At 42.7% G+C, this 144,179-nt stretch overlaps 1 protein-coding gene across 8 annotated transcripts; it reads left to right on the plus strand.

Moving 5' to 3' along the window:
* Positions 1–63,435: 63,435 nt before the first annotated feature.
* LOC123443533 (exportin-7-A) lies at positions 63,436–82,152 on the plus strand. Of its 8 annotated transcripts, none has more exons than XM_045119935.1 (30): positions 63,436–63,630; positions 64,467–64,685; positions 64,779–65,088; positions 65,597–65,757; positions 66,895–66,960; positions 68,707–68,824; positions 68,935–69,044; positions 69,136–69,231; positions 69,555–69,678; positions 69,964–70,031; positions 70,568–70,654; positions 70,739–70,891; positions 70,988–71,089; positions 72,684–72,743; positions 72,809–72,930; positions 73,011–73,101; positions 75,203–75,307; positions 75,406–75,510; positions 75,584–75,636; positions 75,718–75,784; positions 75,873–76,007; positions 76,087–76,199; positions 76,281–76,374; positions 76,466–76,685; positions 77,965–78,095; positions 79,188–79,340; positions 79,619–79,747; positions 79,826–79,924; positions 80,035–80,073; positions 81,569–82,152. In XM_045119935.1, the coding sequence occupies exons 3-30, from the start codon at positions 64,839–64,841 to the stop codon at positions 81,704–81,706; spliced, it is 3,189 nt and encodes a 1,062-aa protein (XP_044975870.1). In that variant the 5' UTR covers positions 63,436–63,630; positions 64,467–64,685; positions 64,779–64,838; the 3' UTR covers positions 81,707–82,152. The 8 variants fall into 8 exon arrangements, with proteins under 8 accessions (XP_044975870.1, XP_044975876.1, XP_044975872.1 ...); XM_045119941.1 differs by having other exon boundaries at positions 75,409–75,510; XM_045119939.1 differs by having other exon boundaries at positions 63,437–63,630; positions 75,721–75,784.
* Positions 82,153–144,179: the final 62,027 nt, after the last annotated feature.

Genomic DNA, 144,179 nt, shown 5'->3' on the forward strand with positions numbered 1-144,179 from the left:
TGCTCCTGCTAGATCTAGCTCTCCTAGATATGAATTGCCTGTTATACCTGACGGTTACGTTATGGAGGGAGAGATAGCTGAGGCTTTCTTGCGTGTAAGGATGCCTATGACGCTGAGAAATTAATTCTCAAGTGGAAGGAAAAATCTCGTGAAGTCAGGATGAAAAATGACCCGAAGTTTGCCACTTCGCCTATCTTTGTCACCGATAAGGATTATGAATTCTCTGTCGACCCTGAGATAATCTCTCTAGTCGAATCTGATCCTTTTCACGGTTACGAGTCTGAGACGGTCATAGCCCATCTTGCCAAACTATCCGAAATAGCCAACCTTTTCACTAATGAGGAGAAGACCCGCCACTACTATATCCTTAAGTTGTTTCCTTTCTCTCTAAAGGATGATGCTAAAGCCTGGTTCACCTCTCTTGCTCCTGGATGTGTGTGTAGTCCCCAGGAGATGATCTATTACTTCTGTGAGAAATATTTCCCTGCCCATAAGAAGTAAGCTGCCTTACAGGAAATATACAACTTTGCTTAACTCCAAGAAGAGAGTCTTCCACAAGCTTGCGGGAGGCTCGTCCAGCTACAGAATGCTTTTCCTGATCACCCTCTCAAGAAGAACGAGATACTTGATATCCTCTATAACGGACTTACCGATGCCTCTAGAGACCACCTAGATATTTGTGCCGGTTGCGTTTTTAGGGAACGAACTGTAGAACAAGTTGAAACCCTACTAAATAACCTCTTGATCAACGATAATGCTTGGACTATTCCCGAACCACCTCCTAAGCCAACTCCTAAGAAAAGAGGTATTCTATTCCTCAGTCCCGAAGATATGCAAGAAACCAAGAAATCTATGCAAGAGAAAGGCATTAAATCTGAAGATGTCAAAAATCTACCACCTATTGAAGAGATCCACGGTCTCTATAATCCGATACAGGTAGTAGAAGTGAATTCTCTGTGTAGGTTTGATGAGAGTGATATTCCTTTTGATAAACCTGCTAGCCTATGCTTTGATGAATTTGACAACTTTGTTGCCAAACAACAGAATTTCAATGATTATGTTAGCAGACATTTGGAACAAAGTGCTCGTATGCTTAGCCATTTAAGTGCTTGTGTAGACAGAAATGTCAATGATCTGAAACTTCTGAGTAAACATGCCTCTACGATTACTACTCAGGTAGAACAAGTACTTAAAGCTCAGAATGACTTGCTCAATGAATTAAATGGCAACTTTGTGAGAGTCATTACTAGAGAAGGCAAAATGACTCAGGAACCTTTGTATCCTGAAGGTCATCCTAAGAGAATTGATCAACATTCTCAAGGAATCAATGCTGATACACCTAGTCATCCTAAAGAGAAGAAGAAGGATGATAGAAACCTGCACGCGAGTTCACCAAATACTATCACACTTGAAGAACCTAATGATATTTCTGCGTCTGATGCAGAAACACAATCAGGTGATGAACATGAACCTGGTGACAATGTGGACAGTGATGTTCATAATAATGCTTGACCTAGCCATGATGAGGATGTGGAGATTGAACCTATGGTTAATCCTGATAATCCACAACCTAAGAAGTACGGCAAGAATGACTTCACTGCTAGGAAGCATGGTAAAGAAAGAGAGCCATGGGTTCAGAGACCTATGCCCTTTCCTCCTAAGCCATCCAAGAAAAAGGATGATGAGGATTTTGAGCGCTTCATTGAGATGATAAGACCCGTCTTTCTGCAGATGCGGTTAACTGATATGCTCAAGATGTCTCTGTATGCCATGTACATGAAAGATATCGTGACTAATAAACGGAAGATACCAGATCTTGAGATCTCCACCATGCTTGCCAATAACACTTTCAAAGGTGGAACTCCTAGGAAACTTGGTGATCCCGGAGTGCCCACTATACCTTGCTCCATCAAAGGAAACTACGTAAGAACTGACTTATGTGACCTTGGAGCCGGCGTTAGTGTTATGCCGCTCTCTCTTTATCGTAGACTTGAGTTGGATAAGTTGACACCCACTAAAATTTCTGTGCAAATGGCCGACAAATCAACTGCTTTTCCTATAGGCGTTTGCGAGGATGTGCCTGTTGTGGTTGCTAACACCACTATCTTAACAGACTTTGTTATCTTGGATATTCCCGAGGACGATGCCATGGCTATCATCCTCGGAAGACCCTTTTTAAACATTGCAGGGGCTATTATAGATTGCAACAAAGGCAATGTCACTTTCCATGTCAATGGTAATGAGCACACAGTGCACTTTCCGAAGAAGCGATATCCAGTACATTGCATCAATGCTATCAAAAAGACTTCATCGATTCTCATTGGGAGCTCTGAATGCCTTATTCCTCGTGTCAAGATGAAGTATGATTTGCTTGTTGGGGAGATCCATATCCCCATTGAGGTGACTTAGTGGCTATTCAAAAATTCTCCGTTCTCTCTTGCGATTCGAGAAGGTTTTGTCATAAGGACTTGATCAACCCACTGATGAATTTCTTCCGATGACCATGAAACGGATGAATCAGAGAGTCACATACCTATGTTTTGAGTCTTCATTTTCTGTTGCTTAGAAGAAAAATGATGGAATTAGTTTAGCCTTTCATGTTTTCTGTTTTAGCGTCCCGGAGAAAAATACCTCGAAAATAAAAGTTCTCCGATGGTCCTGAAAATTTAGTATGATTTTTTCTAGAATTTTTGAAACATTTTGGGCCTGAGAGCTGGTCTGGGGGCCTCACCAGTGGGCCACAAGCCCCCCCCCCCCGCCACCTACCCCCCCTGGTGGCGGGGTGCAAGCTTGTGGGGCCCACAGGCATCCCCTCCACTCATTCCAGCTCTCAGCCTCTTCTTCCACCTCCAGAAAAAATTGTTTGAAGCTCAAACTCGTGTTCTTGCTCATTTGGCTGTGATTTTCTATCTCCTTGCTCAAAGCACCATTCTCCGAACCGTTTTGGGGAAATTACTCCTTGGTAAGTGACTCCTCCATTGGTCCAATTAGTTTTTTCTCTAGTGCTTTATCCTTTGCGAATTCTTGCTACCTTGGTGACCCTGTTCTTGAGCTATAAAAGTTGATTTTAGCTGGTCCCAAGTAGTTTTAGCGCGTGATACGGTCTCTAGGCACTAGTAGGAGTAGTTGCTACAAGTTGGGTTAATCCTTATTCACTTTTCTTTCGAAGTCTCTAAAAAATTCAGAATTTTTCAGAGCAAGAAAGAGGAAGAGATGAGGAGGTTCTTGAGAGGCTCTTCAAGCCGTAACCCCCAGGAGGACGAGAAGAATCACCCCAAGTATGCAATCCCTCGAGTCATAGAAGTTCGAGCGTGCGAGTGGCCGAGTGATGAATTTTTGCGCGCCGCCGGACTTTATGAAGACTTTTATTACTTGGTGGAGAACGCAGGTCTTACTGCGTTCGTTGAAGATAAGTGCCCACAATATCTCCTCCTCACCAATATTTTCGTTCAAAGCTTCAACTTTTACCCGAGGAAGAATCCTCCCATGGTTGAGTTCATGATATACGATGTCCCCGAGTGCATGACGCTGCAGGATTTTTGCAATGTATGCAAATTACCTTATGTTAGGGATATCCGTGACCCTCGTCCACGGGACTTGGAGGATTTCATTGGTTCTATTGCTGTTGGAGAGGAGAGAGGAGTGTCTCGCGCTAGAATTGCTAGCATACATTTTCCTGTGCTTTGGTACTTCTCAATATTTGTGGGAAAATGTTTGATTGGCCGTGGGGAGGCTGGATCACTTAGTTCTCCAGACCTTTCGGTTTTGCGCGAAGGCCTTTATAACGATAAGACTTATAGCTTGGGCGCTATGGTAGCTCAACGGTTGAACCTGAACCGTTCTAAAGGTGTCGTCTATGGAGGTATCTATGCTACCCATCTTGCCAGACACTTTGAGATGCCCATTAGACTGGGAGAGGAAGGAGATATGCTCCTCCCTGAGAGATATCTGGATTATCATAGCATGGTTCACCATGATTTTCTGGATAGAGATGCTAGTAGACGGATGATTTATAACCTGGTGTTTAGTCAGGGTACTTGAGAGACTATTACTTTGCCTGCTCCTTCTTTGTTCGATCTTCATGCAGGCAGGTACACTATTATGCCCGCGGACATCTACGCATATTGGGGCTTGGCCCAACCACAGGTGCTCGTGCCCGAGCCGCTAGTCGAGTACCAGACGCCAGTTTATCAGTGGGAGCCAGAGGAGCTCACACAGCAGTGCCATCCACAGTCTGCTCCGGAGTATCCTGGAGCTGGTTATTTCCCACCATGGGAGTAGACCAAGCTAGGCCAAAAGCCTATGCTTGGGGGAGTACGTGTTCTCACCGACTTTACGTTCATGCTTATGCTTTCACTTTGTTAGCCGGTGTTTACACTTTGCCATTGTACTATCCATGCTAGTTTCTTTTTGTTTTCCTGTTTTCTTGTTTTGTGTCCTTTTGAGAAAACCCAAAAAGATTTTTCTTTCTTCTTTTGCTTGTTGGGAGCTTTGCCGTGTAAATAATTTTCTTTTTCTTTGTGTCAAGGTAGAAGATATTGGTTATAATGCTTAGTGGTTCTTACATGCTTACCTGTTTAGCTTTCAAAGAGCCATATTATTATGTCTTCTCCTTTGTATTTGCCTGCAGATTCAGCTTAGTCCAATGCGCTTATTATCGTTTTCATCGTTCGATCGTGCAAATGAAAGGCAGCAATGATGATATATGATGAAGTGACTGAGACTGAAAAGCTGGTATGAACTCTATCTATTTTGTTTTTGTAAATATGACTAGCTTGTCGACCCGGATTTAGCTTTGTTGTAAGAGAACCATGTTTGCAATGACAACTTAGAGATCATAGTTTCAGATGCCATGCTTATTTAGCTCAGAGCTTATAATGGTTTGTCTTGATTGCCAACATAGATTTTGAGATGACTGTGATGTAGTATGATAGGATGGTATTCTCCTTTGAATGTTTCAAGTGGCTTGACTTGGCGCATGTTCATGCATGTAGTTGAAACAAAATCAACATGGCCTCTATGATGTTCGTGTTCATGGTGATTTATATCCTGTTTATGCTTGCATTTAATGGTAGTCAAACTCATTGCATCTTGATGACTGTTGTCGCTCTCTAGTTGGTCGCTTCCCAGTCTTTTGCTAGCCTTCACTTGTACTAAGCGGGAATGCTGCTTGTGCATCCACTTCCATAAACCCAAAAGTTTTTCCATGAGAGTCCACCATACCTACCTATTTGCGGTATCTACCTGCCGTTCCAAGTAAATTTGCATCTGCCATTCTCTAAACCTTCAAGAAATAAATCTGTTTTGCATGCCCGAACCGCTCATGTGGTGACAGAGGGCTATTGGTGTCTTCCATGCTAGGAGTGTTATCCTCAACATGTGTTTATTCACAGTCATTCACGAGAAAGGGGTCGGTATTTGGGATGCCCAGTTCCATGCTTAAATCGAAAACATAACTGTGAAACAAGACTCCCCCCAGATTGATGTTAGTATGGACGGTACCCGAGGATTCGGCTAGCCGTGGAGTGTGATTGATTGGTGGTGGGGGAGTTAAAACTTTACTTTTCTATTTGGGAACCGCCTATAGCATGAGTAGCATGGAAGATATTGAGAATTCTTGGTCATTGCATTGACAATGAAAGCATGCCACCCAAAATTATCATCTCTGTTTTCAAAGCTTGAGCTCTGGCACCTCTGCAAATCAGTGTTTCCCTCTGCGAAGGGGATGTCTATTTATTTTCCTGTCGAGTCATCCTCCTCTTTTATAAGCACCAATTAGAGAGCACCTCTATCATTTTTATGCTTTGCTTTTGATTGATATTGAGTATGACTATGACCGGATCTTCATTGCTATGAATTACAATGTTTAGTCAGCCCTTGATCTTTGAAAGTGCTCTGCATTTATGTTTTGTGGTCTCAGAAAGAGCTAGCGAGATACCACCTATTCATATTGCTTCATGCTTGTTTTGATTGAAGTGTTGGTATTTGAAACTCATTATTATTTGCTCGTTAGCTGATTATGCCATTGATATTAGTTTACCGTGAGACCTTTGTGTCATTTGCTTATGTGGTTAACTTGTGATCTTGCTCAAACTCTGGTTATGAGTTAGACATGGTTGCAACAACAAGATCAAACAGAGTTTGTCAAAGTTTTTCTTTCTCTCTCAGTTTGTCAACTGAGTTGCTTGAGGACAAGCAAGGTTTTAAGCTTGGGGGAGTTGATACGTCTCCAACGTATCTACTTTTCCAAACTCTTTTGCCCTTGTTTTGGACTATAATTTGCATGATTTGAATGGAACTAACCTGGACTAACGCTGATTTCAGCAGAATTGCCTTGGTGTTATTTTTGTGCAGAAATCAAAGTTCTCCAAATGTCCTGAAAATTTACGGGGAGCAGTTTTGGAAAATATCAAAAATATCTGCGCCAAGTTCCACCTCAAGGGGTGGGCTAGTGGGCCACAAGCCCCTGCTCCGCCACCACCCCCCTGGTGGCGGTGGCAGGCTTGTGGGGCCCACAGGCACCTGCCGCCCCCAACTCCAGCTCTATAAGTTGTCTTTCGTTCGAGAAAAAATAAAAAGGAGAAGTTTTCATTGCGTTTTCGATACGGAGGCGCCGCCACCTCCTGTTCTTCATCTGGAGGGCAGATCTGGAGTCCGTCTTGGGCTCCGGAGTGGGGAAATCGTTGCCATCGTCATCATCAACCTTCTCCCCTCTCCAATTCCATGAAGCTCTTCGTCCTTCCTGAGTAATATATTTGTAGGCTCGCTGGGCGGTGATGAGTAGGATGAGATCTATCATGTAATCGAGTTAGTTTTGACGGGGATTGATCCCTAGTATCCACTATGTTCTGAGATTTGATGTTGCTACTACTTTTCCATGCTTAATGCTTGTCACTAGGGCCCGAGTGCCATGATTTCAGATCTGAAATTATTATGTTGTCACCAATATATGTGTGTTTTAGATCCGATCTTGCAAGTTGTAGTTACCTACTATGTGTTATGATCCGGCAACCCCTGAGTGACAATAACCGGAACCACTCCCGGTGATGATCATAGTTTGAGGAGTTCATGTGTTCACCAAGTGCTAATGCATTGGTTCGGTTCTTTATTAAAAGGAGAACCATAATATCCCATAGTTTCCTTTTGGACCCCGCTGCCACGGGTGGGATGGACAATAGATGTCATGCAAGTTCTTTTACCTAAGCACGTATGACGACACACGGAATGCATGCCTACATCACATTGACGAACGGGAGCTAGCCACTTATCTCTCCGTGTTATAGCTGTTGCATGATGAATATCATCCAAACAAATCACCGACCCATTGCCTACGAGTTTGTCCTACTGTTGCTACTGCTATTACTTGTCTTGCTCTGCTGCTGCTACTACTGTTGTTACTGATGTTACTTGTCTTGCTCTGCTGCTGCTACTATTGTCGCTTGCTACTTTTGCTACTTGCTACTGCTGTCACTACTGTTGTTCCTTGCCACTGCTATTGCTCGTTACACTGCCATTACTCGTTACTTTGATGTTACTATTGTGCTTGCTGATACTAATCTTTCAGGTGTGGTTGAATCTGACAAATTCAGCTGCTGATACTTGAGAGTATACTCTCACCTCCCGACTGGTAAACCAACAAATTGGGTCGAATGCTCTACCCTCGAAAACTGCTGCGAACCCACGCGTTGGTGGGCCATCAACAACATTCTTCCAGTTTCATTGCCGGGGAGTGCTATCAGCATTCTTCTGGTGCCGTTGCAGGAGAAGGTTAGTTGTCATAAGCATTCGTCTAGCTAACACTAGAGATTGCAGGATCAGCACTTTTCTGGAGCCATTGCCAGGGAAGCACAGCTGACGTCAGTGACTACAACTTGCAAAATAGGATCAAGAACACACATATATTGACGAGAACATAATAGGTTCAGATCTGAAATCATGGTACTCGGGCCCTAGTGACAAGCATTAAGCATAGCAAAGTAGTAGCAACATCAATCTCAGAACATCGTGGATACTAGGGATCAATCCCCATCAAAACTAACTCGATTACATGATAGATCTCATCCAACCCATCACCATCCAGCAAGCCTATGATGAGATTACTCACGAACGATGAAGAGCATCATGGAATTGGCGATGAAGGAAGGTTGGTGATGGCGACGGCGACGATCTCCCCTCTCTGGAGCCCAGAACGGACTCCAGATCTGCCCTCCAAAGGAAAAACAGGTGGTGGTGGCGCCTCCATATCGTAGAACGCGATGAACTCTTCTCCTTGATTTTTTTCCGGTCGAAGGAGGATATATAGAGCTGGAATTGGAGGCGGCGGAGCCCCGAGGGTTCACAAGCCTGCCAGGCCCAGCCAGGGTGGGGCGGGCCTGGTGGGCTTGTGAGCTCCTGGCTCCGTCCCTCTAGTTGATTCTTGTGCCAGTATTTTTTATATATTCCACAAAAAATCCTCGTAAATTTCCAGATCATTCCGAGAACTTTTATTTCTACGCAAAAACAACACCATGGCAACTCTGCTGAAAACAGCGTTAGTCCGGGTTAGTTTCATTCAAATCATGCAAATTAGAGACCAAAACAAGGGCAAAAGAGTTTGGAAAAGTAGATACGATGGACACATATCAATCCCTAGCCGTTGGAGACCCGTGGGAGCTTTGGCTGGTCAAGGGGGACAAGGATAACAGGTGATGTCAGCCTTGAGCTAAAGCTTAGATTGGGGTTTTTGGCATTTCTACTTTGAACCAGAGAGGGGCTAGTTGACTGGGGCTTGGCATTGATGCTAGCCACCTAATCTGAGAGTTTGGGAGAAAGGGTTGGGGTTTAGCTAAGGTTAGGAGGGTTTTACCCATCTGTCAGAAGGTGCTCGACAGTGGTTTGGGGTGGTTACACCCCACCACTGGCTCTGCAACTTAATAGGATTGGGTTCGGTGCTAAAACAAGGGGCTTCACCAAGTTTGAGCTCCATTGGACAAGTTTAGCTTTGTAAACTTCAAAACATCACCTAATGACCAGATATGTTCCTTCCAAAGAGAGTGTGGGCAAATTAAGTCCCACAAATCCTATTTTTGGCATGGAGCCCTCATTTGAGGTATTAGGCACTCTTGCAAAGTTTCAACACCATTGGACAAACTTTGCTATGTAGAGTTGCTCTAACTTCAATCTGGACAGAAGGGGTTTTGCAACTATTTGGTGCCCTTAATCATATTGGATCAAGGTGAAATTTTATATGGACACCAAATATGGCTTAGGGATACCACTCGAATTTTCTAGGAATTTATTGAGAATATTTCCTTTGGAAATATTTCAAAAGGTCAAAATATACAGCAATGGTTTTCACGGTTTTACTCAAATAATAATAATATAAGTAGGGTTGCCAATCTTATGTATGGAAATATATGTCCTTCTAATCATCTCCAAATTTTCTCAGATTTTTCTAAGGCAGAAAAGTATTTTTCCATATAGGAATACCATTTTTGGCCTCAGAAATGGACATGCAATTAAATTAGAAAAATAATTCTTAAAATAATTATTTTATGGTTTTGGTGCTCTAAAATGGTGCTAGAACCAGATCACCAACTTTGGGTAAGAACACTCCTTGCCATCAAGGACTTGTAGTGCAACCCCAAAGCAGGGTTTTGCTTTAACCAGAAACGAGAAAAAGGTTTTGAAATAATCAAGTCATGAGAAATGTGGTTTTTAATATCATATGATCAGGCATACAAGCATACAATGACAATCATGGCACTCACAACATTAGTTTTGAAAAAGTTTTAATAAACTCAAACTTTTGAATTACAAAAAAAGAGGTAGTGAAAACAGGGTGTGACAGACCTATCCCCCTTACAAGAATCTCGTCCCCGACATTCCTAAGCTAGGTGCTAAAAAGGTACGTAAACTCAGACCGGAGATAGTCTTCACGCTCCCATGTTGCTTCTGCTTCAGTGTGGTTGCTCCATTGAACCTTGAAATACTTGATGGTGCGGCTTCTGGTGCAACGCTCTGCTTCATCCAAGATGCAGATCGGCCTCTCACGATAAGTGAGATCTGGCTGAAGGTCAATGGCCTCATGGTCAATGTCCTTGTAAAGCTCGGGACGGTTTTGTGCTTGAAGACACTTCCGAAGTTGTGACACCTGGAAGACGTTGTGCACACCCGAAAGTTCCAGAGGTAGCTCCAACTGGTAAGTGCTACGGCGACAGAAACCTTTCTGTCACCCCTTGAGCCTGCGTTGGTTTTTCCCTTGAAGAGGGAAGGGCGATGCAGCACAGGAGCAATAAGTATTTCCCTCGGTTTAAGAACCAAGGTATATATCCAGTAGGAGAATCTCGTCAAGCCAGAGTACCTGCACAAACACAAAGAGCTTGCACCCAACGCTATAAAGGGGTTGTCAATCCCTTCAAGATTGATTGCAAAGTGAGATCTGAAGGCGGGAAGTGCAACGAAGAAAAAGAGTAAGGCTGAAAATATAGGGTGGAGTAGACCCGGGAGCCATAGTGTTCACTAGAGGCTTCTCTCAAAATAGCAAATATTACGGTGGGTGAACAAATTATTGTCGAGCAATTGGTAGAACCGCGCAAAGTCATGACAATATCTAAGGCAATGATCATACATATATGCATCATGTCCGAGACAAGTAGACCGATACTTTCTGCATCTACTACTATTACTCCACACATCGACCGCTATCCAGGATGCATCTAGTGTATTGAGTTCATGACAAACAGAGTAATTCCTTAAGCAAGATGACATGATGTAGAGGGATAATCTCAAACCAATGATGAAAACCCCATCTTTTTACCCTTGATGGCAACAACACGATACGTGCCTCGCTACCCCTTCTGTCACTGGGTGAGGTCACCGCACGGTATGAACCCAAAACCAAGCACTTCTCCCATTGCAAGAATCATAGATCAAGCTGGCCAAACAAAACCCACAACTTGAAGAGAATTACAAGGATATGAAATCATGCATAAGAGAGATCAGAAGAAACTCAAATAAGATTCATAGATAATCTGATCATAAATCCACAATTCATCGGATCTCGACAAACACACCGCAAAAGAAGATTACATCGGATAGATATCCATGTAGATCATGGAGAACTTTGTATTGAAGATCCAAGAGAAAGAAGAAGCCATCTAGCTACTAGCTATGGACCCGTAGGTCTATGGTGAAATACTCACGCATCATCGGAGAGGTCATGGTGTTGATGAAGAAGCCCTTCGTATCCGAATCCCCCCTCCGGCAGGGCACCAGAACGTGCCCCACATGGGATCTTGCGAAGACAGAAGCTTATGACAGCAGAAAAGTACTTTCGATGATCTCCTGATTTTTTCTGGGATTTTAGTGAATATATAGGCGGAAGACCTATGGCAGGGGAGCCACCGGGAGGTCACAAGCCTGCTAGGCCCCCCCCTAGGTCGGGCCTGGTGGGCTTGTGACCTCCTCCGAGGTCCCCTGCCTTGGTTCTCAAGTCTCCCGTGTGTCTTCTGTTATGGAAAAAATCATTCCGTAGATTTTATTCCGTTTGGACTCCGTTTAAAATCCTCCTATGAAAAGGGTCAAAAACACGGAAAAAACAGGAACTGGCACTTGGCACTGAGTTAATAAGTTAGTCCAAAAAAGATATAAAAGGCATACAAAACGTCCAAATTTTGACAAGATAATAGCATGAAACCATCAAAAATTATAGATACGTTGGAGACGTATCAAGCATCCCCAAGCTTAACTCCTGCTCGTCCTCGAGTAGGGAAGTGATAAAGACTGAATTTTTGATGTGGAATGCTACCTAGCATAGTTGTCCTTTGCAACTTCTTTCATGTGACATGAATGTTCAGATCCGTAAGATTCAAAACAATAATTTGCTATTGACATGAAAACAATAATACTTCAAGCAAACTAGCAAAGTAATCATGAACTTTCAAAATAACAAGGCCAAAGAAAGGTATCCCTACAAAATCATATAGTCTGGCTATGCTCCATCATCCTCGCACAACTAATGTAAATCATGCACAACCCCGGTATTGGCCAAGTAATTGTTTACGCACTCTTACTTTCTGAAACTTTTTATAACTATCAATCAATACATGAGTGTGAGCCATGGATATAGCACTATAGGTGGAATAGAGTGTGGTGGTGGTTGTGAGAAAAAAAGGAGGAGATGGTCACATTGACTCGGCGTATCAAAGGGCTATGGAGATGCCCATTAATAGATATCAATGTGAATGAGTAGGGATTGCCATACAAAGGATGCACTAGAGCTATAAGTATGTGAAAGCTCAAAAGGATAACTAGTGGGTGTGCATCCAACTTGCTTGCTCACGAAGACCTAGGGCAATTTTGAGGAAGCCCATCATTGGAATATACAAGCCAAGTTATATAATAAATATTCCCACTAGCATATGGTGGTGACAAAACGAGAGGCTCTCAATCATGAAGAACATGGTGCTATTATGAAGCACGAGTGTGGAAAAAGATAGTAGCATTGTCCCTTCTCTATTTTTCTCTCTCTTTTTTTGTTTGGGCTCTTGGCCTCTCCTTTTTTGGGGGCTCTTTGCCTCTTTTTTTATTCCCTCACATAGGACAATGCTCCAATAATGATGATCATCACACTTTTATTTACTCACAGCTCAAAGCTTAGAACGATGATGGCAATATATCTCGGAATGGCTATGAAAATGCCATAGTAGGTAGGTATGGTGGCTGTTTTGAGGAAGGCATATGGTGGGTTTGTGCACCGGCGAGAATTGCGCGGTACTAGAGAGGATAGCAATGGTGGAAGGTGAAAGTGCATCTATACCATGGATTCACATTAGTCATGAAGAACTCACATACTTGTTGCGAAAGTTTTTATTAGTAATCGAAACAAAGTGCTAAACGCATACTCCTAGGCGAAGGGTTGGTAGGTGTTAACCATCGCGCGATCCCGACCTCAACACAAAGTATGACAATAAATAGATCAATTATGCTCTGACTTCCTAACATAGCGGTTCACCATACGTGCATGCTACAGGAATCACAAACTTCAACACAAGTATTTCTAGATTCACAACACCCTACTAACATAACTCTTAATATTACCAAATCCATGTCTCAAAACTAATTGAGAGGAATCAAGACTTCTCTTTCTACTCAATGCACATGAAGATGGAGGTTTTTGTATTCTCTTTGGATACCTATCACCTTTGGGACTACTTTCATATCATAAACCAACTACCAAGTCACGCACCGCCGTGCTCTAAAAGATCTAAGTGAAGCACATAGAGCAAAATTATCTAGCTCAAAAGATATAAGTGAAGCATGATGAGCATTCTAGAAAAATCACAATGAGTGCATGTCTCTCTCAAAAGGTGTGCAGCAAGGATGATTGTGACACAACAAAAAGAAAAGACTCCTAAGATACAAGACGCTCCAAGAAAAACACATATCATGTGGTGAATAAAAATATAGCCCCAAGTAATGTTAGCGATGGATTGACGACGAAAGAGGGGATGCCTTCCCGGGGCATCCCCAAGCTTAGGCTTTTTGGTGTCCTTGAATTAGGCTTGGGATGCCTTGGGCATCCCCAAGATTGAGCTCTTTCCACTCCTTATCTCTTTGTCCATGAGAACATAACCCAAAACTTGAAAACTTCACAACACAAAACTTAAACAGAAACTCGTGATAACATTAGCACAAGAAAACAAACTAGCACCACTTTAGGTACTGTAGAAATCTTGATTTCTATTTATATTGGTGTTAGGCTATTGTATTCTCACTTTACCATGGCTAGTACCCCCCCCCCCCTGATACTATCCATAGTTTCATCAAAACAAGCAACCATCTCAACAAAAACAGAATCTGTCAAAAACAGACGAGTCTGTAGAAATCTGTATACTTCGTATACTAATGGTACCTCAAAAATTCTGAACAATTACGACTGCCTGGGAAAAAGGCATATAAACCAGCAGCAAAAAAGAATCAACTCAAAATCTCTTTCTGAATAAAAATGAAAAATCATCTCGTGAGCGAAAAGTTTCTGTCTTTTTCCAGCAGGATCAAACAACCATCACCAAGATTAGTCATAAAGGTTTTGATTGGCTCAAACACAAAAGGAAACACAAAAGACACAACCATAACAGAATTATGATGGTGTGGACCGCAACAAAACATAAAGAAAAAGATAAATTCATTGGTCTACCTCCCAACAAGCGCTATTGTTTAACGCACTTAGCTAGGCATAAGGTGATAGAATCACGTATCGTCGTCTTTGGTGCTCAAACCATAAGTAGCCCTCATCATGGATTCATAAGGCAATCTTATTTTCTTTCTATGAAAGTGTTCCATGCCCTTCCTTAAAGGAAATTGAAATATAATATTCCCTTCCTTCATATCGATGATAGCACCGAGAGTCCTTAGGAAAGGTCTACCAAGAATAATAGAGCATGTAGGATTGCAATCAATGTCAAGCACAATGAAATCCATGGGTACATAGTTCCTATTTGCAATAATAAGAACATCATTGATCCTTCCCATGGGTTTCTTCATAGTAGAATCCTCTAGATGCAAATTAAGAGAACACACTTCAAGCTCATTAAAACCCAGAACTCACATAAAGACTTTGGAATCGCGGAAACACTAGCACCCAAATCACACAAAGCATTACATTCGTAGTTTTTGATTTTGATTTTGATAGTAGCTTCCCACTCATCATGAAGCTTTCTAGGGATAGAGACTTCCAATTCAAGTTTCTATTCAAGAGATTTTATCATAGCTTGGACGATATGATCGGTAAAGGCCTTGTTTTGACTATAAGTGTGTGGAGAGTTTAGCATGGATTGCATCAAGGAAATGAATTCAATCAAGGAGCAACTATCATAATTGAATTCCTTGAAATCCAAAGTAGTAATTTCATTACTACACAAAGTTTTAATATCTTCTACTCCACTTTCAATGCTTTTAGCATCAAGATAGATGGACTCCGAATCATTGGGGCGTTTTTCAACCAAAGTGGATTCATATCCAACCCCATCATCATTAGGTTTGACACAAGAAAACAAAGATTCAATGGGAGTCACACCAAGCACTTTAAGATCTTCGTGATTCTTATCATGAGAACATGCCTTTTTAAGCCATTCATGTCTAGCATGAATTTGGGTGGTTCTTTCTTTTCTCTCACTCATGGAAACACGCATAGCTTTCAAAGTTTCATCCATATTGATCTTGGGAGGAGCACATCTAACTTTCAAAGCATCAATATCACTAGACATTCTATCAACGCTCTTAGCCAAATCGTCAATTTTGAGTAGTTTTTCCTCTATGGACTCATTGAAAATCTTTTGTGAGTTGCTAAACTCTTTGATATTACTCTCTAGATCAGAGGGTAATCTATTATAATTTCCATGAGTGTTTTTGTAGGAGTTTCCAAAGTTATTAGAGGAGTTACTAGGAAAAGGCCTAGGAACATAGTTTCCTCTAAAAGCATTGTTGTTGCCAAAATTATTCCTACCAACAAAATTAACGTCCAAGCTTGCGTTGCTACTCTCAATCCAGGAAGACAAGGGCATATCATTAGGATCTAAAGGAGAACTTCTCCTAGCAACCAAATTCATTAACTCATCCATCTTAGCACTCAACGAGTTAATTTCTTCTATAGCATGTACCTTCTTACTAGTAGGTGATCTTTCAGTGTGCCACTGAGAGTAGTTCGTCATGATATTGTCTAGGAGTTTTGTGGCTTCTCCTAACGTGATTTCCATGAACGTTCCACCACAGGAGGAGTGCAAGATATTTCTAGAAGCAAAATTCAAGCCAGCGTAAAAGATTTGTATAATCATCCAAAGACTCAGGCCATGAGCAGGACAATTTCTAATCATCAATTTTGTTCTCTCCCAAGATTGTGCAACATGTTCATGATCAAGTTGCTTAAAATTCATGATATCATTACGGAGAGAGATAATCTTAGCTGGCGGAAAATACTTGGATATATAAGCATCTTTGCACTTATCCCAAGAATCGATGCTATTTTTGGGCAAAGACGAGAACCAAGTTTTTGCGCGATCTCGCAACGAGAAAGGAAAAAGCTTCAATTTAATCACATCATTATCCACATCTTTCTTCTTTTGCATATCGCAAAGCTCAATGAAGGTATTGAGATGGGATGCGGCATCTTCACTAGGAAGGCCGAAAAATTGCTGCTTCATAACAAGATTCAGCAAAGCGGCATTGATTTTGTATGACTCCGCACTAGTGGCGGGAGCAATCGGAGTACTAATAAAATCATTATTATTAGTATTCGAGAAGTCACAAAGTTTGGTGTTTTCAGTCATGGTGACTTCACCAAGCAAGAAAGCACATAGGCGAACAAAGAGCAAGCGAGAGAAAAAGGCAAACGAAAAAGGCAAATGAAAAGGGCAAATCTTTTTGTAAAATTTTGTTTTTCAGAAGTGGGGGAGAGGAAAACAAGAGGCAAAAAAAGTAAATGCAAGAGATGAGTTTGTGACACTTACTTGTATGAGTTCTTGACTTGATCCTCCCCGGCAACGGTGCCATAAATTCTTCTACTACGGCGACAGAAACTTTTCTGTCACCCCTTGAGCTTGCGTTGTTTTTTCCCTTGAAGAGGAAAGGGCGATGCAGCACGGGAGCAGTAAGTATTTCCCTCAGTTTGAGAACCAAGGTATCAATCCAGTAGGAGAATCTCGTCAAGTCTAGAGTACCTGCACAAACACAAAGAGCTTGCACCCAATGCCATAAAGAGGGTATCAATCCCTTCAAGATTGATTGCAAAGTGAGATCTGAAGGCGGAAAGTGCAACGAAGAAAAAGAGTAAGGCTGAAATTATAGTGTGGTGTAGACCCGGGGGCCATAGTGTTCGCTAGAGGCTTCTCTCAAAATATAAAATATTACGGTGGGTGAACAAATTACAGTCGAGCAATTGATAGAACCGCGCAATGTCATGACGATATATAAGGCAATGATCATACATATAGGCATCATGTCCAAGACAAGTAGACCGATACTTTCTGCATCTACTACTATTACTCCACACATCGACCGCTATCCAGCATGCATCTAGTGTATTGAGTTCATGACGAATAGAGTAACGCCTTAAGCAAGATGACATGATGTAGAGGGATAATCTCAAACCAATGATGAAAACTCCATCTTTTTACCCTTGACCGCAACAACACGATACGTGCCTCGCTACCCCTTCTGTCACTGGGTGAGGTCACCGCACGGTATGAACCCAAAACCAAGCACTTCTCCCATTGCAAGAATCATAGATCAAGCTGGCCAAACAAAACCCACAACTCGAAGAGAATTACAAGGGTATGAAATCATGCATAAGAGAGATCAGAAGAAACTCAAATAAGATTCATAGATAATCTGATCATAAATCCACAATTCATCGGATCTCGACAAACACACCGCAAAAGAAGATTACATCGGATAGATATCCATGTAGATCATGGAGAACTTTGTATTGAAGATCCAAGAGAGAGAAGAAGCCATCTAGCTACTAGCTATGGACCCGTAGGTCTATGGTGAAATACTCACGCATCATCGGAGAGGTCATGGTGTTGATGAAGAAGCCCTTCGTATCCGAATCCCCCCTCCGGCAGGGCACCAGAACGTGCCCCACATGGGATCTTGCGGAGACAGAAGCTTGTGACAGCGGAAAAGTACTTTCGATGATCTCCTGATTTTTTCTAGGATTTGAGGGAATATATAGGCAGAAGACCTATGGCAGGGGAGCCACCGGGAGGTCACAAGCCTGCTAGCCCCCCCCCTAGGTCGGGCCTGGTGGGCTTGTGACCTCCTCCGAGGTCCCCTGCCTTGGTTCTCAAGTCTCCCGTGTGTCTTCTGTTATGGAAAAATCATTCCATAGATTTTATTCCGTTTGGACTCCGTTTAAAATCCTCCTATGAAAAGGGTCAAAAACACGGAAAAAATAGGAACTGGCACTTGGCACTGAGTTAATAAGTTAGTCCCAAAAAAGATATAAAAGGCATACAAAACGTCCAAAGTTTGACAAGATAATAGCATGAAACCATCAAAAATTATAGATACGTTGGAGACGTATCAGTAAGCAACTTCTCCACGCCTTGCCGTGATCTTAAAAGGTCCAATGAACCCCAGAGCAAGTTTCCCTTTAACGTGGAAACGCTTGGTTCCCTTAAGAGGTGTGACACGGAGGTACACCTAGTCTCCGAGAACGAACTCCACTTCTCTGCGATGAGAATCCGCATAGCTCTTCTATCACGACTTGGCTGCCTTCAAGTTTTCTCGAACAAGCTGCACCTTATTTTCTGCTCCTTGTAGAACTTCTGGCCCGAAAATCAACCCTTCACCAGTTTCGGACCAATTGAGCGGGGTGCGACACTTTCGTCCGTATAACACTTAAAATGGGGCCATCTGGAGACTAGACTGGTAGTTGTTTATGTATGAGAACTCGGCGAACGGCAGACAATCTTCCCATTTGGCACCATGCGCCAAGACACAAGCGCGGAGCATATCTTCGAGTATCTGATTTACTAGTTCCATCTGTCCGCCCGTTTGCGGGTGGAAAACGGTGCTGAAAGAGAGTTTGGTTTCGAGGGCTTCTTGGAACTTCTTTCAGAATCTTGAGGTGAAATGCGTGCCTTGGTCAGACACAATCTCCTTGGGAACTCCGTGAAGGCTCACAATACGTTCAATGTAGAGGCTAGCCAACTTGTCGCCCCCATAGGTGGTGCTGACCAGAATGAAGTGAGACACCTTAGTCAGATGGTCGACGATGGCCCATATAGAGTCATGGCCTCTGCTAGACCTCGGTAAGCCGGTAACGAAGTCCATGCCTACTTTGTCCCACTTCCATTCTGGCACCTGGAGAGGTTGTAGCAGTTCGGCGGGTCGTTGATGCTCAGCCTTGACTCGCTGGCACACATCGCACTTGGCAACATATGAGGCTATCTCCCTCTTCATGCCATGCCACCAGAATTTTTCTCGAAGATCTTGATACATCTTGGTACCACCGGGGTGAATAGAGTAGGTTGTGTCCCTAGGAAGGGCCGCAGGCGATGCGATGGCATTCTTCTGGGAAGCCGGAGGCCACGGGCAAGGAAGACCACGGGAGGCTCACGCGTGAGGGTCTTGAAAGGTTGAACCCCGCGGGGAGTGGGGGGAGGAACCACAAGGTGCTCGGCGATCTCATGGACGGGCAGCACCGACCCGCCTCCTGTGTCGCCGGTGGGGATCCTACAGAACAACAACTCAGAAGGGAGGCACAGGAAGAAAGGACAAAGGAGGGTACGGGTGCTTGCTCATCTACGGCGACCGACTTCTTCTTCACCGGGGCCCACCGTGTCGAGGGGCGGTCGCCCTCAGACGACCTCCTCTTCCAGCCGACGTGGGTGGCCTGGCATGGAGACCCAACGGCCCTTGGCTGAAGCTTGGAGGCAGGGGCGGCGACTTCCACAGTCGACCCGTCGTCACCACCAACCCCGGCCCGACCCGGGGCAGGAGCCGGGGGAGCGGGCGGCGATACACCGCCCACCCCGGCTGCGGGAGAGGTGGTGATACGTCCATTTTGCATCATGCTTTCGTGTTGATATTTATTGCTTTATGGGCTGCTATTACACTTCACGGCACAATACTTATGCCTTTTATCTCTTATTTTGCAAGGTTTACATGAAGAGGGAGAATGCCGGCAGCTGGAATTCTGGCGTGAAAAAGGAGCAAGTTTGAGATACCTATTCTGCGCAACTCCAGAAGCCGTGAAAATCAACAAGGATTTATTTTGGAATTTATAAAAAATACGGGGCCGAAGAAGTACCAGAGGGGAGCCAGTAGGAGGCCACAAGCCTGTTAGGCGCGGCCTACCCCCCTGGTCGCGCCTAGGGGGCTTGTGGGCTCCCTGTTGGCCCTTGATACGTCTCCAACGTATCTATAATTTTTGAAGGTTTCATGTTATTATCTTGTCAAACTTTGGATGTTTTGCATGCTTTTTTATTTATTTTCTGGGACTAACTTATTAACTCTGTGCCAAGTGTCAGTTCCTGTTTTTTCCATGTTTTTGACCGCTTTCATAGGAGATTTTGAAATGGAGTCCAAACGGAAGAAAATCCCCGAAAAGATTTTTTTTGGAACGGAAGAAGATCGGAGAACTTGGGAGCCAAGCCAGAGGAGCTCCAGGGGGGCCACAAGCCCCCACCCCGCGGCCAGGGGGGCGCGCCATCCAGGCTTGTGGGCCCCCTGGAGGTCCCTTGACCTAGATCTTTCGCCTATATAATCCCATAAATTCTAGAAAAAATCAAGGGATCATCGCAATCGCTTTTCTGCCGCCGCAAGCTTCTGTCTCCGCAAGATCCCATCTCGGGAACGTCCTGGTGCCCTGCCGGAGGGGGATTCGGATACAGAGGGCTTCTTCATCAACACCATGACCTCTCCGATGATGCGTGAGTAGTTCACCATAGACCTACGGGTCCATAGCTAGTAGCTAGATGGCTTCTTCTCTCGCTTGGATCTTCAATACAAAGTTCTCCATGATCTTCATGGAGATCTATCTGATGTAATCTTCTTTTGCGGTGTGTTTGTCGAGATCCGATAAATTGTGGATTTATGATCAGATTATCTATGAATCTTATTTGAGTTTCTTCTGATCTCTCTTATGCATGATTTCATATCCTTGTAATTCTCTTCGAGTTGTGGGTTTTGTCTGGCCAACTAGATCTATGATTCTTGCAATGGGAGAAGTGCTTGGTTTTGGGTTCATACCGTGCGGTGACCTCACCCAGTGACAGAAGGGGTAGCGAGGCACACATCATGTTGTTGCCATCAAGGGTAAAAAGATGGGGTTTTCATCATTGGTTTGAGATTATCCCTCTACATCATGTCATCTTGCTTAAAGCGTTACTCTGTTCGTCATGAACTCAATACACTAGATGCATGCTGGATAGCGGTCGATGTGTGGAGTAATAGTAGTAGATGCAGAAAGTATCGGTCTACTTGTCTCGGACGTGATGCCTATATGCATGATCATTGCCTTAGATATCGTCATGACTTTGCGCGGTTCTATCAATTGCTCGTCAGTAATTTGTTCACCCACCGTGATATTTGCTATTATGTGAGAAGCCTATAGTGAACACTATGGCCCCGAGGGTCTACTCCACACCATATTTTCAGCCTTACACTTTTTACTTCGTTGCATTTTCCGCCTTCAGATCTCACTTTGCAAACAATCTTGAAGGGATTGACAACCCCTTTGAAGCGTTGGGTGCAAGCTTGTTTGTGTTTGCGCAGGTACTTTGGACTAGACGAGGCCCTCCTTGTGGATCGATACCTTGGTTCTCAAACTGAGGGAAATACTTACTGCTCATGTGCTGCATCACCCTTTCCTCTTCAAGGGAAAAACCGACGCAAACCAGGGAAGTAACAAGAAGAATTCCTATGCGCCAGGGAAGGACTTTTGTTGCCGCACCACCGGGGAGCTCACAAGCGCCTTTGGTAAGTGGAATTTGGAAAGGAAACATTTATATAGTGTGCTGAAAATTATTGTCACTTGTCACTATGGAAAGTAATCCTTTGAGGAGCTTGTTCGGGGTATCTTCACCTCGAACAGAAGCACAAGGAGTTGCTCCTCAACCTGCTGCACCTACTGAAAATATTTGCTATCAATTTCCTTCGTGTATGCTTGAGAAACTGCTGGCTAATCCTTTTACAGGAGATGGAACATCACATCCCGACTTGCATTTAATTTATGTAGATGAAGTTTGTGGTTTATTTAAGCTTGCAGGTTTGCCCGAGGATGAGGTCAAGAAGAAGGTCTTTCCCTTATCTTTGAGGGATAAAGCATTGACATGGTATAGGCTATGGAACTACAACCGGTTGAAATTGGGATTTCATCAAAAGTTTTATCCTATGCATCTAGTACATCGTGATCAGAATTATATTTATAATTTTTGGCCTCGTGATAGAGAAAGCATCGCTCAAGCTTGGGGGAGGCTTAAATCAATGTTATATTCATGCCCCAACCATGAGCTCTCGAGAGAAATTATCATTCAGAACTTCTATGATCGGCTTTCTCATGATAATTGCACCATGCTTGACACTTCTTGTACCTGTTCTTTTATGAAGAGAGATATTGACTTCAAATGGAATTTATTGGAAAGAATTAAACGCAACTCTGAAGATTGGGAGCTTGATGAAGGTAAGGATTCAGGTATAAATTTCAAGTTTGATTGCGTTAAATCCTTTGTTGAAACAAATACTTTTAGTGATTTTAGCGCTAAGTATGGACTTGACTCTGAGATAGTAGCTTCATTGTGTGAATCATTCACTGCTCATATCGACCTCCCCAAAGAGACGTGGTTCAAATATCATCCTCCCTTAGAAGTCAATGTAGTTAAACCCAATCCAGTTGAAGAGAAAGTCATTGCCTATAATGATCGTATTGTTCCCAGTGCTTACATTGAGAAACCACCTTTCCCTGTTAGGATAAAGGATCATTCTAAAGCTTCAACTGTGATGCGTAGGGGCTACATTCGAACAGCTACACCCCCTGAGCAAATTAGAGTTGAACCTAGCATTGCTATTATCAAAGATCTTCTGTCCGACAATATCGAGGGCCATGATATTCACTTCTGTGAAGATGTTGCTAGAATTGCTAAACCTCATGCTAGAGACAAACATAGGCCTCTTGTTGGCACGTCTGTTGTTTCTGTTAAGATAGGAGATCATTGTTATCATGGTCTATGTGATATGGGTGCCAGTGTTAGTGCAATACCTCGATCCTTATATGATGAAATCAAAGACGAGATTGCACATGTCGAGATAGAACCCATTGATGTCACTATTCAGTTTGCCAATAGAGATACTATCTGCCCTTTGGGAATTGTTAGGGATGTTGAAGTCTTGTGTGGTAAAACGAAGTATCCTGCTGATTTCCTCATTCTTGCTACCACACAAGATAGCTTTTGTCCCATCATATTTGGCAGACCTTTCCTCAATACTGTCAACGCTCATATTGACTGTGAGAAGCAATCTGTCACTATTGGCTTTGAAGGTGTGTCACATGAGTTCAATTTCTCCAAGTTTGGTAGACAACCTCATGAAAAAGAGTTGCCTAGTAAGGATGAAATTATTTCCCTAGCTTCTATTGTCGTGCCTCTTACTGATCCTTTAGAGCAATACTTGCTTCAGCATGAAAATGATATGCATATGGATGAAAGGGATGAGATAGATAGAGTTGTCTTTGAACAATATCCTATCCTTAAGAATAATTTGCCTGTTGAACTGCTTGGAGATCCACCCCCACCAAAGGGCGATCCTGTGTTCGAGCTTAAACAGTTGCTTGATACTCTTAAGTATGGTTATCTTGATGAAAAAGAGATATATCCCATTATTATTAGTGCTAGCCTCTCGGAGCATGAACAAAAGAAGTTACTAAAAACTCTGAGGAACCACCGTGCTGCTATTGGATATACTCTTGATGATCTTAAGGGCATTAGTCCCACTCTATGACAGCACAAAATTAAAACCGATCCTGATTCCAAACCAGTTGTTGATCATCAACGGAGATTAAATCCTAAGATGGAAGAGGTAGCAAGAAAATAAATACTAAAGCTCTTGGAAGCAGGTATTATCTATCCTATTGCTCATAGTGATTGGGTGAGTCCGGTGCATTGCGTCCCTAAGAAGGGAGGTATTACCGTTGTCCCTAATGATAAGGATGAATTGATCCCACGGAGGATTATTACTAGCTATAGGATGGTGATCGATTTTAGGAAATTGAATAAAACCACTAGGAAAGATCATTACCCTTTGCCTTTTATCGACCAAATGCTAGAAAGACTGTCTAAACATACACACTTCTTCTTTCTAGATGGTTATTCTGGTTTCTCCCAAATACCAGTTGCACAATCTGATCAGGAGAAACCCACTTTCACCTGCCCTTTCGGTACCTTTGCTTACAGATGTATGCCTTTTGGCTTATGTAATGCACCTACCACCTCTCAAAGATGTATGATGGCTATATTCTCTGACTTTTGTGAAAAGATTGTTGAGGTTTTCATGGATGACTTCTCCATTTACGGGTCTTCTTTTGATGATTGCCTCAGGAACCTTGATCGAGTCTTGCGGAGATGTAAAGATACCAATCTTGTCTTGAATTAGGAGAAGTGCCACTTTATGGTTAATGAAGGCATCGTCTTAGGACATACAATTTCTAAAAGAGGTATTGAAGTCGATAAGGCTAAGGTTGATGCGATCGAGAAAATGCCATGCCCCATAGATATCAAAGGTATAAGAAGTTTCCTTGGTCATGATGGTTTCTATAGAAGGTTCATTAAAGACTTCTCTAAGATTTCTAGGCCTTTTACCAATCCCTTGCAAAAGGATATTCCTTTTGTTTTTGACGATGATTGTGAGGAAGCCTTCGAAATACTTAAGAAGGCCTTGATAACTGCGCCTATTGTTCAACCACCTGATTGGAACTTACCTTTTGAAATCATGTGTGATGCTAGTGATTATGTTGTTGGCGCTGTCCTAGGACAAAGAGTTGATAAGAAGTTGAATGTTATTCACTATGCTAGTAAAACTCTAGACAGTGCCCAAAGAAACTATGCTACTACTGAAAAGGAGTTTTTAGCAGTCGTGTTTGCATGTGAAAAGTTCAGATCTTACATAGTTGATTCCAAAGTCACTATTCACACTGATCACGCTGCTATTAAGTACCTCATGAAAAAAAAGACGCTAAACCTAGACTTATGAGATGGGTTCTCTTGCTACAAGAATTTGATTTGCATGTTGTTGACAGGAAGGGTGTTGAGAACCCAGTAGCAGATAACTTGTCTGGGTTGGAGGATGTTCTTGATGACCCACAACCTATTAATGATACCTTTCCTGATGAGCAATTGAATGTCATCAATGCTTCAGGTAGTACACCGTGGTATGCTTATTACGCAAATTATATCGTTGCCAAATATATACCACCTAGTTTCACATACCAGCAAAAGAGAAAATTCTTCTTTGATTTGAGACATTACTTTTGGGATGATCCTCACCTTTATAAGGAAGGAGTAGATGGTGTTATTAGACATTGTGTACCTGAACATGAACAGGGACAGATCCTACAGAAGTGTCACTCTGAGGCTTACGGAGGACACCATGTGTTGGGGATATTATCTGTTGGATAACCCGCGTTAGTTGGGCCGGGTCACCGAAGCTGGCGATTCATCTCCAAGTGGTTTGGGCCTTGGCCTGGTAAGGTCGGAAGTCGTATGGCGGTTCAAGACCTTCAGAAGGAGTCCATAGTGGAGAAGGTCTCCAAGTCTTGGAAAGATGGCGACTTAGAGATCGGAAGAGTCACGATTTGTGTAAAGGAAAGGACCCTTGTAAACCCTAAGGACTTGACCTGTATATAAAGCTGAGTCCCGGGGAAGGAGAGGGCAGGTTAGAAATCATCGAGTGCTAGGTCAGGCGAGTTACGCCCTCCTTGTAACCGAAACACCATCAATACAACACAAAGCAGGACGTGGGCTTTTACCTCCTCACGAGGGGCCGAACCTGGGTAAATCTCTGTCTCGCTCCCGTTCAACCCCTTTGAGTCGCCACCAAGGTGCGATGGTTCCAACACTAAGTCATTTCACGAGGACATCTGCCGTGACAAAACCACGACAGTTGGCGCCCACCGTGGGGCCTGCGCACGGTGGAGTTGAGTTCTCAAAGGGAGCCCTACCAAGGTCTGGGAGCTACGCAGCGGGGCTCATGACTCGGAGCCGCCGCGGGAAGTACTACATCAACAACTTGCAATGGGGGCCCGAGGCCGATTCGATCGAATCCGGTTACAGGGTCCCCTTCTGCAAGATCAGTGTCTTCATCGGCATGATTGGATCGCCCGTGCCTGAGCCGGACACCTCCTCCGACATCATCGAGCCGGCCAGGTATGTCCGCCCTGTCGTGATGCCAAACCTAACCCGTCCGGTCTTTGTTGGATTCACGCAGGGATCTGAGGAGGCAGAACACTCAGCGACTCAGGAAACCACGCCGGTCAACACTGATGACGAATCGTCCATGGGCGATTCAGATTCAATCCAGTCTCTACACAGGGGCTGCCTTGGGGGCTTGTCACTAGCCATGGACCCCGAAATTCTTGACCGGACTCGCCGTCAGATCACCATTTACATGGCAGGGGAGACTCAACCCTCGCCAAACCCGGCAGGCGGAGATGGAACTGGCAAGACGTCTAGAAGCCCGGCCGCAATTTTGGTGGAGTTAGCAGAGGAAATAACAAGGCTCATGGCGACCCCCATCACACCGGAAAACCAGGAGGCGGTAAACACGGAACTGACGAAACTAAGAGAAGGGGTGGCAAAGGCTCAGCAGGACGCCGAGGTGGAGGCCGCCAGGATCGAGACCCGACAGGCTCAAATTACCGCTGAGATAGCTCGCTTGAATACCGACAACTGGCGGCTCGAAAGGCACCAGCGCGCATCTGACGCTATCCATCAGCGGAGGCACCAGGGTCGCTTGCCCCCTGATCTCAACCCGACCCGCCTGTTCGACACTCCACGAACTACCGGGGCAGGAGTCGCCTCGGGGGGAGGGCCGGGCCAGCCACCGAACCCGCCGCTTCAGCCAGCTGCGGATCGCGTTCCCCGATTCCAAACACCTCAAGGTCACTTTTCCAACCCGGTGGACAATGTCCTTGCCGCAACTCGCCATTTAGAATCCCTTCCGATTCACGGCAACACGCCAGCCGAGATAGAGGCAAGGAACGCCATTGAGATGTTGAAGACGGCGGTGGTCCAAAACGCCCAGTTCTCGCACAGCCTAGATCGGCTGCACTCCACTCCCCAGGCAAGCCGCACCAAGAGTCGACCGAAGGACCAGCCCGCTATAACCAGCGGACCGCGACCCTTTCCCCAGGTCAACTCGCCTGATCATCGAGACCCGCCAGGTCGGGACCACCCGGACACTCAAATCGCCCCAGCGCCTCTTGTTGGAAGCGGCAGACAAGTGGGGGTGCCGTGTTTGGCCCCCGCTCTTCGCAACGAGCGAATTCCCAAGGATTTTAAAGGGACAAGAAAGGTGCCTAACTACACTCCAGACCTTGAGCCAGCGTCGTGGTTCGAGAGTTACGAAATCGCCATGGACATGCTCGATGTAAGCGAAGCAGTCTGCGCTAGGTACTTCACAATGATGCTCAAAGGAACAGCGCGTACTTGGTTAAAGAACTTGCCCCCCAACTCCATCCAAACTTGGGCTGAATTGAAAGAGCGTTTCGTCAAAAACTTCCGAGGAACCTGCAAACGCCCGATGACAATAGTCGATCTACAGCACTGCGTTCAACGCTCGGATGAGTCGGCCCACCACTGGTCGCGGCGGGTCGCGGAAATCATTCACTCGTCGGACGGTATTACGGCGGCTCAGGCTGTGCTGATCCTTGAGCAGAATTGGCACTACGAGCCCTTGGTGCAGAAGTTGGGGCGACTCAAGCGAAAGGTCCATGACATGGGGGAGCTAATGGACACCCTCACTAGGTACGCTGAGGCGGACGACACCAAAGATCCCGGCGAGGATGGTGGTAAAGCTAACTCGCCAAGGAAGGGCGAGTCATCCAAAAATCATACCCGGTTCCAGGGACGCGCCCGCCATAATCAGGGAGCGAATAGCAAGAGAAGGCAGCAGGAAGAGTCTTCGGACTTAGTTGCCGACACCAACACCAATAATGGCAACCAGCGTCAGAAAAAGAATAGGGGTTACAGTGGCAAAAAGCCGTGCAACTATAATGAGTTACTCAAGGGCCCCTGCCCGCACCACGCCATGGCAGACGGACCGGCGACTCATTCCTGGGAGGACTGTTACGTGATGCGGGAGTTTCGGGCGGAGGCGATCAAAAAAGGGCAAGGCGGTGACCCGGACCAACGGCAGGAACAGTTCGGCGAACCTAATCAACGCCAGAACCCCTTCGGCGGTTTCCCCGAACCCGGGGCCCAGGGTATCAACATCCCCAAGCTTAATTTCTGCTCGTCCTCGAGTAGATAAATGATAACACAATAATTTCTTTGGTGACATGCTAACACAAATATAATAACTTCAAAGTAAAGCAAGTAAGATATGCAATTCAAGTCAAGACAATAACAAGCAAGAGTCTATATCTAGTATTGAATTTAGCAAAGCAAGAACATAAAGACAATAACCACCCCCTAGACGTGCCCTATTGTGTGCTCCTTCCCTCGTGTAGAGTCGGGTCTCCTCACGAATCTTCGAGGTCTTCTTTTGGTCCAAAAAAATCATAAAAAAGTTTCGTGGCAATTGGACCCCGTTTCGTATTGTAAACCTGAAAAGCCAAAAACATACAGAAAACAACTAGTGGCATTGGGCGCTGGGTTAATAGGTTAGTGCTCAAAAATAATATTAATTGGTATATAAACACCCGAAAAGCATCCTAGAATGATAATATTATAGCATGGAACAATAAAAAATTATAGATACGTTGGAGTCATATGAGCATTCCCAAACTTAATTCCTGCTTGTCCTCGAGTAGGTAAATGATAAAAACAGATTTTTTGATGTGACATGCTACCCAACATGTAATCTATTGCAGGTTTTATCATTGAGAAATGATGAATTAATAAACATCAACATAGTAATATTCATAAACATAAGCAACATGATCATAAAGTTTCAAAATATATGATCCTTAAAGAATGTTCACCCCTATTCATTTTATCATATAAGCATAGCATGGCTCCGTCTTCACCACATAAATACAAATTTTAAGCACCACGATGTCAAGTCAGTTAATTGGATCGTACTCTTTAACGTGCTTTAGCTTTTTATTACTCACTCAATATATGAGTGTGAACCATGGATATATCATAAAGGTGGAATAGAATGTGGTGGTAGGTTTCAAAGAGGTGAAAGTGGAGAAGAACGTGTCACATCAACCAGGCGTATCGACGGGCTATGGAGATGCCCATCAATAGATATCAGTGCAAGGAGTAGGGATTGCCATGCAACGGATGCACTAGAGCTATAAGTGTGTGAAAGCTCAACTAAAGCTAAGTGGGTGTGCATCCACCTTGCTTGCTCATGAAGACCTCGAGCATTTGAGGATGCCTATCATCGGAATATACAAGCCAAATTCTATATGAAGAAAACAAGAGACTCTCTATATGAAGAACATGGTGCCACTTTAAGGCACAAGTGTGAAAAAATAGGTAGTAGCACTATCCCTTCTCTCTTATTTCTTTTTTCTTTTTTTCTTCCTTTTCTCCTTTTTTCGTCCGAAATCTCATCCCGACTTGTGGGAGAATCATTGTCTCCATCATCCTTTCCTCACTGATACAGTGCCCTGATAATGATGATCATCACACTTTTATCTACTTACAACTCGACATGAAAAGTTGTAGTATGACTCTATATAAATACCTCTGGCAGTATACCGGGATGTGCAATGATCAAGCGTAACATGTATAAAAATGATGAGCGGTGGCTTTGCCACAAATACTATGTCAACTTATATGATCATGCAAAGCAATATGACAACGGAAGTACAAGTCATATGATGTGACGGTGGAAGTTGCATGACAATATATCTCGGAATGGCTATGGAAATGCCATGGTAGGTAGGTATGGTGGCTGTTTTGAGAAAGATATAATGAGGTTTATGTGCAACAAAGTGTATCATGTCACGGGTTCTGGATGCACTGGTGAAGGTTGCATCGATCCTCGAGGTGAGAATGGGCAATGCATGGTACCGAAGTGGCTAGCAAATATGTGGAGGTGAGAGTGCGTATATCGATGGATTAACATTAGTCATAAGGAACTCACATACTTATTGCAATATTTCATTAGCTCTCTTGAATCAAAGCACTACTCGCATGCCCCTAAGGAGGAGATTGGTAGGAGTTAACCAGCGCGACCCCAACTTAAACATCACTAGGATTTCAATGAGCAATAAGTATGCTCACACATCATCACCATGCCATAAAAATATTTAGATGAAAAACAAGTTATCAACCTCTAATTCAGGATACATATATTAGCCAATGACCATGCACTCATGCTTTTTTATTATTACCACATTAATATCATTAACCATGATTTCTCTTCGGTGTGTTACATGTGGTTTTGATTATGCACTCATTGAATACCTATTATTTTTGAACTGGTCTTATGACCCATGCAAATTATCATCGCTATTTATTAAATCTCAAAAAGATATAAGTGAGGAACAAGAGTGAAATTATTTATTTAAAATATATAAGCCACCTGCTCTAAAATATATAAGTGAAGCACTAGAGCAACTCCTAAGCTCAAAAGATATAAATGAAGCACATAGAGTATTCTAATAAATCATGGTGATCTCTAGTATCTCTCAAGTGGGTGTGTCCAGAGAACAATGATTGTGGAAAACTAAACAAAATCAAACTAAAGCAAACGACACTCCAAGCAAAACTCGTATCATGTGATGAATAAGAATATAGCTCCAAGTGACATACCAATGGATTGAGACGAAAGAGGGGATGCCTTTCGGGGCATCCCCAAGCTTAGAGGCTTGAGTATTCCTAGAATATTACCATGGGGTGCCTTGGACATCCCCAAGCTTAGGCTCTTGCCTCTCCTTATTTCTTCATCCATCATGATAACACCCAAAACTTGAAAACTTCAGCACACAAAACTCAATCATGTTATCACACACAAACAAAAAGTATTGGGTTGTCTCCCAACAAGCTCTCCATTAAGATAGGCTTGGGATAATGATGATGCTACATAATAGAAAAATTTAAGCACAAGGAAAGTATCATAAAGCATGTGAAAAACACATCTAAGTCTAAAAACTTCCTATGCATAGGCATTTTTATAGGAAAACAATTCATCAAGACAAGTGATATCTAGCATATGCAAATAGGAGGAGTGAAGCATTAATAATTTCAGCACAAAGAGAGGTAATTGAGTAACATGCAAATTCCTATAACCATATATACCTATCTCATAATAAATGCATGTAAGATCAAAATAAAACACAATAATATAACTATCATGTAAAATATTCTCTTTATGATCCATAAGCATACAAGTCTTATAATCTTCCAAGGTAATGGGATTAACATCAACTAAAGTCATGACCCCTTCAAACCTACTTTTATCCAAAGTAGTGGGATCATTATTACCTAAATTTGGCGCTCTTCCAAACCCACTTTCATTAGTGAAGCAAATATCATAACCAATAATCGATTCATCATGAAGCTTATAATTATCAAGATCACAAGAAACATCATGATTGTTGGGTAACGTAGTAAATTAAAAAAAATCCTACATCACACAAGGATCTATATATGGAGAAACCAGCAATGAGCAAAGGGTTAGAGGATCTTCATACCTTTGAAGATTGCTAAGCGGAAGCGTTGCTAGAACGCGGTTGATGGAGTCGTACTCGTAGCGATTCAGATTGCGGTGCATTCCGATCTATGGGCCGAATAATGGCGCCTCCGCGTTCAACACACGTGCAGCCCGGTGACGTCTCTAACACCTTGAACCAGCAAGGAGGGAGGAGAGGTTGAGGGAGAGCACGATGGTGTGGTGATGGTGGAGCTGCGTGGTACTCCGACAGGGCTTCGCCAAGCACTACGGAGGAGGAGGAGGAGGAGGAGTAGGGTTGCGTCGAGAGAGAGAGAGAGAGAAATTGTGTTCTTTGCAGCCCCAAAACCGTCTCTATATATAGGAGGAGGGAGGAGGGTGTGCCACCCCTAGGGTTTCCACCCTAGGAGGTGTGGCAGCCCTAGATGGGTGGAGGGTGGCGCCCTAGGGTGGGCTTGGAGCCCAAGGTTTCCCCTCCACGCCTAGGGTTTGGCCCCCTCCATCCCTTGTGCGCCTTGGGCCTTAGGTGGGTGGCACACCAGCCCACCTAGGGGCTGGTTCCCATCCACTTTTGGCCCATGTAGCACTTTGGGGCTGGTGGCCCTTCTCGGTGGACCCCCGGAACCCTTCCGGTGGTCCCGGTACATTACTAGTGATGCCCGAAACACTTCCGGCGATCAAATCCTCACTTCCTATATATGAATCTTTACCTCCGGACCATTCCAGAACTCCTCGTGACATCCGGGATATCATCCGGGACTCCGAACAACCTTCGGTGACCACATATACTATTCCCATATAACCCTAGCATCATCGAACATTAAGTGTGTAGACCCTACGGGTTCGGGAACCATGCAGACATGACCGAGACACCTCTCCAGTCAATAACCAATAGCGGGGTCTGGATATGCATGTTGGTCCCCACATGTTCCACGATGATCTCATCGGATGAACCACGATGTCGGGGATTCGATCAATCTTGTATGTAATTCCCTTTGTCTACGGGTATGATACTTGCTCGAAATTCGATCGTCGGTATCCCTATACCTTGTTCAATCTTGTTACCGACAAGTCTCTTTACTCGTTCTGTAACACGTCATCACATGGCTAACACCTTAGTCACATTGAGCTCATTATGATGATACATTACCAAGTGGGGCCAGAGATACCTCTCCATCACACAGAGTGACAAATCCGAGTCTCGATTCGTACAACCCAACAGATACTTTCGGAGATACCTGTAGTGCACCTTTATAATCACCCAATTACGTTTTGATGTTTGATACACCCAAAGCACTCCTACGGTCTCCGAGAGTTGCACAATCTCATGGTCTAAGGAAATGATACTTGACATCAGAAAAGCTTTAGCAGACGAACAATACGATCTAGTGCTATGCTTAGGATTGGGTCTTGTCCATCACATCATTCCCCAATGATGTGATCCCGTTATCAATGACATACAGTGTCCATGATCAGGAAACCATGATCATCTATTGATCAACGAGCTAGCCAACTAGAGGCTCACTAGGGACACAATGTGATCTATATATTCACACATGTATTACGGTTTCCGGTTAATACAGTTATAGCATGGATAATAGACAATTATCATGAACCAGGAAATATAATAATAACCACTTTATTATTGCCTCTAGGGCGTATTTCTAACAGTCTCCCACTTGCACTAGAGTCAGTAATCTAGTTACATTGTGATGAATCGAACACCCATAGAGTTCTGGTGTTGATCATGCTTCGCTCGTGGATGAGGTTTTGTCAATGGGTCTGCGACATTGAGATCCGTATGTACTACTTTACAAATATCTACATCTCCATCCTGGATGTATCCACGAATGGGGTTGAAGCGGCGCTTGATGTGCTTGGTCTTCTTGTGAAACCTGGGCTCCTTTTCAATGGCAATAGCACCAGTGTTGTCACAAAACAGAGTCATCGGGCCCGACGCACTGGGAGTCACTCCAAGGTCGGTGATGAACTCCTCCAGACTCCTTCCTGTGTTCCTTCCGAAGCAGCTATGTACTCCGCTTCACATGTAGATGCCACCACGACGCTTTGCTTGCAAATGCACCAGCTAACTGGCCCATTATTCAAAATATACATGTATCTGGTTTGTGACTTGGAGTCGTCTGGATCTGTGTCGAAGCTAGCATCGACGTAACCCTTTACGACGAGCTCTTGGGCACCTCCATAAATGAGAACCATATCTTTAGTCCTTTTCAAGTACTTAAGGATGTTCTTGACCGCTGTCCGGTGATCCACTCCTGGATCACTTTGGTACCTCCCTACCAAACTTATGGCAATGTTCACATCATGTCTGGTACACATCATGGCATACATAATAGAGCCTATGGCTGAAGCAAAGGGGACGATACTCATCTTTTCTCTATCTTCCGCCGTGGTCGGTCGTCGAGTCGCACTCAACCTCACACCTTGTAATACATGCAAGAACCCCTTCTTAGAATTATCCATATTGAACTTCTTCAATATCTTGTCAAGGTATGTGCTTTGTGAAAGACCTATGAGGCATGTCGATCTATCTCTATAGATCTTGATGCCTAATATTTAAGCAGCTTCTCCAAGGTCCTTCATTGAAAAACTCTTATTCAAATAGGCTTTAGGCTTTCCAATAGTTCTATATAATTTCCCACCAACAATATGTCATCCACATATAATATGAGAAATGTTACAGAGCTCCCACTCACTTTCTTGCAAATACAGGCTTCTCCTTAAGTATGTACAAACCCAAACGCTTTGATCACCTCATCAAAGCAAATGTTCCAACTCCGAGATGCTTGCACCAACCTATAGATGGAGCGCTGGAGCTTGCATACCTTGTTAGCACTGCTAGGATCGACAAAACCTTCCGGCTGTATCATATACAATTCTTCCTTAAGAAAGCCGTTCAAGAATGCCGTTTTGACGTCCATTTGCCAGATTTCATAATCATAAAATGTGGCAACTGCTAACATGATTCGGACCGACTTCAGCATCGCTACGGGTGAGAAGGTCTCATCGTAGTCAATCCCTTGAACTTGTAGATAACCCTTAGCGACAAGTCGAGCCTTATAGATGGTCACATTACCATCCGCGTCAGTCTTCCTTTTAAAAATCCATTTATTTTCTATGGCTCGCCGATCATCGGGCATGTCCACCAAAGTCCATACTTTGTTCTCGTACATGGATCCTATCTCAGATTTCATGGCCTCAAGCCATTTGTTGGAATCCGAGCCCGCCATCGCTTCTTCATAGTTCGAAGGTTCACCGTTGTCCAACAACATGATTTCCATGACATGATTGTCATACCACTCTGGTGCGGAACGTGTCCTTGTGGACCTTCGAGGTCCAGTAGCAACTTGATCTGGAGTTTCATGATCATCGTCATTAACTTCTTCTCTAGACGGTGCAGGCACCTCACAAGCATTTTCTTGTGCTGCGCTACTCTCTGGTTCGAGAGGAGGTACAATTACCTCATCAAGTTCTACTTTCCTTCCACTTACTTATTTCGAGAGAAACTCTTTCTCGAGAAAGGATCCATTCTTGCCAACAATGATTTTGCCCTCGGACCTAAGATAGAAGGTATACCCAATAGTTTCCTTAGGGTATCCTATGAAGACGCATTTTTTCGCTTTGGGTTCGAGCTTCTCAGGTTGAAGTTTCTTCACATAAGTGTTGCAGCATCAAACTTTCAGAAACGGCACCTTAGGTTTCTTGCCAAACCATAATTCATACGGTGTAGTCTCCACGGATTTAGACGGTGCCCTATTTAAAGTGAATGTCACTGTTTCCAATGCATATCCCCAAAATGATAGTGGTAAATCAGTAAGTGATATCATAGATTGTACCATATCCAATAGAGTGTGATTATGACGTTCAGACACACCGTTACACTACGGTGTGCCAGGCAGCGTGAGTTGTGAAACAATTCCACATTTCCTTACGTGCGTGCCAAACTCGTGACTCAAATATTCCCCTCCATGATCACATCGAAAGAACTTTATTTTCTTGTCACGTTGATTCTCCACCTCACTCTGAAATTCCTTGAACCTTTCAAAGGTTTCAGACTTGTGCTTCATTAAGTAGACATACCCATATCTACTTAAATCATCGGTGAGGGTGAGAACATAATGATAGCCACCGCGAGCCTCAACGCTCATTGGACCGCATACATCGGTATGTATTATTTCCAATAAGTTGGTTGCTCGCTCCATTATTCTGGAGAATGGAGTCTTGGTCATCTTGCCCATGAGGCACGGTTCGCATGTGTCAAATGATTCAAAATCAAGAGACTCCAAAAGTCCATCTGTATGGAGTTTCTTCATGTGCTTGACACCGATATGACCAAGGAGGCAGTGCCACAAGTATGTGGGACTATCATTATCAACTTTACATCTTTTGGTACTCACACCATGAATATGTGTAACATCACGATCGAGATTCATCAAGAATAAACCATTGACCAGCGGGGCATGGCCATAAAACATACCACTCATATAAATAGAACAACCATTATTCTGAGATTTAAATGAGTAGCCATATTGCATCAAGCGAGATCCGGATACAATGTTCATGCTCAAAGCTGGTACTAAATAACAATTATTAAGGTTTAAAACTCATCCCGAAGGTAGATGTAGAGGTAGCGTGCCGACGGTGATAACATCGACCTTGGAACCATTCCCGACGCGCATCGTCGCCTCGTCCTTTGCCAGCCTACGCTTGTTTCGCGGTTCTTGTTTTGAGTTGCAAATGTGAGTGACAACACCGGTATCAAATACCCAGGAACTACTACGAGCGTTGGTAAGGTACACATCAATAACATGTATATCATATATACCTTTGATGTTGTCGGCCTTCTTCTCCGCTAAGTACTTAGGGCAATTCCGCTTCCAGTGACCGGTTGCCTTGCAGTAATAGCACTCAGTCTCAGGCTTCGGGTCCTTTCTTTGGCTTCTTCCTGGCAACTGGTTTACCGGGCGCGGCAACTGCTTTGCCGTCTTTCTTGAAGTTCTTCTTACCCTTGCCCTTCTTGAAACTGGTGGTCTTATTGACCATCAACACTTGATGTTCTTTCTTGATTTCTACCTCCGCATATTTCAGCATTGAATACAACTCCATAATGGTTTTATCCATCCCTTGCATGTTGTAGCTCATCACAAAGCCTTTATAGCTAGGTGGAAGCGACTAGAGGATTCTGTCAATGACCGCATCATCCGGAAGTTCAACTCCCAGCTGAGTCAAGCGGTTGTGCAACCCAGACATTCTGAGCATGTGCTCACCGACAAAACTATTCTCCTCCATCTTACAGCTAAAGAACTTGTTGGAGACTTCATATCTCTCGACCCGGACATGAGCTTGAAAAACAAGTTTCAGCTCCTCGAACACCTCATATGCTTTGTGTTGCTCAAAACGCCTTTGGATCCCCGGTTCTAAACTGTAAAGCATGCCGCACTGAACCACAGAGTAGTCATCACTCCGCGTCTGCGAGGCGTTCCTAACGTCATGGGTTGCCGCGGGAACGGGAGGATCACCTAGCGGTGCATTAAGGACATATGCCTTTTGGGAAGCAGTGAGGATGAGCTTTAAGTTATGAGCCCAATCCACATAGTTGCTCCCATCATCTTCCAGCTTGGTTTTCTCTAGGAACGCATTGAAGTTGAATGAGACATTTGCATTGGCCATTGGATCTACAATATTTGTAAAGACAATTTTAGATTAAATTCATGATAGTTAAGTTCATCTAATCAAATTACTAATGAACTCCTACTCAGATCGACATCCCTCTAGTCATTCAAGTGTTACATGATCCACGTCGACTAGCCCGTGTCCGATCATCACGTGAGATGAACTAGTCATCAATGATGAGCATATCCATGTTGATCGTATCAACCATACAACTCATGTTCGACCTTTCGATCTCCCGTATTCGAGGCCATGTTTGTACATGCTAGGCTCGTCGAGTCAACCTAAGTGTTTTGCGTGTGTAAACTGGCTTACACTCGTTGTGTGCGAACGTTAGAATGTATCACACTCGATCATCACGTGGTGCTTGGAGACAATGGTGCACACTTAGGGGAATACATATCTCAAAATTTTAATGAGGGATCATCTTATCTTTGCTACCGTCGTCCTAAGCAATAAGATGAAAAAACATGATAAACATCACATGCAATCATATAGTGACATGATATGGCCAATATCATCTTGCTCCTTTGATCTTCATCTTCGGGGCACCATGATCATCATTGTCACAGGCATGACACCATGATCTCCATCATCGTGATATCCATCATTGTGTCTCTGTGAAGTCGTGACGCCAACTATTGCTTCTACTACTGTAACTAACGTTTAGCAATAAAGTAAAGTAATCACATGGCGTTGCATCTCATACAATAAATTAAGACAACTCCTATGGCTCTTGCCGGTTGTCATACTCATCGACATGCAAGTCATGAATCCTATTACAAGAACATGATCAATCTCATACATCACATATGTAACATCACATCCTTTTGGCCATATCACATCACATAGCATACGTGAAAAAACAAGTTAGACGTCCTCTAATTGTTGTTGCAAGTTTTACGTGTCTGATTAAGGTTTCTAGCAAGAACGCTTTGTAAGTGCATCTAGTGCCCCTTAGTGATTTTGGTGGTTTGAAGACTTATAGGTTAAGTATCTAATGTGTTCTTGAGTGTACACAGGATCTATAAGTCACTGAGGAGTTTGAAATATTTGATGAATATCGACCCATAAAAATGTATATCTTCGGTTGAAGAAATTGGTCTAAAGCTAAAGAATTGACTCGTGAAGAATCTGCGATGAAATTGATATTCCTCATGAAGATATTTAAATTGAGGAATTCGGTGTGTCCTGAAGAAATGTTGGGTAACGTAGCATAAATTCAAAATTTTCCTACGCATATTCAGATCTTCCTATGGAGAGACCAGCAACGAGAGAGGGGTAAGAGCATCTTCATACCTTTGAATATCGCTAAGCGGAAGCATTGCTAGAACGCGGTTGATGGAGTCGTACTCGCAGCGATTCCGATCTAGTGCCGAACTACGGCACCTCCGCGTTCAACACACGTGCAGCCCGGTGACGTCTCCCGCACCTTGATCTAGCAAGGAGGAGGGAGAGGTTGGGGAAGAACTCCAGCAGCACGACGGCATGGTGTCGATGGAGAGACGAGGTCTCCCGGCAGGGCTTCGCCAAGCACCGAGAGAGAGGAGGAGAAAGAAGGGAGGGATGCGCCGAGGGAGAGGGAGAAGTCTGTCTCCCAAGGGCCAAACCCCCTCTCTATTTATAGGAGGAGGGGGAGGGGATGAGCCACCCCTAGGGTTCCCTCCCTAGGTGGTGCGGCAGCCACCACATGGGAAAGGAGGCGGCGGCTAGGGTGGGAGGGGGTGGCGCACCACCTCGTGGGCCCAAGGCCCACCTGTGCCTAGGGTTTGCCCCCCTTCCCTCTCCCCTGCACATTGGGCTGAGTGGGGAGGTGCACCAGCCCACCTAGGGGCTGGTTCCCTCCCCCACTTGGCCCACCTTACCTCCCGGGGTCGTTGCCCCCTTCGGTGGACCCCCGGGGCCACCTCCGGTGGTCCCGGTGGTCCCGGTGATGCCCGAAACACTTCCGGTGTCCGAAACCATCCGTCCTATATATCAATCTTTACCTCTGGACCATTCCGGAGCTCCTCCTGACGTCCGGGATCTCATCCGGAACTCCGAACAACTTTCGGTAACCTCATATAACAAATCCCTATAACCCTAACGTCACCGAACCTTAAGTGTGTAGACCCTACGGGTTCGGGAGACAGGCAGACATGACCGAGACACCTCTCTGGCCAATAACCATCAGCGGGGTCTGGATACCCATGGTGGCTCCCACTTGCTCCACGATGATCTCATCGGATGAACCACGATGTCAAGGATTCAATCAATCCCGTATACGATTCCCTTTGTCTGTCGGTATAGAACTTGCCCGAGATTCGATCGTCGGTATGCCTATACCTTGTTCAATCTCGTTACCGGTAAGTCTCTTTACTCATTCCGTAGCACGTCATCATGTGACTAACTCCATAGTCACATTGATCTCATGATGATGTTCTATCGAGTGGGCCCAGAGATACCTCTCTGTCACACGGAGTGACAAATCCCGATCTCGATTCGTACCAACCCAACGGACACTTTCGGAGGTACCCGTAGTGCATCTTTATAGTCACCCAGTTACGTTGTGACGTTTGATACACCCAAAGCACTCCTACGGTATCCGGGAGTTGCACAATCTCACGGTCGAAGGAAAAGATACTTGACATTAGAAAATCTTTAGCATACGAACAATATGATCTAGTGCTATGCTTAGGATTGGGTCTTGTCCATCACATCATTCTCCCAATGATGTGATCCCGTTATCAATGACATCTAATGCCTATGATCAGGAAATCATGATCATCTATTGACTAACGAGCTAGCCAACTAGAGGCTTGCTAGGGACACTTTGTGATCTATTTATTCACACATGTATTACTGTTTCCTGTTAATACAATTATAGCATGAACAATAGACGATTATCATGAACAAGGAAATATGATAATAACCATTTTATTATTGCCTCTAGGGCATATTTCCAACAAGAAAATCATTCTGAAGACTTTGAAGGATGAAGATTTACTCTTTCTATTTTACTTTCTTCACACTTGAGTAATAGGAACACCGTACTGCTAAAGGGGGTCGAAGTTACACGTTGGAATGAATTTCCTCATGATGCTCAACCCAAGCCTAATCCTACCAAAAGCCTCAAGTGAGGAATATGAGTGACATGAGGACTCTCACATTTGAGGGTTCCGGCCATTTCGATAGCCACGCCACATCATAAGTCTTATCCACACCAACGGTCACATTATTTAAGGGCATTAGTGTAAAATCATGTCGGGATGCTCCCAGGCTATAAATAGCCGCCCCCCACAACCATTAGTTGGTTGGCTGCTCTGTTAGAAACTTACACTTGTCATAAAAGCAACCCAATTCCTCAGAGTCTTCGAGAGTAATTCATCAGTGAGGAAAAACCCCAAACATCAAACCACAAACCTAGAACCAAGTGATTGAGCATCACTGAAGAAGTTGTTCCTGTGTGGGACTGAAGCCTTTTACCTTTGAGGACTGTGTATCCTCTAGACGGTTAGGCGTCATGGTCTAGAGAAATCCAGCAGTCAATTGTGGATCGCCGGGTGACCAAGTTTGTGAGGGTTTGGAAGTCTGCCCTGAAGACTTACCACGAGTGTTGGGCGAGGACTGTGTGTTCTTAGCCCAAGGAGAATACGGTAGGGACTGTGTGTCCCGGGACTGTGTGTCCTTTGGTTTCAATACCAATCCGCTCCAAACCAGATGTACAACTGTCACATTAGTTGGAACTGGGTCATCAACTACTGTCTTCGCTATGAAACGGGTTCTAATTCCTCAACTCCTTACTTTCCTCAGATTATGTGTTGATGACTTTCACTGTTACTATTTGAAGAATTTGCTGAAGACTTTCTCTGAAATTCCTCAACCCCAAATTCTTCACGCTAGTTAATCCTCATCTGTTTTCTGCGTGCCTGCTCACTGTGCAATTAGTTTTCACATTCCTCACACTGAAAAACTGTTGTTGTGAAACTTTGCACTTCTGATCATTTACTGTTTTCGTTGTAAGTTAGTCATCAGTGAGGAATTTCCTCAAAAGGAATTTCCTTCGTGATGAAATTCTAAAATCTCATATTCACCCCCCCCCCTCTAGTCGATATAACGCACTTTCAATTGGTATCAGAGCAAGGTACTCCCTTGTTCTGTCTGATTTTGGTTTAACCACCTGGAGTTTTAGTTATGTCGAGTGCAGGCATGTTTAAGGTTACTGCAGCATGTCTTACTTTCGAAGGAAAGGACTTTCCCTTCTGGAAGAACAAGATGCAAATGCATCTACAAGCTATTGACAATGATCTTTGGTATATTGTGGAACATGGTGTCCCCATCATCTCTGCTAGTGTCTCTGCTGCTGATGTGAAGAAATTCCAGCAAATTGATTCTCAAGCGAAGAATATCATCTGTGGCCTTCTGAGCCCAGGCCAGTTTGGAAGAGTGAGTGCTTTGGGCTCTGCAACACTTATCTGGGAGAGACTGTGCAAAGTAAATGAAGGAGCATCAACCCAGCGTGACTCTCGTGTTGATATTCTTCGCAATCTCTTCAGTCGCTTCAAGAGGCATGACAATGAAAGCTGCCAAGATACCTTTGATCGCCTCAGTGACATATCAAATGAACTGCAAGCACTGGGAGCTCGAGACATTACTGATCACGAAGTTGTGAAGAAACTGCTAAGATCTTTGGATTCTTCATTTGATTCTTTAGTACTGATGATTCAAGAAAACCAGACTACAAGATGCTTGATCCAGCTGATATACTCGAAAGACTCAATACTCATGAATTCCAGCTAGAAGAAAAGAAAGATCTATATGGACCAAGCTATTCTAGACCACGTGCACTAAAGGCTAGAGCAATTTCCTCATCTGAAGAAGAAGATTCGGATGATAGCATTGGTGACCCTGAAGAATTTGGACAGGAGCTTGCAATGCTCGTGAGGAAATTCCAGAGGTTTACACGACGTGGCCAGTTCGGTAAATCTTCAAGAAGAGACATGAGGAAATCAGAATCTTCATCTGAGAACTACAAGAAAAGAACCTGTCACAAATGCAAGAAATCAGGTCATTGGATTGTTGACTGTCCCTGTTGGGGAAAGGAATCAAAGAAGAAGAAATACAAGGATGACAGTTCCGATGACTCGAAGAAGAAGAAGAAATCTTCAAAATCCTCATCTTCAAAGCCCTCATCGCACAAGAAGACTAGTTTCAGAATGGCTCGGGCACTTATTGGCAAGTAAATGGATTCCGAAGCAGAATCAGAGGAATGTGATGAAGAAGAGGGTTCTGATGAAGACTCAGAATCCGGACAGGCCAGTCTTGCACTTGCAACCACTTTCGTCAGCAAGTCAATCTTCAACCTTGAAGAAGATGATAACACCATCCACACTGATGATTATGCTGATGACTTCGCTCCAACCTATTGCTTCATGGCAAAAGGTTCAAAGGTACCGAATGATGCTTCCTCCTCTGATTCAAGTGACTGTGAACCTGATGATTATAAAAAACCCAGTTACAGTAAACTTGCTATCATTGCCACTAAACAACAAACTACCCTGGAAAAGCTTCAGAAACTGCTAGATAGAAGTGATGATCTATTGAATGATGAAATGAATCTACCCAAATCCTCACTGAAGATGTGAAAAGTCTTCAGTCTAGATTTGATAATCTTCAAGATCGTTATGATACCCTCCTCGCTGATCATGAGAAACTTTCCTATGAATTTCTTTAAAGGAAGCTTGATCTAGAGAAGCTGAGGATTTCTCATGATGATCTTCGTATGAAAAATGATTCATTTCTAGCTCAACAGATCAGGGCTGCTCAAGCTGAATTCATTCCTCCATGTCTTAAATGAATTGAACGTGAAACTTCTAATTCTTCACCGGAATCATCAAATGCTTCTATTGCTACAAATTCTTCAACTGCACCTGTAGTGTCTATTTCCTCACTTGAGGAAAACACAAATGTTACTAATGAAAATGCAGGGTTGAAGGAATTGTATGTGACAGGCATATACAAAAGCCTCAAAGGACATCAAACCCTTTGTGATGTGCTCAAAAAGCAGATCTTGAACAGGAACCCGAGGAAAGAAGGAATTGCCTTTGAGAGGAAATTAAATGCAGATGGATCTTATTGGAAACCTGAGCAGTATCCCAAAACCTCATGGGTTGCTGCTACTGGGCCTCCTTTTGATCCATCCAATCTAAATGGTTTTTCATGTGAATTATCCTATTCCTCGGATAAGTCATTTGACTCCAACTATAAATTGTTCAAAAATCAACCTGGTGAAGTATTTGCTCGATATGTTGGAACTAACTATAGGAATGGCCCTCCTTTGAGGAAAATCTGGGTTCCCAAAAGTTGTCTTGAAAATCTTCAGGTGAATCTCCTCATGACACCACCAATGAAGAATCTGAACCCCAGATCAAAATCCTCAGGAGGACCAAAGTCTTCAAGAGGATCAAAATCCTCAACTGGTCAAATTATGCTCGTACCCATGCTAATGCGTCTAACATGCACGGAAACTACAAGGAATATGAATATGAGCGTTACTCTTCAAATCATTATGTTCATAAATCCTCAAACCAGTTCTCTGCATATTCATATGAGTACTTTAACCCCCCTACTGTTAAGAGAAGTGCATTAGCTTCAATGCCACCTTTCTCATACGGTGCTCGCGGGATGATGAATGCTTTACCACCCCTTCAGTTGTGGGTGGTGAAGAAATCGAACTAATCACTTCTGCAGGTCAGGTCTCTAGATGAAAATCATCATCTGAAGAATTTGCTGGAGACCTGAGGAAATGCTTGATAGGACGCAAGCTAATATTGATGAAATAGAAATATTTCACGTCCTTTAATTCTCTTATGATGAAATTCATATCTGATGAAATTGATATCATATTCTTCAAATCTGAAGCATATGAGATGGTAAGCTGTACTAATTCATATGCAGGATGATAAACCCAAGAATACTGAGTAGGTTCTTGATAGTGGCTGCACACATCACATGACTGGTGATAAAAGCTTGCTGATGAATATGCCACTAACTCCATCACCTCTGAAGCAAATCACATATGCTCACAAAGGTAAAAGCAAGGTATTGGGTCTTGGCAAAGTGGCTATTTCCAAGGATAGGCATATGGACAAAGTGATGCTTGTTGAATCCCTTGGTTTTAACCTCATGTCAGTCTTGATGCTTTGTGATCTTGATATGATTGTTATCTTTGGTAGATATAGATGTGTAGTCATCATGGAATCTGACAGATCCAAAGTCTTCGAAGGTGTAAGAAGAGGGGCTTTGTACATTGTTGATTTCTCTACATGTCCTCAACCAGCCACTTGCTTACTAGCAAAGACCTCGGAAGGATGGTTGTGGCACCGAAGACTATGTCATGCAGGCATGAGGAATTTGCACACGCTCGCGAAGAAGAAACATGCCATTGGCATCGAATCAGTCAAATTCCTCAAGGATCATCTCTGCGGTGCATGTGAATCTGGGAAAATGACCAGATCCAAGCATCCCTCGAAGACTATCATGACCACTACACGTCCCTTCGAATTGCTTCATATGGATCTATTTGGACCTACTCACTATGCCACACTAACCAATGCAGCATCTTTATATGGCTTCGTCATAGTTGATGATTATTCCAGATATACATGGGTGCATATCATAGTATATAAAACTGAAGTGCAGGAAATCTTCAAACGATTTTCTTCAAGGGCCTCGACGAACTTTGGCATCAAGATCAAACATATTAGGAGTGATAATGGAACAGAGTTCAAAAACACTGGTCTTGATGATTATCTTGATGAACTTGGTATTACTCACGAATTATCTGCTCCTTATACTCCTCAGCAGAACGGTGTCGTCGAAAGGAAGAATAGGACTCTGGTTGATATGGCAAGTGCTATGCTTGAAGAATATCAGACTCCTCGTCGCTTTTGGCCTGAAGCTATCAACACTGCATGACATATCATCAACAGGGTATATCTTCACAAATTCCTCAAGAAAACATCATATGAACTCCTCACTGATAAGAAACCCAATGTAAGTTATTTCAAAGTCTTCGGTGCAAAATGTTGGATTAGAGATCCTCACCATAGCTCAAAATTTGCACCCAAGGCACATGAGGGTTTTATGCTCGGTTATGGAAAGGACTCGCACACCTACAGAGTCTTCAACAACTATCACAACAAAGTTGTTGAGACTGTAGATGTGCGGTTCGATGAAACTAATGGCTCGCAAAGAGAGCAATTGCCTTCTGATCCAGATAAGATGTCTCCTGAGGAAGCAATAAAGCTCAAACCTACTGAAGACATTGTTCCCACTAAGGAAATTGATGAATAAACCATCCCCATCACTGATGAAAATCAAGAAGATGCTCCTGAGGAAATTGCACCAGAACCACTTCCTCAGCCCAGACGAAATCCTCAACCAGCTCATCTGAGGATTGCAAATGAAGTAGAACTTGACAAAATCCTCAATGACATCAACGCGCCATGTCCTCTCACTCGCTCAAAAGCTTCACACTTAGTTAACTTTTCTGGGCATTTTTCCTTTGTATCTATCACAGAACCCTCAAAAGTTGTTGAGGCTTTCCTGGAACCGGAGTGGATCCAAGCTATGCAAAACGAACTTCTTCAATTCAAGCTGAATGACGTATGGGAGCTCGTCAAACGACCAGATCCTCGCAAGCACAACATCATCGGTACCAAGTGGATTTTCCGAAACAAGCAAGATGAGGACGGTCAAGTGGTGAGGAACAAGGCACGACTTGTAGCCCAAGGCTACACCCAGGTTGAAGGAAAAGATTTCGATGAAACTTTTGCACCTGTTGCTAGACTTGAAGCTATTCGAATACTACTTGCTTATGCTAATCATCATAACATCATCTTATATCAAATGGATGTGAAAAGTGCATTCCTCAATGGTAAGCTTGAGGAAGAAGTATATGTTGCTCAGCCCCCAGGTTTTGAGGATCCAAAGAATCCAGACAAAGTCTTCAGACTCAAAAAGGCACTCTATGGTCTCAAGCAAGCCCCTCGGGCATGGTATGACACATTGAAGGAATTCCTCATGAAGAAAGGCTTCAAACCTGGTTCACTCGATCCAACTCTTTTCACTAAATCCTATGATAATGAGCTATTTGTGTGCCAAATATATGTTGATGATATCATATTTGGCTGTACTGACAAACGATACAGTGATGAATTTTCTTACATGATGAGTGAAGAATATCAGATGTCTATGATGGGGGAGCTGAAATTCTTCTTAGGTCTTCAAATTCGTCAACAACGCAATGGAATCTTCATATCACAGGAGAAATACCTCAAGGATGTTCTGAGGAAATTCGACATGCATGAATGTAAAGGTGCCAAGACTCCAATGCCTACCAACGGCCACCTCGGCACTGATGAAAATGGTAAAGAATTTGATCAGCAGGTATATCGCTCTATGATTGGGTCTTTATTGTATCTGTGTGCATCTAGGCCAGATATAATGCTTAGTGTTTGCATGTGTGCACCTTTTCAAGCAAAACCGAAGGAATCACACCATAAGGCTGTGAAGCATATTCTTCGATACTTAGCTCACACACCAACACTAGGATTATGGTATCCCACGGGCTCCAATCTTCATCTGGTAGGATATTCTGATTCTGACTATGTTGGTGATCGTGTGGATCGCAAGTCAACTTCTGGTACATGCCATTTCCTCGGAAGATCACTAGTTTGCTGGTCCTCAAAGAAGCAGAACTGCGTATCATTCTCCACTGCCGAAGCTGAGTACATTGCTGCTGGTTCATGTTGTGCTCAATTACTATGGATGAAGCAAACCCTCAAGGACTACGGCATCAACATGAAGAATGTGCCTCTCTACTGCGACAATGAGAGTGCAATCAAGATTGCATACAACCCAGTACAACACTCGAAGACTAAGCACATCCAGATTCGTCATCATTTTCTTCGGGACCATGTCCTCAAGGGCAATATCCTCATCGACCATGTGAAGACTGATGATCAACTGGCAGATATCTTCACTAAGCCCTTGGATGAGAAAAGATTTTGCAAGTTGCGGTGTGAGCTAAATATCTTAGAATCTTCAAATGTTTTGTAAAAACATGCACACATCCTAACAATTATGCAAAATTGATGACTTAGATGTGCAACACATGATGAATCGATTTTCTTCAACCGATGAAGAATATCACTCTGAATGTGAAGAAATCAATGAAGAAATTGATTCTCAGGGCCCTACGACAATTGTACGCGGCGTCTGTAATCAACGTTCTTATATGGTGGGTCACGCCACCGCCCAACGTGAAATTCCTCACGTTGATTTTCTTCAAAGTTCCATTTCCTCAAAACTTGTTTTTCTTCAAAAACACTTGATGACTTTCGTTTGACTAGATAGACTGTGATTTCAAGTCCTCAACAGCATTCACTTATAGCTATTTCTTCAAGTTGATATTTCATCTAAGTGAATGTGATCGGACCCTACTTTCCCTCTATGCTATTCCCATCCAGCCTATTCAATTCTTCATATGCGTTCTACTTGAAACTTTGTTCAAAATCCTCACTGCTTCCTTGTCAGCTGATGATTTTGTAACAAAATCCTCAAATCTTCAAAAATGCTTCTTTAATGCACAGTAACTGAACCCCACTTCCCACGTTCGGATAACCACGACCTCCACTATCTCCACCGCCTTGCTCGGGAGCTACACGTGTCCTGCGGAGACGTAGAGGCAGGGGCTGTTTGGTCCGAATTCTTCGCGCCAACAATAACTGCCTGGCTATAAATATGTCCTTACCCCCCTCGGCAAACACTTCTTTGCTCCATCGCTCTCCTGCTACAACAAAAGCACCGAACCCTAGCGCCACCCCTGGATGTCTCGTCGCCGGCGAAGAAGAGCTTCACTGCCTCGACTTCTCCGTCGCCGAAATCACGCCGGAGTCGGACCATCTTCGTCCGCCGCCGCCGTAGACGTCCTCTGCTGACGGGTTAGGGCGCATTGGACACGCACCGAAGAGCTTCTCCCAACAACTTTCCTCTGTTCTTCGTGCGCGCCATATATGGTAAATAAAAACCCTATTTTTACAGCAAGTTAGATCTACTATTTTACATATGTGATGTGAAATCTGTTTTTCCTCAAGAATCCACATGCACCTGATTCCTCAAACACTGCATATCACCACTCCATTGATGAACTTCACTAAGCATCTAAGATTTTCACGAGATTCCTCAATTGTGCGAATTTTCGGATCTGTACAACTCTGGAACCCAAGAACAGTATGCTTAGGCAAATTCCTCAACCACTTGTTAAATTCCTCAACTGTCAAACTTTTTCATTTTCTTCAAATCTGAGAACGCATATGACCTCTCCAAATTCCTCGCAACTATACTCTGTTCACAGGTACACACATGTCAGCTAATGGATCTCTCGGTTCTCATCACATTAACTCATTTGCAGCGTTTCTTGAAGAAAATCTTCAAGTCTCATGAGAATCCTCAAGAGTTCAATCTCATCAGCAAAATCCTCAGTTGAAGAAAATGGAGGATGATAGAAAACAGAAGGGAGGGAAGAAACTTGAGCAGAATATAGCTTTGGATATCCCTGAGGATATTTACTTGGACTATTGCACACCTGATGAAAATGAAACAACGACCAAGAGAAAGATTCGGCTTCAGAAGATAGAACGCCGATGGGCTAAGGAATGGAAGGAATATAGATTTGTCACTGCCAAGTATGCGAAGAAATTTGCTCTGAAGCCTCCTGGCAAACCGGCTCCACTTGAGGCTCATCAAGTAGCACATCCCTCAAGCCTCAAGACCCTTGATGACTATCTTGATGAGAAGGACAAGCATTTGGCTAAGCTCAAGAAGCAGGCAGATGCTGCGGTGAGGAAATTCAATGAATCCTCAACTGCTGCTTCAACTGCAGCTACTTCCTCTGCCGCTGAGACCTCTGGTTCAGAAATTCCTCAACCAAAGTCTGTGCCGTCAAAACCAAGGGCTCCAAAGCCTCAAGAGAAACCTGCTCAGGCATCAGTTACAAAACCCTCAGCGCCAAAATCCTCGGCGCCAAAATCCTGAGCACCACCACCAAAGCCTCAAGAGAAACCAGAAGTGAAGCCGGTCATGAAGCCACTGCCCTCTACCTCCAGCTCCTCACTCCCAGCTGCAACCAGCTCGGAGACAAAGTCTTCACCACCTCCTGTGAAGACTCAGGTGTCTGCTGAAAGAGGAACACAACCAAGCCCCAGCAAAATCATCACAGTCCCGTCTGCATCAGAGGGTAGTGATGAATATGATGATCAAACCCCGCAAGCTATAATCAGAAACAAGCAGGAGAGGGTAGCTCAAGCTTCTGGTAGCGTCATTCCTCTGGCCATGGACCCCAGGGTCCTCCTAGACTACATAAACATCTGGTATGAGGACCCCAACACTCCGCTTGATGATTTGAAACTTCCCTCTGGCATCAGCCACATGGTCGCCACATTCATCAACGAGGCCAAGCGGAAGGAGCAGCAAGCCAAGCAGGCCAAGGTTTCTAACCTTAAAAAGGAGAAATTCCTCAAGCAGAATCTCCTCAACTTGACGCCTGATGCACTGGTATCAACACAAGCCGAGTTGAAGACTTTGACTGATAAGTACTCCAAGCTATCTGATCGTCAGAGTCTCAAGAGCAGTTTCATCAAATTTTCCACTAAAGTTGTTGATGACTACAACAAGAAGGCTGCACCTCCACTACCAACTCCTCAGCCTCTGATTGAAGAGCCAGCCGATGAATCTCCTCAAGCTGATGAAACTCCCCAAGCTGAGGAAATACCCAAGAAAGTCGTGTGGATGTACCGGCTATTGAAGAAATCACCACGGAAAATCCAGCTGATGAATTTGCTACAGCTGGTGAGACTGCCCCTGATCCAGCTGCTGCTTCAAAGAAAGCTGATGACTCTGTTCTAGCTGGTTCCTCAAAGCCAGCTGATGAATCTGTCGAGAGAACCCCTTCACCAAAAGCTTCAAAGGTGAAGAAGATAACTCCGTCTGCATCAGACGTGAAAAAGACCAGGGTTGTTGAGAAGGAAGCCAAAAAGAGAAAGGCCTCCTCAACAAAAGAAAACACTGAGGCCAAGCGCCTCAAAGCGCTTGAAGAAAATGCTCCTCTGGACCCTGTGCCCCTCAACATCGCTCCATCGTATGAAATGGTCACCTTTGAAGACCAGGAGAAAGGGCCAGATGAGGAAATGAAGGATGCTGCATCTGAGGAACTTACTGACGAAGAAATTCGTATTGACGACAGCCCTCAGCCCTCCATTCCTCAGGAAGACACTGCACAAGGATCAGCTTCACCAGCTGATGAAACTGCCTCTATCACCAAGCAAGCTGAGAAAGAGCAAAGTGAAATTCCTCAAGATGATGAAATTCAAAGTCCTGAGAAAAATCCTCAAGATGAGGAACAGGCTGACCCAACTCCTCCACCTGAGCAAGATCTTCACACTGAGGCTCGGAATGAACCTATTCCTTCTCTGGAGCAGAACCCTCAACAGGATGCTCCAGTAGATGAAATTCCTCAGCCTAGTGCCCAGCCAGATCACATTCCTCAACATGAAGCACAACATGAGCAAGCTCCTCAGCCTGAAGCCCAAGCTGATGAAATTCCTCACCCTGAGGAAAATGCTGAGGAAAATGCACCAGACCAAGAAAATGCTTTCGTCGTGCTGAACCCAGAGACTGCAATTGTTGTCTCCCCTCCAGTTCCTCAGCAAAATCTTCAGCCAATGCAGTGTCAGCCATTCTCCAAGCGACCACAGTTTCAAAAGGAGAACTTCTTTGAAGAACGCATGTACTTCATTGGAGAAAATCCCTATGATAAGCCTCAAATCAGACATCTGAAGTTTTGGACGAGGACACAGCTGAATTACTATGCCTCTGTGCTGTGTGGAAGAAATAAGATATTCCAGCACACGCATATTCCTCATGTTGAACTTGAAGCAATACCATGCCTGGCTCCAGTCCTCGGTGTCCTTCATGAAGCTGGACTGCTACCAATGTGCTCAGACATCTCTGATTGGAACAGTGAATTCATTCTTCAGCTTTATGCCACTCTTCACATATCTGGCGATCCTGAAGACATTAACACCTGGGTGTTTGACTGGATGACGCAAAACACTCACTACAAGGCTCCTCCTACTGAGCTACTGCGTGAACTGCCAGTATCAATTCCCTCAGAGGAGGCTGTGAAGCTTTACGGTGAGCGTGAGCTGCCCAACGGGATGATGGAAGTCCTCATGAAGCCTTTGGTTAAAGGGCAACCACCGAGAAAAACCTTCCTCATCCACGAGCTCAAATATACACCAAGGTCTGTTTACAGAATCCTTTGCAGTGTGCTTGCGCCGATCAAAGGCCATGATGATGAAGAAGATGTAGTAGGCATCATGAAGAATATCCTCTTCAACATCATCCATGGTATTCCCATCAACATACATGATTTCTTCTTGAGGACTTTGGCCGACAATGCTATGTGTCCATTTGATCACAAGATATATGCCCCATGGATCATGAGATTCATCAGGACAAGGACAGGCATCAACTTCCATGTTGATTTCAACAACCATGTTGGTTATATGCCTCCTATTAGGGTCAACAAGAAGACTTTCGAGCAAGTTGAAGGAAAAGGCAAGTCAGTGATTGATGAAGGCCGTAGGCCCCTTGATGGCCAGTTCAGAGAGTCGGAAGCTTATTCTTCATGGGATGATACTGAGACTCACCCGCCAAGCCCTATTGCTCCTCGCGTGATGAATACAAGAGAGCTTCTCCTCAGTCTTCACCAGAAGGTGGATCGCAATCACAAGTGGGTCAAATGCCAGTTCGGCGCCATTGTGAAAACCCTCACCGAAACACAGAACTCTGTGAAACTTAACCATCACTATCTGCATGAGGTTTTTGATCGCACCTGGGCTACACTTGCTCATATGAAGACTCAGACAGAACTTGAAGAATTGGACTTTGAGCGAGACTTTGACTGGTCGTGGCCTCCCAAGAAGAAGTTTAGGCCAATTCCAGTTCCAGACCTTGAAGACAGTTCCTTTTCTTCATTCCGCACCGCTGAATCTGATGAAGAACAGCTCGACACTGCCACCGGTTGTTAGAGAATATATCTCCATATGTGGTTTTTGTAATTGATGACAATTCCTATGGACTAATGGTTGCCTTAAGTTATATTTATAGGATTTGTCCATAGGCACTTCTTGAAGTCCATCTGTTGGGTTCAAGGAGTTTATATGATCACCAAGATGGTATTCAAGGTATTATCCAAAGAATGGTCATAGATACACTAGGTTAATCAAGATATTAGACAAAGAGTAAATCAAGATGATCAACACACAAAGCGTATAAGATGTACCGAGAGGAATCAAGTGATCCCATGGTATGGTAAGCATTGTCCATTACGTGTTTGTGTACCAACCCATGGTCTTTGTGAGGGTCCTATGTGGGGGTTAGGTGTGCTTCCATGGGCTTGCGTCAAAAGGAAGATCTCATACAACCCATGAAGGATGACGTCAAGTGGCGATCGTCATCAAGATTGTGGTGTGCAAGTTCAAGTGGATCAACACAAATATATCATTCAAACTATTGTTAATGATCATGTGTTGATAAGGACAAGCTCATGTGCTAACAAGGACAAGATCAAGATAAGCATTCCTGAGCACTACATGCTTGATTCTTGTGGATGTTCACATGGTGGACAAATGAAGATGAATACATAAGCTAGGCTTTCCGCATTGTGTATGGGAGAGCTACTTGAAGACTTCATCATGTCTTGCTTTCAACTTGAGCCAAGAAGGAACAACAACATCAAGCTCAAGTGAAAGGGCTAACTCAAAGGTATCAGTTCCTTTGACGTTAGTGGTGCGGAGTGATGATCAGCGAATAAAAGTATACACTCAAGTATGGATCATTAGTACCCCTTTTATGATTCTTGAGTCTTTAGGGATCCCGCACTATTAAGAGGGGATCACAGGTTTTGCGATGAACTTGCTCAAACTACATCTCCACTTCTCTGCTATTATCAGAAAACAGGACCAGTGCCTCGGACATCCGGCCTCCTCCGGACGTCCGAGGCCCGGACATCCGGCCTCCTCCGGACGTCCGAGGCCCGGACGTCCGACCAGCTTCGGAAATCCAGAACTATGCACCAGAGAAACTTGAGTTCTATAACTCGGATTTCCGGCTCCCTCCGGACATCTGAGCGCCGGACGTCCGACCAGCTTCGGAAATCTTGAGCCGTGCACCATAAGAACATTAGTTCTATAACTCGGATTTCCGGCTCCCTCCGGACGTCCGAGGCCCGGACGTCCGTTCCCCTTCGGAAATCCGGAATCACCCACCAGTAGCAGTTGAGTCGAATAACCCGGAATTTCGGTCCTCTCCGGACGTCCGGTCACTGTTCAATACACAGTATTTTCAGTCGTATCTACAGGCCTCGGACGACCGACCCTTGTCGGACGTCCGACCCCTCGCGGACGCCCAGACGTCCGGCAACTGTCGGACGTCCGGACCCTGTGTGACTTAAAGTGCCCCCAACGGCTGGATTTCACTCCCCACTATATATACTCTTCTCCCGCCTCGTGAAAGAGATGCACAACACAGCCTTATCCTCATAAGAACACACTTCCACCTCACACACATTTGCTCACATCAAATCTTAGATCCCAAGAGCATTTGTGAGCCCCTTTGAGAGTTGTTCCAATCAAAAGATAGATCGTCTCCCTCTCCTTTTCTCAACCCAAGCTATTTGAGATTTGAGCAAGTTTTGAGCATTCCCCGTGATATTGTTACTCTTGGAGGTTGGAGACTCCTAGGCGGTAGGAGTTCTTCGGAGAGGAATCAATCCGTGTGATTACCCCTGGAAAAGTTTGTGAGGGTTTGGAAGCCACCTCAAAGGCTTACCACTAGTGGTTGAGAAACGCCTTCGTGGTGTTATCTCAAAGGGAGAATAGGGTGAGCCTTCGTGGCATTGGTGTGCCTTCGTGGTAACATCCACCTCTCTAACGGTGACTAGCTTCCCTCCAAGGAAGTGAACATCGGGATACATCTTCGTCTCAGTGACCTTGGTTATCCTTAACCCTAACTCCTTACTTGTGGTTTACTTGTGTTACTTGAGCATACATACATTGCATATTGTTTGTGCTCATTATATTGTGTTGACTATTTCTTGTACAAGATTAATCATTCAAGCATACCCTCTATATCCACACGTTCATACTTGCAGCCTTTGATATATCGTGTGATATAGTGTGATCTAGTATCTTGTGTTGTTCACCTACTTGTCGTGTGATATAGCTCAAGTAAGTTTGTGTAACTTACTTGTGCTTGTTAGTAACTGCATTGTGTCCATCTCGGTAGATCGTGTTGTTGATACACGTTGTAGTGCCTAGTGCATTTAGGATTTGTGCTTGACAAGTACCCTCTTAGTTTATTTCCGCATTAGTTTCAAGCCAAATCCGAAGAAGTTTTTAAATAGCCTATTCACCCCCCTCTAGGCGTCATCGGGGTCTTTTCACCGGTCCAAGGAAGAAGACTGCTCCCAAGAAGCATCACGCCTCTTCATCAACCGCCAAGAAGTGAAGTCTTCACGAGCGTTAGTCCTCAGTTTGTCCCTATTTGTCACTTGATGACAAAGGGGGAGAAACTTGAGATTTAGTCTTCAAGCGGGATATTTTGGGGCTTATGAACTATATTTAAGTTACAAACTCTTGGCTCTTCTCAAGTTTTTATGTAATGAGTTGTAACTTAAGCCCGATGGTACTCTGACGCTTTTGAATATTTTTCTTCGCATGCTTATTCCTCAAGTTTTAATGCACGCATGCTGGAATTTGTCAGATACCATTTGTCATCATGCATCTTCATTTTCTTCATACGATATGTTACATGTATGCATGATTTACAAGACTCAGGGGGAGATCTCCATGATATAAATCATCAATGTGCATTTGTTGTGAAAAGCAAAATCCTCAAGATATGCACATCTTCAGGGGAGTCTCTCTGAATCTTGATTTCAAATTCCTCAAATGAGTATTTACACTTCATATTTTTTATCCCTGTTGAAGACTTAACCTAATTGTCATCAACCACCAAAAAGGGGGAGATTGTAAGTGCATCTAGTGCCCCTTAGTGATTTTGGTGGTTTGAAGACTTATAGGTTAAGTATCTAATGTGTTCTTGAGTGTACACAATATCTATAAGTCACTGAGGAGTTTGAAATATTTGATGAATATCGACCCCTAAAAATGTATATCTTCGGTTGAAGAAATTGGTCTGAAGCTGAAGAATTGAATCGCGAAGAATCTGCGATGAAATTCATATTCCTCATGAAGATATTGAAATTTAGGAATTCGGTGTGTCGTGAAGAAAATCATTCTGAAGAGTTTGAAGCATGAAGATTTACTCTTTCTGTTTTACTTTCTTCGCACTTGAGTAATAGGAACACCGTACTGCTAAAGGGGGTCGAAGTTACACGTTGGAATGAATTTCCTCAGGATGCTAAACCCAAGCCTAATCCTACCCAAAGCCTCAAATGAGGAATACGATTGACATGAGGACTCTCACAGTTGAGGGTTCCGACCGTTTCGATAGCCACGCCACATCATTGGTCTTATCCACACAAACGATCATATTATTTAAGGGCATTAGTGTCAAATCATGTCGGGATGCTCCCAGGCTATAAATAGCCGCCCCCCACAACCATTAGTTGGTTGGCTGCTCTGTTAGAAACTGAAACTTGTCATAAGAGCAACCCAATTCCTCAGAGTCTTCGAGAGTAATTCATCAGTGAGGAAAACCCCAAACACCAAACCACAAACCTAGAACCAAGTGATTGAGCATCACTGAAGAAGTTGTTCCTGTGTGGGACTGAAGCCTTTTACCTTTGAGGACTGTGCATCCTCCAGACGGTTAGGCGTCATGGTCTAGAGCAATCCAGCAGTCAATTGTGGATCGCCGGGTGACCAAGTTTGTGAGGGTTTGGAAGTCTGCCGTGAAGACTTACCACGAGTGTTGGGCGAGGACTGTGTGTTCTTAGTCCAAGGAGAATACGGTAGGGACTGTGTGTCCCGGGACTGTGTGTCCTTTGGTTTGAATACCAAGCCGCTCCAAACCAGATGTACAACTGTCACATCAGTTGGAACTGGGTCATCAACTACTGTCTTCGCTGTGAAACGGGTTCTAATTCCTCAACTCCTTACTTTCCTCAGATTATGTGTTGATGACTTTCACTGTTACTGTTTGAAGAATTTGCTGAAGACTTTCTCTGAAATTCCTCAACCCCAAATTCTTCACGCTAGTTAATCCTATTTGTTTTCTACGTGCGTGCTCACTGTGCAATCAGTTTTCACATTCCTCACACTGAAAAACTGATGTTGTGAAACTTTGCACTTCTGATCCTTTACTGTTTCCGCTGTAAGTTAGTCATCAGTGAGGAATTTCCTCAAAAGGAATTTCCTCGGTGATGAAATTCTAAAAATCTCCTATTCACACCCCCTCTAGTCGATATAACGCACTTTCACGCTTCTTACCTACGTGACAGCCACAACGTTGATATGCCAATGCTATTTACCCTTCATAAGGACCCTCTTCATCGAATCCGATCTGACTAACGTTGATATGGCTAATTAGAGGCTTGAGTCTTCCAATAATATTACCTTGGGGTGCCTTGGGCATCCCCGAGCTTAGGCTCTTGCCTCTCCTTATTTCTTCATCCATCATGATAACATCCAAAACTTGAATACTTCAGCACACAAAACTCAATCATGTTATCACACACAAACAAAAAGTATTGGGTTATCTCCCAACAAGCTCTCCATTAAGATAGGCTTGGAATAATGATGATGCTACATAACATACAAGAATTTAAGCATAAGGAAAACATCATAAAGCATCTTAAAAACACATCTAAGTCTAAAAACTTCCTATGCATAGGCATTTTATAGGAAAACAAATCATCAAGACAAGTGATATCTAGCATATGCAAATAGGAGGAGTGAAGCATTAATAATTTCAACACAAAGAGAGGTAATTGAGTAACATGCGAATTCCTATAACCATATACACCTCTCTCATAATAAATACATGTAAGATTAAAATAAAACTCAATAATATAACTATCATGTAAAATATTCTCTTTATGATACATAAGCATACAAGTCTTATAATCTTCCAAGGTAATGGGATTAACATCAACTAAAATCATGACCTCTCCAAACCCACTTTTAACCAAAGTAGTGGGATCATTATTACCTAAAGTTGGCGCTCTTACAAACCCACTTTCATTAGTAAAACAAATATCATAACCAATAATCGATTCATCATGAAGCTTATAATTATCATGATCACAAGAAACATCATGATTGTTGGGTAACGTAGTAATTCCAAAAAAAATCCTACGTCACACAAGGATCTATCTATGGAGAAACTAGCAACGAGCAAAATGGGTAGACCATCTTCATACCTTTGAAGATGGCTAAGCGAAAGCGTTGCTAGGACACGGTTGATGGAGTCGTACTCGTAGTGATTCAGGTCGCGGTGGATTCCGATCTATGCGTCGAACAACGACGCCTCCATGTTCAACACACGTGCAGCCTCGTGACGTCTCCAACACCTTGATCCAACAAGGAGGGAGGAGAGGTTGAGGGAGAGCTCCGGCAGCACGACGGCGTGGTGACAGTGGAGCTGCGTGGTACTTCGACAGGGCTTTGCCAAGCACTACGGAGGAGGAGGAGGTGGGCTGCGCCGAGAGAGAGAGAAATTGTGTTATTTGCATCTCCAAAACCTTCTCTATATATAGGAGGGGGGAGGAGGGTGCGCCACCCCTAGGGTTTCCACCCTAGGAGGTGCGGCAGCCCTAGATGGGTGGAGGGTGGCGCCCTAGGGTGGGCTTGGAGCCCAAGGCTGCCCCTCCACGCCTAGGGTTTGGCCCCCTCCACCCCTTGTGTGTCTTGGGCCTTAGGTGGGAGGCGCACCAGCCCACATAGGGGCTGGTTCCCATCCACTTTTGGCCCATGTAGCACTTTGGGGCTGGTGGCCCTTCCCGGTGGACCCCCGGGACCCTTCTCGTGGTCCCGGTACATTACCGGTGACGCCCGAAACACTTTCGGCGATCAAATTCTCACTTCCTATATATGATTTGTTTACCTCCGGACCATTCTGGAACTCCTCCTGACGTCCGGGATCACATCCGGGACTCCAAACAACCTTAGGTAACCACATATACTATTCCCATATAACCCTAGCGTCATCGAACCTTAAGTGTGTAGACCCTATGGGTTCGGGAACCATGCAGACATGACCGAGACAACTCTCCTGTCAATAACCAACAACGGGGTCTGGATATCCATGTTGGTTCCCACATGTTCCATGATGATCTCATCGGATGAACCACGATGTCGGGGATTCGATCAATCCCGTATGCAATTCCCTTTGTCTACCAGTATGACACTTGCCCGAGATTCGATCGTCGGTATACCTATACCTTGTTCAATCTCGTTACCGGCAAGTATCTTTACTCGTTCCATAACACATCATCCCGTGGCTAACTCCTTAGTCACATTGAGCCCATTATGATGATGCATTACCGAGTGGGCCCAGAGATACCTCTCCGACACACGGAGTGACAAATCCCAGTCTCGATTCGTAAAACCCAACAGATACTTTCGGAGATATCTGTAGTGCACCTTTATAATCACCCAGTTACGTTGTGACGTTTGATACACCCAAAGCACTCCTACGGTATCCGGGAGTTGCACAATCTCATGGTCTAAGGAAATGATACTTGACATTAGAAAAGCTTTAGCAAATGAATAGTACGATCTAGTGCTATGCTTAGGATTAATTCTTGTCCATCACATCATTCCCCAATGGTGTGATCTCGTTATCAATAACATCCAATGTCCATGATCAGGAAACCATGATCATCTATTGATCAACGAGCTAGCCAACTAGAGGCTCACTAGGGACACATTGTGATCTATATATTCACACATGTATTACGGTTTCCGGTTAATACAATTATAGCATGAATAATAGACAATTATCATGAACGAGGAAATATAATAATAACCACTTTATTATTGCCTCTAGGACATATTTCCAACAATGATCATCACCCCAATCATGATCAGAAACACAATTTACATTCATAGAATTTATACTAACAACATTGGAATCATGCTTTTCATTCAAGGAACTATCATGAATCACTTTATAAATTTCTTCATCACAATTTTTAGATTCACTATTATCCAATAAGACCTCATAAAAATAATCTAGTGCACTCAACTCACTAGCAATATGTTCAACATAATCGGGTCTTTTGAAAAGATTAGCAAGTGGATGAGGATCCATGTATCTTACTTTTCTTGTTCTACTTTCTATTTGTGTGGAAAAGATAAAGATATCATTACAAGCAAAGTAAAGAGTAGAGCAAGTGAATGATAATTTGTGTGTAGGTACTTGATAGTAGGTTGGTGATATTCCTAGGCAACGGCGCCAGAAATCCTTCTTGATACTTGTGATCTGCGCTGGGTTTTTCGTGAAGAGGAACATGTGATGCAACACAATATAGATAAGTATTTCCCTCAGTAGATAACCAAGGTTTATCGAATGAATAGGAGTAACAACCAACCCCCGTCTTCAGCGACTGCACGCAAAGAAGCAAACACTTGCACCCAACACGGGCAAGAGGGTTGTCAATCCCTTGGACTTGTTATTTGCAAGCAAGTAAAGTGTGTAGATGATAGTTGATAATGTCAAGGTAAATAAAAAGTAAATAATGACAGCGAGGTAATTGTAGCAGTTGTGAACTTATAAGTGAATAGACCCCGGGGCCGTAGTTTTCCATCTCTCATGTAGTAGGCATACGGTGGGTACACAAATTACTGTTGGGCAGTTGATAGAAAGGCACATAATTATGTGATATTCACGACAATGATCATGTATATATAGGTATCACGCCCATAAGAAAATAGGACGACTCCTGCCTGCACCTATTACTATTACTCTACCCATCAACCACTATCAATCATGCATCTAGAGTATTAAATAAAAGAGAGTAATGCCTGGAAAACAATGACATGATGTAGACAAAGAAAAACCCAATCAATATGAATTAACCCCGTCGTTTTATCCTTAGTGGCAATAATACAAAGACGTGTCCTTGTCCCTTCCAGTCACTGGGATATAGAACTTCGCCAGATTGAACCCACTACAACGCACCCCTCTCACTGAAGAAATATCATTCTAGTTGGCCAAACTATTTTAATAAGTCGGAGAGATTTACGAAGCTATAATAGTCATGCAAATAAGAATCATAATAGAATTCACAGAAGAATCAAATCTTTATCATGATTCATGAATAATCTGAACATAAACCCATGATTCATCGGATCCCAACAAACGCACTGCACAATTTTTTTACATGAGATAGATCAAAGCGAAGATGTGATGATCATTTTACTGAAGATCAAGAGAGAGAGATAGCAATCTAGGTACTAACTAAGGACCCGTAGGTCTGTGATAAACTAGTCACACATCACCATGGGAGCAACAAGGTTGATGTAGAGGCCTTACGTGATCGATCCTCCTCCGAGAGGACTCCAAATGCGCACACAACGGAAAAAAGACTTACGGCAGCGGAAAAAGTGTTTCTAGTGGCTCTCGTATGGTTTTGGGATATTTTAGGATTTATAGGCTAGAGAGGGACATCGGGGGCCACACGAGGGAGGCAACACACATCAGGGTGCGGTCACCCCCCTGGGCGCGCCTTGTTGTGTGCTCCTTCCCTCGTGCAACGTCTGGTCTCCTTCCGAAGCTTCCATGTATTCTTTTGGTAAAAAAATTATAAAAAAGTTTCGTGGCAATTGGACTCCTTTTGAAATTGTAAACCTGAATAGCCAAAGGCATGCACAAAACAACAAGTGGCACTAGGCACTGAGTTAACGGGTTAGTGCTCAAAAATAATATTAATTGGTGTATAAACACCCTAGAGCATACTAGAATGGTAATATTATAGCATGGAACAATTAAAAATTATAGATATGTCGGAGACGTGTCAGTTATCACTGCGGGAAATACTTATCGCTACTATATTGCTTCACCCTTCCTCTTCGGGGAAAACCTCAACAGAGCTCACAAGTAGCAGGAGCCCACAAGACATCAGGCGCACTCTACCCCCACGACATGCCCTGTTGCCTTGTTGTCTCCTCGTAGGTCTTATGCCCTCCCCTGAAGCTTCTAGACTGTCTTCTGGTCGAGAAAAAAATGTCAAAAAATTTCGCGATGTTTGGACTCCCTTTTGTATTGATTTTTTGTAAAACAAAAAATAGACAGAAAACAATAACTAGCACTAAACACTGGGTTAATAGGTTAGTTCTCAAAATTGATATAAAATTACATATAAAGTATCTAATATTGATAATATAGTAGCATTTAAAATATAAAAATTATAGATACATTGAAGACGCATCACCGTGCGACGGTCTTTGCGGCATGGTTGTTCGATTTTATAGGGAAAAAGTGGCCATCGGATGGCAACATTTTTATGCTTTCATCTTGTACAAGTAGTCTTCCGGCTTTGCAGCGTCACATGTCTAGCGCATAAAGTAGCAACACCTTCTCTAGCTCATAAAGTAGCAATACCTTCTTGAGGTTGCTTATGGGTTAACCGGGTGCTTTTGGTCATCCACCTATGCAACAATCTCATTTGGATGTAGCCAAAATGCCGATAACAAAAACATTGAACGTATGTAGCATGGTAGTAAAAAACGCTTGCAATACAAAACAAAAGTTGTAGGAGACACTCCGGGGGGCATCATAACATGCAACCCTCCGTATTCACATCAACACACCCACTAATTTGTATAATAATAATAATAAAACATACATGTTTTGGCAAATACAACATATGGCTACTCAATCTTTGTACAATAACAATAATTGTGGTGTCAATTTTTTTAAATGCTAGTGGTGTCTTGTGGTTTTCCATCAAGGCCATGGCCAACACATCACCTTAGCTAGCTGCCTTGCAGGCCACGTAGGCTCGAATGACAAGAATAGTAGTCTCACATGCTCTCAGAGTAGCCTGCAAAAGAGTCCGCAACTTTGTCGATAGAAAGCACGAGAGACATAAGAAAAGAGGGAAAGACAGAAGAAAGTAGGGAGGAAAGAAAGAGTGAGGTAGATATGTCCCTTGGCTGCTCGTGCTACAGTTGGGTGATAGTTTCATCGAACAATAGAGCCTAAGTGAAGGGAATGCGACCATCATTTGCTAATGCTTTCATAGTTCATGCCCTGTGTACATGACATCATACACTAGCATGACAACACGCATGCAAAATACATGACAACAGACATGCAAAATACTCGGTGGAGGCAATACGAACATAGCCATGCAAAAAAGCAAGCCATGGCAATAGAAGGCCACACTCGCCAAAAGGGTGAAGGGACCACATCGCATGGATGTTAAAAACGAACATGGACAAAGGGCAACCACGCACCAGCGTGCCCCGACAAAAACGTGTTTAGGTGTTCTGACGGCCGAGCACATCGACACGTCCGTGAAATCCAACGACTCGAGAAGGTTTGTGCCATGTAGAAATCACTCGGTTTAATTCTAAAGCTTCCTTAATAAATCGACGCACTACACGTTTGTCGGTTGATTTTTTTGAAAGATCGTCCGGTCGCGAACCGTCAGATTTGACTCATCAAGCAGGTGAGCGTTACCATCTATCGTTGGAACACATGCCTTGTTGCGAAATTTCTTGCAACAAACATATTGTTACATTTTTTTGCAACAACTCTGTTATTGCAAATTTTCTTTTGCAACATACATTTTGTTGCACAATTTTTATTTATTTTTTATTTTTTCCGCAACAGCTGTCTTGTTGCGGATTTTGATTTTGCAGCAGAAACTTGTTGCAGAATTATTTCTACAAAACGAAGCCGTATCGCATTACAATAGAGTCGTTCACCGCCAAGATTTAAAACAACACCATTATCGTTGGAACAGATACTTGCAACTTGTATTTACGCGTGACACACAACAAAGGTGACAAGCACACTATGATTATCAACCCGTTGACGGAAATCGTTTCCCAATGAATATAGACTTTTCTTTTTTGAGAACAAACCAATAAATATAGGCTTACATCTAGAATCTTGCAGCAACCCGCACTTTGTGTAAAACGAAGAGAAAAAGGAAATAATAGTTGTCGTAAGCAGCAAAGAAAAAGAAGAAGTGATGATGCGTTCGTGCGTGGACGAACCCTAGAGGAGAAATCTCGAGACGCAAAGTCCAACCCGGCCCATCACTTCCCGTCCCCGGCACACCACAGCGCCGCAACATCATCGCCTCCCACTCCCCCACCGCTGCACGCACAGTCGCACACACGCTCTCCACCCCACCCCCACCCCGTCGTCCTCCCTCCTATTTAGCTTCCTCATTTCCGTTTTCCACACACCTCCCTCACCCAAAAACGCACGCCTCCGATCCCCACGCCGAGACGGCAGCCTTAGACCTAGCCACCACAGCCGCCGTCGGACAGTGACCTCCGCGGACTCCGCAGGCACGGGGATAAGGTAGGTCCGGCAAGCCCTCGATCGCCGCGACCGCGATGCTTTTGCTCTCCGACGTCTACCATAGAGTTGCCTGTGCCGCGATTTCGCCTCGCCTCAGCGCGGGGCGCTCGATCGGGCCCGCGGTGGTAGCTCAGGCCGCCGCCGCGGTGCTCGTTCCGGAGTTTTAGGATTGGAATGCTGTGAAATTCGGCGCGTTCACGGCGGGGTCGCTCGGGGTTCGGGGGATCTCGACGTGTTGGGAGTTCGCCGGATCTCCCGAGGATGCTTACGTGGTCGTTTATGGGTAGATGATAGCTTGGTTTGTTCTCTGATGATGATCGGATCTTCGGCTTTGCTTTCTCGTGGCTCGTGCTGTGCTTAGATTCTTGGATAAGGAGGCGAAGTAGAACGGTTTTGATGCATTGACGCTATTGTGTTGCAATCGGATGGGTGATTTGGCGGTTAGGGGATGAAGCTACAAGGTTCTAGTGTTGTGATTCTTCTGCCGATTTGCATATATACTGAAATGGGTATTATATGAATAATTTGCATAGCAAATGCAGCATGCATTTCCTGTTCAAAATACTGTAAGCTTATCATGTCATCGTGCTGTTCAATACCTTTGATCTGGTATTTGTATTTGTTTGTGCTCTGTAAAATAGGATGGCTTAGCAGATGCATCATTTAGTTATTTTCAAGGTCTCCACTCTGCCATTATGTTTTACTGTACCCCTGGATGTTTGTGTTAGAGCGCACTTGTGCATTTTAGAAAATGCAACAGAAACTTCTTGGTAGATGATTATTTTATCATTGTGCTTCTTTAGCCATCACTGAGTCTCGCATTTCCATCCGTGCAGATCACTCTACCCCAGGCTGATTGTGGCCGGTATTGGCGATTTAAGTGTTTGTTAGGTGTTTTCTCTTGTGTCTCGTGTCTTAATCTTTGATTAAGCTTCACTGAAAAGACTGTACCTGAGAAACTCTGTTGTTGGAACATTTCTCTTGTAATATGAATGTATTGTGACAATCCTTCTTCATGTGCTAGAATCATATATTTCAGCTTCAGAGCTTTTATGGTACTTTTTAAGTTCCCTACTGAAGCGACTACCTAATGCATTAAATTTAAGTTTGTGATGACCATTCATGCAAATTCGTGGATATTAATTCAGAACCTGGTGGCATATTAATCCTGGATATTTGATCGAACGGAAATTTGGAGCTCCTTGTTCATGTCTTCAATGGAGAGCCTAGCACAGTTAGAGGTGTTGTGCGAAAAGCTTTACAACTCTAGAGACTCGGCTGAGAGAGCACATGCAGAAAGCACGCTCAAGTGCTTCTCAGAGAACAGTGACTACATTTCGCAGTGCCAATATATATTGGACAATGCGTCAACTCCATATGCCTTGATGTTGGCCAGTACAAGCTTGGTGAAGCAAGTCTCAGATCGCAGTCTTTCTCTGCAATTGCGCCTCGATATCCGTAATGTTTCTTTTCTGACAACATATATTGCATGGCATCAAGTTTTGGTTCTTTCAACTGTTACATCTGCATGACATGTTGGCATTTATATCTCTTTCTATATGTTCACGTTCACTTACAAGTTGTGTGACATACTTGCCATGTAAACATGCAAAGTAGTTGGGCATTTACAGATGTTAAGTATAAGTTACCAAATGAATAGGTTTTATCGTTTCCTTGATTCACGTTTCCTTGATTCACAGCTTATTTTTATTTGTCCTTAAAGACATTTATGTTTATTACAAAGCTCACATGATAATTTACGCACTCTATCCTTACCTTTTTTTGTGCTTCTGTAGCATACCTGGAAGGGAGAAGTGTCTATGTTCATTTATCTCAAATTTTTTATGTTTATGCATTTTAGCTGAAATAGATAACTTATTTATCTGTATCCTCCCTAACACACTTGTGCTCTGCGCCATCGTTTTGTCGCTAATCAAAGACTAATCTATTTGTAATCTGTGTGAAGGGAATTATGTCATGAACTACCTAGCGTCAAGAGGACCTAAATTGCAGAACTTCGTGACTATTTCCCTAATTCAGCTTGCATGCCGTATAACAAAATTTGGATGGTTTGATGACGACAGATTCAGAGAGATTTTTAAAGAAGCAACAGATTTCTTGGCTCTTGTAAGTACTTCTTGCGATCTTTTTTTGCATTCGTAAAGGAGTTACCTAATTTTCTACCATGTATTAAGTATGGACTCCATACCTGGGATAAGTATTGTTGCTTATAGTAGAGTTGTGTCATGTTTTAATTCAGGACTCCACACGCCATAGTTGACTGAAACCTTTTCCTCAGAACCAATCGTCAAAATATAACCAGCTGTGCCAGATACATATGCATTTATGTGTGAATATGTATGGATGTTATGACCATTGTTTATAAGGTGTCCCGCGTTGGATGCTTAGGCGACGCTTAGGCCGCAAGGTGCCCAGGCAATGCCTTGCAATTATGCCCGCTTTAGGTGCCTAGGTGTCGGTTAGGTGTCAGGGCGGTTGGTGCTTTTGCCTTAACTCGCCTTATAAACAATGGTTATGACTCTCATTAGACAGAGAGACGTTAAGTTGTAAGCAAAATATATAGTGCTTAATTCCTGATGGCTTAGAATTTAACTTCTTGGAGGTATTTAACAGAGATATTGTTTTGGTTTTGCATCTCTTTGGTAAATTGTACTTGGTTTTCTATGTCATATGAGGAGGAAGCATCAGCTTTGAAATTTAACAGAGTTTCAGTTGATAATTATATCGAGAACTGGTTTGTTTGAAGTTATTTTATCACATTTTTAATTGCTCCAAAAGCACTTTCTTGTGCTGTGTACTTGTACTTTAGTTATTTCCATTTCCAGATACAAAAAAGCAAAGATGATGACAAGTCAGTGTGATGAATTGTACTTCCTTCGTTCAAAAATATAAGACGTTTTAGATAATCAATATGGACTAAATACGGACTGAAATGAGTAGATGCACAAACGTGTCTATATACATCTGATCTACAAAAAAGTTGAACATCTTATATTTGTGAACGGAGGGAGTACTTTTTAAAGCACCTTTGGTTTTATAAAGCAGAAGTCTTGTTCATGCCAAAACCTGATTGCATGTCTTCAGCATGTAGCATAGTGCCAATTACAATCAACCTATTTATGGAAAGCAAATTGAAATGAAACAGGTTTCTGCAGTAAAATTTCACTTGGAAAGCAAATCATGCCATGTCAAATGTTATCTGATTCAGTTTTCTAAATTCGTTGCTTATGCTTATGTCTTCAGGCATCTCAGGATCACTATTTAATAGGATTGAAGATACTAAATTTTCTCGTAATGGAAATGAACCAGGTGAGATCTGAAAAGTTTTCTACTGTGTATCTTGTTTCCATAAACGTTTTTTTCTCTATTCAATATGGTTAGGCATTCATATTATAACACTTAATACATTGGTTGATTCCCAAAAAAAGGTGTTGACATTGTTGCTTGTATAATGCTGCACAATATTTTGTTGTCTAACGTTATTCTTCATGCACAGTTTTGTTGACGGACATATCTAACTTGCCATATAACCACTAGCACGTACATTCATAGGACACTGCGTGAGTTAAGAGTGTTATAAGTACTGTTAAGAGTGTTATAAGTAGTAGCGAACACGATGACTTACGGCTCACAATTGTTTATAAGGTGTTAAGGCAACCTAAAGCGTTCCCGCAAAAAAAAGGCAACCTAAAGCGAACACCACCCGCTCTGATGCCTAAGCTCCTAATGCAGGCATATTTGTAAGGCGCCCAGGACACCTTATAAACAATGCGGCTCACTACATTCATACTAAATAAGAAGTCATTATTGGCATGCAAATGAGCATGCACAGTCCTAATGGTCAGAATATTATTGTTTAATCCCGCCAATATTAATAAGTGGGTGTATTTTATACTCCCTCCGTCCAGAAATATTTGTCGGAGGAATGTATGTATCTAGATGTATTTTAGTTCTAGATACATCCATTTTTATCCATTTCATCGACAAGTATTTCCGGACGGAGGGAGTATTAATTACTAGGGATAGTTGGCTCATCGATGTTCAATCATCATTTATATCTCCATGCTAATTTTATAAACCACAAGTTGGGAAAGTGGATCCAATCATCCTGATCATTCACCCCTCAGATTTTCGAGGGCTATCATTCAAAGTTGGTCTCTTCTCCAGAGGGCCTCTATCTTTTACTACATATTCAGAGATTAATTACTGGTTTACATCTGTAGTATGCGTGCATCCTTTCTTATTTTTGGAATAACTTCTCTAAATTACTCCATACCCTATATGGATTCTATGTGCGCACTAAATTTTTAGAAGGGATTTAGTATCAATCATAATAGGTGTGGTCTCACTTAATTGCTAGTGGGCGAAGTATGACAGTTTTACAACTGCTTGAAGCTGTTGCAGGTCATCTGGTAGTATGACCTGTCATCCAATCGTTTTTATGTCTTCCTTTTCCTTCTCTGTTTTGTGTTGTTACTTCTGGATAGATGATTGAACGTTACTTTCAACTCCTCATAAAGGGAGTTCCGTTTGCATAGAAGGTGGAACCAAGTGTTGTGCTCTTCATAACATGAATAAAGAATACATATAGCTTAGAGTTGGGGTAGGCTAGAGTTGAAACCCACAAGATCTCGAAACCTAGTTGTTGTTCTGGCACATGGATAGCTAACTTCCACGCACTCCTGTACATGGCTAGTTCTTTGGTGAAGCTTACTAGCTTAACGCAAAAGAAAAATATCCTAATTCTGTCTCTACAAGTTTCGATCGAACATATTAGTTCTTTGTGTTTCTGTAACCACTCTATGAATAGTTGGATCAATAAAATTTGTCGGTATGCAGTTGACTGTTCTATTCATATTGGAAACTACCTTCTGCTTATGGTGTTTACTACTAACATCATCGCTGTCATGATTTTTAGTTGTTATAGTTGACTTCTTTTTCTTTTTTCAGTACTATTTACAGTGCAATGCTCATATCTTGTATCAATCATTTTCCTTTCTTAAGGCATACTGTACGAGGAAGTTGAATGTTATTATCTTTTTTATGCAAATGTAGGCAAACTCTGCAATGCCTTTGACACTTCACAGAAAAATTGCAACTTCATTCAAGGACCAGTTTCTTCTGCAGATTTTCCAAATTTCTCTTACCTCATTACACCAACTGAAAAGTGAAGGTGATGTTCGAGGTGTTACGTGGGCATGATTTGTCATTCCAGTAGACTTTATTAGAATACCTACTCTGATTTTATTTCCACCAAATAATACAATTCTTCTTAAATTACAGTACCGGATGACCTAAGGCGTGTTCCTATTTCGCTTGCATTGAGGTGCTTGTCATTTGACTTTGTTGGTTCTCCAGTGGATGAGAGCTCTGAAGAATTTGGAACAGTGCAGGTAAATTGGTTGCTTAATTGTTAGCTTCCTGTTAAACGGGCACTTTTTTTGCCTTTTCTTGTAGTTTACGCATATGTATATCTTCATGCAGCTTCCTGCATCCTGGAGGCCTCTCCTTCAAGATCCTTCCACTGTTCAGATCTTTTTTGATTACTACAAAGTCAACGATACATCTGTTTCAAAAGAGGTACATTTTAAGTGATTTGAGTGCTGTGTTATCACTTATCAGTAATACATTCTGCAAATGTACCACCAGTGATCCACAGTTCTGCATGTTTAAACGACCTTTTGATTGGCTGATATTAATAAATTTTGTATTGGTATGTTACTAGTTATTAGAAACTGCAAGTCATGGAATATTGATGTTCAATATTTTGATGTAAGAGCAGTATTTTCCTGGTGATATCTGAGTCTGAGAAGCATATTTTATTCTTTTTCACGAATTTTACATTTTTTTTCTTCAAGAAATGTGTTTCTTATGTATGTGTGCATGGACCTTGTTTTCTACAGGCTTTGGAATGCCTTGTCAGACTTGCTTCTGTCAGGCGAAGTCTTTTTGTGGAAGACCCCGCCAGGTCCCAGTTTCTCTCTCATCTGATGTCAGGCACCAGGGAGATACTCCAAACAGGCCAAGGTTTAGCACTTCTATGTTTTGCTCGCAAGATTGTTAATAGTGCTGTTTTTCAGTTCAGAACAATAGCCTTAAATTCAAGTCCTTTAGTGAAGGGAACAAGCCTGTTATTCACCAGTTAAGAAGCATTTAAGTTGACTAGCTAACTACTAGTTGCGTTAACCTAAAGTCTTGAATTGAATTACAAGTCATAGCTAAATGTATGTGCAGGAGAAGCCAAACTTACTGATGCACCTATGGAAAAAATTAGATAATTTCATGTAATTTATTTTGAATTACCATTAACAGGTCTCGCTGATCATGGAAATTACCACGAGTTCTGCCGTCTTCTGGGACGTTTTAAAGTGAATTACCAGGTTGTGATATTGTTACTTAAATTAAGAGTAACCCTACTTCAGTTCTTGTCTGTTCTGTGACCAAAGATATGTTTATGTTTATATTTGTTTCTTGAAGTATTAGTGAGCTATATGACTTATTTCTGTTGTTATGTTCAAATTGCCATTTTACTTGTCTTCAAGCGAAAACATGTTAATGTTGTTTGTCTATTCAAAGTTTGCCATGAATTGATTTGTTTAATTGAAATAGTGCAACTTAATCTGTGATGTAATTGAAGCAACATCCAGTCAAATTGTATCATATTTATTCTGTGATACTCCTAGTTGTTTATTTTTGTGAATCTAATTTATGTCATATTGAGAATGCCTACATCCGGGTTATTTGGTTTAAATTTGGTCATTATCCATTTTTGGCTCAATATTAATTAGCTTACTAAATGTTTGTACTGATTTTATGACCCATGTGTGATGCCTCAGTAGAAGAGGCGTCCTTCAGGCTTGGAACGATTTAATTTTTTATTAAATGTTTTGAACATTTGATCTATTATACCTCACAGTTATCAGAGCTTCTGAATGTTGAGTTCTATGGTGAATGGCTTGGCCTTGTAGCAGAATTTACAACTAAATCATTGCTATCATGGCAGGTTTGTCTTTCTTCTTGCTCACTTAATCTTTGTTGATTGTTGTGTGTTATGACTTTGGTATGTTACAGATTGTTTATTTTGTAGTGGGCCAGTAATAGCGTCTACTATCTTTTAAGTCTCTGGTCAAGGCTGGTGACATCTGTGCCTTACTTGAAAGGCGATACACCAAGCCTGCTTGATGAAACTGTACCCAAAATTACGGAGGGTTTTATCACTTCTAGAATTAATTCTGTCCAGGTACCTTCTTCTGTGAGAGGTCAACTACTTTTTTATTTCAGTCTAAGAAGGAACTGTTTGCCATTCTTATTATTATGTCGTTTCTGTTCATTACAGGCCAGCTTTGCGGACAACTCACCAGACCCAGATAATCCGTTAGAAAATGCGGAAAGTCTCCAGGATCAGCTGGAGAGTCTTCCTTATCTTTGTAGATTCAAGGTGCTGCTACATCATGAATTTTTCTTTCTGATTTAATATATTATATCTTGTGTATTCAAATATTGATTTGACTCAGTAAACATTGGCACATTCCGTTAATAGGATTCAGACCCTATTCCAGCTTTTCGGAAACTGAAAATATGATGCCTTATTTGCTTTCTCATCTGGATGCCATTCCATCAGTTCGATTTAGCTCCTATTCCAGTTTTTCAGTAAACATGGTTAAGGATTCAAACCTGTCAGTTTTGGATTGAGCATGTGATTTTTACCTTTGTGCTCTGACTAGCATGTCCAGTAAGTTTATGTATTCAACTCAAGAGTTCTCGGGCTGCCAAAACAGCGCCAATCTACACAAAGATAATGCAATAGATGACCATTCTGCTACTCATGTTGTTGCATTTGTTAAGATGATGAAAAATGTTCGCAACCTCAGAATATTCTCTACATTGAGTGCTTTGTTTGAATTCAGAGTCTACACAAAGATAAGGCAGCGGGCAAGCATTATAGTCTTCATCTTGTTGCGTTTTTTAAGTTGTTGATGAAATTTTAGTGACCGTACATGATATTTTTAATGAATCAACTGCGTTGTTTAACTCTGAGTTTTGGACTGACTGATGTGAAGGAGTATATGTACTCTACACCTTGAGCTATTAGATAAATTTGGACAACTCATGTAAAACTATTTTTTAGTTACATTTCAGTATATGGTATCATCTAGGTATAAAATTCATCCATAATTCTTTACCTGCACTATTTCTTATGAATCATGATACACTTTCTTTCTTACAAATTGTAGCTGCATGCCCTTCCAACTCGGTATGAGGGTTTGATACTTTGATTAGGATTGTTCTACCGATTCCCGTAATCATCAGCCCCCTTTTCATCAATTCATTTTGATTTATATTTTTATGGAAAGGCGGATGTATATATGAAGGCTTATCATTCCTTCAATTGAGATTTGGATGGAGTTGTTATGCATGTCCAATCACCACTCACCACTATGAGTGTTTATATCCGATTTTGTTTCCTAAACGCTATTGTTCTTTTTTAAGTAAGTTTTTTGGGAAAACTTGTAGTTTTTATCTATTTGCCTTCTATAGAATTACTTCAATCACAAGTGATTTCTTTTATAGTAGGATGCAGTGGTTAAATGATTGTTCTACCAATTCACGTGATTAACGACCCCCTTTTTCATGGATTCATTTTGATTTATATTTTCATGATTCATGGATTGTTATACATGTGTTTATATTCAATTTTATCTTTTCCTAAACGTGATTGTGCCTTTTTAAATATAAGTTGGGCAAAACGCCTGCTTCCTTTTTATCTGTTTGTCTTTTATAGAATTACTTCAATCACTGATGCAGTAGTTACATGAAACCCCTTAGGACACTGTTGTTTTTTCGGCCCAGCTTGTTCGCTGAGAGGCTTTGTGACCTCTTGGCGGCCTTCCCTTCTGTATGTTGTTTCTCCCAAGAAATACATGCAAGGTTTCTCTAGAACAAGAAAATCCTTATTTTTTGGTGATTTTTGGACTTGCTTATTTTTTTATATTGCATGCCCTGATAGTTACTTTCTTTTGATGAGTTTGCAGTATGAAAGCTGTAGCCTCTTCATCATTAATATCATGGAGCCTCTTCTACAAGCTTATACGGTATGTCAGCCTTGTTTCTCGATTTTCTTTTTCCAGCAAAGATTCAAAGTAAAATATTTGTGCAGGCAAGGTCAAGATTACCAGCTTCTGGAGATGCAGCTGAGCTGTCTGTCATTGAAGGGCAAATTGCTTGGATGGTCCACATAATTGCAGCCATTCTCAAGATTAGGCAGACTGTTGGTTGCAGGCGAGTAATTAATTTTGTTTGCTGTTTCCTTCTATTCTTCTGCTATTCTTTTCACAAATAAGGTTCGTCATTTTCTTCAGCAGCCAAGATTCACAGGAGTTATTCGATGCGGAACTTGCGGCTCGTGTGTTACAGTTGATAAATATTACTGACACAGGGGTGCATGCACAGGTTAGATGAAATTATCTGGTCGCTTGACATGAATGATGAGCTAGTTTGCTTGCAGGATGATTTTCCCTTTTTAAGTGCTATCTGATATAGACGCCTACGTATGTAGTATTGGTAATGGTATTAGACATGTTCTTTTGATTTTTGGAACAACATTATTTATAATGAATCTTCACAGTTTAACAGTGTTGACCTTTTGCCCAACTATACCATAAATGTCCAACTACCTATTTCTCCATTCCCTTGTAAAATTGCAACTCGCCTGCTTCGAATGACTAATTTTGGAAGTGTTCAGTGCTCTTTACAGCAACCATATTTTTTCCCCAATGCTACCTGTTAGGTTCACTTTAGGCAGAATAAACTGAATTTGAGGGTATAGTGAAATGGCAGAAATAACAGCCCCCGTAAATACTTACTGTTTGACGTGCACCCCACATCCAGTGCCACTCGTGTTACTAAAATAGTCTAGAGTCTGGGTGGACATTCAGTTAAGCCGAAAACTCGGTTTTGATTTTTGTACTAATTTGCATAGTCGAAAACAGCAACAGAAACAGCCAGTACTAGTTTTTTGTAAATTGAAGCTTTGGTGACAATTCGGTTTGGGTTTTTGGTTAAAACACAATGCACACCAGATAACGTACAAAGAATTGCAGCCTGCAATCTGAAGTACGGACGTGTTTTGGGAGTTGTCTCACCCTTGTGAGATTTGCGACCCTCTGTCCCACCCATTGTAGCACGTGTTTTGCCCAGGGCATGATGACTTGGTCTCATCCCCTCCTTCCTTGGCTCAACACTGGCAATCTGTTGTGGTTTGCAAATTCATAGTGGGGATTAGTGTGAGGTTTGCTTCAGTGGCGAGACTTGACTGAAACACCTTACCATGCTACATGGTAGAAGGACACATCTTTGACTTGAAGTGGTCAAACACATTACTCTCACCTGGAAACCCACAACCAAGAGCGAGGAAGGGTTAGGCTGGCAACAATTGCTGCCCATGTCAATGGTTGCCATCGGCCTTTGCTCTCGCTGTGGCTACGAGAGACAGAAGGAGAAGTAGAAGGATTCACGAGGAGTTGCTTGTGACATGGCAGCCTCTCCTTATGTTCTAGGGTTTGTTTGTTGAGGACTTGTGATTGGATCTAACTGCTGCCGGTCTGGTGCATGTGCATGCATGACGGGGTTGAGGATTGTGGATGGCCATGTTCCTTATCCAAATAGTTTGCTTTGTATGCCAATCTATTGGTTTTTTGGTCATCTGGTGGTTATAACCAATTTCACCAAAATCATTTTTGGTTCCGTGAACTTGGTTATGAGCAAAATCAGTTAATTCATCTTCAGTTTTGGTTTTGTCCGTATGGTTTTTACGCCCATTCTCTGGCTGGAGGTAAATTTGATGGATTGCGTTGTGAGAGTGAGGTTGATGTAGACAATATGGCAAGAGGAGAAGACAGAAGACTAATTATGTGGTTGCTTGCTCCTCATTATCATTAACATTGCAGCAGTTCATGAAAACGTGGGTTACTGGGTTTAGGCAAACTCAACCTCTTAACTTCCCTTCAAAGGTCTCAACTTCTAGCTGCCTTAACTAGAGCAACTTTCACAATTAAAAGGTATTTAGATAACTAGTAGATTTCTATCTCCTTTAGGTGGGTGGAGCTTGTATCAGCAGAGCTATTGCCCCACATGCCTACATGGCATCAACAAAGCATGGTTTGGGATGGATTTTACGACATAAATGTTGGTTCTATATGCAGACATCCTACTTAATAGATAACTAGTAGATTTCTATCCCCTTTAGGTGGGTGTAGCTTGTATCAGCAGAGCTATTGCCCCACATGGCTACATGGCATCAGCAAAGCATGGTTTGGGATGGATTTTACGACATAAATGTTGGTTCCATATGTTGACTCAAAATTCTTTTCTCCCGTAGGATGATTTGTACGTGATTTTATCTCTTGCGTTTGCTGAACTTGCATGAGTTTGTTGTTCTTTCATCCTTATATGGCATGTCATCAGATCAGGGCTTTACTTTGCTTACCAGTATCTATTTATAAGCGGCACAAACTTATTATGCGAATTGGAACTCATTATCTTTTCTTTGCAGAGATATCAAGAAATAAGTAAGCAAAGGCTTGATCGAGCTATTCTTATCTTTGTTCAAAATTTCAGAAGGTCATATGTAGGGGACCAAGCCATGCATGCTTCAAAGGTTTAGAAACATGAAATTATACGACAGACTGATATTATTTGTACTGCATTTTGATATACCTTTCTGTCATATTATAAAGCACTGCTTCTTTGCTGCAGCAGTTGTATGCAAGATTATCTGAGCTTCTTGGGCTGACTGACCATTTAGTTTTACTCAACGTCATTGTTGGGAAGATAGCTACAAATCTGAAGTGCTATGCTGAGGTGACTATTCATTTACTGATTTCAGCTTTGACTTTGATCTATAAGGTGTTGCTAACCTTTGATGTGTTTGCAGTGCGAAGATGTTATTGATCATACTCTGTCACTGTTCCAGGAGCTTGCATCTGGGTAAACTTGTAGATCTATGTATTCAGTTTCCATTTTCTCATGTTTAGCATCATGATTTTCTTTTATATTTTATTGCCATAGCAGCTATATGACTGGAAAGCTTCTTCTCAAGCTGGAGAGTACAAAGTTCATTATCGCAAATCATTCTGTAAGTGCTTCACATTAGCTTTCATTTGATAGATATCTGTGCTTCTTGGTCTTGGAAATGATTCTGTTTTAACTATTCATACTGCCAGCGGGAAAATTTTCCCTTTCTTGAAGAATACAGATGTGTCCGCAGTAGAACTAACTTCTATTACATCCTTGGCTGCTTGGTCTTCATGGAGGATGGCCCAGTAAAATTCCGAAGTTTCATGGAGCCACTTCTGCAGGTGCATAGCTTGTTATTTTTGTATTAGTATAGATTTTTATCACATTTGTTGTCTGATTTTATTCTTTGTTTCACTACAGGTTGCAGTTAATTTGGAGGCAAGTGCTGATGCTGCTTTCCAGACTGATGTTGTAAAGTACGCATTTACTGGTTTGATGAGAGATCTAAGAGGCATTGCTATGGCTACAAACAGGTGTATTCTCTGATCATACACAAGTGTCCCAATAGTTTGTAAAATTTGGAAACTAACTGCTCTTTTATTGATCTAATTCAGCCGCAGGACTTACGGCCTCCTATTTGACTGGTTGTATCCGTCTCGCATGCCTCTTCTGTTGAGAGCCATCTCCCTGCTGACCGATGAACCAGAGGTTGTCGGGACACTTTGCTTTTATTGAGCTTAACCTTGTTATCTAGAATCCGCAGCTTATTAGTCTTCTCTTCATTCATCATCACATGCAGGTTACCACACCCTTACTCAAGTTCATGTCCGAGTTTGTTTTGAATAAGGCTCAACGATTGACATTTGATTCCTCATCACCAAATGGGATCCTTCTGTTTCGGGAGATTAGTAAGCTGATTGTGGCTTATGGTTCACGGATTTTATTGCTTCCAAATGGCACTAATATTTATAGAAGTAAATACAAAGGCATATGGATTTCATTGACTGTTCTTTCAAGGGGTGAGTATGTGTATTGTGTTTCGAAACATATTCTTTTGTGACCGCCGGTTGCTTAGTTTTTGCAGATGTTAATTTCATTGTATGATGCAAATGTTCAAGGACTTACGTAGTAATAGTAGTAGTTTTGTTTCAGCCACTTGAAAGAGGTCCTTGTTCTTGTGCATTTTATATTTAGCCTAGAGTGAAATTTAGTTCATTTTGTTGAGATGAATATTAAAACTGGTCTGCAGTGGACAGTGGTTGGGAATTTTCATGATTGTTTTGTACCTACACAACCCAGTTCAACTGACCAAATTGTAGTGCAACTGTGCAAGTCATTTAAGTTATTAAATTTTACTGAAAATATCAGGAGTATGTGTTTATGATATCTAATACTATTTGGGCTTTCATGAGCTTTTGTATTATTCTGGATTGCAAACCTCAGTTTTGACATTTGTAGTTTTTGAACAAATAAAACATGTGCAGTCAGTTCCATTTTGTTGCGATTCCTCGGGCATGTTAATAATAAATTAAGTGGATTAGGGCCTTGTTGACTTTTGCACTTAATATCCTGGGTGACTTGTACACCTAGCTGGTTCCACCTGTTTCTGGTCAAACTGGCTTCTAGCAGTTCCTGTTCCCCAATGGCATTAGGTTCTAATGCAGCGAATTGCGCGGGTTATGATCTATTCCAAACTACTCGAGCCAAAATTTTCCGAGTTGGACTATTAAGGACAATTTTTTGTGAATTGTTCATTTTGGCAGGTTTCTGTGAAAGCCTTTTGGTTGTGGGAGGCAACTTTATTCAGATTCTAGGAAATTTTATGGGGCTGTGTTTTTAACCTAAGCTTTATTTGCATTACTAGGGTTATAAGCCCCCTCCCAATGTTCCACCTTGTATGGGTGCTAAGGTTGCCAACTAAGCAAAAAATCTGATGTGGCATTTTAATTAAGAAGAGAGAGAGCAGTATGGTGACCTCATGAAGAACCAATGCTAAGCGCGTGTACCCAGGTGGAAACATAAATCTGAGTCTATACCTAATTAAATGAAGGGAGCTTAGCAACCAAAAGCTAAGCACCAATGCATTGGGGAGTTTAGTTGCTAAGCCTTTTAATTCGCTTAGCACCTCATCTAAGCACCCTTGCACTGGGAGAGGTCTAATAAGATAATAGTGCACTTTATTACTGTGTTTATTCCTTAGTCACATAAAATATTTAAATCACGTTGTGGAATAGCAGTCTCTTCTTGCCGATAATTTATTATTCTTTTGACTGGCATTCACTTGTTTTGTATGTACAGCCCTATGTGGGAACTATGTCAACTTTGGTGTGTTTGAGCTTTACGGTGACAGAGCACTCGCGGATGCCCTTGATATATCTTTAAAGATGACCCTGTCAATTCCATTGTCTGATATATTGACATTTAAAAAGGTATTTAGTTATTCATGCCGTCTTTGGAATTTAGTTACGATTGTTTTTCTGTTCTATGTTATGTTTGTTAGCTATCTGAAAACATTTGTGGCAAGTTTTATAGCACTGAAGAAGTGAAATTGTTGTCTCTTGTCACATAGAACGTGTATCCTTAGCATATGCAACAGTCCAGTCATCAGAAACTGGACCAAAACTCTCTGGTACCAATGCGGCTGAGTAAATCTTTTTTAATAAAGTAATCTCATGTATTTACATAGTTGGTGTGTTAAAAATAATATGCTGGAGCTGCACTGTGGGTGCATATGCAACCAGGGTTCACATACTGAACGGTTTATGGGAAAGTAGTGGTGTCAAGAATCTTTTCCATGAGGAATTTTTGTTCTGTTTTACTCCCTCCGTTCCAAAATATAAGACCTTTTAGAGATTTCATTGTAGACTACATACGGATGTATATAGACATATTTTAGAGTGTAGATTCATTCATTTTGCTCACTATGTAGTCCATAGTGAAATCTCTAAAAGGTCTTATATTTAGGAACGGAGGGAGGATGACCTAGAGATTTAAAACAGTATAATTCATATTCCAACCTGTATAATTCTATGTTTCAATCAAGTATAATATATACTCCCTCCGTCCGGAAACACTTGTCATAAGAATGGATGTATCTACATGTATTTTAGTTCTAGATACATTCATTTTTATTCATTTGTGCGACAAGTAATTCTGGACGGAGGGAGTATAAAAATAGGAGTCAGGATTATAATCCATATCCTATGTTTGTACCTTGTTTTTATTTTGGCTGTGCGCTGGTTATGATATCTAAATAGTACTCCCTCCGTCCTACAATAAGTGTCTTAAGCTTAGTATAATTTTGTATTAGATCTAGTACAAAGTTGAGACAGTTATTTTGGGATGGAGGGAGTAAGTACTAGTATCCTTTGTTTGTAGCGTGGATCATGTTTTTGTAGGTTAAGCCATGGACTATATGCAAATACTAAGACCTCCTAGTGATCAAGATGTTGTGACAATCTACACTTTGTGGTTACCTAGATGCATCTATTTTACATATCGTTGCTGTTGATTTCTTTCAGCTATCAAAAGCATATTATGGATATATGGAAGTTCTTTTCAACAACCATATCACTATCAATTCTGTCCTCAATCTGGACACAAGTACATTTGTGCATATTGTCACCTCGCTTGAATCTGGCTTGAAAGGATTAGATACGGGAATATCAACACAGGTATGTCACTATGGATCTCTTTACCACCTGAAAATGTTCCTGTAATAACAACATGACACTAGTGATAGATCAGTGCCTGAGCTATGGTTTTCTAAGCGATGGCTTGCTTCACAACTTGTAACCACAACAAAGAATAATGAAGTTCTGTTATCTACTATGTATATGCCTGAAGCTAGTTTATTAAGTTCTGTTGCAAGGAAATCTTTCTATTACTTATGCATATGCCTGACACTATGGCTGTTTGGGTTGATATGCATTCTATTGTTTTCTTTTGGCAGTGTGCTTCTGCCATTGATAGCTTGGCAGCTTTCTATTTTAACAATATAACAGCTGGTGATAATCCACCATCACCAGCTGCACTGAATCTTGCTCGACATATTGGGGAGCTCCCCAGTTTGTTTCCTCAGGTTTGTGACGCTAACCTTTTGTACCATATTCGGAAAGGTTGCTATGTAATGATAATAATAATATTTTTTCTGCAACAGATACTGAAGTCACTTTTTGAAATCATTATCTTCGAGGACGCGGGTAACCAGTGGAGTCTCAGTAGACCAATACTTAGTTTGATAATGATCAGTGAACAGGTGCCTCTCTTATTATTGTTGTTGGTAACATGTTTCTGTTCTCTCTTTCTCTTCTACTTCGTATCGTTTTCATGTAATTTTGATTTTTTTTTTTCTGTTTTGGCGTGCAGATGTTTAGTGATCTGAGAGCGCAGATATTAGCCTCACAGGTTAGATTGCTCTTTTGCTCTAAGTTCTATTATGTATTTTGTCCTTTCCCCTTCTTTTTCTTCACTTGTTGAACTTCATTTTGTCATCAGTGTTTAGGTCTCTATTTTATTTCATGGCAAGGATATAATTTTCTTGAGTAAATGTCAGAAAACAAGTCAAAAGTAAACCTTTGTGAAATATTTCCTTAAGAGTGTAGCTCTGTCTATGATTTTGACGAAACAAATGTACCAGGAAAACTACATTTGAGATTTGTTATGACTATCATGTCGCATATCAAGTTTCGGTCAAATTTTTGGTGTTAATTGTTTGCACTATTATCAAATAGATGGTACATATGGGCAAATACATCTGACGTAATTTAGGAGGGCTAGGTTTTTTGTTCCAGGTGTTCTACTTAGGTGGTATTAATTTTTAGGATTGCACCAGAAACTGTGAATACATTATGCATATATCATCGAAGCTTTCAACAATGTTTGCTTGATAGTCAGATTGCAGAATAAGTAACTTTTTAAAAATTGATCCTTATAACTCTTTAGCGTTGTTCCTGCGGGAAATGTTTAGGGTAAGATGAACTATACAAGTTTTGATATATTTAGCATACAAGTTTTGATATATTTAACATACAAGTTTTGATATACTTAATGTACCAGTTATGTTTGGTATGAAAAAAATACAACCTCCGTCCGGAATTAGCTGTCACTGAAATGATTTCAGCGACAGTTAATTCCGGACGGATTTCAGCAACAGTTAATTCCGGACGGAGGGAGTATGTGCTAGAGGCTGCAACTAGTCTATTGAAGTTACATTGTGATTATCTTGATTTCACATGTAGTAAAGCGTATCAAGTTGGTGAAGAAATATCATACATATTTCTAACTGAACTATCTTTTGATAACATCTTAATAGTATTTTCTCCATTTCTAAATATAAGCCTTTTTAGAGATTTCAATACAGACTACATACGGATGCATTCATGTATATAGACATATTTTAGAGTGTAGATTCACTCATTTTGCTCTGTATGTAATCCATATTGGAATCTCTAGAAGGGCTTATATTTAGGAATGGAGGGAGTAAATAGTACTGGAATAATCTATTGCAAGGATAATACATATTTCTAACTGAACTACCGTTTGGTGACATCTTAATTGTCGATAGTATTGGAATAATCTATTTCAAGTACTCCCACTGATCCATATTAATTGTCGCTCACTTAGTACAAGTTGTATCAAGTGTACGCCAATTAATATGGATAGGAGGAAGTAGCACATGTGAAAATAAATAATATACTGGGCCTCCCTGTCAAAAATAACATACTGGGTGAACTATTGTTTGTTTCCTTAAACAGGATATCTTCTGTAGTTTGAACTGTGTCATCTCACTAGAGTTATGCTATGATAGTTATACTGATCCTCCCAATTTTCTTTCTTATGTTACTGTAACTAACAGAAGGGTGATTATCGATCTAAGAGCTAACACTTCTGTTGTCTGCAGCCTGTAGATCAGCAACAACGCCTCTCACAGTGTTTCGATAAGCTCATGACTGATGTCACAAGGAGCTTGGAACCAAAGAACAGAGACAGATTCACTCAAAATCTCACAACATTCAGACATGATTTCCGAGCGAAGTGACAGTCGATCAGGATTACTTGCAAGTTTGAAGGAGGCGCTTCTGCATTGCTGTAAATACCAACTTGTTTGCATCATAGGAATCACCATTAGTTGAAAAAAAAACTTGTGCTAAAAAAACGCAGTTTAGTTTGCATTGGCTGAAAGATGTAGGGCTTTGTCGCTGCATGCTGTGGTGAAAAGCAGTTATAAGTCTCTTAGCTTGTTGTCCGTATCAGAATGGTGAATGATGGGGATTGACTTGTTTTACCACTGCGTCCCTTTGCTTGTACAGCAACATTCATCGTGATTGCTGTTACCCCAAGTTGTTAGGGGGACAACAGGCATCACTTGCTTAATTCATTGGTTAAAAAGTTAGAATGGAAATGATGTAAATGGCCATGTTGGCTTGCTAAAATGTGGATTTGGTAGTCTGAGAGAGAGGGGAAATCTTGCCCCATGTACATCAATACCGTCTTTTAACACCTTTTGTACAGGTCAATCTGTCAGCATTTAGTTGTGTTGGTGTTTCCTTTTGATGGTTTTGCGCAGGTGATGGGGGTGGCTGCCAATTTATTCGTTTGGTGCTTTGCAGGCAGTGTTCTATTTCAAGTGCTTGGGAGTACTAGGATCTGCAGCCGATTGGCTATGTAGTCCTGCGTGACCGACTCATTTGCTTGGCAGCATTTCAAACTATTGTTTGTTTTAATGTATTTTGTTTGGTTTAATGTATTTGACATGGTAATTGTTTTGATCAACGCCAGCCTTTATTGCCCGTACATTACATCTGTGTACGCTTCTTACCCTTATACAGTTTGTTGCATTGAATTCAGGCCACTGCAGATAGGGATGCCTAGCTCTTGTGAAGATTATTGGAGAAGAGAAGAAATACCCAGAACTAAGTGCGCAAAGTTGCGAGAAGAGTATCGCATGCCTTGAAGTCAATTCTCCAATGTTTCGAAACGAACCTTGCGTGGTATATATGCAAGTATTAAAAATGATTTTTTAATATGTAGTATATGCAAGTATTTAAAATGAATTTTTAGAAAGAAAGAACAAGAAAATCAGGAGCAAGCACAGTTAGTGAACGGAAGGTAATATTGACATGGAGTGAAGTTTGATCATATCTTGAATCCTTCGAATCAAACTGAGTTCTTAATTCCTGAAATTGGCGGCTGTACTTTGGTACCAGGAAAGGATTATCTCAACTGGGATCTGTTGACATACGAACATGTTAACCACAACGTCGGAGGTGATACACCGGCAGCTTACGTTGAGGGAGGTCCAACCGGCAGCGTGATACGCAAGACATCCAAAACCCGGCACGTCTGGAAAGAAACCCGTTAGGGAGTGCCGCAGCTATGAGCTGCCCTATGTTGATTCGCTCGTCCCTAGAGCCTCCGATTCGTAGCTCCCAAACTCGAAGAACAACGAAGAACGAGAGAGAAAAACGATGAAGAGATAAAAAGTAGATGCAAAAGTAGTATAGATTAATTTGTTCGTTTGTGTGTTTTTTCAATGGGCCGTCACCTTCACGGCATATATGAGGTGGTTAGACTTCTCGTACAAACAAATGATTCATTTCGGCTTTTCCCACAAAAAAATCAATTCACACCTACAGTCCTAGCTCTAGTCTAACTCGGATTCAACCCAATTCCGGTCCAAACTTTTGTCTTGCTCCTTGCAAAGTCTACAGAATTTGCATATGACCGAGACATTTTTTAATCCAAATCAATCGTTTTGACGAGACAAACAATTCTTCCTTTTCCAAATAAGGTCATCTTAAATACTCCACGAGATCATCTTTTAACTTCCAATCAGATTCGGTCCTATGACTGACTAGACTATCTGAGTTTTGTAGAGATTTTACAGGCCGTATATTATCTCAAATGATGATGACTCCAAAAGCAAAGTTGACCGTTTCGACGATAGGCATAATTTTCGTTTAGAACACTTTTCCATACGAGGTCATCTAGATAATCGTTTGATCCCATCTTTAGCTTCTAATCGGATTGACCAAAATTGATATTTTCCACTTGGCCGGCAAGCTTTCACCCATTCGACAAGCTCTTTGCCCGGCACGACTTTCACCCGGCAAGATCTTTTCCTGAAAGTTCTTCCGCGACAAGTTTTTCCCACGACCAGCAACCTCTTTGTCGGCAAGCCGTTTCACTCGGATTTTCCTACTGAAACTTTAGTCTGATCTTGTTTTACCTCTCGAGGTTGCATATGACCTAGGATTGAGACGATATATATATATATATATATATATATATATATATATATATATATATATATATATATATATATATCGGTCGTTGAAACTTTTTCATGTTGTAGATTTTTTCCATTAGAGGCCATCTTAAGGGCCGAACAGCTCACACGACCCATCGAACATCACCTATGTGGTTGTGTGATCCTTCGCGTCACTTTTTGCCTCGTAGTAGGGCTGCACTTTGATGGCTCTAACTTTTGCATACGATCACGGATCTAGATGACTTATATCAAAATCTATCGTTTCGATGAGACGAAGACAATCTGTGCTGAACATTTTCTCATACGAGGTCGTCTTGGGGGCTTAATTGGACGAATAATACTCCAAATATGAAATATTATTACTTTGAGCATAGTTTCGATCGTCGAGATGAGATTGTACATCGATGGCCCAAATGTCAAAGATGTTAATGTCAACACTACATAACTTTTTCATGTAGAGCACTTCTTCATTTGAATCCATCTTAATAATGTTTTCTTCCGTGTCAAAACCTGGTGTCAACACATGTCCCCTTGTTTTTGGCAAATCTCGTATGCCGAAAAATAATGTGCAATGTATTTGTTCTAAGGACGATGCCAACACTCCATCATCCATTTATACTTCTCAAGGCGATAATCATGTATGGATCATTTTTATACTAAGGGTGATAATCGTATATCGGCCATTGCTTACTTAGGCTTCTTGCCACACACTGAGGTGGTATTTTTTTCCAGATATTTACCATTGAGAGCTCGAGGTAACATTGTCCCTTAAATGGATTCCACGAAATATGAGTTTCCGGGAACTACTCTTGTAATTTTATAAGGACCTTCCCAGTTTGGAGACCACTTCTCGAATTTTTTTATCTCTTGAACCAATCGACAGTATCACTTTCCACACGAGATCGTCAACTTGAAAATTCTTCAACTTGAACCTTTTATTATAAGCTCTTGACACTCCCAACTTGTCTCTCTCTATGGCCTTTAAAGCAACCAAATGTTTATCGAGAATCTTCATCAATATTGTCCATCATCAAGTTATAAAATCCACTACCGTAAATCATTTTGTTTGGCTATTCTTAAAGCACTCAAATTCACTTACAGTGGCAAAACATCCTCTTGACCATATACCATCTCATAAGGGGTTAGCTTTGTAGCACCGTGCTTCGAGATTCTATGAGTCCACAAAGCTTCGAACAACAACTCATGCCATTTTCTTGGATTATCCTCAGTATTCTTCTTGATGAGCTTGCTTAATATTTTATTGCTAGACTCAACCTGTCCATTAGCTTGGGCATAATACGGAGAGGAATTGAGTAACTTTATCTTATAAGATTCGGCAAATTCTCTAACTTGATGTGACATGAAAGATGAACCTTGATCTGTAGTTAATGTTTGAGGAATGCCGAATCTATGAATAATGTGCTCGGTTATGAATTAAATTACCTCCACACGTGTCATGTTCTTGAGAGGTATAGCTTCAGACCATTTAGTGAAATAATCGGTTGCCACCAATACGAACCGATGCCCCTTTGATGAGGACAGATGAATTTCTCCAATGAAATCTAAGCCCCACCCTCTAAAAGACCATAATTTGATAATAGGATGTAACATGGCAGCAGTAACCAATTGAATATCACCAAACTTATGACAAGCCTCACATCCTTTATAATATTTGAAGCAATCATTAATCATCGTTGGTCAATAAAACCCAGCGCATCGCAATAACCACTTCATATTGGGAGCCGACCGTTGAGTTCCACAAATACCTTCATGTACCTCTCCCATAGAAACTCTAGCTTGGTCTTCGTCCAAGCACTTTAAAAGAAGATCATTAACTGTTCAATGATAAAGGTCATCATCCCTCATTGTATATTTGAAATCCATACACCGAACAACCGTGTCCACCCTTTCACTCGGATTATACAAGTAATCAATAGTGGGTTCCTCCAGTCTAGATTTTCACCTGCACTAGATTTTTTGTTAGCGGCCGAAGTGGAGGATTCCGATTCGGCCTCTCCTATGTTGGCAAAGCAAGACATAGGCTTTTGAGAAATATGAAACATGCCATGATAAACATGATAGCCGGATGCTTGTTGTGCCAAATCATTTGCTTTCTAATTGTCATGTCTGGATATATGTGCAATGCTAAAATAATCCAAAATAGGAATTATATCTAGAAAATTATCAAGTTAAACATTAAGCGATTCGTCACAACATTGAAAAACTCTCGATATTTGTTGTAGCACTCATAACGAACCACCGAAAGCCTTAATATGTGTAGCACCTATAGCGAGCAACATCTCTAGGCTGAATAACAATGCTTCATATTCGGCCCAGTTATTTGTTCAAAAATATTCTAAGCGACATCAGGCTTCAAAAACAGCACCACGAGGAGATATATAAACAACACCAACACCTTGGCCATTGCTACAAAGTGAACCTTCAAAATATAACCTCCACGGTACTAATGAGACAAGGTTTATATCAACATCATGCTTGTTAGTAATCCAATGCTCAAAAATAAAATTTTCAACTATTTGGTCCTTCATAGATTTGAGAGACTCATAGGCCAAATCATATTCAATTAAATCATAAGCTTATTTACCAATTCTACCACTAAGAATTGGTCTATGTAACATGTACTTAATGACATCGGTTTGACAAGCTATTATGCAAGCACTCGGCACTAGGTGATGTCTCAATTTTGTGCAAGCATAATATAACCACATGCATAATGTTTCAATAAATGTATACCTTGTCTCAACGTCCAATAAACGTCGGCTCAAATATGTAATAGCATGCTCTTTTCTTTCGATCTCCTGAGTCAAAACAGCACCAATAATACCTTCCTTTGCTGCAATGTAAAGATTAAATGGCTCCCTATGCTTGGGCACTTTCATCATTGGAGGTGTGCACAGATATTTCTTGATCAAATAAAATGCAACTTGTTGCCCCCCACATAAAATTGGCATCATTCTTTAACCGAAGGATATGATTGAATGCATCAACTTTCCCTGACAAGTTAGCTATGAATCTCCTCAAATAATTGACTTTGCCAAGGAAATTTTGCATATCTCTCTTTCATGTTGGAGCCTGCACTTTTTGTATAGCCTATATCTTCTCCGGATCAATCTCTACGCCATTTTCATGAATAATGAAATCGAAAAACTTGCGAGCTGACATGCCAAATGCACATTTTAAAGGATTCATTTTCACACCATACTTTTTCGTTCTTTCAAAGGCTAAACACAATCAGCTAGATGAGATTCAACAGGATTCGATTTGACGACAATATCATCAATATAAACCTCAAGTATATATAACATCGAGTATGAAAAATCAAATTCATATCCCTTTGATATGTGGCACAAACATTTTTTAATCCAAAGGTCATCACCATCCACTCAAATAAACCAAGTGTGACGCCCTCTGTTTAATCGTACGCTAATCATACACGCAAATGCATATGATCAAACCCAAGGACTCACGGGAAGATATCACAACACAACTCTAGACACAAATAAAATAAGACAAGCTTCATATTACAAGCCAGGGGCCTCGAGGGCTAGAATACAAAAGCTTGATAAACACACGAGTCAGCGGAAGCAACAATATCTGAGTACAAACATAAAACAATGGACGCCTTAGAGAAGGCTAGCACAAAAGAAAACACGATCGAACGAGGCGAGGCTTCCTGCCTGGGAACCTCCTAACTACTCCTATTCTTCAGCGGCCTCCACGAAGAAGACATCATCGGGGGGCAGACGTCGGCAGGAAACTCCATCTCCTGGGCTCCATCATATGGTCGCATCAACGGATCAAGGGAGCAAAGCAACGGTGAGTACTCATCCAAAGTATTCGCAAGACTTACATCAGAACTATGCTAAGTATGCACTAGTATCAAAGAAGGGGTTTTATATGTGGACTGACTGCAGCAATGCGAGAATAGAGGGAGAAGGCCTAGTCCTATCGAAGACTAGCATCTTCAGGGTCTTGCAGCAATAGACGGGAATAGAGCAAGGTAACACAATTAATAGTCATATTGTTGCAACAATATTAAAGTGAGGTCACACCCAGAGATCCTCCCTCGACTCCCTGCGAGGAAGCAATCCCGAGGCAACTAATTCCAGGTAAGTAACAATTGTAGTTGTATAAGATCAGGGCACAACTCCAAGTCGTCCTGTAACCGTGGACACGGCTATCCGAATAGTTAATTTTCATCCCTGCAGGGGTGCACCACATTTTCCGTCACGCTCGATAATACTCTGGCCGGACACACTTTTTTGGGTCATGCCCGGCCTCGGAATATCGACACATTGCAACCCCACCTAAGACTCAATAGAGAGGCCAACCCGCCGGTCTAACTCCTAAGCACAAAGGGTTCATGGGCCCACTTCCCCTTCGCGCTCCTGCACGATGCATGGGCGGCCGACGTCAGTCTTAGCATCCCTTAATCACAAGCGCGATGCATCTCGGGACCACTCGGGCGCGCGCCACTACATTGCTGACATCTGGAAAGCTTCGGCTGTACATCGAGTACCCATAATTCTTCCCGCGTAGCCGGTTAGTGCGAAAAGGTCTCCAATCAACCCAGATCAAATACCCAAATCCATTATCATTTTAATTAGGCCATCGACACAATCTCGCGGGAATCCACCCGTCTAATAACTAATCACCAATGATCCCTGTAACATGGTCGAGTAACTGTGTGGTTGTAACATCGGGGGGAATCTGAAGTATCACCCTCCTTGGATTCCGAACGATGTATCCGTCAAGGTGGGCTTAGAGGAATCACCCTCGGGGGTCCCACACTTGAGGGGTTGCACGACAGAGGCATCGTCAAGAATGGTGAAAGAGGAATCATCCTCGATAACCACGATCGACTAGCTATACTACAGAGATATCATCAGGAGTACTTAGCGAGGTGTCACCCTCGGTACCCGATAGTATCTGTGTAGCGTCGTACAACTAAGGGGGGTGTATGTGTTGTGTCGGGTCTGGCTCGTCGATTAGGGATCGAGATTTGAAAGCAAAGCGGGACAACTGGACTACGGGGTCAGAAGGGATGACTGCTCCACCTATACCAAGCAGATTTAAAGTACATTACTGAAAGTAGGAGTTCATCAAAAATAGGCTATGCATCAGATATAGGAGCTAACTACAACAGTAGCAAAATACTAATGCAAGCATGAGGGAGAAAGACATAGGCGATATAGGGATGATCAAGGGGGTTTGCTTGCCTTGCTGCTCTGCGGCAAAGGACTGATCGGCAGGGTCGTAGATGTACCCGACAGCAGCTTCAGTCTCGGGGTCTACCGGTAAGAAGAGGGGGAAGAAATAATAAATAATAGCAACGGTGCAATACAATGCATGACATGGCAAGATGCAGGCTAGACATGAGCTAACGCAGCAACATCCGTCATAGACGGGTCGGAAGAATATCTGACGATATTTTCCGGGTCTCTGGCTACTACCGGTGAGATGGAAAACGATGGAAAAGTTTCATGTTTGCTATGCTAGGGACGCGTGACACACGAATGGACCGTGTATCCGGGTTCGTCTCGTTCTGCTGATCAACTTTCATGTTGAAAGTATTTTGATTTGACTTACGGATTATTTTATATTAATTTTTAAAATTTTATTAATTATTTAGGAATTAAAAACAGATTTAGTTAATTTAATTAAATGCTAATATGACATCAGCATGATGCCATGCTGACATCAGCAGTTGACCGGTCAACTGACGAGTGAGTCCCATGCGTCATAGAGACAAGTTATTAATTAAGATTAAATATTAATTAATCATATTAAATTAGTGGGGGACCCAGGTGTCATACTCTAATTATTCTAATTACCTATTTATCCATTTAATTAATTAACTAACTAATTAAATAATATATCTAATTATTTATTTATTTATTTAATAAAAATATATTTTATTTTTATATTTTTATTTTCATTTTTCTTAAAAGAGGGTATGGGGCCTCCGTGTCATAGACAGTGGGGTGGGTTGGCCCCACCGGTAAGTGACATAGGCCACATACAATTTACACACACAAATTAAACATAACGTATTCTATGTACATACATGCATATACACATACACAATACATACACGATACATACAAAATACATACGACATCTAATACATACATACATACACCTTTACAATATATTTTTCTTTTCTTTTTCTCGCATCTCATCTCTAACCTGTGTGGCATCTGTGTGCTCATCTCTCTCATCTCAACACAGAGAGAGGGGGCTATCTACACCTACACCTACATGATCTCAACGACGCCGGAACGGAGCGCCTATTGCCGGAACGGAACCGGGAGAGGAAGGAGGAGAGAATGGCCGGGGCCCGGGGCTCACCGACGTTGACGAGAGGGCCCGTGTAGCCGGAGTTCTTGGGAGGTGCGGAGAAGACGACGTCGGATCCGGCGTGGAGGAGGACGAGGTGGTGGCGGTGACGATCCCGGCGAGGTTGGTGACGATGGGGCCGGCGGAAGGGGCCGTCGGGACCGACCGGTGCGGAGGTCGCCGGAGGGGAACGCCGGAGGGGCCGGCCGGTGGCTCGGGGCAGGTGGATCTGGCCGGTCTGGGAGGAAGGTCGGCATGAGGAGGTGCACGTAGGGCGACGGGATCTGGTGGCAGCGTGGGGGAGGCCCTAGCGACGTGTGAGGTGCCGCCGGGGAGGTGCTGCGTCGGAGGTGGGTGGTAGGGGCAGCGCGGTGGGTGGAGGCAGGGGGGTCTGTCCGACGGGGGAGAGAGATCCTCGGAGGAGGGGCTCGCCTCGCGAGGAGGGAGCAGGGGGAGATCGAGAGGGTGCGCTGGATCAGGGGGCAATGGGATCCCAGGGGAGGCGCTGACGAGCGGGACATGGGGCGCTGGGATCCGACGGGATCCCAGGGGGATTGAGCGGGAGGCCTGGGTGAGGGCGAGCGGGGTCAGGCGGTTGGTGGGAGTTGCGGTGAGGTGGAGCGCCCCCGGGTGGGGATCGAGCGGGAGCAGGGGGCTCGGTAGGTGGGGTGAGCGAGGGGCTCCTGGCGGCGGGGCAAGGAGAGGGAGTGGGGGAGCGGGGGCCGGCGCCTAGGGTTGCCCGTGGGGGTCTTATACCCCCAAGCGGTTGTAGTGGGCCGTTGGGGGGCTGGCCAGGTGGGCCACTAGGCCCAGTTGGGCCGGGGGGGGTGTTTAGTTTTTTTTTACTTTTTTCATTACTTTCTTTAATTAATTTTTTATATACATATGGCTCCTGTTTTAATTATATATTGTAATAACTTTAAAATGTCCGATTGACTTTTATAACTTGTTAGAAATTTTTTAATAACTTCCCCGACAATTTTTATTTTAAACATTATAAAAATTTTCCCGTTTGATTTATTTTTAAACTTCGAACTTTGACTCGGTTTCAACTAACACGAGATCAACGATATAATTTATGATGACGTGGCATCATTAGTGTAGGTTTACTGTAGCTTAATTTACCGGGGCGTCACACCAAGGAAGCTAGGGCACCGAAAATCCGTTTTGAACATGTCCTCTTCGACCATAAAAATTTGGTTATACCACGCATTACCATCAAGAAAACTAATGACCTTATGTCGAGAATCATCATTGATAAGCATATCAGCTATGGGCATGTGATACTCATCTTTGGGCGTAGCTATATTTAAATCTCTGAAATCAATGCACACCCTAAACTTGCCGGAGCCTTTCTTATCCATGGGTACAATGTTACAAATCCACTCGGCATACCTACAAGGTCTAATAAAATTAGTTTTAAGAAAACGACCGATCTCTTCCTTGATTCGGTCATATATTTTTGGATTAAACTCTCTGGCCAATTGCTTGTATGGTCTAAAACCGGCCTTTATAGGTAACCGATGCCCCAATAGTTCTCAGCTTAAACCTGGCATCTCATGATATTCCCATGCAAAGAAGCAAACATATTCTTTGAGTAACTCAATCAACTTAGCTTTATGATTGGCTCTGAAATTTCCATTTACAAACGTGAGCCTAGAAATTGAACCATCTACTATATCTATCTCTTCTAATGGATCGGCCGATGTAAAACCTTGTCCAAGTTTATTCATATCATCTAATTATTCTATAGACTCATACATATCGTTCACATTGGACCTATATTTTGTAAGTCGCTTTTGTAACCACTCAGAATTAGGACCCATTTAAATACATTATACTTTGGAGCTTATTGCCACCAACCGACTTTAAAGAGACAGGCACAAAACCATTCTTTGTAGCGCTGAGAAAATCAAACTCTAATAGGTCATGCCCCATAAAGCAAGTAGCATTGGGATGCTGCCAATCCATCGATGCATCGGCCAAAGCAACAGAAGCCGAATTATCCACATGAATTACTTCCACTTTGTCATCAACCCACTGAATTAAAAACTGGTGCATAGTAGATGGCACATAATGGTTTGCATGAACCCAATCGCGACCTAAAATCACATTGTAGTTACCTTGCACCCGGCGACAAAGAATGCAGTAACCAAAGTTTTGCTTCCGATTGTAAGCTCCACATACATCACACCTTTGGCTTCAGTTTTCTCTTTGCCTTCAAATCCATTAAGAACCATATTAGTCTTTAGCAAATCTTCATTGGGCATGCCCAACTTCTTTAAGACCGAATAGGGCATAAGATTCACCTCACCACCACCATCAACAAGCATCCCAGCAAGCAGTGACCCGTTAATATGACCTCTGAGGTACGATGGTTTCAAGTGCGCCACCCGCTCTTTTGGCTTCTCAAAGATAGCATTTATAGGACCAAAATCTAGCCGAGCCACTTCTCCTTCTTCATCAACAACACGGAACTCAGCGGGTAAATAATACACCAGATTGATATCCATACCTTCATGAACTGGTGTAGACCCATAGTCCAACATACCATCTTCCTCCTCACGGGATGATACGTCTCCATCGTATCTACTTTTCCTAATGCTTTTGCTCTTGTTTTGAAATCTAATTTGCATGATTTGAATGAAACTAACCCGGACTGACACTATTTTCAGTAGAACTACCATGGTGTTTCTTTTGTGTAGAAATAAAAGTTCTCGGAATGGAACAAAACTTTTTGGAGATTTTTGATGGAATAGAAGGAAAATACTGGAACCAAGACCCACTTGAGGGGAGGCCCGAGGCGCCCACTAGGCACCAGGGCACGCCGCCCCCCTGGCGCGACTTGGTGGGTAGTGGGGCCCACGGAGCTTTACTAACCCTATCTCCAGCACTATAAATTCCTATTTTTGAAGAACAAAATGAGAGAGGAAGTTTCATCGCGTTTCATGATACGGAGCCGCCGCCACATTGTGTTCTTCACGGGGAGGCCAAATCTGGAGTCCGTTTGGGGCTCCGGAGAGGGAAATCTTCGGTCTTCGTCATCACCAACCCCCCTTCATCGTCAATTCCATGTTCCTTTTTTGTTTTCACCATTATATCTATGTTCTTGATATGATCTTGCAAGTCATATGCACCTACTACGTGTTAGATCCCTAGTATCCACTATGTTTGGAGATTGATGTTGCTATGACTTTGCCATGCTTAATGCTTGTCATTAGGGCCCGAGTGCCATGATTTCATATGTGAACCATTTATGTTTTCACCATTATATCTATGTTCTTGATCCAATCTTGCAAGTTATATGCACCTACTACATGTTAGGATCCGCTTACCCCAAAGTGACAATAATTGGTTTTCTTTCCGGTGATTACCGTAGTATGAGGAGTTCATGTATTCACTATGTGTTAATGCTTTGTTCCAGTTCTCTATTAAAAGGAGGCCTTAATATCCCTTAATATCCTTATGGACCCCGCTGCTACGGGAGGGTAGCACAAAAGATGTCATGCAAGTTCTTTTCCATAAGCACGTATGACTATTTACGGAATACATGCCTAGAGTATATTAAGGAACGGGACCTAGTTATGCGTCGCCCTATGTTATGATTGATACATGATGAATGTTATCCAGCAATATCACCGATCAAGTGTCTACGAGTTTTCCACATATTGTCTTGCTAAGTTACCACTGTTGCTACTGCTGTTACAACTACTATCATAGTTACCGTTACTATTGCTACTGTTACGCTGCTATCAAAACTATCATATTATTGTGCTACTGATCACTGTGCTACAGATACTAAATCCCTAAGTGTGTTTGAATTGACAACTCAGCTGCTAATACCTGCAAATATTCTTTGGCTCCCCTTGTGTCGAATCTATAAATTTGGGTTGAATACTCTACCCTAAAAAACTATTGCGATCCCATATACTTTTGGGTTATCAAGAGCGTTTTCTGGTACCTTGCCGGGGACCACAGCTATATTTGTTGAGTCACTTGGGATATCTATGTATTGATCACTCTAAAGAATCTGAGAGATCCAAGAACCAAGATTGTTCCCTCTAAGATGAGGGGAGGTAAGGAACTGCCATCCAACACTTGGTTCACCCTCTGTTTGAATAGACTTGCAACACAACCACCAAATGCTATTAATCTTGACATGTCGCAAGGTATTGATGATACTACCTCTATTATGAATGATGCTAATGATGATGCTAGTACCTTGCTTGATGATACAGTGCCACTAAGTGAATTTTTTTATGAACAACTTGCTAGAGCTAAAGAAATTGAGCATGCTGAAACTAACGAAATCTTTGAAACTGAAAACATTAAAACACCTTTTAGACATGACTATCCTAGAATTGAAATGCCTGAAATAGCTGAAGGTTATGTTATGGATGAAGAAATTGCTAGATACTTTCTTACTTGTGAGGATAGAGAAGATCTTAATAAACTACTATGCAAGTTGAAAGAAAAATCCTTGAATGCTAGAATGAAACATGATCCTAAGTTTGCCACTTCACCTATCTTTGGTACCGATAATGATTATGAATTCTCTGTCAACCGAGAGATAATTACTTTGGTTGAATCTAATCCTTTTCATGGCTATGAAAATGCAATTGTTGTGGCACATCTCACTAAGTTAAACGATATAGCCACCCTATTTGCTCATGATGAGAAAATTCACTACTACTATATTCTCAAATTATTTCCATTCTCATTAAAGGGTGATGCTAAAACTTGGTACAACACTCTTGCTCCTGGTTGTGTGTGTAGTCCCGAGGATATGATTTATTACTTCTGTGAAAGATATTTTCCAGCTCATAAGAAACAAGCTGCCTTAGAGGAAATATTTAACTTTGTGCAAATTGAAGAAGAGAGTCTCCCACAAGCTTGGGGAGGCTTCTCCAATTACTTAATGCCTTTCCTGATCATCCTCTTAAGAAGAATGAAATACTTGATATATTTTATAATGGACTGGCCGATGCTTCTAGGGACCACCTAGATAGTTGTGCTCGTTGTGTTTTCAGGAAACGAACTGTCAAACAAGCTGAGGAATTATTGACTAATATATTGAAGAATTATGATAAATGGACACTTCCTGAATCGCTGCCTAAACCCACTCCAAAGAAGAGGAGCATCTTATTCCTTAGTCCTGAAACTATACAAGAGGCAAAGAAATGTATGAAGGAAAAATGCATTAAAGCTGAAGATGTTAAGAATTTATCACCTATCGAAGAAATAAATGGTCTCGACACACCACCACATGTGGTGGAGGTAAATTATCTTTTAAAGTTTGATGAAGGTGACACCCCTTACAATAAACATCCTAGTCAATGCTTATATGAGTTTGATAATTATATTATAAAGAAAGATCATTTCAACTCCTATGTTATGAAACAATTGAAACAAAACTCTGATATGATTGCTTGCTTAAGTGACTTGTTATTTAGAATCACCAATGATGTAAGACGTGTAGGAAAACATGCTTCTATGGTTCAAACCCAACTAGAACAAGTTTCTAAATCTCAAAGTGAGCTACTTCACAAAATGAATAATAATTTGAATGATCATCTTGTTAGAGTAATGATTAGAGGAGGAACAATGACTCAAGATCCACTATATCTAGAAGGTCATCCTAAAAGAACTGAACAAGAATAAAAATAATTAATGTTGATGCACCCAGTCCTTCTAGGAAGAAAAAAAGAAAAACGATAGGACCTTGCATACTTCTAGTGAACCTGAAGTAGAAAAACCTTCTCATAATGCTAATGATATCTCTATCTCTCATGCTGAAACTCAATCTGATAGTGAGCATTCACCTAGTAATAATGAAAATGATAATGATGATGCTCATGTAGAGGCTCAACCTGACAATGATAAAGGATCATATGATGATGTTGAGATAGAACCTGCTGTTGATCTTGATAACCCACAACCTAAGAATAAACGTTATGATAAAATACATTTTGTTGCTAGAAAACATGGAAAAGAAAGAGAGCCATGGGTTCAAAAACCCATGCCCTATCCACATAAACCAACTAAAAAAAGATGATGAAGAATTTGAACGCTTTGCTGAAATGCTTAGGCAGTCTTTTTGCATACTCGTTTAATCGATCTTTTAAAGATGGCCCCTTATGCTAAGTACATGGAAGACACCATCACTAATAAAATAAAAATACCCGAAGATGAAATCTCTAGCATGCTTGCTAATTATTCTTTTAAGGATGGAGTACCTAAAAACTTGGAGATCCAGGCATACCAACTATACCATGTTCTATCAAAAGAAACTATGTGAAAACTGCTTTATGTGATTTAGGAGCTGGTGTTAGTGTTATGCCTTTCTCTTTATACAAAAGAATTGACTTGAATAAACTCACACCTACTAAAATTTCATTGCAAATGGCTGAAAAATCAACTGCCATACCTATCGGTATTTGTGAGGGTGTACTCGTTGTTGTTGCAAATGTTAGTATCTTCAAACTTTGTTATACTTGATATGCCCGAGGATGACAACATGTCGATTATCCTTGGTAGACCTTTCTTAAATACTGCATGGGTTTTTATTAATTGCAGTAAAAGAGAAGTCACTTTTCATGTCAATGGTAAAGAACATACGATGCATTTTACGAGGAAACAGTTCCATGTGAATGGTGTTAATGTTATTAAAAAATCTGTGACTATCACCAATTGAAGTTTTCAACTACCTCTACCTGCTGCCAAAATTAAATATGAGATACTTATTGTTGGGGATATGCACATCCCCATTGAGGTAACTTAGTGTTTTACGAAAATTCTTCGGGATCATGCTAATTGGAAGTGGTTCTTAATAAGACTTCGTCAACCTTGTTAATGAATCATTTTCAAGAGGCATGAGGTCGATGAATTCAGTAGGCACAGCTTTGTGTACCCACTTTAGTTTTCCTGTTATTTTTAGTTAAATACAATAAATACCATGTTTACCCTATTTTCTGAATTCTCTGTGCAATAAAAAAGTGCCCAGAAATAAAAGTTCTCCAAGTGACCTAAAATTTTCACATGATTTTTTTATGAATATTTGAAAATATTTCACACTGAAAACATCACAAGGGGGTGTCCCAGGTGTCCATAGGCACCAGGGTGCGCCACCCCCACCAGGCGCGCCCTGGTGGGTAGTGGGCCCCTCGGGAACCCCCTCACTTATCCCTTCAGCTCACTTCGTCACTTATCTCTAGAAAAAAATCCCTATATCTCTCTCTCGTGTTCTTGCTCTCAAACCCGTAGATTTTGATCTCTTTTCTCGAAACTCTGTTTTTGAAACTGTTTTGGGGGATTGCTCCTTGGTATGTAATCCCCTCACTCCTCCAATTAGTTTTTTTGCTTTAGTGGTTTATCTTAGAAGTAATAAGCTACCCTAGGTGCTGCTGTAGATGATCTTGCATGTTGAATTCTTGAAGTTCCAAGTAGTTTGAATGCTTGTTTTAGGTTCTAGGCATCCTTATGAGTAGTTGCTATCATTCTTGTGAAGTTTTGTTAACTTTATGTTGTGGCCCAATTTTTTTCAGAAATTTGTATGTAGGAATAATGAGCTGGTTCTTCGAGGAGTTCTTCGAGGAGGAAGTCCTCGGAGGCATCATCGAGTGAGGCTCCGATACGATGGTCTTATGCTGAGCCAAGTGAAAGTTTGATGCGAGAAGCCCACAGCAAATACTGCCTTTGGCCAAGAGACGACTTGGTGTTGGGTGCAGGAATTAAGGAAGAGTTTGAGCAATACATTCATAATACTGAGCTCACACCCTTCATCGCTGATAAGTGCGCACAACATTATCATATTACCGAAACTTTCACTAAGGGGTTTAAATTTTATCCCCAAGAATTCAGAGTCACCTTTAGCATTTATGAAAATGCCTTCACCATGTATCTAGATGATTTCTTCGATGCATGTAAAATTCCATGTTCGGGTTCGATAGACGAACCGCCAAAATCTGAATATGAGGCATTTTTAACTAGTTTTTGCTTTGGTGAAGATAGGGGAGTGACTCAAGGTAGAATAAACAGCACACATTTCCCTTCAATCCGTTACCTAGCACTCTTTAATGGGAAATTCATAATGGGCAAGTAGGAGTGTAGTTCCTTATGTGCCCTAGACTCGAGTATCCTATATACTACGTTAACTGGAATTAAATACTACAATACTGGAGAAATCGTAGCAGCAGGTTGCAGTGTAACTGTGACAATGGCCATTTTTTGGCGGGATTTATGCCTCCCGTTTAGCTAAGAAGTGTAGCGTGTCACCGCGGTCTAGTGATCCTATTCTTCCTACCAAGTAATTAGATTTTGAGGCCATGAAGCACCACAAGTTCATAAAGGCCACACCTACTGATTATAATTACAATGTAATGTTTAATAAGAAATCTATTGTGCCCGTTATTTTGCCTGCACCTTCCCTCTTTAATTATCACGGAAGAGGAAGGTATTACGTCTATGAGAGGAAGGTGCATGAGTACAACACGACAGTGGAGGCTGCCCATAAGGCCGTGGTGGCTACACCCACGGCTTCCATGAGTTACCATTCTCACTATTATCCACGCCATTACGGGTGGTGATTACCAAGCTAGGCCAAAACCCTAAGCTTGGGAGATGACGTGTTTCCACCGACTTTACATTCATTCTCACATATTCTAGGTGTCGGTGTTCACACTTTTGCATTGTATTATCCATGTTAGATTTATTTTCTTGCTTTCTTCTTGTGTGTTTGAAAAAACTTATAGAAAACCCAAAATATTTCTCTTTTCTTATTTTACTTGTTGGGAGCTTTCCCGTGTAAATAGTTTTTCCCGTTTTACTTTTTCCTTCTTTGCTTTCTTCTAGAAAAACTCAAAACTCCAAAAATATTTTAGTGTGTTTCTCTGAATTTATTTTCCTTTTATTGAGTTGTACCCAAGGGGAAGACCACGATGAAAATGTTGAGTGTCTCTCATATGCATTGTTATTGATCTAATAAAGAGCCCATACTACTTTATCTTTTCCTTTTGAATAAAATGTTGCAGATATCATTATTTTCCGTGTAAATATGCTTAGTCCACGACACTCTTGCACTATCATTATTTTCATCTTGTTCGGTCGTGCAAGTGAAAGGCAATAATAACGACATTTGATGAAGTGACTGCGGCAGAGAGAAGTGGGTATGAACACAACTTGTTTTGGTTTTTGTAAATATGTTTAGATGAGTATCTAGGATTTAGCGTATTATGACCAAACATGTTTCCAATGAGAATTAGAGATTATTGTTGTTCATGCCATGCTTGAGTAGCTAGGAGTGGATAATGATTTATCTTGTATGTCAACATGCATTAAAATGGTTGTGATGTAGTACGATGATACGGTATCCTCCTCCAAATGTTCGAGTGGCTTGACTTGGCACATGTTCACGCATGTAGTTGAATCAAAACCAACATAGCCTGCACGATATTTATGTTCATGGTGTTTATATACTACTCATGCTAGTATGCAACGATAATTATTCATAAGCATGTTCATGACCGTCTTCGCTCTCTAGCTGGTCGCTTCCCAACCTATTTGCTAGTATTTGCCTCTACTAAGAGGGAATACTACTTGTGCATCAAAATCCTTGAAACAAAGTTATTCCAGATGAGTCCACTATATCTACCTATATGCGGTATTATCCTGCCGTTCCAAGTAAATTTGCATGTGCCACCTCTAATATTTCAAATGAACTTCTGTTTTGTGTGCCTGGACCGCTCATGGAGCGACAGGGGGCGGTCAATATCTTCCATTCTAAGTGGGTTATTCTCATTATGAGTGTGTATTCACTCGTCCTTGCACGAGAGGGGCTGTTAACAAGGGACTCCCAATCCCGAAATCGTAAATCACAAATAATTAAACAAAACTCCCCCTGGATTGTTGTTGGTATGGACAACACCCATGGATTTGGCTAGCCGTGGAGTGTGTTTGTTGGTGAAGGGGTATTACTTTTACTGCTTGGGAACCGCCGCTATTTTTTTTAGCATGGAACCGATAACTCTTGGTCGTAATATTGACAGGAAGGGTGTACCTCCAAAAATAATTTATCTCCAATTTTCACTATGAGCTCTTGCACCACTGCAAATCCCTGCTTCCCTCTATGAAGAGACTTTATATTTACTTTCATGTTATTATATTTTTACTTTGAGTCATCACCTTCTCAAATAAGTACCAGACCTAAGAGCACCGCTGTCATCCTCATACTTCGACTGGATCTCCTCTACCATGAAGTACAATGTCTAGTCGCTGCTTGTACTTTCGAGGTGCTGTGCATTTATGTTTTACGGTCTCAGAAAGAGCTAACGAGATACCACTATTGCCATATTATATTATGATTGTTTTAACAAAGTGTTGGCGTTTGAGTTATCTTATTATTGCTTGTTATTTGATTATGCCATTGATATGAGCTAATATAGTTTCTAAGTGTTATTGCTGATATGATTAGTCATGATTTATGCTAAAAACCGGGGTGCTCTAAGCATGTATATGTAAACAAGAAGAAGATAGTTCATAAAAGTTTTTCTTTTTCACTTTCATTTTGTCAACTGAATTGCTTGAGGACAAAATGGGTTAAGCTTGGGGGAGTTGATACGTCTCCATCGTATATACTTTTTGTAACACTTTTGCTCTTGTTTTGGACTATAATATGCATGATTTGAATGAAACTAACCCAGACTGACGCTGTTTTCAGTACAACTACCATGGTGTTGTTTTTGTGCAAAAATAGAAGTTCTCGGAATGGAACAAGACTTTTTGGAGATTTTTTATGGAATAGAAGAAAAATAGTGGAACCAAGACCCACTGAAGGAGAGGCCCAGGCGCCCACTAGGCACCAGGGCACGCTAGCCCTCGTGGCGTGGCCTAGTGGGCAGTGGGGTCCACGGGGCTCAGGTGACCCTATCTCCAACACTATAAATTCATTTTCAGAGAAAAAATGAGAGAGGAAGTTTCATCGCGTTCCACGATACGGAGCTGCCACCACCTCCTGTTCTTCATTGGGAGGCCAAATCTGGAGTCCGTTTGGGTCTCCGAAGAGGGAAATCTTCGGTCTTCGTCATCACCAACCCTCCTTCATCACTAATTCCATGATGCTCTCCACCGGAAGTGAGTAATCCCTTCATAGGCTTGTTGGTCGGTGAGGAGTTGGATGAGTTTAATCATGTAATCGAGTTAGTTTTGTTAGGGCTTGATCCCTAGTATCCACTATGTTTGGAGGTTGATGTTGCTATGACTTTGCCATGCTAAATGCTTGTCATGCCATGATTTCATATGTGAACCATTTATGTTTTCACCATTATATATATGTTCTTGATCCGATCTTGCAAGTTATGTGCACCTAATACATGTTAAGATCAGCATAACCCAAAGTGACAATAATTGGGATTCTTTCTGGTGATTATCGTAGTATGAGGAGTTCATGTATTCACTATGTGTTAATGCTTTTTTTCCGGATCTCTATAAAAAGGAGGCCTTAATTTCCCTTAGTTTCCTTATGGACCCCGTTGCCACGGGAGGGTAGGACAAAATATGTCATGCAAGTTCTTTTCCATAAGCACGTATGACTATTTACGGAATACATGCCTACAGTATATCGATGAACGAGAGCTAGTTCTGTGTCGCCCTATGTATGACTGATACATGAAGAATATTATCCAACAATATCATCGATCTAGTGCCTACGAGTTTTCCACATATTGTTCTTGCTAAGTTACTACTATTGCTACTGCTGTTACAACTGCTACAAAACTGCCATCACTATTACTCTTACTACTGCTACTGTTATCCCGAGTGTGGTTGAATCAAAAACTCTACTGCTAATACCTACAAATATTCTTTGGCTCCCCTTGTATCGAAACTATAAATTTATGTTGAATACTCTACCCTCGAAAAGTATTGCGATCCCATATGCTTGTGGGTTATTAGGGGCGTCCACGGAATCTGAAATCTGTTCGAGTGAAGAGGAAGTAATAGGTGACAAAGACGATGTCGTAGCTGCATCGTCCTATTTTGGTGGTATAGGTGTTGCTATGATAGATGTAGAAGCCGGTGTATCTGTTATTTGTTTAGTCATCCACACTTGTTTTTTAGGTACCATGGGCCAAGTGTCATTGAACAATTTATCTCTTTGTTTCTCACCCTCCTGTTCTGCCATCTCTTGATTCCTCAACCTCAGTAATTACCTCTTTTGTGTCTTCGTTAGCCCTGGAGGACACCACTTTGGCTGAGTGTACTTAGGGTCTCGTGGCTTTGCTTGTCTAGTGCTTGCTTCATGGTCATTAACCACCTGCTTTGGCATGATAGCGAGTACTGGCTCATTGGTGTTGCTATGCATAGTCGATTGCTGTATGGTGAATGTTTTGGTGCCCAAGATGAGTGAGTCGACATTGATTTTTCCCTTGCCTTTTCCTGATTCGACTACTGCATCACTAGGTGACTTAGCACACCACACTTGATTGACGACCCTCTTTTGATTATCTTGCATTGGTCGATTGACACGATTCTTCAAACAACCTCATATGGGGTAAGAAAGCCTCTCAAGAACGAAACTTCTTTTTTCTGCTCACTCCGGATGAAATGCATAAGGGGCCATTGGGGGCTACCCCCATCCTCCATTGAAGATTCCCACGTGGTATGACACATAAGGGGTGGCGCCATCCATGATCCTGGTGCCCATGACCCGTATGGTCCTGCGTGATGCTGAAATTATTTCCTTGGAGGTGATCTTGAACATTTCAAATCTGATGACCGATTAGAGCTAGAACCGCCCGCTTGATTGGCTTATTTGGACAACAACATATCAAAAGTTGGTCTGATTTTCTTGCGCTGCACTTTAGCTTCATTTTTCTTCCACTTGCCAATCTCTCGACTCTTGGGCTTAAAATTTTTGACATGAGTGTTCTATTGCACTTGTGGTTTCCCCCCAAGTGTAGGATTGTTGATGGTGATCTTAATTATCTCCATGCCACCGGGCTGTTTGTCAAGCACAACTTGTCTCCCCAAGACCTTCTCGCCCTCCTTGCTTTTCCTGGGCTCACCCATGACAACATTGAACTTATTAGCAGATTTTTCTACCTCCGACCGAATGAGGAGATTCTTCCCCTCCATATCCATGGTGCTCATAGGAAAGGGTTGTTCGTCAACTTGCATCGTAGAAAAGTTCAATTGTCCATCATCAATGGCCGATTGCATATATCATCGAAAAACATTGCAATCATTAGTAGCATGAGAAAAATAATTATGATATTTGCAATAAGCATGCCGCTTCACCTCTTGAGACGGCGGTAAAGCATGCGATATTGTGATAATCTTAGCTTGCAACAAAACATCAAATGTTTTATCACAGTTCACAATGTTTAAAGTAAACTTCATCTCTTCATCAGGATTCTTATGAATCGGTTTCAGATCATTGCAAGTAAATAGTTTGGCCTTTGAGGGCCAAAACAATTCAGTAGCATAAATATCATCATCGTTGTCCGAGTGATCACTATCATATTCAACCGTATTCATCTCTGGACGATCTGTTTTATATCTATGAACTTCTTTAAGATCTTTGCTTCGGCTTTCCTGAGCCAAAGCCCTTTGCAAGACTTGGTTTATACTTAAAAACTAATATACTTCTAGCTTTTCTCTTATGCAAGTTCTCAAACCATTAAGCACAAGATCTGCCAAGTCTCTCTCGGTTATCACCAAACTATAACACCAATTTTTTGTATCTCTAAATCTTTTGACGTAATCGAAGACTGATTCATCATGCTTCTATTTAACGATATAAGATGTGATAACTTAAGTTCATTGTTGCTGCTATGGAAGTGATGATGAAATTTCTATTCTAGCTATGACCACACAATGATAGAACCATGTGGTAAACAAGAAAAGCATGAAAATGTAGTACCACTTAAGGACAAAGGAAATAAACGCACTTTCAATTCATTTAGCGAACCTGCTTCACTTAACTGAGCTAAGTACCGACTAACATGCTCCCATGTGGTTTTTGTGCTGTCTCCATTAAACTTAACAAAATCTAGAATTTTATATCATGGAGGGCACCGGATTGCATCAAAATACTTGGGATACGGTTTTTGATAAATTAGATTCCTAGGTAATTCAGCGCCAAAATTTTCCCGAAGCATCATAGTCATCTCCTCTCGAAAATTAGCGAGAGCATCGTCCTTAGTAGATGATGAAGTTTGTTGCAGTGGCATAGGAGGGGTAGGATTAGTAACTGCAGGTAGGAATTGTGGCATGTATGCCAAACCATAGTTTGGCAATGGTCTAGCAACGTTTGCACCTACAGGTAATGCATGGTTCGGCGTTGCCACCGAACTTGGCTTGCTCATGATTGGATTAACGAGTGCATCCATTGTTAATGAAATCATTAACTCGTAGATGCTGGATTGGTTGGTGAGTAGGGGATTAATAGGCTAATCGGCAAGTTAATCGACTATTTAATGAATTAATCGGGTGATTTATCAGTTAATCGGCTACTCGGTGACCCTATGAGTAGGGCTCAATTGGCAAGTTAACTGGTTAATCGAACGAATTCTTCAACACAGGGCGTAGCTACAATCTGATTTGTTTGAACATGATAATAATTCATCGGCATTGGAGGTGCCGATGCAATAGGTAAAGCTAGATTAGGGCTTTCTACGCTAGGATGCACACCAATATTACGAGTTGATGATTGACACATATTTTTTTGAGCATTAATATTTTCTAAAAAAGATTGATAGACCAAATTGTTACCATCCGTAACACGACTCTCAATCTCAGCCCACTGCTCACGAGAAAATGTGGTACTCAGAGGGGGTTTAACCTGCTCGGCTTGAAGAGGAGGGAACTTGATTTCTCCAATCGGAATTGATATTGCCTTAGCGATCCTTATTGCAGTTTATAAGGAACTCATACAACTCCTTATCTTCACGCCTTCTTGTACTCCTCATAAGCTTGGCAATGATCAGCCGATAGTTCATCAAGCATGGGCTTAATGATGTTATCGACGTCTACCTGAGATCGGTTGGGAAGATCAGACATAATGGTTGATGATACGGTCGATATTTAGTCCCCAACAGAGTCTCCAGGAGGTGTGTTGACACACGAACATGACACCATGTACCCTCGACACTGGGGGTGATACACCACAGCTCACATCAAGGGAGGTCCAACCTGCAGCGTGATACACAAGATAGCCCGCGGACACTTTTGCAGACCCGAAACCCCGCACGCCTGGGAAGGACCCCGTTAGGGAGTGCGGTGGCGATGGGATGCCCTAGGTCGATTCTCTTGCCCCTAGAGCATCAAGATTTATAACTCTCAAACTTGAGGAACATCGAGGAACGACAGAGAAAAACAATGAAGAGATAAAACATAGATTAAAAAGTAGTATAGGTTGATTTGTTCCATTATGTGTTTTCTCAATCGGCCATCACCTTCACTATATATAAGAGGCGTCTGGACTTACAAAGGATTCATCTCGACTTTCCTTACAAGAAAATTACATCAATTCACGTCCGAGAGTCTTAGCTCTAGTCTAACTCGGGTTCAACACAAATCTGGCCCAAACTTCTGTCTTGCTCCTTGAGCGGGCTACAGAATCTGCATATGACCTCCGATTGAGACGTTTTTGTATCTAAATCAATTGAACAAGATGGACAATTCTTCTGTCGATCACTTTTCTAAATAAGGTCATTCTGAATACTCCACGAGGTCATCCTTAATTCCACCGGGATTCGATCATGTGGCTGACTAGGCTATCTGAGTTTTGTAGAGATTTTAGAGGCCGTATATTATCTCAAATGACGATGACTCCAAAAACAAAGTTTGCTGTTTCGATGACACACACAAATTTTGTGTAGAGCACTTTGCCATACAAGGCCATCTAGATAATCGTTTGAGCCCATCTTTAGCTTTTGGTCGGATTGATCAAGATTGATATTTTCCACTCCGTCGACAAGCTTTTCACCCGGCAAGATTTTTACGTGGAAAGCTCTTTGACCGAAAAGCTTTTTGCCAGAAAGCTCTTCCCCGACAAGTTTTTCCCACAGCCGGCAAGCCTTTTCACTCGAATTTTCCGACTGAAACTTTAGCCTCATCTTGTTTTACCTCTTCAGGTCCCATACGACCTCGGATTGAGACGATATATATATATATATATATATATATATATATATATATATATATACATATAGGGATTGACTATTCGTCACCCTGGGCAAAGAATAGTTATTCTTCACCTCCCTCTATTTTTTCATCAATGCACCGTAATTTTATGTTTCATAAACTTTTTCTTATTTCATACATAAAAAGAGATAGTAAGAAAATTTATAATCACCATAAACAATATTTTATGTCATGTAAAATTACAAACATAAAAACATAGTGTAAAATATACATGAAATACGATTTTTCTGGCCTTATGACCTATATTTTTATTTTTTTACATCAAATTTTACGTAATGAACCAATATAAATCTAACTATTGATATTTCAAATGTAATTTATTTATGAAACAGTCGTAAGATTATGTGGGTGAAGAATAACTTGTTCTGCGCCATAGGTGATGAATAGACTATTCGTCACCCTAGGTGAGAAATAGTTATTCTTCACCCCCTCTATTTTCACATCAATGAACCGTTATTTTACGTTTCATATTTTTTATCTTATTTCATACGTAAAAAGTGATAAAAAAATATATATAATCAACATAAACAATATTTTATGCCACGTAAAGTTACAGACATAAAAACAGAGTGTAATATGTACATAAGATTCATATTTCTGGTCTTATGACATAATTTTTTGTTTTCTTATGTAAAATTTTACGTGGTGAATCAATATAAATGTAACTTTTTGTATTTAAAAAGTAATTTATTTATGAAACGGTCGTAAGATTACCACGGATGTAGAATAACTTATTCTGCACTCTGGATGATGAATAGACTTTATATATATCTGGTAATAAATGGCATGATACTATAATGATGTGCATTTTTATGGCAGGTTTAACTCACACCAATATTTGGGAAAGAAATCAATCACATATGGCAATAGTTGCATGGTGTCTAGGTGCCTGGGCACCCAGGTGCCCCAAACAATATATATATATATATATATATATATATATATATTCATTAGAGGCTGTATTGCAGGCCGAATAGCTCACGTGATCCATGAGACATCACCTAGGTGGTTGTGTGATCCTTCACGCCACTTTTTGCCTCATGGTAGGGTTGCACTGTGATGACTCTAACTTATGCATACAATCTTGGATTGAGATGATTTTATATCAAAATTGATTGTTTGAACGAGATGAAGACAATCCATGTTGAACATTTTCTCATATGAGGACATCTTGGGGGCTTAATTGCACAAAAAGTACCGTGAATATGAAAGCTCGGTACTTTAAGCATAGTTTCGACCTTCAAGATGAGATCAGATAGCAATGGACCAAATGTAAAAATGTTCATATCAACACTACATAACTTTTTCATGTAGATCACTTTTTCATTTGAATCCATTTTAATAATGTTTTCATACGTGTCAAAATCTGATGTCAACAGGATCAGTCTTGCCGACTCCACATGCTTACATTTTGCGTGCGTCTGGTTAACTGCACCATTTTTTGCCATTTTGCATACTTGATTCATATGGGCCTGGTTGAGATAATGCAGGCAAAAAACAAGATTTTCATGTTGATTGGTTTCCTGCATTGCATGAAGACCGAGATGGTGATATGTTGTATGGTTATGTTTGTGTTTTAGGAGTGAGGAGATGTAAAACACAACTGTTTGGCTGTGTGCAAGTAGTTGTTCTGCTCATGCCTTTCAAAAATGATGGACTTACCATCCATTTTAAAGCACACAATACACACAAGACATCTTCAGCAAAAATAGCAGCAAATGAACATCAAGGACAACACAAGAACATTAAGAACACGCACATCATAAGTAGTACTAGACATAATTTTAAAACAACATGACACCCCATGGCCCCGCTGGACCCCAAAGTGTTGGTGATGGTGTCCCTGACTAGGGGGTACTCAATACGTAATCTCTCAAATTGGTGGGTCAGGCCGAGGACCCCCATGGCAGTTCACTAATGGACTTCTTTGAGCAACCTATGTCCTATACGAGGAGGATTACACAAGACTTGGTGATCAAGCCAATGACTCCTCTTCACTGACGTATCCGACTAGGACTCTTGTTATCCTTGGTCCTCGGTACATTATGTAAGACGAGGCTAGGCTAGTCAAGAGGACATCTCATATTCATTACAAAAATCTCATGGTATATATCTGTACCATGTACTATCCCCTATATCAAAACAACCAAGAGCATGCCATAGGATATTATCTCTTCGAGAGAGCCGAAACCTGGGTGAAATCCGGTGTCCATGTTACCATCGCTTCAAAACGCCTAGCTTAAGACCCCTACCTCAAGATATGATGGATTTAGCACAAACATTTGTGGCCCATACATGTACTTGCTAATAGTTTCCAGGACACGATGGGAATTCAGATCAGCTCGGACGCGATATACGCATCGGAACCGAGCTTCATCATCAACGTCGACATATTTTTGGCTGGCTTGACTAGTCGCCTCGACTGGACCGTGGATTACACTCCTCATGGGATTGTAAAGATTGGACGTGTGCCTTCATCAACATTAACTCCAAATATCAACTCCGTTCATGGAGGAACTAGTCCATGGAGCTCAGGGGCTCAACGTCAACATTGTCCTCGGGCGACTATGCAATTTTTCTGACAACGGATTTGTGTTCGTGGTCCCCGCCTCCTTGAGTGTTGCTTTGACAATAGTGAAATTATGCATAATTGAGTCTAGAATGACCCTGCAAAATTTCATCACGTTTTGATAGAAAAATCTCCGGCAATATTCGATATAACGGAGCCCTCTCGAATCTAACGAGTTTAGGGCGAGGAGTCCAACATTCAACTTGGACATCCTTTGGAAGATCCAACCGTCCAACGGCTACAAAATTCCTATATGGACCACCGCTTAAAATTTCAGCTCGATCTTACCGCTCAAACTATGTAAAACGTCCAAGGAGTGCATTAATTTTCGGATATGTTTTCTGCATGAAAACATATCCGTCTCAAGTTCATATTTCTCATGAAGGGGCAACAAATATCCTTTTGAAGAGAACTTTTTTAAAGGGTATTGTGTTTTTTCTTTCAAACATGTGCTCGTAAATTCAATCCTTTGAAGGTATTATTCATCATACTGATGTCAAACCGGTCTGTCCTTATTACTTTACGCATGCCGTCCTGTGATAGCATCGACTATGACATTGCTCCATCAAGCTGACGACTAACATTTTGGATCATCACCTTGGCGAGACGGTCAGGAGTTTGGTTTTACAAAGGCCAAGTCATTGTCAAGATCACATCATCGCCACACGGATTGCACGGGTCGCGCGTGGTCGCATCGCCACATGATCACTTCATAAACCAAACATTGACCGTGTCACAAGTTCCGACCTGCGTCGGCATCCCCGCATCATCGCTTCTACAAGTCGATGTCTACCATGCCGACCTTCTTCAACACCCCAGTTGTAATGAGGTCTCCAGCGTCACCTTACTCACCCGCTCTGTCACTTTGGGTAGATCGGGGGCTTCATCATCATTAATCGAACAACTTCATCATGACAGTTGTGCTGAGGGCTTCACCTCGCCATGTCTACCGAGTTGTGTCGACTCGCTCGACCATCTAGGGACCGACTTGGGGGCTGGGACCACGTCCCGCTGCAAGTTCGGACTACGTCATCAAAACTGAGCACATTGACGAGCTAAGTTGCTTTCATGCTCAATTTTTTTAATTTTTAATTTTTATTTGGTTCAACCGAGCACTATATTTGTGTTAAACAAAAAAGTTGTTTGTTAAAAAAGTTGTTTGTTCAAATCTACTTCTACCCTAGTTAACCGGGGGTCGTAAATTTATATGAGCCATTTTATAATATATTTTTTCTTCTTAGTCGTTGCCAAGTCTTTTTCTATCACTCTTTTTGACTTGAGTGTACGGTCAATAGCCACATGGTATGTTTATCTCTAAAGCTAATCGAGTTTAGTTCGCTAAACTGGCCTCTTGGAAGCACTCCGCCTTCGGGATATGGAGGTTGAAGCCGAAGGCTGACGTGCTTGAAGTTTAGAGATCGGATGTGTCATGTTAAAGTACGACATAAGCACACATTAATTTTAAGACCAATTTCAAATTGTCACAAAAAAACTTGATTTAATTCGGATGTGAAGTTTCCACATAAGTTTTTTTTGAGTTTACGATACCCTTAACCTATTTGTATGTTTTTTTATTTTAGGAGGTAGTACATCCTCTTGGTGAGGTGTACTACTTGGTAATTCTGCTCGGGAAATATTTTTTCTTTCCTGACTTGCAGTCTAGCATCTTCCCTGCTGAGGTGCATCTCAGTGTTAAGCAAGTTTCCGAGGAGATACGATACTAGGGTCGGCCATGATACCCAACTCAAGTCTCTTGGGTCACTGCATTGATTAAATGCAGTAAAAATCAAAAGTGCAATATGGTTTCCGAGGAGATTACGATCGCCATGTTGGTCGGCCGCACCCAACCCGAGTCTCAGGAACTATTGCTCAACGTGTTTCCTTTTCCAAAAGTATGTTGCCGAGCAAGGACTTGATCCCCAGGCCGATTTTGCGAATGGACCTGAGTCTCAGGGGCTAATGGGCTCAGGGGTTTTGTTGTATCCTTCAGGTGCATCTCGGATTTTATCCAGACAGGCAGCTTGATGGCTATTGTCTATACGTCTTGTTAATAAATATATAACACTCACCGGGAATAAATTTTGCAAAAAATCAGCCCAAGACCAAGGTGGTGCACCTCGTCGGAAGCAATCCGGCATATAGCTCGGTTACGAGTGGATGGATCCATAGAGAACTTTTTTGGCATTAAGCTCGGATAACCCCCTCAAAACTTTTTCAAAGATGAGGTGGTCTATGACTCCTTTGATGGAGTCCCGTGTTGGAGCTCGACTCGTAGAGGACACCGCCGTGCTACTGGTGAGCTGCATTGGGTTTTTTCCCTAAACAGGAAGAGTGAAGAAATATAGTAGCGATAGGTATTTTCCTCAGCTGAGAACCAAGGTTTATTGAACCAATAGGAGAATCAAGTAAAACTCCCTTTGTGAGCACCTACACACACAAAACCAAACGCTTGCACCGACGCGACCAAGAGGGTTGTCAATCCCCTTGGACTCATTATTTGCATCGATTAATTCCGATAGAGATAGATATATAAATGTAAAATAAAATAAAAAGTAATAAAAGGCAGCAATGTATTTGATTTTCTAGCAAATTGATTAAGTAGACCCGGGGGCCATAGTTTTCACTGGAGGCTTCTCTCTCGAAAGCATAGCATACGGTGGGTAGACAAATTACTGTTGGGCAATAGATAGAAAAGCGCATAGTTATGATGTTATTTCCGACAATGATCATGCATATAGGAATCATGTCCATAAACAAGTAGACCAAAATGATTCTGCATCTACTACTATTACTCCACCAATCGACCGCTATCGAGCATGCATCTTTGGTATTAAGTTCATAATAGATGGAGTGATGCTTGGAGCAAAATGACATGATGTAGACAAAGTAAGACAAGCAATATGTTCATACCTCGTTGTTTTATCCTTTGTAGTAACAATACAAATACGTGTCTTGCCCCTTCTATCAATGGGGTATAGAGCACTACAAGATTGAACCTACTACAACACACCACTCCCACTAAAGATAAATCAATCTAGTTGGCTAAACCAAACAGATAGATCAGAGAGAAATAAGAAGCTATAATAATCATGCATAATATAATTCAGAAAATACTCAATTACTTTCAATGAATAATCTGACCATAAACCCAAAATTCATCGGATCCCAACAAACACACCAGAAAAGATGATTACATTAGATAGATCACCGCAAGAATCGCAGAGAACATGGTATTGATGAGAGTGAATAAGCCATCTAGCTGCTAGATATGGACCCGTAGGTATGTGGTGAACTACTCACACGTCATGATGGAGGCAACAAGGTTAATGTAGAAGGCCTCCATGATCGATTGCCCCTCCGACATGGTGCCACAAAAGGTCTGAAGATGGGATAGCAGTGGAACAAAGACTTGGGCGATGGAAAAAGTGTTTTGGGTGTCTCTATGATGTTTCTAGAATTTCTGAGAATAAATAGAGGAGGAATTGGGTCAATAGGTGCCACGAGGGGCCCACCAGATCAGGTGGCACGCCTCCCAGGCTCGTTGCCACATCATGGCTCATCAGGTCTTCTCTCGAGGTTCCCTGGGTCTCTTTTGGTATAAAAAATCATCAAATTTTTTCATCGTGCTTGGATTATATTTGGTATTGATTTTCTGCAAAGCGGCGGCGGAAAAAGTGTTTTGGGTGGCTCTATGATGTTTCTGGAATATTTGAGAATAAATAGAGACAGAATTGGGTCAAGAGGTGCCACGAGGGGCTCACCAGCTTAGGGGGCGCGCCTCCGAGGCTCGTTGCCACCTCGTGGGTCCTCACGTCTTCTCTTGAGGTTCCATGGTTCTATATTGGTACAGAAAAATTCATCGAAAAATTTCATCGTGCTTGGACTTTCTTTGGTATTGATTTTCTTCAAAAGATAAAAACATGCAAAAAATAGGAACTGGCATTGGGCATGAGGTTAATAGGTTAGTTCCCAAAAATGATATAAAATAACATATTATTGCATATAAAGTATCCAAGATTAATAATATAGTAGCAAGAACCAATCAAAATTATAGATACATTATAGACATATCACGTCGCATGGGAAATCTTTGAACCCCAGGTGTGGCATAAAAATAACAAGGTACTGATAAAGGACGAGAACTTAAAGAGGCTCCTCGGACGCACGACGTATGAACTCTTTATACACACATAGGCGACCGTTAAGATCGAAGATAGGTAGATTTGTTGAACCCATTTTCAAGACCGACAACCAACAACGAAGAACAGTTCGAAAGAATGGAGGAGCATCCCGAACTTGACGACCGGTTCAGGGGGCTACTAACAGTGTCCCTAAATAGGGGTACTCACTACATCGTTTCTCTACCATGTGGGTCAGGCCGAGGACCCCCATGGCGGTTCACTAATGGGCTTCTTCGATCATCCCATGTCCTATACAAGGAAGATTACACAAGGCTTGATGATCAAGACAAGGACTCTTATCGACCAGGTATCCGACTAGGAGTGTTGTTATACTAGGCCTCTAGTACATAATATAAGACGAGGCTAAGCTAGTAAAGAGGACATCTCATATTCATTACAACAATCTCATGGTAGATACCTGTACTATGTACTATCCTCCATATCAATACAATGAAGAGCAAGACGTAGGGTATTATCTCTTCCAGAGAGCTCGAACCTAGGTAAAATCTTGTGTCATTGTTACTATTGCTCCAAGACGCCTAGCTTAGGACCCCTAACTCAAGATATGCTGGATTTAGCACCGACAAGTGGTCGCTGAGAAAAACATGGACAATATCAGAGCAAAGGAGACGATCACGTTTAAGTTCAGACCTACACTAGTTCATACTTGATAGACGAGCTATAGAAAGACAACCTAGAGGGCATACAAGATGTCGTCAACATAGCTGTACTTGGCCCTTGGAGCACCGGACCCAACAAATGTTTGAGGTGTTAGCGTTGAAGATCTGCACCTTGAGCCAGAGCCCGGAGAGCTGTAGGACGAGCAAGTTGCCGGGGTTATCTTGTGCCACCGACACATTTACTCCCAGCCACATGTGAGCACTATGTGGACCTTAAAGATCTGCACCGAGACCAAGAACTCACACCACTTTTTGGCACATACATTGATGACGCGAGGAGGGTTGATGACCAACCAGTGCTTCATCACACGCCTGAAGGAAGGTGTGATTACCTACATGGCGATGTCCTCCTGGTCTTGGATATGCACATAGACCCTGATAGGCTCCCGTGCACCCTTCTCAGGGACGGTCCTTGTCCTCCTGCCAGCATGGAGCGGTAAGCTCATGTATGCCATCCTGCATAGAACCACCTCCTTCTTCAGTTAGCAGTTTGTGGGGATGAGGTCCTTGGCACTCTCGATGCTAAATAAGACTAGTGCTCCTCCGTCGGCTCTATTTCACTCCGTCTTCATTATCTTGTGAGTACAGTGGACGACATTTAGTAAAAGAGAGATGGATAGTGATCAATGGCAAGTGCTGCTGATTAAGTGCAAGTCATGTTATGATCAGATAATAGCTGTGCACAAGTGCAAATGCCAATGACGAGTGCTAAAAATGATAAGTGCTAATAATTATAAATGCTATCAGATCATGCCAAATGCACATCCCCAACTTGGTCCTACTTCTATTTTTGGCATTCGGGTTTCTCCTAGTAGCATGGACATGCATTGTATTATGTCGATCATGCAATCACGTAGCCTAGGCACTATGAATGTGGCAGCACACACATTTACACAAGAACTACGTGAAAACAACAAAAACAACACCTAACAACATAAAGAAGAACACCTAACATCGGCAAGAAGAAGAACAACAAAAAAACATCGATAACAACACCTAAGTAGCATCATAAGCAGTATGGATGTGGAGTGAACAAACGAATTTACTCTAGGAAGAAGTAATGTGGAAACATACACATCATCTAGCTTGATTAAGTTAGAACCATTGTCATCTAAGCACTATGAACTCTAGCATGCACTCTGATTTGGATCAAATCCAGTTGAATCAAATCTAATCCGATCCAATCCAATCCACAACAACAACTACCTTAAAAACCCTAACATCAAACTCATCTGCAAGGGGGAGAATGGAATCTTACCGGGGGTTTCTCGTGGAGCGTACGCCAACCATGGAGAAAACCCTGGCGGGAACATGGGTGGTGACGCCATCGAAGATGAGCGAGCCATTCTGAGGGCCGCGGCCATGGTCCTTGTCACACGCCAGCTGGAGGATGAGTGTGACGTCCTCGATATCCCCTCCCCTTACACCGGACGAAGGGAGAAAGCCCTCAAATGTGGCTAAAAATACCCCCATGTGTGGGGCCAGCAAATGTCTCAAGTGATGGTTTTATAACCCCACCAACGTCTAGGACACAATGAGGAGGTCTCGCTCACGTGATAGTGCCAGAGTGTGCGGTGGTGGTGGTGCATTGGCCCATGGTAGCGGCATCATGCCGGACATGGACAATGCTGGGAGCGCCACGACGAGATCCTGACCGGAAGAGGGAAGGCCGACAATCCATCACTCCTGGATGGGTGCCTATCGATGATGGTGGGAGAGGGGATGGGGAAGGCGCGGCGATGACTTTGCCATCAGAGGCACCGAAGGGGGTGGCGAGGGGAGAGGGAACGAGTGCATGTGAACCACTGTTGGAGGTAACTAGAGAGAGTTTGGGGATTTACGGGACATCACGTCGTTTCCCGTGCTTCCCCATGCATGGCTTGATACATCTCCGACGTATCAATAATTTATGAAGTTTTCATGCCATATTTACCCACGTTTAAAATATTTTATATTGTTTTGATGCACTTTATATGATTTAACTAGAACCAACCTGGACTGACGCTATTTTGGGCATAATTACCATGGTGTTGTTTTTATGCACAAACTAAAAGTTATCAGAATCGCCCAATTTTTTTTGATATTTTTCTAGAACAAATAAGAAATACTGGAGAAAACAACCACCGGAGGGGGCCACCAGGTGCCCCTAGGCCATTAGGGTGCAGCCACCCCCTAGGGTTTATCCTGATGGGTGGGGACCACCCCATAGCTCCATGTAGCATGTTTCTAAAGCAAAAAATCCTATAAATATAGAAACCTCAGAAATAAACCTAGAACTTCTGCTCCATCTCCGCAAGCCTATGTATCAAAGAAATGTCATCTTGAGCGCTATTCTGGCACCTTGCCGAAGGGGGCAATCATAACCGGAGGCCATATTCATAATCCCGACGGTCTTCATGTCGAAGAGGGAGTAGTTTACCCTTGAGTCTAAGGCTATGTACTAGTAGCTATGTGTTTGATATATCTCTCTTGTGTTCTTGAGATGGTACAGTCTTGATGTTTCACGGACTTTGTTAATATAGTTGAATAATATGGTGTTCATCCCTTGTTATCTTGATGTGGTGAATTGAATATTTCCCTTTGAGATTTTGTTATGTTGATTGAATATTGGATTTGAGATCACTTGATGTATGTCTTGCATGTTGATACCCATGGTGTCAATGGGGCGTTCTATTGATTCACTTGATATATGTTTTGGTACTCAACTTGTGGATTCCTGAGGTGGCAATGGGGCAATTGATGACCCATATGTGTAGGGGATCTGTCATAGTCCTTTGGATAAGTAAGAGTGTCGAACCCAACGAGGAGCAGAAGGAAATGACAAGCGGTTTTCAGTAAAGTATTCTGTGCAAGCACTGTAATTATCGGTAAGAGATAGTTTTGTGATAAGGTAATTCGTAACGGGTAGCAAGTAACAAATATAACAATGGTGCAGCAGAGTGGCCCAACCCTTTTGTATCAAAGGACAAGCCTGGACAAATTCTTATATAGAGCAAAGCGCTCCGGAGGACACATGGGAATTTCTGTCAAGCTAGTTTTCATCATGCTCATATGATTTGCGTTCGTTACTTTGATAATTTGGTATGTGTATGAACTCCACCTATGTTGTCTCAACATAGCCGGTCCCAAGCCCGGGTAAAGGAGGAGGGTTGTGATAGGCATGGCGAGCCAACGTGAAAAACCCAACCACTCTTATGGAGATGAAACCCAAAGGAAACTCGTTGGGGGCGTAACCCTCTTAGCGACGCGCCACATTGGAACCCGGGTGTGGTGTCAAATGGGCAAGGGCCGGGCCGTCACCCCCTTGGTGGCGCGCCGTATCTTGATCTGGATACGGTGATAAGTGAGCAAGGGTCGGGTCGCTGCATCCTTAGTGGCGCGCTGCACCGACGCCCCGGTGTAGTGAAAAATGAGCAAGGGTCTTCACATTTGACTCGACGAGTGTGGAGGGTAAGGAAGTTAGTCGAGCCTAGGAGGATACGCTTAGGTAGCTGGAACGTAGGGTCCCTGACGGGTAAGTTACGGGAGCTAGTTGATACGGCGGTGAGGAGGCGTGTTGATGTCCTATGTGTCCAAGAGACCAAATGGAAGGGACAAAAGGCGAAGGAGGTGGAGGATACCAGCTTCAAGTTGTGGTACACAGGGATAACTTCAAACAAGAATGGAGTAGGCATCTTGGTCAACAAGAGCCTTAGGGATGGAGTTGTGGAAGTTAAGAGGCAAGGGGACCGGATGATCCTTGTCAAGCTGGTAGTTGGGGACTTAGTCCTCAATGTTATCAGCGCGTATGGCCCTCAAGTAGGTCACAATGAGAGCACCAAGAGGGAGTTTTGGGAAGGCCTGGAGGACTTGGTTAGGAGGGTACCTATTGGTGAGAAGCTCTTCATAGGAGGAGATCTCAATGGCCATGTGGGTACATCTAACACAAGTTTTGAAAGGGTGCATGGGGGCTTTGGCTATGGCATCAGGAACCAAGAAGGAGAAGATGTCCTGAGCTTCACTCTAGCCTACAACATGGTTGTAGCTAACACCCTCTTTAGGAAGAGAGAATACCATCTAGTGATGTTCAGTAGTGGTCTACACTCTAGCCAGATTGATTTTGTCCTCTCTAGAAGAGAAGACACACGCGCTTGCATTGATTGTAAAGCGATACCTGGAGAGAGTGTTGTCCCTCAACATAAGCTTGTGGTTGCTAACTTCCGCTTTAGGATTCATGGCCAACGGTATAAGCACGCCAAAGTCGCTAGAACGAAGTGGTGGAAGCTCAAGGGGGAGGCATCCCAGGCTTTTAGGGAGAGGGTCATTAAGGAGGGCCCTTGGGAGGAAGGAGGCGATGCAAACTTGATGTGGACGAGTATGGCGACCTTATTGCTGAAGGTCGCTGTAGAGGAGTTTGGGGTGACCAAGGGAAGTAGAAGGGAAGCTAAGGACACCTGGTGGTGGAACGATGGGGTCCAGAAGGTTATTAGGGAGAAGAAGGACTGTTTCAGATGCCTATATCTGGACAGGAGTGCAGCTAACATGGAGAAGTATAAGGTGGCGAAGAAGGCTGCAAAGCGGGCGGTGAGTGAAGCGAGAGGTCGGGCGTATGAGGACCTCTACCAACGTTTAAACACTAAGGAAGGCGAAAGGGACATCTATAAGATGGACAAGATTAGGGAGAGGAAGACGAGGGATGTCGGTGAAGTCAAATGCATCAAGGACGAAGATGATCAGCTTCTTGTGAAGGATGAGGCGATCAAGCGTAGATGGCGGGAGTACTTTGACAACCTTTACAATGGAGAGGTTGACAGCTCTACCATTGAGCTAGACGACTCCTTTGATGATACTAGCATGTGCTTTGTGCGACGTATCCAGGAGTGTGAGGTTAAGGAGGCGTTAAAAAGGATGAAAGTAGGCAAGGCGATGGGTCCTGATGGTATCCCCATCGAGGTGTGGAGAGGCCTTGGAGACATAGCGATAGTATGGCTAACTAAGCTTTTCAACTTCATTTTTCGGTCAAACAAGATGGCTGAAGAATGGAGGCAGAGTATTTTAGTACCAATCTTTAAGAACAAGGGGGATGTTCAAAGTTGTACTAATTACCGCGGAATCAAGCTGATGAGCCATACTATGAAGCTATGGGAGAGAGTCATTGAACACCGCTTAAGAAGGTTGACAAGCGTGACCAAAAAACAATTTGGTTTCATGCCTGGGAGGTCTACCATGGAAGCCATCTTCTTGGTACGACAGCTGATGGAGAGATACATGGAGCAAAAGAAGGACCTTCATATGGTGTTCATTGATTTGGAGAAGGCCTATGATAAGATACATCGAACTGTCATGTGGTGGGCCTTGGAGAAACACAAAGTCCCAATAAAGTACATTACCCTCATTAAGGATATGTACGATAGTGTTGTGACAAGTGTTCGAATAAGTGATGGCGACACCGATGACTTTCCGATTAGAATAGGGCTACACCAAGGGTCAGCTTTGAGCCCTTATCTTTTTGATTTGGTGATGGATGAGGTCACAAGGGATATACAAGGAGATATCCCATGGTGTATGCTCTTTGCGGATGATGTGGTGCTAGTCGATGATAGCCGAACGGGGGTTAATAGAAAGTTAGAGTTATGGAGGCGGACTCTAGAATCGAAATATTTTAGGCTTAATAGAACTAAAACTGAATACATGAGGTGCAGTTTTAGTGCTACTAGGCACAAGGATGGAGAGGTTAGCCTTGGTGGGCAGGTGGTACCGGAGAGAGACACGTTTCGATATTTGGGGTCCATGTTGCAGAAGGATGGCGATATCGATGAAGATGTGGGCCACCGAATCAAGGCTGGGTGGATGAAGTGGCGCCAAGCTTCTGGCGTACTCTGTGACAAGAGAGTGCCACAAAAGCTAAAAGACAGGTTTTATAGGACAGCTATCCGACATGCGATGTTGTATGGCGTGGAGTGTTGGCCAACCAAGAGACGACATATCCAACAGTTAGGTGTAGCAGAGATGCGCATGTTGAGATGGATATGTGGCCACACAAGGAAGGATCGGGTACGGAATGACGATATACGAGAGAGACTTGGGGTAGCACCGATTGAAGAGAAGCTGGTCCAACATCGTCTCAGATGGTTTGGACATATTCAATGGAGGCCACCGGAAGCGCCGGTGCATAGCGGACGGATAAAGCGTGCTGAGAATGTTAAGAGGGGTCGTGGTAGACGAAACTTGACATGGGAGGAGTCCGTTAAGAGAGACCTGAAGGTTTGGAATATCGACAAAGACTTAACCATGGACAGGGGTGCGTGGAAGTTAGCTATCCACGTTCCAGAGCCATGACTTGGCTTCGAGATCTTATGGGTTTCAACTCTAGCCTACCCCAACTTGTTTGGGACTGAAAGGCTTGGTTGTTGTTGTTGTTGTTGTTGTTGGTGGACCAGTGCTTGGGTGCTGCCCTTACCTGGAGAAACAACCCACTTATGATTAACCTCTCTCGCAAGCATACACAACTACGAAAGAAGAATTAAGATAAATCTAACCATAGCATGAACCATATGGATCCAAATTAGCCCCTTACGAAGCAACACATAAAGTAGGGTTTAAGATTATGTCACTCTAGCAACCCATCATCTACTTATTACTCCCCTAGGCCTTCCCCTAGGCCCAAATAATGGTGAAGTGTCATTTAGTCGACATTCACATGACACCACTAGAGGAGAGACAACATACATCTCATAAAAATATTGAACAAATACCAAATTCACATGATTACTTATAGCAAGACTTATCCCATATCCTCAAGAACAAACGTAACCACTCACAAAGCATATTCATGTTCATAATCAGAGGAGTATTAATAATCATTAAGGATCTGATCATATGATCTTCCACCAAGTAAATTAACTAGCATCAACTGCAAGGAATAATCAACACTACTAGCAACCCACATGTACCAATCCGAGGTTTTGAGACAAAGATCGGATACAAGAGATGAACTAGGCTTTTGGAGAGGAGATGGTGCTGATGAAGATGTTGATGGAGATTGACCCCCTCTCAATGAGAGATTGTTGGTGATGACGATGGCTTCGATTTCCCCCTCCGGGAGGGAAGTTTCCCCGACAGAATAGCTCCGCCAAAGCTCTAGATTGGTTCTGCCGAAGTTCCGCCTCGAGACGGCGGCGCTTCGCCCCGAAAGTTCTGATATGATTTTTTCCAGGTCGAAACCCTTCATATAGCAGAAGATGGGCACGAAGACCTGCCAGGGGGCCCACAAGCCTGCAAGGCACGCCCGGGGGGGGGGGGGGGGAGGCCGCGCCCCTGGCTTGTGGCCACCTGGTGGGTCCCCTGATGTATTTCTTTCACCCAATATTTTTCATATATTCCAAAATAATTCTTCGTAAGTTTTCACGACTTTTGGAGTTGTGCAGAATAGGTCTCTCAGATTTGCTCCTTTTCCAATCCAGAATTTTAGCTGCCGGCATTCTCCCTCTTCACGTAAACCTAGTAAAATAAGGGAGAAAAGGCATAAGTATTGTACCATAATGTGTATTAATATCCCATAATGCAATAAGTATCGATATAAAAGCATGATGCAAAATGGACGTATAAGCAATCTATGCATATGGGTTTGTACACGTTCTTGTCCTACTTTCTTCGATATAAATCTTGGGGTACTCTTTTATGTTCTTTGTGTTGGATCGGATATGATAAATCTGGAATTGATTGATGCATGTCAAAAAATTAACCCATGTATACTTGAGGTGATATTGGAGTATCTAGGTGACATTAGGGTCGATTGATATGTATCATAGGTGTTATTCTAGTACAAACTCTATAGCTGTTTGTGACACTTGTAGGAATGTCTCAGTAGATTGATCGGAAATAGTAACTTTGAGGTATTTTTTCTACCTACAACAATTTCATCTTACGTTCTCCGGTAGATATGAACTTTGTAGTGATTCTTTGTCGCACGTTGAGGGATGATTATATGATTCTATTATGTGAGCATTGTTGAGAGATTGCACCAGTGAAATTATGAACCCTAGGCCTTATTTCCAAGCATTACAATACCGTTTATACTCACTTTTATTACTTTCTACCTTGCCGTTTTTACATTTTTAGATTAACGAAACCTATATCTACTATCCATACTACATTTGTATCACCATATCTTCACCGAACTAGTGCACCAATACATTTTACCATTGTATTTGGTGTGTTGGGACACAAGAGTTTTCTTGTATTTGGCTGTAGGGTTGTTTGAGAGAGACCATCTTCATCCTATACCTCCTACGGATTTACAAACCTTAGGTCATCCATTTGAGGGAAAATTGCTACTACCGTACAAAACTCTGCGCTTGGAGGCCCAACAGAGCCTACAAGAATAAAGTTGTGTAGTAGACATCACGCTCTTTTTTGGCGCCGTTGCCGGGGAGGTGAGTACTTGAAGGTATATCTTTAGATCTTGCAATTGCATCTTTTCAATTCTTGTTTATCAATATTTTTGTTTATAAAAAGGAAATTACAAAAAAGGAATTTAGGTTACCTCATATGCTTCGTCTCTATAATGTCTTTCGTGAAAATGATGGATTAGAAAATTGTGTTCAATTGTTAGAGGAAGAATTTAACAAAATGTTTAATGTGAGCTGCTTGAACGATGGGAATGATTGCATTATTGCTAGTATGAATTCTCTGAATATCCATGATGCTAATGATATGCAAATCCATAAGCTCGGGGATGCTATGTTTGATGAAGATGATATTTTTAGTACCCCAAGTTTTGATGAGCAAATTTATTATGATGACGTCAAGCCTCCTATCTATGATGATCGTGGTGATGAAATGTATGCTATAAAGAGTGATGTTAACCATGAAATTTGTCATCATGATTTTAATGTTTAATTTGGTTATGTCAGCCAAGTATCTCATGATAGTTATTTTGTTGAGTTTGCTCCCACTATTATGAATGAGAAGAAATTTGCTTATGTGGAGAGTGATAACTTTTGTATGCTTATGGATCATGAAAGGAATGATTTATGTGATAGTTATATTGTTGAATTCCTTCGTGATGCTACTGAAAATTAATATGAGAGGGGAAGATATGCTTATCTATATTTCAATAATATCAAGTGTCCTCACTATTTGTTCAAAGTTTGAAAGTTATGCTTGTTTTGCCTTCCTATGGAAATTGATTCTTGCTACAATAAATTGTTTTCTTGCAAAATACCTATGCATAGGAAGTGGGTTTTACGTAAATGTGTTTTCCATGTGCTTCATAATGCTCTCTTGAATGTTTCAATTACTATTCTTATGTGAGCATCATTGGAATCATCATAACTAGCTAAAAGGCATTAAAGAAAATCGCTTGTTGGGAGACAACCCAACACTTATACTTTATGTTTTTGTGTGTTGACATGATTAATCTACTGTATTAATCATGTTTTTTGCCTTTTATTTCAATAATGTTCCAAGTAAAGCCTTTGTGATAGTGTGGATATGTGTTGATTTAATTCTGTCCAAAAAGAGAAACTTTTGCGTCCAATATATGAATTATGTGATTTTACCGGGGAGTCAAATGTTCTAAATTTTTTACACAACATTGCTGTGCAAATTTCATACATTTTCCTAATTTTTCAGAGATACGTAAGTATGATTTTAGTGCACATCTTTATAAAGTGTTCTGTTTTTGATATATTCCGTTTTGCATGCATAGTTTGCTTGTTTTAGTGTTTCCACAGCTCATATTCAGTGATATAAATTATGGTAATAATATAATACAATATTCATTACGTGAGAACAACTATGAATCTTGTCTTGGCAGTACCTAAGTGAATGATCTATCTCTATTACACTAACCCATCTCATGAAGTTCCGTTAAGTTTTGTGTTATTGAAGTTTTCAAGTTTTAGGTGAGATATCGATATGAGGAAAATGAGGAATGACAAGAATCTAATATTGGGGATTCCCAAGGTACCCCCAAGGTAATATCCAAGGAAGACTCAAGCGTCTAAGCTTGGGGATGCCCAAAAGGCATCCCCTCTTTTGTCTTCAATACTATTGGTATATCTTACTTGGAGCTATATTTTTATTCATCACATAATATGTGATTTTCTTGGATCGTCATTTTATTTTGTTAAAATTTTCTTGAAGTTATTTATAATAATTTTTTTCAATAAATTTTTTTTCAAGAATTGCCTTTAGAATGCTTGAATTGCATGTTTGATGTGTGTTGTTCAAAAATATAAACTGTAGCTGCACTATTTGACTTTATTTATTTTACTCGGACATGGATTTTTTTGAATTTTTGACGCAATACTGCCATAAAAGTTCTTTATCACGTCCAAAACTTTCAGAATCTTTGGAGATACAGAAGTAGATTTTGAAATTGACTACTAAAGACTGTTCTGTTTGGACAAATTGCTATCATAATTTTGTTATCTACTTATCCTAGAGTTTTCATGGATTTTATTGATAGATACAAATTGTGGAAATGATAGCATATAGTACATATCGTTTGAAAATTATCATGCAACTTGTCGTGGTAGTACATGAAGTGTTGATTATTCTTATGTGTACTAACCTATCTCATGAGTCCTTTTCATGTTTTATGTGGATGAAGTTTTTGAGACATAGGTGAACCCGTGATATGAGAGTTTTGAACGAGATATTAAAATTCAAGCTTGGGAATTACCAAGGTACCGCAAGTAAATATTACAAGAAGTCTCAAGCAGCTAAGCTTGGGGTTGCTACGCATCCCACCACTTTTCATCAACAATTATCGGGTAGCCTATGTTGAGCCCAAGTTTCTATTTGTTCCCATGATATATTCTATTCTTGGAGTGTACTTTTATTTAGTTTGCTATGTTAGATAAATCTCAGATCTGATTTTTTATTGAGACAAAGTCCTCACTTAGCTACTTAATTGTTTAACTACTAAAAGCACAATTTCTCCCTAGGTGGTTTTGGTAATTAATAACAACATACATTTCATTGAACTATTGATGCTACAAATTATATTTCAGGAAACGTTTTATGAATGGATTGGCAAAGGATTGTGAGGAGATCGCCTAGATCCAAGGAACATTGAATGACTCCAAGCTCCTAGACTCTAGATTTTGCATTTTGTGAGAAATCACATTTGAGTCCATAGGAAAGCCATTACTATTAAAAGGGGATGAGGTATCAATGATGATCTGGTTGCTCTAGTGCTTAGAGTTAGCCACCAAAAACCCTCATGAAATTTTCTCACATAACTTTTCCGTCTAAAGCCTAACACTCAAATTTGATGCCATGAAGTTTCCAAAATCAGCCCTACCGAGTTTTACCCTAGACACATCCAAAGCCAACCCTACCTTCTCGGTGACACCAAGTTTGATTTGAGTGAAACCAAAAAACAGTGACCAACTCCATTGTATCCATTTGCTAAAAGTCAAAATCTCTAAGTTTTTCAAATTGGTGCCACCGAGTTTGTGTAACTACCTAGGCCAGCCAAATCGGACTGATCGAGAATTATATACCGGTTTCATCTAAATGACAAAAGTTGCCACATTTTGCACTAGTCGGTGCAACCGAGTTATTTGCTTCGGTTTCAGCAAGTTGGGCAATAATGTTGTAACAGTTTGATTTTTGGAGATGCCTATATATAGCCCTACACCTCCCTCTCATTCACAAAGAGAGCACTCAGAACAAGCTAACACTTGCCCCATCTATTTTCTGAGAGAGAACCACCTACTCATGTGTTGAGATCAAGATATTCCACTCCAACCATATGAATATTTATTTCTAGCCTCCCCAAGTTGCTTTCCACCCAATCAATCTCTTGTACCAAATCTAATCTGTGAGAGAGTGATTGAGTCTTGGGGAGACTATCTTTTGAAGCACAAGAGCAAGGAGTTCATCTTCGATACCACATCTATTACCTTTTGAAGGGTGGTGTCTCCAACATTGGTTAGGTGTCGCTTGGGAGCCTCTGACTTTGTGTGTAGTTGAACTAAGAAGTTTGTAAGGGCAAGGAGATCACCTACTTCATGAAGATATACCCCGAGTGAGGCTAGTCCTTCGTGGACGTAACCCATGGTAGAATAGACAAGGTTGCTTCTTGGTGGACCCCTTGTGGCTGGAGCCTTCCGTGGACTCTCGCGATCGCTACCCTCCGTGGGTTGAAGTCTCCATCAACGTGGACGTACGATAGCACCTATCAGAACCACATGAAAATTCCTCGTGTCCCCATTGCGTTTGATCTTTCTATACCTTCTGTGTACTTACATGTGCATGTCTTTACTTTCCATTGCTATACTCTTAGTCTTGCATATGTAGGGTGTGCTTGACTTGGTATAATTGCTAAAACTTGCCAACTATTAAAATTGGAAAAGGCTAAGTTTTTATTTGGTCAAGTAGTCTAATCACCCCCCTCTAGATATACTTCTGTCGGGACCCCGATCCTGAGTCATAAGAACCTAGCCTGTAACACATCACATCACTTTGCGGCCTCACGCACGGTAAACTCCACGGCTGCCACCTTACCTTGGCCGGGACCGTTTGCGTCTTTTGGCTCACATATATGAATATGTTGCTAGCGTTCAAACGACAAAGAACCCGGGTCGACATGACTAGTTATAAACCCCAGCGGTACAACCGTACAGGGACATGCATACATAACCCAGCAAAGCAGGTGTCGGTCATCAGCGTGTGTAGACGAGTCGTAGAAAGCTACAAGGACTCCATTACACCGCGTGACATTTCCCCGAGGGGACAGACACAGCAGCAAAGAAGGATACATGCCGGTCAATCAATGTGTTCCGAGCAGTAGCAAACTACCAAGGCTCGATGGAATCACAAAGAGGGATTTCCCTGTAATGAGTACTACTAAAGGCACACAACTAGGTGTCGAATCCCACACATATAATGCATTTCATAACATACACACAATATGCATGATATGTGTAGATACAACATGGCATCACAACATAACTCTATGACTCAAGCTTTTATTAAGGACTCATAAGAATCAACATAGTGTGATATTACAAACAGGGGTCTCGTGACCCGACACTCAAGTCATACAAACAACTAGCGGAAGCAATTCATGTCTGGGTACAGACATCTACTAAAAGTGGCTGGAGGAGCCTGAAAAGCTACTACAACCCTACCAAAGGAGCCAGACCTCTGTTTGGGATTCCCAATCTATTCCGGTCAACATCGAACACATCGTGTAGAAACCTTTAATCAGACTAAATCTTCTCTGCAAAACATAAATAAAGCAACCGTGAGTACAAGGGTACTCAACAAGTCTTACATCAGAACTATCTACATATGCATGATGTTTCAATGAAAGGATTGTGGGGTTTGATTGCAGCAAGCCAGCTTTGACTCTTGGCTAACCTGTACTACGACTACAGTTCCTTTCTTTGAGGTGGGATAGCGCACACGAGTCCACATATTCACCAATTCAATACACCACTATGGATCCACTCTCGTCTCCCTACGAGAAGGCCTTCCATAGCACTCACACTTATCTTGCATGTTTTAGAGTATCCATTTAAATTGTCTATGTACCACGTAATGTTTCCAAGTAGTCCATAACCGAGGACGCGGCTATTCGAACAGATTGATTCACCCTGCAGGGGTATACTTCTTCACACACGCTCCCACCACTTATCATCATATGCACGTCATGCATCTCGGCAACCTTCAAGCGGAAGCACTGGCGTGGGTGTCAGCCACAACCGTTAACCACACAAGACCCTAGTCCAGGTTTATCGCCTATTTGAGACTGAACCCGCAAGGAAGTCCGGCCGAGGTTTCCTCTACGGCCCCAAACGATGTGCGCAGGGTTCCCAAGCCCACCATCCGGGTGCCACTTGGTACACCATGCCACTGTGTATCTACCGTACTGAAGCCTACCCCGTCGGGCAGAGCTAAACACGGCCGCCAACACTTTTCCTACAAACACCGGAAACTAATTGCAACTCCCGGACAGAGATCTAGGCGATTAGTAAGACGAGAGGGTCAATTAAGTATCCCAATGTGTGGTAGTATCTTGTCTTGGATAACACACACAGAACTCAGTTCTTAAGGACGGTCCCAATGAGACAACCCACCATGTACTCCTACATGGCCTCTCATCGCTACCTTTACCAAATTGGATTCACACTTTTACTCTCACACTGTAGGACATGAACCCAACCATTCTGATTCATCATCCAGATGGATCAGACCCGACACGACTCTAAGCATAGCAGGCATTGTAAACAAGCATGGATGAGTAAGCACAACAAGGCTCAAGCAGTTGCTACTCATGCTAAGTGGTTTCAACTATTTACTGTGACAAAATCAGGTCATGCAGAGGAATGGGTTCAACTACCGATAACATGTACAGTTAAATCGTGTTTGTCCTAATGCAGTAAAAGAGAGCAGGAGCGAGAGAGTGGGTTTATTTCAATATGCTCAAGGGGGGTTTGCTTGCCTGACACGTCTGAAGATAGCAATGAGTCTTCATGAATGTCAACGATCACATCGTCGGAAACATCGTTTAGCGAGGGGGAACAACGCCGACAAACAAGAAAGAACAACAATTACTTCACGAAAATGCAACACTATGATGCATGCTCAATACATGAAATGAAAGGTGGCAGGGCTAATGTGGCTATCATTTCTTAAGTTGAAGTTGGTTTGAATTAGGATCCAAACATCACTTCAAGCCGGGTATCTTTCCAAGTACCCTTATAATTGATTCGACCTGATGCTCATAACAAATTATTCCAACATGTATGGAGTTAGTATTTTGAGGTACTGATTTGCATTGACCAATGTTTGGTCATAACAATTGAAGTGGAAATCAAATAAGTATCAATTTCCTACTCCAAACTATTTATTAAATTTACCCTATTCATCATTTTGCCTATTTGGTGTTGTTAACTTTTTCAAACATGCATGAAAATGCCATAATCAGATTCCTTGGATTTTTCTGATACTTTTTCATATATAAATTATTTTCATCCGAGTTATATTTTAATTTCTATGATTTTTACAAGTTTTAGCAATTTCCTGGATTTATTTTATAATTGAAAATCAATTGCTGCGTCAGCACTGCATCAGCATTGCGTCAGCAGTCAACTGGCTTGGTCAGAGTCAAACCTGACGTGTGGGGGCCGCACATGAGTGACTCAGTTTAATCACAGGTTTTTTTAACTAACTAATGAATTAATTAGAAGTGGGGCCCGTCTGTTAGTGGCTCTGGGTTAATTAGTAGCTTTATTAGGGCTAATCTAATCCTGACCGGCCAGGCCCACATGGCAGTGGCTCAGGCCGGCGAGGTCAACGCCGGCGACCAACAGGGCGACGGAGGCTCGCCGGAATCGCGTCATCGGCATTCATTTGACGCGCCGAAGGGCGGAATGGGATCGCGGGGACACGCTGAGTACTTATGTGGCAGCTGGGTGGCCGGAGGGGCACCGGAACTACGACGGCGATGAGCCTAAGCGGCGGCCGGAGCTCTACTTAGTCAGGCTCGAGACTAGGGGACCAGGGGAAAGCAGCTGAGGCCGGCTACGGCTTCCTGCGAGCGCGGAGAGCACAGAGAGGTGCTCGGCAGCAGCCCTAAGTGGCACTGGCCACGGCGACGCCATGGCCGGCGGTAGGAGCTTCGGCTCCGACGGCTAGCAAGGTTAGAGGAAGGGGAGCTCGACAAGGAGAGGGGGAACGAGTCCGGTGGCTCACAGGGATTCGATTGGAGCAGACGGCGAGCTCGCGGACACTTTGGTTGGTGCGAATCGATGAGGAAGGTCCGGCGGGCGGAGGTGAAGGGGACGACGGCGATGGCGATGCTCCGTGGCTCGGGTGCTCGGGGAGGTTGCCGGCGAGGAGCTTCTCGACGAGGCGGAGCTAATCAGCCGGCCAGGAAGGTGAGGGGAAGCCTGAGGCTACGGCTGCGACTGACGGCGGTGACTGAGGCCATGGGGGAGGGAGAAGCAGAGAGATAGGGGAGAGACTAGAGAGGGGGATGAGCTCGGGGGTCTAGGTGGTGGCCGCAGACGGATATGGATGCATGGGTGGCCGCCAGCGCGAAGCAGGAGCTGGCTCGCCCGGCGCCGTGCCTCGTCTCGCCTCTGCCTTCTAGCAGAGGTAGAAGATGACTGGCAGAGGCCAGTGGGCTGGGCCTTCTCCTTCCTGGGCCAGGTAACAGGTAAGGTTTTCTATTCTCTTCTCTTTATTCTTTTCTGTTTTCTGTTTGCTAACATTTGTGTTGAATTGAAAATAAATCCAAATCATTTTGCAAAATCCTTATAATATTTTTATGTGGCATAAATATAAATGTCCAACACCACATAATAGTTTCAGAATTTATAAAGATATATTTTATATATAGAAAATATAATTCCATTTAAAATAGTTGTTTGATTAATTAAAAAAAAACCAATATAAAAAGTTTTTGTGATCCAAAATATCGGTTGATATTTTTATTTCAATCCAATATTTTATTGGAAAATCAGGGACATTTCCTTGAATCAATTTGAAGCAATATTTATGTTGCTTGTTTGACAAAAATTTAAATGATGAGGCTTGATCACTCCTCATTTCATTTCCAAAATAAAAAAAATAGGAATGCATGCATGAGATGCAATGACAAACAATTCTAGGTCTGGGGCTGTGACAACTTCGGATCCTACAACTACCCATTAATATTCAGTTATATCTTTTTGAGAGTGGTTTGATCTTCACTCTTATGCTTCACTTATATCTTAAGAGAAAATGTTGAATGAATTGAAAGTAATAAATGTGAAATTAGATATGCTTCATATGCTTGTCCCACGGGGAGTAATGACTTCACATATAATAAGTAAAAGTAGTAAATTTATTCGAAGTCAACAAACATAGCATTGGTCACTTGAACAATTGCTGAAATAACATTGAAGGAAGAGATTCACATATAAATATACTACGTTGGACATCTTCTATGCTTGTGAGCGTGCATTAATTATTTTCAAGCTTGATCAAATAGTTGATGTTGGACAAGAAAGACAGTGTAATGTTTATGTTTGTTTATATTCACATCGAAGCTATATTTTCATGGATTCTCTAACATGTGGTGCTTGCTTAGGATCTTTTGCTAACCAAAAAATTGTACTAACTAGAGATACTATTTGTGCATCCAAAAACCCTTAAATCCAACTTCTTGCCATGAGAGTCCACCATATCTACCTATGGATTGAATAAGATCCTTTAATTAAGTTGTCATCGGTGCAAAAATAAATAAAAATTTCTCCTAAATATTTATGATCCTTTATTGGAAGGGAAAATAAGCTTTGTATGAACTTGTGATAGTGAAGAAATAAAAGCGACGAACTGCATAATAAAGGTTGCTATCACAAGGGGAAATATAAAGTGGCATTCCTTTCCATTATGAGTTTGCACATCCAAAAATAAAAGGTGCATGACAACCTCTACATCCCTCTGCGAAGGGCCTATCTTTTACTTTTCTGTATTTGCTTTTCTATATTTACTATTATGCAAGAGTCAATAATATTCATCCTTATTCCAATCTATTAATTCTTTAGTTGGCAAGAATCATGTGGTGGGGAAATATCGAGGGACATATATCCAGTTTAATATGGGTGATCATGATTCATTATTGCCGACATTATCCCTAGATAAATAAGTTGGGAGGCGAAAGATTAAGCCCCAACTTTCCTTTATGTTTGACTAAAACTGTTTGTTTTAAAAATATGCTTTGAGTGTGAGCAATCATGGAAGACTAAATGATAGTTGAGTATGTGGAATTTGCTAAAACAAATTTCTTAGATAGACCCTTCCTGAAAATAAGATGAATTGTAATTATTTGATCATTGAAAACATAGTTTGTTAGTTTTCAAGAAAGTTTATGGTCTATACTTTAACATGTGAATACCTTGCTACTTGATCATGGGAAGTTTTATGAGAAAATAGTTGTTGTTTATGATGCTATAAAAAGTGATTGGAATTATCATTGATAAAGCTTATATACTATGCTAGCATTCACACTCCATAAATTAGTTCTTTTATCATTTACCTACTCGAGGACGAGTAGGAACTAAGCTTGGGGATGCTGATACATCTCCAACGTATCGATAATTTCTGAAGTTTTCATGCCATATTTACCCAACTTTACAATATTTTTATGGTTTTGATGCACTTTATATGACTTAAATTGGAACTAACCGATACATACGCTGTTTTCAGCAGAATTATCGTGGTGTTGTTTTTGTGCAGAAAATAGAACTTCTTGGAATCGCCCGCATTTTTTTGATGATTTTTTATGGAACAAATAAAGAACCACGAAGGGGGACCACCATGTGACCCTAAGCCATCAAGGCGCAACGATCCCCTAGGGCGCGCCCTGATGGCTTGGGACCAAGTGGCTCCGTTTAGCGTGATTCTAACGCTAAAAATCCTATAAATATAGAAACCTTGAGAAATAAACCTAGAACTTCCGCTCTGCCACCGCAAGCCTCTGTACTGAATAAATATCATCCGTATCCCTGTTTCTGCACCCTCCCGAAGGGGGCAATCATCACCGGAGGCCATCTTCATCATCCCGGCGGTCTACATGTCGAAGAGGTAGTAATTCACCCTCAGGGATGTGGGTATGTACCAGTAGCTATGTGTTTGACCTCTCTCTCTCTCTCTCTCGCTCTCCCTCTCTCTCTCTCGTGTTCTTGAGATGGCACAATCTTGATGTATCATGGGCTTTGTTAATATAGTTGGATCATATGGTGTTCATCCCGTGCTATCTTGATGTGACAAATTAAATCTTTACCTTTGAGATTTAGTTATGTTGGATCAAATATTGGATTTGAGATAACGTGATGTATGTATTGCATGTTGGTACCTGTGGTGACAATGGGGTGTTCTATTGATTCACTTGATATATTTTTTCATACTCAACTTGCGGATTCCCAAGGTGACAATGGGGTAATCTATGCATATGGGTTGATACATGTTCTTCTCCTACTATCTCCGATACAAATCTTGGGCTACTCTTTGAAGTTATTTGTGTTGGATTGAATATGATGAATCTGAAATTGTTTGATGCATGTTGAATAGCTAACACATAGATACTTGAGGTGACATTGGAGTATCTTGGTGACATTAGGGTTGATTGATATGTATCATAGGTGTTATTCTAGTACGAACTCTAGGGCTATTTGTGACACTTATAGGAATGTCTCAATAGGTTGATCGGAAAGAATAACTTTGAGGTGGTTTCTCTACCTACGACAATTTCATCTTATGATCTCAGGTAGATATGAACTTTGGAGTGGTTCTTTGTTGCACGTTGATGGATGATCATAGGATTCTATTATGTTCGCATTGTTGAGAGATTGCACTAGTGAAAGTATGAAACCTAGGCCTTATTTCCAAGCATTGCAATACTGTTTATACTCACCTTTATTACTTGTTACCTTGCTATTTTTATATTTTCAGATTACAAAAACATATATCTAGTATCCATACTACACTTGTATCACCATCTGTTCGTCGAACTAGTGCACCTATAAAATTTACCATTGTATTTGGTGTGTTGGGGACACAAGACATTTCTTATATTTGATTGTAGGGTTGTTTGAGAGAGACCACCTTCATCCTACATTTCCCATAGATTGATAAACCTTAGGTCATCCACTTGAGAGAAAATTGCTACTGTCCTATAGAACTCTTCACTTGGAGGTCCAACATAGTCTACAAGAATAAATTTATGTAGTAGACATCATGGACCAAGAGAGATTGGACTGCAAAAAATGGTTGATTCTGGCGTTCTTCGAGAACCAAAACCATACTTGCTTTGAGATTCATTCGGGCCAAGAAACAGATGCAACCTAGACAACCAAACATGCTGAATTCATCCTACACGGTCCTGACTCGACTCAGTTAATGTATTAAATAGGCCAAACGAACCCTAGAAAATTACATTGTTTTGCACGAAAGTCATGTTGCTCTATGATGACTATAGAAATAAATTCAAGGCGAGAAGAGACATCGGATGTTGTTTCGCACATAAAAGGTGAACGCTCCCTATCGAAACCACATGGCTTTCTTGTGAGAATCTCTGGTTTGTAAGAGGCCCGTGCCAAAAATTTCCAAATTTGGACAATTGTTTTTACCACAACACACTACAGGGCAAGTTCATGACACCATGGCTAAGTTACATGAATTTTTGACGTGTTTTGGATTTATAGGAATTTAAAAACCAAGTTTCCCAATGTTTGCGGGAGAGCCAAGAAGCTAAGATGTTTGAAATTCATTCCCATTTCTTGCGTGGGACCTGATGGGGTTATAGTCCTAGGGTAGGGTCATAGGCCTGCCCTGTAAGTCCTACCCAAGGACTACCCCCCATAAGGGACAAGGCCCTTAGTCAGTTCCGACTGAACTAAAGAGTTTCCATCATCCAGTCAGTAACAGGCCCTCGACCACCCAGTCGGAGACTAGCATTCGGAGAATATCAAACTAACCGACTGGATTCCACTCTGTACATCGTAACCCCCCTGGAGGGAAACGGTCGTACGTTTCCAGGTGCATTTATTAGCATTTAGGACGTGCGTTACCTGTAACGTAGGCATTCAATCGCCACTACTCCACCCCTGTATCAGAACCGTTGTGGAGGGTAGCGCACTCTATATAAGCCACCCTCCCCCGCTGGTGCAGGGGTTAGCAAATCATTGTATTCCATATTCCACTCGACAACAAGCTCCCAGAGCACTGAGACGTAGGGCTGTTACCTCCACCGTAGAGGGGCCTGAACTCATACAAACTCGCCGTAGCTGGGACTCTGCCCATACTTTTCGTACCCTACACATCGACTGTCAGGCTTATACCCATGACAGTTGGTGCCCACCGTGGGGCAGGCGTCTAAGCGACTTCCGGCGAGTTTGCGACTACATCACTTCGTCATGTCGTCCTGTGGAGATTCGAGCATGGGTCACGAGATCCTCTTCGGCGCTCTCTCCTTCATCGTCGACGATTCGGCATGGCTTCGGGACGCCTCTCTTGACGTCGAGGCGTTTCCCCATCGCGGGGCTACGCACTTCCGTGCCGGCGCCCGCGGCATTCTTCTTCTCGAGCAGTTGGCTCCGGTGTGGACCTACACCGTCGTCACGCGCCGCAACAAGCGGTCCCGCCGTCCGCGTCTCCAGCGTTGGGTGCAACACGCCCAGGCGCGCCAGAACGCGTCTTCACAAGTGGCGGTTCTAGAGTCAGTTGTGGTTGCCCCGCCGTCCCAGCGCTCGAGCTCGGTTCCGACTGAGTTTCCTTCCAAGTACGCGGGTCGCGGGCCTGCAGCAGAAGTACACATGGCCAATTCCCATGAAGATCCCCGTCAAGCTGGCCGGAACGAGCACGAGATCGGCGAAACGTCCGGCGCGCGTCGTACGCCTCGCCGTTCTGCCAGTCGGCACACTCGACGGAGCAACGTGGAGCTATTCCGCACACCTCTCCTCAACTTGGCCGCGGCTGCCAAGATAGCCGATTCCCTTCAGCCGACTGATTCAGAGGCTGGCAGGGGAATCGAGCAAATCCGCGCCCTGTTGCACACGGCACAACAACAAAATTCGGCGGTCTCCGAGTCGCACAACAGGATCTACAATAGTTCTGTTCATGCGAATACGCATCGGTGAGTTCATAGCCCTGGTTCTCATCAGCGACACAGAGGAGGCAGTCGTTCCATAAATCCCGAAGATCGTCGCCGTTCACGCACCCCTCTGCGGGGTGGGCCCTACGGGCCCCGACATCATGATGATCGGCGTTCAGTCGGCGGCACTTATGACCCAAGGCCCGACGCAAGAGGGCATATCACCCAGCGGAGGGTCGACAGGGGCCGAGCCCACCGCGATGGTTACGATATTGACCGTACGAGTGGAAGTAGGACCATCGTTTCTGGTCCCGAGTGTTTCAGTCGAGCCATCCGTTTGGCTGACATCCCTCCCAACTTCCGATTGGCGACGGGAATTAGCAAGTTTACAGGGGAGTCCAAGCCAGAAACGTGGCTGGATGATTACCGAGTAGCAGTCCAGATCGGAGGAGGAGACGACCATGTCGCCATGAAGCACCTCCCTCTGATGCTCGACGGCTCGGGGCGAGCGTGGCTGAACCAGTTGGCCCCCTCAAGCATCTACAGCTGGGCAGATCTGGCCCGAGTGTTCATCAGGACCTTCGAAGGGACGTGCAAGCGCTCTGCTGGCCTCGTGGAGCTCCAGCACTGCGTCCAGAAATAGAATGAGCCCCTGCGAGATTTCATTCAGCGTTGGACAATTCTCTACCACACGGTGGAGAACGTCACGGAGCATCAAGCAGTCTGCGCCTTCAAGGCAGGCGTGCGGTACAGGGATCTGTACCTGAAGTTCGGCCGAACAGGCGACATCTCCATGAGCAAGATGATGGAGATAGCAACACGCTATGCAAATGGCGAAGAAGAAGACCGCATCCGAAGCGGCAAGCACAAAACAGTCGCTGATGGAGATGGGGGCAACACTCGGAAGTAGAAGCAGAAAGCTCCGACTGCTCCGCAAGCAGAAGCTGCAGCCGTAACCAATGCCAAGTTCAAGGGCAAAGGGAAGGCTCAGTTCACCCCCAAGAAGAAGCAGTTCAATAACCCCATCCTGGACCAGCCATGTCCGGTTCATTCGAAGATGGATGAAGAGGGCAACCCCATATATGCGAAGCATACCACTCGACAGTGTCGCCTCCTGATCCAGGGGTTCAGCAAAGGGCAACCGAGTGAGAAGGACCATGAACAGGATGAGGAGGATAAGGAGGATCCGTTCCCCCAAGTCCATGCAACTCTGATGATTTTTGCTGACGTTGAGAGCAAGAGTCGACTGAAGCTGGTGAACAGAGAGGTGAACATGGCCACCCCTGCCAACCCCAAGTTCCTCAAATGGTCTCAGACTGCGATCACCTTTGACCAGTCGGATCATCCAGCACACGTACCCACCCCAGGGAGACAGGCTCTGGTCGTCGACCCGGTGGTGGAAGGAGTCCGACTGCGCAAAGTCCTCATGGATGGCGGTAGCGGCTTGAACATCATGTACGCCGACACACTCAAGTGGATGGGCATCCCGATGTCCAAACTCAGCGAGAGCAGCATGCAGTTCCATGGAGTCGTCCCTGGATGGAAGGCCAAGTCACTCGGCCAGATCGCGTTGGACGTCGCTTTCGGCTCCGACAAGAACTTCCGCAAGGAAAAGCTGATGTTCGAAGTGGTGGACTTCCAGAGCGCTTACCACGCAATTCTGGGCCGCCCAGCGTATGCGCGTTTCATGGCTCGTCCATGTTACGTATACCTGAAGCTGAAGATGCCAGGCCCGAAAGGCGTGATCACCATCACGGGCAATCGACAGCGAGCTGAAGAGTGTCTGCAGCAGGGATCAAGAATCGCCGATCAGCAGATGGCCGTCCTCGAGCTCGACGAGTACAAGAAAACAGTCGACCCCGCCGACCTGATGCGCTTGAAGAAGCCAGCTTCAGAGTCTGCATTCCAGTCGGCGGGAGAAACGAAGAAGGTCAGCATCCACCCGACGGACGACACTGCTGCCCCGACGAACATCTCCACCACCCTCGATCCTAAATAGGAAGCCGAGCTCACCCAATTCCTCCGTGAGAACTGGGACATCTTCTCATGGAAACCCTCTGACATGCCAGGTGTACCCAGGGAGTTGGCTGAGCACCGACTGCATGTGGATTCCACCGCTCGGCCCGTCCGAGAGCGCCTGTGCCGGTCTGCCGCGCACAAGAGGAAGGCAATCGGGGAAGAGGTGGCCAAGATGCTGGCAACCAACTTCATTCGCGAGGTTCACCACTCCGAGTGGCTCGCCAATGTTTTCATGGTGCCCAAGAAGGACAAGTCGCTCCGAATGTGCATCGACTTCAAGCATCTCAATAAGGTCTGCCCGAAAGACCATTTTCCGCTCCCCCGCATAGATCAAATTGTCGATTCGACTGCGGGTTGCGAGCGTTTGTCATTTCTTGATGCCTACTCGGGCTATCATCAGATCCGTCTGTATGGCCCCGATGAATTAAAAACAGCCTTCATCACCCCGTTCGGGTGCTTCTGCTACATCACTATGCCATTCGGTTTGAAGAATGCAGGAGCTACCTTTATGCGCATGATCCAAAAATGCCTTCTCGACCAAATCGGTCGGAATGTGGAGGCATATATGGACGATATCGTAGTCAAGTCACGCAAAGGTTCCGACCTGCTGACTGACTTGGTAGAAACATTCACCAACCTTCGTAGGTACGATATCAAGCTCAACCCCACCAAATGTTCATTCGGCGTTCCCAGCAGGAAGTTACTCGGTTTCTTCGTTTCCGAATGAGGGATCGATGTCAACCCCGAAAAGGTCGGGACCATCGTCCGAATGGAGAGGCCGGTCAGAATACATGATGTTCAATGGCTCACAGGTTGCCTAGCGGCTTTGAGCAGGTTCATCAGTCGACTTGGCGAGAAAGCACTTCCTCTGTACCGACTCATGAAGAAATCAGATACTTTCGAGTGGACAGACGAGGCCCAAGTCGCATTCTACGACCTCAAAGTCCTACTTTCCACCCAGCCGGTTCTTACTGCTCTGCTCAGTAAAGAGCCCCTTCTTCTGTATATCGCGGCTACAAATCAAGTCGTCAGTACTGTTCTTACAGTCGAACGAGAAGAAGAAGGCAAAGCATACAAAGTTCAGCGGCCAGTGTACTACGTCTCCGAAGTCCTGACTCCTTCCAAGCAGAGGTATCCCCACTATCAAAAACTTATCTACGGGATCTACATGACTGCGAAGAACGTGGCCCATTATTTCCAAGACCACTCGGTGTCTGTCGTTTCTGATGCTCCGTTGTCGGAAATTCTCCACAATTGAGATGCGTCAGGCCGAGTGGCGAAGTGGGCAATGGAGATGCTGTACTGCGATATCAAGTTCGAGGCCAAGAAAGCTATTAAGTCTCAAGCTCTGGCTGACTTCATAGCAGAATGGGTAGAACAACAGCAACCGACCCACATCTACTCGGCCCATTGGACAATGTTCTTCGATGGGTCCAAGATGTTGAATGGCTCCGGCGCTGGCGTTGTGATCATATCGCCAAAGGGAGACAAACTCAAGTACGTGCTACAGATACACTTCGATTCCTCCAACAACGAGGCAGAGTATGAAGCTCTCCTCTACGGATTGCGCATGGCCATCTCACTCGACGTCCGTCGCCTGATGGTCTATGGCGATTCGGATTTGGTGGTCAATCAAGTGATGAAAGAGTGGGACGTCAGGAACCCCACCATGACCACATACTGCAATGCAGTGAGGAAGCTTGAGAAGAAGTTTGAAGGTCTAGAACTTCACCATGTTCCGAGACTGAAGAACCAAACAGCTGATGACTTGGCAAAACTCGGATCCACTCGGAGACTAGTCCCGAGTGACGTCTGCCTCGAGCACCTTCACCTTCCCTCAGTCAAAGAAGATCCTTTTACAGAGGAACCAATACAACCAAAGAGTTCAACAGATCCGACTGAAGTCGATGTACCTGCTATGGTTGATCTGGTCAGGGAGATTCTTGCTGTCATCCCCGATTGGACTGTGCCGATCATTGCATATATCCTGAGGCAGGAACTACCAGAAGACGAAGTCCAGGCCAGGCAGATAGTCCGCAGGTCGAAGTCATTCACTGTCATTGATGGCCAATTGTGCAAGGAAAGCGTTTCAGCCGTTCTTCAACGATGCATCTCCCCAGAAGAGGGGCAGCTAATCCTAGAAGATATTCACTTAGGAACCTGCGGTCATCACGCCTCTTCGAGAGCAATCGTCGCCAAGGCATTCAGGGCTGGTTTCTTCTGGCTGCAGGCAAACGAGATGGCTAAAGATATGGTCGACCGATGTGAGGGCTGTCAGTTCTACTCCAACAAGTCCCACAAGCCGACATCTGCGTTGAAGACAATCCCTCTTGTTTGGCCGTTTGCAGTATGGGGATTAGATACACTCGGTCCATTCAAGACAGGCCAAGGAGGATACACACATCTGTTGGTGGCAGTCGACAAGTTCACAAAATGGATTGAAGCCAAGCCCATCAAGAAGCTCGACGCCCTAACAGCCATGAAGTTTGTCAGGGACATCATCTCCAGATTCGGTGTGCCTCACAACATAATCACGGACAACGGAACAAACTTCGACTCGGAAAGATTCAAAGGTTTCTGTGCAAGCCAAGGTATTCGAGTGGATTTTGCTTCCGTAGCACATCCTTAGTCCAATGGACAAGCAAAGCGGGCGAATGGACTTATTCTGCAAGGTTTGAAGCCCCGACTCCTGCGAGAGGTGGGACATGCCGCTGGCGCATGGGTCACCGAGTTACCTTCAGTGCTTTGGGGTCTCCGCACAACCCCGAACAGATCTACAGGACGATCACCGTTCTTCCTCGTTTATGGAGCAGAAGCGGTCCTTCCGAGTGACTTGCTTCACAATGCTCCACGAGTCGAACTCTTCTCTGAAGCTGAAGCAGAACAAGCAAGGCAAGACGGAGTGGACCTTCTAGAGGAGGAGCGCGAGATGGCACTGACTCGCTCAACCATTTATCAACAAGATCTGCGGCGTTTTCACGCGCGACACGTCAGGAGTTGTACGTTTCAAGCAGGCGACCTCGTGCTCTGAGTGGATCAGCAAAGACCTCACAAGTTGGCTCCTGCCTAGGAAGGACCCTTCATCATCTCCAAGGTGCTGAACAATGGAGCATACAGACTCTACAACGTCGACAGGGAGACAGACGAGCCGCGAGCATGGAACGAAGATCTCCTGAAGCGCTTCTACACGTGACCGTCGACTGAAGCAATGTAAAGAACAAGTATTGGTGAAATAAGATAAATCAGATTGAGTTTTTTGCAGGTTCAAAGTTCTTCCACGGTCGCAGACTCCGGTCTAAAAAAAAGAACTTAGCTGCGATCCAGAATCGCCTAAGTATTAATTTTCTACGAGTGTGCTCTTAACGTCACACTCGGGCACTTAGCTGCGATCCAGAATCGCCTAAGTATTAATTTTTTCGAGTGTGCACTTAACGTCACACTCGGGGACTTAGCTGCGATCCAGAATCGCCTAAGTATTAATTTTCTCCGAGTGTGCACTTAACGTCACACTCGGGGACTTAGCTGCGATCCAGAATCGCCTAAGTATTAATTTTCCCCGAGTGTGCACGTAACGTGACACTCGGGGACTTAGCTGCGATCCAGAATCGCCTAAGTATTAATTTTCCCCGAGTGTGCACTTAACGTCACACTCGGGGACTTAGCTGCGATTCAGAATCGCCTAAGTATTAACTTTCTCCGAGTGTGCACTTAACGTCACACTCGGGGACTTAGCTGCGATCCAGAATCGCCTAAGTATTACCTTTCTCCGAGTGTGCACTTAAATTCACACTCGGGGACTTAGCTGCGATCCAGAATCGCCTAAGTATTAACTTTCTCCGAGTGTGCACTTAACGTCACACTCAGGGACTTAGCTGCGATCCAGAATTGCCTAAGTATTAACTTTCTCTGAGTGTGCACTTAACGTCACACTCGGGGACTTAGCTGCGATCCAGAATCGCCTAAGTATTAACTTTCTCCGAGTGTGCACTTAACGTCACACTCAGGGACTTAGCTGCGATTCAGAATCGCCTAAGCAGCCGCATGCCTTCGACTGTATCCTACAGGTACACTCGAGAACTCAACAGACCCTCATTGAGGCTCATGTGGAGGTCAAAACAACTGACAACTACATGAGTAGTAGACCCTCATTGAGGCTCATGTGGATGTCAAAACAACTGACAACTACATGAGTTGCAGACACTCATTGAGGCTCATGTGGATGTCAAAACAACTGACAACTACATGAGTTGCAGACCCTCATTGAGGCTCATGTGGACGTCAAAACAACTGACAACTACATCAGTACCAACTCGCCCCGAGTGCGACCTGATAGTCGCACTCGACAACCTAGCTGCGATCCCGTATCGCCCAAGTACTCGTTGACCTCCGAGTACGTCCTACCGATCCACTCGGTGATCATACAGATCCAATCGGAAATTCTACGGACCCTCAATGAGGCTCATGCAGATGTCAAGACAACTGCCATGTTCCGAATGTTTGCCTTTGGCTTCACCAAGAAACGCCAAACAAAAACTCGAGTCAAAATTGCAACATAAGAGCAAAGGATTCAATTCAAAGTTCAAACAAAGATAGTGGCTCGGTGTGGATCAAGCTTACCCACACCGAAACAAGAATGTGACGGCCAACATCAGTGGACAACGTTTCTTACAAATCAACACTCGGCATACCGAGGATAAAGTTTTCTTACGCGTCGTCTGGATTGGCGCCAGGACTGGAGGGCTCCACGAAGGTGTCTAGGTCGATTCCGACGGTGATGCGGGTGGCACTTTCAAGGAAGGTTTCCATGAAGTCTTCGAATCGAAGTTTCTTCGTGTTGGCGACCTTCAACGCTTTCAGCTTCTCCTCGCGCACCTCCTTGCAATGCACTCGGACCAAGGACAGAGCAACGTCTGCACCACAGCGAGCCGCAGATTTCTTCCATGACTGCACTCGGTTGGGGACCTCCTCCAGTCGACTCATCAAGTTTTCCATCTCTTGCCGCGACTCATCTTCCGGCCAAAGCTCCTTGTCGATCCGGCCGACGACTTCTCTCAGTCGACCGATGAAAGGACCAACTTTGCCCACGCGAATGTGCGCTGCGAGCAGGTCTCGATTGGCGTCCTCGCCGAGTGGAATGTTCTCGCGAATCGACCGCTCCACGTCAGCTGCTTCAGCTTCAGCGTCCACGCAAAAATCTGCAAACACAGGGCAAGCAAACAATCAGCACCGAGTGTAACGCACGTACCACAAGCACTCGGAAAAACAGGACTTACCACCCAGACGCGTCATCATCTGCCGAGCCCAGTCACTGACGTATTTCTCCTGCGCTATACACCGTTTGTTCAGCACATCCATTTGTCCCATCAGCATGGACCTTTGCTTCCCCATCTGCTCAACTTCAGCAGTCACCGCTTTGTTCACTTCACGAGCCTGCTCCAACGACTTCTCTCGTTCCACCAGCACTTCCTTCATTCCAGCCATCGCAATCAGTGCCGCATCCACCTCACCAGCAAATTGCACCTTTTCTGCCCTCAGAGTTTCATATGCTGTCCCCATCTCGCAAGTTTTCTGCCAGTCAGCGCCAACAGACGATCAGACAAATCCAACAATACCAAGTCTAAGTTCTTCAGACCCCTGCCGACGCAAGCAGTCGACAGCGGTCTCGGGGACTACACCCAGTGGGTTCACTGAGAGTGACCCCACTGGCATGCAACTCAAACAGGTCCGCCCTATTGAGATTCATGACAACAACTACGCCTACAAGGCTAATACCACCCGACCTGAGTAAAATTACTCTCGGAGACTCTTACAGTAGGTGCACTCCGAGTGCCCCAACTGTTAGCAGTCGACCATATTATTTACGAATATGACTAAGTCAGAGAAAATATGCATAAAGACAACTGCCGGTGCAAGCACTCGACAGAAGTCTCGGGGACTACACCCACTGGGTTCACTCAGAGTGAACCCATTGCAAACATCATATGGTATCCGAGCACACCCAGTGGGTTACAAGAGAAACAAGAGAAAAGCAAATACTTACTAGACTACTTACTCGGATATCGTCCCGCAGCTCCAAGCTTCGCTAGTACAGAGAGGCGATGGAGTCGTACGCCTTCTTGGATTCTCCCGCCATCAGCTCTGCCTGCACCATGGCTCCCTTGGCCGCTCCCACCTGATCCTCCAGGAGGTGTTCGATGTTGAACTCGACATTTGACGGGCCTGGCATCGTTGGAAGCTCCTTGGGCATCCCAAGGCCCGTTCCAGTCGGTTCAGCAGCCACCAACGCCTCCTCAGTCGGCGGCATTGCCTCAGTCGGCGGCACGACCGCGGCGAGAGCAGTAACTGGCGGGGCAGCCTCAAGGACAGGCTCCGCAGCTTGCTCAGGTCTCCCCTGGTCACACTCATCCACATAAATCTCCCCTGCCGGACCAAACGGCGCGGGATCTCAGAAAAAGGAAGGGGCAAGACCAAAGACAGAATCCGCGATGCGATAATATAAAACTCTCGAAATCGCTACAACGCACCTGGCTGGGACGAGACGACGTTGTCCGCATCCATGGGATCATCCTCCTGCCGCGCCGGAGAGGTGGCAGAGGTGGCAACCCCGTCGAGTGAAATTCATTCGACCAATAAAACAGCAGTCCAATCGGAT

Source organism: Hordeum vulgare, chromosome 3H (assembly GCF_904849725.1).
Source record: "Hordeum vulgare subsp. vulgare chromosome 3H, MorexV3_pseudomolecules_assembly, whole genome shotgun sequence".
Lineage (NCBI taxonomy): Eukaryota > Viridiplantae > Streptophyta > Magnoliopsida > Poales > Poaceae > Hordeum > Hordeum vulgare.

Coding starts and splice junctions, on each gene's coding strand:
- LOC123443533 (XM_045119937.1), top strand. CDS start 64,839: ATGTCTTCAATGGAGAGCCTAGCACAGTTAGAGGTGTTGTGCGAAAAG. Junction 70,655..70,738: donor AATCATTGCTATCATGGCAG/GTTTGTCTTTCT, acceptor TTTATTTTGTAG/TGGGCCAGTAATAGCGTCTA. Junction 75,637..75,717: donor TTCCAGGAGCTTGCATCTGG/GTAAACTTGTAG, acceptor TTATTGCCATAG/CAGCTATATGACTGGAAAGC.